The 109,756-nt window shown below is 35.6% G+C and overlaps 4 protein-coding genes across 4 annotated transcripts in view; 2 read left to right on the forward strand and 2 right to left on the reverse strand.

The window, feature by feature from the left end:
* The first annotated feature begins 7,925 nt into the window (after window positions 1-7,925).
* LOC129256112 (G-protein coupled receptor GRL101-like) lies at window positions 7,926-28,101 on the forward strand. The gene is made up of 14 exons (XM_054894396.2): window positions 7,926-8,041; window positions 9,822-10,047; window positions 11,073-11,213; window positions 13,928-14,035; window positions 14,582-14,750; window positions 14,921-14,992; window positions 15,506-15,577; window positions 16,050-16,121; window positions 16,451-16,522; window positions 17,641-17,715; window positions 21,083-21,154; window positions 24,172-24,243; window positions 24,777-24,854; window positions 25,540-28,101. The coding sequence occupies exons 1-14, from the start codon at window positions 7,952-7,954 to the stop codon at window positions 26,648-26,650; spliced, it is 2,430 nt and encodes an 809-aa protein (XP_054750371.2). The 5' UTR covers window positions 7,926-7,951; the 3' UTR covers window positions 26,651-28,101.
* A 4,032-nt stretch (window positions 28,102-32,133) lies between these two features.
* On the forward strand, window positions 32,134-48,346 carry LOC129280446 (uncharacterized). The gene is made up of 13 exons (XM_064111202.1): window positions 32,134-32,374; window positions 33,486-33,706; window positions 36,236-36,325; window positions 36,895-37,068; window positions 37,737-37,879; window positions 38,140-38,316; window positions 39,154-39,363; window positions 41,244-41,380; window positions 42,532-42,636; window positions 46,350-46,503; window positions 46,995-47,147; window positions 47,401-47,548; window positions 48,067-48,346. Exons 1-13 carry the CDS (start codon window positions 32,203-32,205, stop codon window positions 48,247-48,249), a joined length of 2,067 nt encoding a protein of 688 aa, XP_063967272.1. The 5' UTR covers window positions 32,134-32,202; the 3' UTR covers window positions 48,250-48,346.
* A 1,517-nt stretch (window positions 48,347-49,863) lies between these two features.
* On the reverse strand, window positions 49,864-77,819 carry LOC129256130 (kynureninase-like). The gene is made up of 11 exons (XM_064108811.1): window positions 77,715-77,819; window positions 76,159-76,220; window positions 71,119-71,190; window positions 70,237-70,311; window positions 68,944-69,090; window positions 66,498-66,596; window positions 65,771-65,844; window positions 64,631-64,683; window positions 57,058-57,143; window positions 56,388-56,621; window positions 49,864-55,096 (listed from the first exon to the last, which is right to left on the reverse strand). The coding sequence occupies exons 1-11, from the start codon at window positions 77,767-77,769 to the stop codon at window positions 54,950-54,952; spliced, it is 1,104 nt and encodes a 367-aa protein (XP_063964881.1). The 5' UTR covers window positions 77,770-77,819; the 3' UTR covers window positions 49,864-54,949.
* A 31,650-nt stretch (window positions 77,820-109,469) lies between these two features.
* LOC129282538 (kynureninase-like) overlaps window positions 109,470-109,756 on the reverse strand; it is a 1,456-nt gene continuing 1,169 nt past the window's right edge. Inside the window, exon 2 of the mRNA XM_064104922.1 lies at window positions 109,470-109,622. Within this exon, the coding sequence (XP_063960992.1) occupies window positions 109,498-109,622 (125 nt within the window). The 3' untranslated portion in view covers window positions 109,470-109,497. The remainder of the gene's footprint in view (window positions 109,623-109,756) is intronic.

A 109,756-nucleotide genomic window follows, 5' to 3' on the forward strand; every position in this document is an offset into this window, starting at 1 on the left:
ACAACACTATTCTAATAACCGCATTTTAAATGTTTATTTGTCGAAGGGATTGAAAAGGTGTTAAAATCAGGTTTCTATATCGGTCAAAATCTTACGGAAAAGTGTCAAAATCTGGTTTCTAAAAAGGTCAAGATCTTTCTTTCCTCACTAAGTAAAGGTGACTTGATATTATCCCGCTAATAGTGGCTTGGGAAATGAGGTTTTATCAAGTACTCAAATTCCAGTTTGTTTATTGATAAGATAAAAAATTAATAGAAATATTTATTTACAAAATCACTTTTCCCTGTGAAACTGGCAGTTTAGAACGATGGATATCAAACGCAACATTACAGCCGTAGTAATTTCTTATGAGAACAAAAGAAGGCATGATACAATCATATTTTGATCTTGTCAACTGCTCTTCTTCTTCTTCTTTTTCTTTTTCGTCGTGTTTTGGTGGAAGAGGGCGAATCCTGTCATCTCTCCTCCAAGGTCTTTACAAATTGTCTTCTTAAGCTACGTTCAACCTGATATTTAGTTTCCTATCAGTGTATTTTTTTTTCTTTTCAACCATACTTCCGTTTCGTGTATTATTATTATAAAACAGCCGTTTTAACATTTTTGTTTTACCAGGTATTACGGTGGTAGTGGCGTACCGTGGGTCCCGACATGAGGGGGGGGGGGGGGCACCAGCAAAAAAAAATGTGTCACTTAGTGGGCGCACAAAGCGCGCTCAATCGCCAGGTATTCTGACCTACATTTTAAGGACTGTGCTATCGATTTGCCACCCCAATAAAGCGCGACGATAATTTGGACATTTTTTTTTCTGAACCATAGATCAAAGCCACTTTCATCGAATGGAATGGTAAAAGAACGTCATTTTATTTCTATTTACTAGAGTTTAATCCTTCAGGCGATGAAATATTCCATGAATCGTTTCAAGGGCTTTAAAGATGCTGCTATCGTCAAAATTACAAGATCATTTTATGATCGCACGCGACTTTGCAATTAAGTTAAATAGGATTTAATTTAATCCTATTTAAATAAGGATGGACATTGGTAGCGTGTCCATTATTTTTTACATCGATTGTGTACTGTTGAGCAGGAGCAGCGCTACGTGGCTTACAGGGGGGGGGGGCGCCCCTTGCGATTCGTCGAGTAGTGACACAAAAGATAACAGAGTGGAAGAAAAGGGGAAGAGGAAGGAAAAGAAGAAGAGTATCTAAAAAAGATGTGTAGGTCGTGTAACTATATTAAACCCTATAATTCAACTTAGGAAATAAAATGACGTCACCGTTTTAGGTCGCCCCCCGGCCCCCTAAAGATCATACTTGCCTGGTATACTACTATACTCAATCCATCTATGGCAAAAAAATGACCAAAGAGTTCATATTAGTAGCAAGATTTTTAAAAGGAAAGTGCTTTAAGGATGCATGCTTTTAAGTGGCATTAAAATGGATTATGATGACCGTGGAACCAATGACATCCTAATAATCGGTTAACTTGAAAGGTTTAATATCAGATGTTTAATGGCTATTGCTAACACGAGCTTCCATAACGCTGACCCAATCACGTAGGCCTACTCTTAATTGTTACCAATATGTTTCGTACTTTTTTTCCATTCGAAGTGAAATGCTTTTAAATTATTGACGTATTTTACAAGATACATGATATTTTATTTTGTCTTCGCAAACATGATGATTACAAAGAAATTTGTTTTCCACTGGTATAATTAAAGTAAGATAATAGACATGCATAAAAAAAAAAAAAAAAAAAACTCGGGTATCAAGCAGATACAATAAAACATTTACAAAAGTTTGAGTCGTCCAGAATACTATTATAATCATTATCATTTGAATATTACTAATAATAATAATAATTAATAATAATAATGATAATAAATATCATTATAATAACTATTTGACTACTATTATCATGAAACTTTCCCGGATATTAATACATTAGTGTCATCATTACGCTGGAAACAGAAGTTTGATTAGCGTTTAGCTTGTGAATTGAATTTGTGAATAGAGTCGGGTAGAAATGAAGTTCTAAAACTGGAATCACCTATTAATCATTTGTAAATTTTGTGATTTATTTCAATTTGTATAATAAAAACAGAATTATAAAAAATAAAAAATAAAAAAAATAAAAAGTTCTAAAACTGGAAAGGCGGAGTGGAGTGAGACAAAGTCTTATGTCAAAACGATTGAATAAGTAGTGATGATTGAGTGGATGTGAAGCATCTTTCATGATTGAGCTGACTTTTCTTATGATTTGATCGGTACTGTAACAGTGGGATTTGATAGAGGCCAAATCTACCCCTATTATTTTTGCGCTATTTTACGGGGCCTTTCCATTTTCATCTTGTCTTCTTTTGAGAGATTGATAAAGACACATAACACATTGAAAAGAAGGGCCCTTTTAATGACTGAATCATAGAACAGAGTCAATACCGTGTTGTCTACGTGGAAGGATTTTAATTTCTTTTACAATTTCAGTTAATTTTGTCGGACTCGGAGCAAATCGATACTACGATATTACGATACTACGAGATCCCGCATATTATATAGTTTTTTTTAAGGACTCATTAATACGAATTCAACTGCTCTGGCATTGTTTAATAACAATTGGGTCGTATTTCGTCAATTTGATTTTGGCCTTTAATGACACAGAGCAATCCATTGGTAGGCTCATGTTCTACGAGCTGTTCTTCGAGATCACACAGTGAGTTTACTGCAATATAGGCCTGTGTGCAGCTGCGTACCGTGGGTCATAGCATGGGGGGGGGGTAGCAAATATCTGAGTCATTTAGCAGGCACGCTCAATTGCCAGGTATAGGCCTACTGACATGACTGACGATATCACTGATAAAATAACGCGAGCGCGAAGCGCAAACTGAAAATTTTTGATATTCAGACCTAAAAAAAGAGACAAAACAAACACATTTTTGCAATCATGATACATACCTGTATCACAAAACAAACAGTGCGAGCGCTAAGCGAGCTGAAATTTTTGTGTATTTTGACCCCAAACAAGGACATTTATGGACTATTTTAATCTAGGAATTCACGAAGAGCATACATATCTCAACATAGTCATCTAATGCGAGCTCCAAGCTTAGCGCTTGCAGATTCTTTTAGAACAGGCGCTTTGCGCGGTTAAATGACAATATTGCAGTTCTCTTTTGCTTCCCTCACCCTTTCTCTAACCCTGTTTTTCCACCTCGGCTATAGGACTAGTGTTAGGCCTAAGGTTAGGCCGAAGTATATGAAGTTATCTTTTTTTTTCAAATTGATCACGCAATATTTCCGCACTTATGATCGTGCCGGCCCCAGGCGGGTAAAATCTTTATATACATTTCTGCCGTTACCCCCGCTTGTCAGCTCATTACTAAGCAACCATATTATTTTTTTTTGCGGGGGGCAAACAGGTTCCTCAATTAAAAAGAGGAAGGTGTAAAATTCGTGTATTAAATTTAAAAAAAGGACAATATCAGATTCTTTGAGACTTCATGTAATTTCCCTGCACATAAGTCTTCCGTCTTATTTTGCGCCCTCAGTTTGAAATTTTGAATGACACTTCAGTTTCTTTATCATTCAAAATGAAGCGCTTCAGGATGAGTCGAAGAAGTTATACACCATGTTTTTTTTCATACAATTTTAATAAAGCACAGAAGTTTCAATATTTTGCGCTCTATTTTCCTTGTGATGCGGTTCAATAATCTTATAAAATCAATTGAATTAGAGCCGATGAGGTATTAGAGATATCTGCATTTGATGAAACGTCCGCCCTTTGAAATTTCAGTGTTCGATTGCTCTGCGCGGGGAGGAATATCTTCCCCGCGGTATATACCCTTCTTCTCTATTTTGCGAGTTAAAGATATGCACTGTCGCTAAATTGTTTGTAATCAAATCTGATCTTTCCAAGAAAGCATTTTATATAACTTAGAGAATACCCTTTTCCCGGGATCCTTTTCTTAAAAAAAAAATTGATAAAGCACTTCAGGTTCCGCGCTTCGCGCGGGGTAAATGTTATTTTGATTTCCTCCATTTTATCCCTTTTTGTGCGTTCACAATCACTTTTGAAAAAAAGGTTCAAAATCACAATAAATTCAACTGAATTGGAGCTGATATAGGTACTATAGAGACAAGAGAGACGGCTCCCTTTCATTTTAATTCATGAAACGTCGAAAGATTCGCGCTTCGCGCGGGAGGGGAAAACTCCCCTCCATGCACTACCCGCTCTATAACCAATGGTAACGGTTGGCACGCTTCGCGTGCATATACCCCTTCAAAATGAAATCCTGGCTATGCGGTTGTTTTAGAATTTCACCTAAACTCATAAAGTACTTTTTGTAGTTATTGTAATCATGAACATGATATGTATCTCACCAATCAAACATTGCGAGCGCGAAGCGCGAGCTGATTTAAAAAAAAAAATTAGATCTGAAGAGGGGCGTTCTAAGGCTTGTTTGTAGGAATTCATTAAGACTATACGTATTTCACTAACCTAACAATGCGAGCGCGAAGCGCGAGTTGAAAATTGTCGATATTCAGACCAGAAAAAGGGATATGTTCAGGACTGTTTTAGGAATTCACGAAGAGCAGACATATCTCACCAATCCACTAATGCTAACATAAGCACGAATTGGAAAAGTTTTTTCAGACCTTAAAATGGGGCAATCACATTTTACAGTGATGAAAAAGCATATGTTACTACATAAAATAATAAACACTCAAAGAGCAAGGAAATTGAAAGCGGGATGTTTTAGTTCCATTTAATCCCCTTGAATAGGATTATTCATCTCATTATCTCATCTCGAGCACTAGGAGTGACGAACACATAGGCCCTAAGCAAACTATATTTCGTAAAGTTATGAAAATATATATATAATATAATATTATATATATACTATTATATAACATAATATATAGTATGATATACAATAATTTTTTCTTCCTCCACCACGTTTCTCTTTCTTTCGCCCTCTCTTTCTCCTTTTCCCGTTTTTTTTTTGGCCAACCGATGTGGGGGGCACGTGCCCCCGTGCCCCCCCCCGTAGTTACGCCACTGTCTGTGTGTTTTATTGATAGTCTAGATAGACTTTTTATACAAACATATTGTGAGTTTCGGCTGAAAACATCATGTGTATTAGATCTCTATTGGAAAACGAAAAATGTTTCAAAATGTAATGCATATAATATAGGCCTGTATAGAGTATGAGAAGAGTATTATTCTAGTGTTGCATTTTGGGTGAGGATCCGGAAACTTTTTCTTAGTTATGGCCTAGACATGATGCTGTTCACAGTGGCTGTTATATTTTGGCTGCAATGTTAGGCAATCAAACCGATTATAAGTTGTATCAAAATATCGACACCTATAAAAATAATAAAGCGGGTGTTAGGGGAGGGTGTTGATGAGGTTAACATGTTAAATGTATTCCTTTAAGAGTTAGCTAGATCTTTCCTCTGTATTTTAACGGCTAACAACTCTTGCTTACAAGCATTGGTTCAAAACTTGTGGATATCGGTGCCGGTGTGTGTGTTCTTTTTAAGCTAAGTTATAAATAAGCAAATAAAAAATAGCACAAATATTTTATTTCAGGTTATTTCTATCTTCAATTCGCAAATTCATATCAGTTTTATGATCTCATCTTTCACAAATGCGTATTAGCCGTTACTATTATCTGACCTTGCAGCGTATCATAATTTTGAAAAACAGATATATGCTTTATATTTACAAAAACTATCCCAGCAAAAAAGGTGAGCTATTTGACGATGGAGATTTTTCAGAGGTGGCATCCATTTGACCACTTAAATTAAAAAGAAAGATGTAAATTTGAGGGGTATATGCCCAGCCTGATCGCAACTCACTTTTTCTTCCATTTAATTTTTTTTTAATTCTGCTTCCGCCACTGGATCTTTCATTTTGAATTTCTTCCCGAGCTAAATCCAGCTAATGAAAATACGATCCCCCACCATTTTTAATATTTTTCCGTAAAAAGATTTTCCTTTACTTTAGAAAGCATTGTCATTACACACTATTTCCCAAAATGATCAATCAAAGCGCACTCCCATTCCAGTAGCAATTTCCGTTAAAAAAAATCTGAAAGCAATAAAAGAAGAAAAAAAAAGAAAATGGGCATCAAAATTTTATCAGTAGGCACTCTGTTTCCTCTCTCGCATGCTGGTCTAAAGAAATAATCAAATGTCTGTATTCATATCAATTTTGAATGAATAATAATAATGAATCAATAATGAATGAACTACCAACTTTACGATGAATTCTATTAACCCATATTCTTAAGTAATTTTAGAACCCAGTTTGATATACATCTATAATGACAACAGAGAACTTTTTAAAACGACATGAAATCAAAGGCGAATATGAAGAAATATAGGAAAGTAATATCACTTGGTATGGTTTCCCCATTCACAATTCATTTGTTAGCACAGTTGAAAAACTCTGGTCTAAATGAAAGAATTAAACAAATCGATTGCATCGTTGCTGCTAAATGTATGTTGTTGGATTTTTAAGGCAAATTTTTGAAATGTTCATTTGAACCATTTCCTTTTATATATTTTTTTGATACGGCGTGCACTTTACAATTGATTTCATAAGATGCAATGAGCATGGTATATGAAAGGTTTGATTTAAGTGCTTTTGTATAAGTTGAGCAACACACAATAAGAACCGGAAAAGAAAAAAGGAGGAGGCCCTTTATCCCCGTTTTATACTTTTCTTAATTCTTATGATATTTCATGCGAGTCGTTCTAACGTTGGAATATACGTCACAAATACTAACTCTATAATGATATTTCATTCGTGGTATCATTACACGTGCAACTAAAGAATAATCTTTGTATAAAAGCGACTTTCGACCATTACAGCATCTGAATTTATAGGCAACACTCATTATACTCTGACTTGATAATAGTTGTTACAAACTTTTACCTTTATATATTTCAGTAATAAGCGACGGGGAGCAAATGGATATTGATGATGAATGAGATGCTTCTTGTGACAACTATAGTTTGATATTTTAATCATACTTTGGTATTACTTTGAATTCATTGAGCATATATAATTCCTCTAATTCCCCCTAAAACTTCCCTTCTTCCATTTCCGTTGTATCAAGAAAAATCCTCGATCTTACCATGCTTATAGCGTGGTATACCATGCTTATAGAATCTTAAAGCTATTGATTAACCAGTCTCTATAACACCTTTTCGATATTAACCTGTCCGTCTCTCTCTTTCTTGCTCTGTCAATCTATCATGTTTTTTTTTCTCTCTCTCTCACACACACGCACATCCTCACAGGCACGTACTGATAGATGTTATTCCACTGTATAAACGCTGCTTATAATTTTAAGCACGTTGTTTAAGCCCGACGCTCTAACAACTATTGTTTAAACTTTTTAAACAACTGCTTAAACTTTTTAAAAAGTTGTTTGAAAAGTTTAAACAATTACAAAAAAGTTTGAACAACTTGTTGTTAGAGTGACAGGCTTAAAACAATATACAATTTTTTTACTGTGTATGTTTAAAAGCCAACAACACGAGTTGCCTGTTGTTGTTTTAGCTTAGTTACGGTGCGTATTATTTTAGTGAATATTTGCGACAGTTTTATTTCTCAATGTAGCTTGGATTACAGGTGCACGCCTTTTTTCGAAGCCAACCATATTTTCACAATTTCAAGTACATTTTTAACATGTACAAAAAGAAGATTAAAAACTAGAACATGACTAAAAGCCCGACCTACTTTCATTTTGGAGTACTGATTCATAAACACCTCGATCACAATCACACGAAGTCGATACTTTTTTCTTTCTTTTTTATTAATATAAAATCGCGTATATTACATTTCTGTTTCCCTTATTTAGTTTCCAATACTTCTAATAATGTGCATCTCATTCTGTTCTATACTGATATTAGAATTAGGGCTTTGCGACTGCAGTAGTGAGTATATGACGACCATAGTTTCACCCGGCTTTCCCGATCATTATCCCTCTCTAACACACAAGGAATGGACTGTGGATATACCTCAATTTTACAAGGTTTGTTACAGGATAATAAAATATATTTTCTTTCTCTTTCCCCTTATATTCATTTTCATTATCGCTTCATAAATTTAACGAATCTTTACTGCCTGTCATTGTATTTTCCTGTGAATTTGGACGTCAATAATTGATATCCAATTGTCTTTATTCTGGGTGATTTCAAGTTTAGCTAGTGTTGAGCTTATGGTATTCTGTGTTAGGTCGATGTTTACACGAGTATAACGCCAAACATAAAATGAAGATAGCAGTCTGAAAAGCCACTCACTGGGCATTGAGCTGTCAATTTTGTGATCTAGATCATTGTGTAAATTCAGAATAGGTTTTGGCGCTAGGAAACACAATCTAAATTGTGCTTTAAACACCAACACCGGAAATGAACTCACCCACTGTATTGCACTGGAATACATTCTTAGTTTTTACTTGAAACTGATGTTGCTGCTTCAATTACTTTTACTTCTATTATTCTACTACTACTACTACTACTACTACTACTACTACTACTACTACTACTACTACTACTACTACTACTAGTACTACTACTACTACTACCACTACTACTACTACTACTACTACTACTACTACTACTACTGCTACTACTGCTACTACTGCTACTACTACTACTACTACTACTACTACTACTACTACTACTACTACTACTACTGCTACTACTACTGCTACTACTACTACTACTACTACTACTACTACTAGTACTACTACTACTTCTACTAGTACTACTACTACTACTACTACTACTACTACTACCACTACTACTACTACTACTACTATTACTACTACTACTATTACTACTACTACTACTACTACTACTACTACTACTACTACTACTACTACTAGTACTACTACTACTACTACTACTACTAGTAGTAGTAGTAGTAGTGCTACCACCACTACTACTACTACTACTATTATTATACTACTACTGCTACTACTACTATTACTTATACTACTACTACTACTACTACTGCTACCACTACTACTACTACTACTACTACTACTACTACTACTACTACTACTATTACTTATACTACTACTACTACTACTACTACTACTACTACTACTAGTACTACTACTACTACTACTACTAGTACTACTACTACTACTACTACTACTACTACTACTATTACTTATACTACTACTACTATTATTATTACTTATACTACTACTACTACTTCTACTACTACTACTTCTACTACTACTATTACGAATTCTACTACTACTATTACTACTATAGTACTAGTAGTAGTTCTACTACTGTTACTTCTACTACTACTACTACTACTACTACTACTACTATTACTACTACTACTACTACTACTACTACTACTACTACTACTACTACTACTACTATTACTACTACTACTACTACTACTAGTACTTATACTACTACTACTACTACTACTACTACTACTACTACTACTTCTACTACTACTTCTACTACTACTACTACTACTACTACTACTATCATGCCACTCTACTCTTAGTTTTACTTCTATTCCCGCTACTACTAAGTAAAATGTATTTCAGAGATCAAAGTAAGAGTAACATACCCTCTGTGATAGGAGTAAGATTGAAATCGTAAAAATATTAAACTAAATAATTACTGAAAAGGAAGGTGCCATAAACCACAGAATAAAGTAAAGGCACTAATATGTGATAAAGCATCATTAATATATTGTGTTTATAAAATTTCCTTTCTCTTGAAAGGAATATAACCTTATACCCCTTTCACTCCTTTCACGTTTTTATATTTCTGTTTTAGGTCCATATAGTCGTCAATGTTCTCTCTGTTGAACGTGTATGGGACACACTCACATTGAAACATAGCCCACTTGCTCTCCCACATGATGGTATTGAATTTCTATTGGTCAGTGCCAATGTGACGTCATTGATTTTACCTTCTGGATCGGTAGTGATCGAATTCTGTAGCGATGACCGTGTGGAAGATGATGGCTTTGCGTTCGATTTCCGACTTATGCCAATACGCGGTAAGTATAATGCATGAATCATACCAAAAGGAACTACCCGGGGAAGGGGTTCAGGATTGTTTAATGACTACTGTTTAAACGTTTAATTGTCCACCCCAGAAAAACGTTACTTTGAAAAAAAAGAGAAAAATCAAACTAGCATAACACTGAAAAGTTGATCAAAATCGGATGTAAAAAAGGAAAGTTATGACATTTTAAAGTTTAAAGTTTTTATTTTTCACAATACAGTGATATACACAACTCAGTGGCATGCAAATGAGACAGACGATGATGACCATCACTCACTATTTCTTTTGTTTTTTATTGTTTGAGTTATACAATATTTTATTTTTTTCTAAACAAATTTGACAATAAGGACCAACTTTACTGAACCATATAGTATTAAACAATACTAATTCCACATTTTCAGGGAGGAATTAATCGTTGTTTCACTTGACAATGAGGAGAAAATCATAATATTTCATGTTTTATATAATAAAATACAAAATGAAAAGTGAGTGGATGGCGTCATCAGTCTCCTCATTTGCATACAGACCAGTATGTGCATAATAACTGTTTGTGAAATTAGGCGAAACTTTAATTAAAATGTCATAACTTTCTTGTCTTGCATCCGATTTTGATGAAATGTTCAGTGGTATGCCTGTTGGATTTTTCCCTTTTTATTGAAATCAACTTTTTCTCGGCGTGGACTTGGCCTTTAAAATAATGTTAACTACGTCATGGCTCCTGCATTCAGTTATTTCAGTTTACTGAGATATAATATAATTTGAAATAGTTTCATATTCATGTAAGAAGGCATTTATTTTGATAGTCTTTCGATCTAAAATGTTAGGATGATGACTTTTGCATAACGTGTGCAAACATAATGTAAATTTCTTAATTTTCTTTGAAACCTCAATGTCTTGCCCTTTTCAGCAATATATTTGAAGGTGGGATAGTTATGATTTAAACAGAGGTCGATATCACTGCTTAGACGCGTGCTTTTCAAAATTAAATTTGTAATTTTATAAATCATATTTTTGTAGATGGCAATAACATGTCATGTGAAAAGATAGCTGAGGACACGGAATTCGCTTGCTCATCTGGAATGCAATTCGTCGACATCATCGCAAGGTGTGATTGGAAAGTTGACTGTCATGATGTTTCAGACGAAGTCGGCTGTGGGAGTGAGTATAAGTTAATAGAAATGAAGCAAACGTCTGATATATCGATGCAATTTTTCATTTGTTTGTATTTCCTGTTTTCATTATGTATGTCTATCCGCACTTTCACACGAAAAAAAAATCGTAATTTGAAAGATGATTCCAGTGAAAAATAAGATTAATGACGAATATTTAGCACGTGTGAAACCAAACTAGAACATGATTAGAATCACGAACGCTAATCACAGTCACCACAGTCACGATTACAATAGCAATCATCATTACAATGATGATTTAAGATTCACGTGTGAAAAGGCCCTATATCATTCTAAGAAGTCAAAATTCATTTCATCTAGTATAAGTGTATTATGGCGCAGACGTCCAGACGCTTCCTTCCAGTAATATACATACATTTTTAAACTCCAAGGGTAGCAAACAATATCTATTAGAACAATGCTAAAAGTAAGGAAGATTATTGGGGGATGTGAAAATAGTCAGGGGCGGTGTTCGACCCTTTCGAACGTGGGCGGCAAATCCATCGAAAATTTCAAAGTCTGCATGTAATTTTTGTTTTAATGATAAAAAATATATGCTGTCATTGCATCTCGTTCATTATTTAGGAATTCGATTGCATGTTTGTTACATCAGTAATTAATCCGTTTCTATTACAATATCAGATGAAGATATTTATATATTATATAGATGGTGATCATGGTAATTGCGGTGATGGTGCAGATGTATATTTTAATGTAGTTGGTGGTGGTGGTGATGATGATGATGATGATGATGATGATGATGATGATGATGACGATTGTGATGATGATAATGGTAATGGTGGGATAGTGGTGTTTGTGATGGTGTTGGTGGTGGTGATGACGATAGTGGTGATGATGATAATGGTAATGGTGGGATAGTGGTGTCTGTGATGGTGTTGGTGGTGGTGATGACGATGGTGGTGATGATGATAATGGTAATGGTGGGATAGTGGTGTCTGTGATGGTGTTGGTGGTGGTGATGACGATGGTGGTGGGGATGTCGTTGGTGCTGATGGTGGTGATGGTGATAATGATGAATATGATGATCAAGTCACATATATTTTTATTCATTTTACTGGGGTGTATCTGTCGGAAAGAACTATTTACATAGAGACATCATCATCTGACGTCACTATCTAAAATATATAACTCACACCAATATAACTGTATATAAACCCGCTGTCATCTTGATTACAGGTTAATGTCATAATGCCCTAGCCTTATTTGGTCACATGATCTGCGCTTTAATAAGTCAGTGTAATGATGGTACATTATTGTACACTGTTAGGAAATTTCTACTTATAAATTAAAAAATTCCTGCAGCAGAGTCTCGAGAGCACCTGTAATCTTACTGCACTGTGTAATCTTACATGCATTTGTGTGAAATTACAGAAAATTTGTATTCGGTGTATGTAACCTTACAAATTTATTGTAATAAAACTGTTTCACCCTTTTCTAAAATAGACCTGTTCTGTAAAATTGTAGAATATCATTCCTGTTATAACAATTTACAGAATGATTTGGTAATTTCTCAAGTTCTGTAAAATCTGTTTTTATATATATATTTTTTGTCTTCTGTAAAATCTTTTGTTTTTTCTCGCAGTGTAGATAGCTTTCGCTTCTGATAGAGTATAGTGATACGCGCTATACAGTGCGTATCCAAAAAAAAGTTTACACTTTGAAAAAGCCCTTGGAATTAAAAAGATATACAACATGTGGGTAATTTTTCACATATAATCTTGGGTTTGGGTCTCATGTATCCAATGAAAGTAAAAGTTTTGATAGAATGTTACACTTGAGTGAGTACTGTCCATTTTGTAAAGCTCGCAGAAATCTGTTTGCGCAGAAATGCTCGTTTTCACGCCTGTGTCAAGGGGAAAGGGCGTAATCAAACTTACCCTGCGAAACATTTCTCATATATTTCTCTTGCACTTTTAGTCATTTGAAATAAAAACGGATACATTCAAGCATTTTGTAACAATTTTGCCACCCAAATTTCAATTTCAACACTTAATAAGCACAGCCTTTACCCTTTTTGTGCCAGCTGGATCTGATGACATAAATGAATCTGAACAAAAGTTTATATCAGACATCTCCGCATTTTTTCACTAAGTTCTTATCATTTAAAATGGGTTTACATTTCATTTTTCATTTAATACTTGCTTCTCTACACTTTTTCCAAGCTGGAAAATGATTAACAAAATGAAAATAAAGTCTAAGCCATTTCATGTAAATCACAGCTCAATGTAAAGCAAATATCGTCACGATGGCCTCGGTGTGTCGGGGAGTGGGTTGGGGCGCAATGCACTCTTCGAAGTGTTTTGGGCAAGGAAACAAGTTAAAAAAATGTAAAAGATATCTTCAAATCAATTTTACTAGCTAAATTCCACGTGTTCTTCATGATTAAAGTCTACTTTTATTCGCATAACTATTTCAAAGTTCTGTGCAAATAATTTTTCACTAACTTTTCAAAAGTAAGTGGTGCTCACTCAAGCGGAAATATTTTTCGACAGTTATATCGTCATTTGCTTAAATGGATCTGTACCAATATTAAAATGTGGAAAAATCTTCAGGATATTACTAATGTTTAATTTTACAGGATTTTTTTCTAAGTGTAAACTTTTTTTTTGATACGCACTGTATAAGAAAATATTATTATTATCGTATAATATATTGACGTTTTGCTATGACTACTCTATGCAGGTTGTCCATCGAATGTCTACCAGTGTAAAGGGAGTAATATTTGTCTCCTGATGGAGTTCCTGTGTGATGGTTGGTCCGATTGTCCTCTAGGAGAGGATGAACAAAATTGTAAGGAAATATGAGACTTCATTTCTTTTCTTCAGTTCCCAAAAGTGGTGATACCTAATGTCATTAATCAATTTATGTTAAGTTGCGATGTTCCACAGGTTATATGTATAATATCATGCGAAATATACTCCCGACTTGTGTATGGGTGGGTGTGTGTGTGTGTGGGAGAGAGTGTGCGTGTGTGGGTGAGAGAGAGAGTGTGTGTGTGTTTTAAATAGAGAGTTTGTGTGTGAGCGGCGTGCGCACTACAGAGTTTTAGGGAGAGAGAGGAGAGGTGCGCTGTGTGTGAGGGTGTGTCTGTGTGTTATAGAGGGTGGGTGTGTGCGTGTGTGTTTCCGTTGGTCTATCTCTACCTCTCAAATTTTAGGTTAATTTTTTAGGGATAGGTACTTGATTTATATGAGGTTGTGCGTAGGTACATGCGCAGGTGTGTGAGGTGTCGGTAAGCAAATTTGTGTGTGTTAATGTGCGAAAAAATAGTAATTGTAATAGTTGCCAAACATTGCTGTTTGAAAACTAAAATCATTCATATTTTCATGATACGAGGTTCCCTTCAATGTCCCACCGGATACACGTGTGGCCACTTACCATATAATATCAAGTATGAACCAAGACACGACTGTGGGCCATCAGACTGGTTACCTTTCTGGGTTAATGCTTCAAGTGCCTGGAGAACAGACTATGGTAACATCACCGCTAAACTTGCAACTATTCTGTGAGTATTTTGTGGGCTACAATTCTCAACCTGCTCATTTTGACTTTATCCAGCTTGTACATTTCTTTCTTCTCAGTTACTGATTGTTTACTATATATCCACCATCTATGTGAAGATGTAATTGGTTTTAGAAGATAATTGAGTTATTATTTTGTTTGTTTCAATTGTAGCAACCTTCGGGAAATTTATCATAAAACGTTGGAAGTTGGAACATTTGTCGGTCTTCCCAATCTTAGCTTGCTGTAAGTTACCTGTTCTTATCTTAATTTATCACCATACTATATCTTGGCACAGACTCTCAGCAGGCAGCAGTGTATTCTTGAATATTTACAAAACTCAAGGTTTCGTGATTCGGTTTGTCCAACTACGTCCATGTAAGACCCACAGTCTTGTCCCTATGCCAGTTTATTCTAAATTAGAACCAGGAATGGAATTTTATTACAATCACTGCAATAAGTGTAGATAAAATGCCTACATCACATTGCCCTTCGTATCATACATTTCCAATAGAATTATTCAGATTTCGATTCATTAATGATTATTTTTTTTAATTTCAAATGATATTAATTAACGTAAATGTCAATGATGCATCATGATAAACATGCAATCAATTACTAATATCTATGAGTCATAAGTCATAATTATGTAAGAATAAAATGATATTCTGCACAATAATTTAAGCCTGATGGAAGGGAAAATTGAATACATAATAATGTATTTCTTCTATTATCAATTTAATGTTTCATTCCTATCAGTGATATGTCACATTGTGGATTAACACATCTAACCCCTGGAGTTTTCGATGGCTTAGTCAGACTCAAGAAACTGTGAGTGCTTCATCCTCATCCTTCATCACGCACGATTCTGTTTCTAGCTATACACCTTATTGGCGCCTCCTTCCTCTTAATCATACTCATGTGATTAATTTCATTAATTAATTAACAAATCTTACTCCTGTTGCACTCTCTTTTCCTCTCCCCTCCCTCTCCCACCCTCCTCCCCCTGGGAATTATTATCATATTTTTTTTTAAATAAAAAAAAAATCGCTAGAAAAAGATGGTAATATTGTTCCAGGAAAACTTTGACAAGAAAAAAAAGGGCTTATGAAGGTTACTTGGTTTCATTTCTTGGTTTCATAACTTGTATACTTTTTGCATTTTTTTTTATTGAACCGAAATATCACTATATTCTAAATTATGTCAAAGTCATTACATTTGAAATTATGTCCTTTAATTACTCATACGACAAATGTTGGTGATCATAATGTATGAAATTAATTGTTTAGTTCTATCTTTACAGAATCCTGGCGCACAACAAAATAACTTTCCTTGAGGCCTGGACATTTAAAGGTCTTTCTTATTTAAATTATTTGTAAGTACATTTTCCCTTCTCAAACATTTCCAAAAGCAGAAAAATGAAAGAGTCGAAGTTCAAGAGGCATAACCGTATTATGAGTATAGCCATAGTATATAGTATAGTTAAGTGTCAGTATAGTGGCAGTAGTAGCTGTGGTATAGTAAAAACAGTCTTTACTTTCATTATTTTGCCCATATTCGCCTCACGTTTTAAAAATGTACTCGCTCCATTAACATGATTAAGTGTGATTAAGAGTGAATGTACATGAGCTCGTACAGCAATCGTCCTTCTGTCTGTTGAATTAAGTTTCTTATTTCTATTCTAAACTCTTCTTTCGTTCAAAGGTACTTGGAATTAAACGCGATTCATGAATTCAGTGAGGATGGTTTCAAAGGCCTCGCCCGTATAAGATCTATGTAAGTAACGATACCTTAACCTGTTGATTGTAATACTTTAATTTCCAGCGTTTTTTTTTTTTTGCTAGATTTTACTCTGAATTAATTTGTGTTGCATGTAAGTTTGGCAAATCGGCTCTTGGAATACCAATAGATTTATAATTTTGGTGGAATAGACGTATGTCATTCGATTTAGAAATTGTTGAAATCAGTATCCAAAGAAGTCGTTGTCTGTTGTAGTGTATAATCAACTCCCATGCAGCCTTCGGATTTGGAATATGCGTATTAAAACGTATCTATGAGAAAGAATAGATTTACAAGACAATCAATTTTGCGAAAATTACCAAATTTATGAACGACTATCAAGTCCAAGGATTCAAATTGTTATGTTATAGTCTGATATTTGAATTAACATGCAACATTTATAGCCATAGCGATGTCAGATTTCTTTACGCAAAGAGATTGTCATGCAGAGTATACATGGTATATAGCAAAATGAAAACATTATTAACTCGTTCACACATAATGTATTCGAAAATGAAAAATTTGTTTATAAACCCCCGAGACTTTCCCAGCAGCAGTAAATCCATGAAATTTTGACAGAAAGACATTGATTACACTGATAAACAGTTAATTCGGCCGGGAAATGCAATATATCAACTCTCTCTCATTAGATGGTTTACTGACTTTATAGACCTACAAAAAAAGGCTTGGACAAAGATATTTTCATTTGCGACTTTTTAAGGTTGTTCATAAAGTGTGGTATGTTAATTATAGATACTACAAAAACACACAAACATGACCTAATACGCACAGTCACATCCTGACCCTCATACACGCATAATATCTTACACACATATCATAAATATACTAGTATTACTTACCTTTGTATTGCTGTGATTTAATGATGAAGGTTATTATTGATTGCTCGCAATACAAAGAAAAAATTCACTGAGAAAAAAGTATATTCGAGAAAATTGTTTTCCTGATTTAAAAAAAATATATAATTATGATTACGTTTGATTATATATTTGATGGACATAAATTTAGGGATCCATAAAAGGCATCTATCAGAGAGCAAGGCTATTTCAAACTGTCTACAATGAAGTCTAAGAAAAAAACATTCCTTTTTTATGCAGAGACTTGGAAAACAATACAATAACTCATGTCAGGGCTGGTGCCTTCAAAGATGTTGGTCAAACACTCGAACGATTGTAAGTATTCATCGTCATCATCAGCAACTAAATTATCTTCTTATTTCTCAATATATTATAAGTCTTGTTATCAGTGTTATCCTCGTCCTTCCCATGTCATTAGTTTGTTATTTAATTCTTCGTCTTCTTGATCTTCTCTTCTCCTTCATCACCTTCTTTTTCTCCTTTCTTTCCCTCTCTTTTATCATCATCATCATCTTCATCTCCTCCTCCTTCTTCTTTCACTTCTTTACTTTTGTTCTTCTTATTTGTTTTCCAAAGGTATTTTTTTCTTCTTCTCCATATTCATAGTTTTTTCTTCCTTTTATTCCTTTCCTCTTCTTTGTCTTCTTCAAATGTTGTTTAGGTGAATTATTTTTATTTGCCACAAACATTATTCGTTTGTTATTTCAATCATTTCATTTATTTCTTCTCTTACATTCCTTTTACGAGCAGATGGTTCACTTGAACTTGCATCTATCCTAAAACTTCCTATAGCAATGTATAATAAGATGTGTTTTAAGATGAGATTATTTGTAAAAAAATTAAATTGCACTTTTGGACCCATATCACCCACACGGGGTCCGACCACTTGACCGAAGGCCCGCGAGACCGATTTTTTCCCCTTCATCAGGTGCCGAGTGGTTTATATAAGGCGCCTCGTTGCAGCGGCGTATGCCTGTTATCAGAGGGGGCAGAGCCAAATATTTCCCGGTACTCCGTCTAGAATTAGTGACATAGCTAGGATTTCAGTTTAGGGGTGGTAGTGAGCACGGGAAGCGCGCTTCCGGGGGGGGGGGGGTGCAGGGAGTGGGAGTGTCCCCCGCGAGAAGCGTGAAAGCTCCGACGTTCCTGTGAATCGTTCCTTGTCTGCTCCCGCTCATCTTAATACGTCCTCTGCCTGTTTTCGGGGGGGGGGGGGGGGAGGGTAGAGCAAAAATATTTCCCGGTAACTAAGTCCAGAAGGATTTCATTTTAGGGGGCTGTAGTGAGCACGCGAAGTGGCGAAACACCGTGCGCGCGAAAGGCGCTCCCTATAATGAAATTCAAGCAAAGCCACTGATTTTGGACTTAGTTACCGGAAATTTTTTTTGATCGCCCCCCCCCCCTGATAACAGGCAGAGGACGTATTAAGATGAGCGAGAGCAGATAAGGAACAACTCAAAGGAACGTCGGGCCTTCCGCGCTTCTCGCGGGGGGGGGGGGGTACACTCTCCTCCCTGCACCCCCCACCGGAACGCGCTTCCCGTGCTCACTACTGCCCCCTAAACTGAAATCCTAGTTATGCCACTAATTCTAGATGGAATTACTGGGAAATATTTGGCTCTGCCCCCTCCCCCTATGATAAAAGGCACCTGTTACGCCGCTGCAACGAGGCGCCTTAAACCACTCGACCGCGGCACCCGATGATGGAGGGGGAAAATGTCGGTCTCGCGGGCCTTCGGTCTTGCGGGCTGTCACCTATCACACGCCCGGCCTTGGATAAAAGAAAAATTGATGCAATTTACTATCTTTTTGTGATTCTATAGGACATATTTTCCCCATTATCCTCAACTACTTCATAATCCAATTCTATCATAAACCGCATTTTTCCCTATTAACCAGATTTCCGAATCAAATCCATTTGATTAATCGAATTAATTTTATTAATCTGATTATCATGTAGCTATACCATCCTGATAAATCGATTTCACTCTCCTAAGACGTGGTGTATCTTTAAAAGAAAATCACCCCATAGTTTATCCCTTATGTTATTATGACTATGAGTCTACCATACTGAAGAAAGGAGTATCGCGGATCAATAATTGATTAAAGATCTAAAATTTGTTTTGAAATATATATCTTAGATTTCGTATGTGCTGCAAGGACAAATGACAAATCAAAATAACAAAATTTCCCTTCCAAATACGTGCTGAAATAAAAATATTTAATATATATATCATTTAATTCCCTCGTATTTATGTATAAATTTTATGCTACAATTTTTGTCCAAAACTCTACAATACACTCTCATTATACTCGTCAAAGCAATCAACTTCATCTACCCTTTGCTCGATCAACTATATCTTTAAATTCCTTTAAAACTTGTTTTCCTAAGTTATGGAATAACCTCCCCTCTGATATAAAATCCAGTTCAACTCTTTCTAGGTTCAAGAGACTTATTAGAAAATTATTAACCTGTGTTTAAAAAAACCTTCAGTCAATTATTTGTTTTTATCTCATTGAAAGTCCCCCTCCCGGCTGTTGCATCGGTGTACTTAGTGTAATTATCATTATTTATTGTATATTTTCAGTGTACATTTAAACTCGATGGCCCCTTTTTATAAGCTCTGCTTTCTCCGGGGTTACCAAACCATCATTCTATTGTTATATTTGTATGTATTTATTTGATTGTTTGTACCTGATGATGGTTGAATAAATAAATTGAATTGAAATATTTCAATATTCATTATTTTGTTGATCAAAATGTCTCATTTCTTCATTGAGATGTGTACTCGATTTGTCACGCGAGCTTTGAAGTTGTAGGTTGAAGAGTATAATAGGGTGAATCTGACGATTATTTTTCCACCCACCACACCAATATAATTCTTTTTTGGGATGAAATAAATGCCACACGGGATTTACACTAATACAAAAATGTTTAAAATTTCTTTGAACGTTGTCTTTTAAATAAAGTTTTCAATAGAATTGATAAAATTTTGTTTTTAGTTGACAAGCAATATCAGATAGGTCTTTGATCGAAAAAGACGGTATTGTTCACACTATTAAATTTGGAAAGTTAAATTGATTTTTGAAATTGAAATTAAAAATTATTTTATTCAGACAGGTATAAAATTAACATTCTCTGGGGGAAAGATAATAAATAAATAATAATAATAAATGACTATGATGGTGATGAAATATTAAAAAAAAATTATGTATTGAGTAAGAAAATTGAAGTGACTTATTTCATGGTATATTACTTATTCTCCTTGTTTAATGCGACCCTCTCCGCCCCCCCCTCTGTCTTTCGCTCTCTCTCTTTCCTAAACCCCGTCTTTGTTGTTCATGTTGTTGTTGTTGTTCTTCCCCTAAATTTAATTAAGCCATTATTTGGGGGGGGGGGAGGCAAGCACTTAAACTTAATTTATATTTTTTTCACAGCTGTAATCTTGTCGTTTGTTGTTGTTGTTTATTTAGGCTTTAAAGCGCATACCATTCAAATAAGAAGATGTATCCCAATCTCTAATATCTATTTAAGTTTCTCTCCCAGAAATGATTTCTTTACAAATTTCCTCTTCTGCTCCTCTCGTTTATGTATATTGTCTGCTTAACAATCTTATTCTTTTTATGTTTAAATTTGTCTCCATGATTCGTAATCCATGACGTCATCACGGTAACACTAAAGCCTACTGCATGGAAACCTAATGACTTCAGTTAATGCTTCAATGTTTACTGGCTTACGAAACCTACAGAGGATGTAAGTAACATTACAACAAACTTTAAATAATAACAGACATAAAACATAATACATACAAAAACGTAAGATGAATGAAAAAAAAAATAGTTCTTCGGATATTCAAAAATTTCGTCAGATATAATGAGAATTATATACATGTATATAAAATCGTTTCAATTACAAGTTTTAACATGATGATATGTAGTTGAGGGAAATTTATCAGATCATTTGCTATTTTGCGCGAGTATTGTTAAAAAAATTATACTTATAATTATTGCGCGAAATGACTTGATATAAATGTCTTCGAATAAATAGCCTAAAATATTTGTTTACATAGATTACAATGAATAATAATTTCATTCTTTTTTTTTTGTCTCGCATGCATAGCAGAGCGAGACTATAGGCGCCGCTTTTCCGGCGGCGGCGGCGGCGGCGGCGTCAACATCAAATCTTAACCTAAGGTTAAGTTTTTGAAATGACATCATAACTTAGAAAGTATATGGACCTAGTTCATGAAACTTGGACATAAGGTTAATCAAGTATTACTAAACATCCTGCCTGAGTTTCAGGTCACATGACCAAGGTCAAAGGTCATTTAGGGTCAATGAACTTAGACCATGTTGGGAGAATTTTTTTCAAAATCTTAACCGAAGGTTAAGTTTTTGAAATGACATCATAACTTAGAAAGTATATGGACCTAATCGCTAGAGGGTATTCATTTGTCTCGCAATCTACTATGGTCAACAAGGAAATTCGTGATCACTCTCGCAAAAAGTGTTCACTGGCTTTCTAGGAAATTCGTGATCACTCTCGCAAAAAAGTGTTCACTAGCTTACAAGTTCACGAGCTTTCGAGTGCCGCTGCAACTCTTTATCAAGTGACGAAAATTAGGTTGGTTGGTTGGTGTTGGAGTTAAGTTGGCGCTCTTCAATCTGGTAGATTATCTGCGCTAGGTCGTTTCCGAGTTAGTTGCTTAATTCCCGCATCAATGTCCTCGGCGTTAGACTAGTCTGACCTGTCATATAGCGAGGTGCAATATAATTATGATTAGTTACCACCATCATTAATTCAGGATGACTTTATAATCTGCATTTCTTCCCAATAATGTTGCTAGATCTGATATTGGCTTGTTTAATTATGCAAAGAAGCCTAAAATTAAACAAGCCAATATCAGATCTAGCAACATTATTGGGAAGAAATGCAGATTATAAAGTCATCCTGAATTAATGATGGTGGTAACTAATCATAATTATATTGCACCTCGCTACATGACAGGTCAGACTAGTCTAACGCCGAGGACATTGATGCGGGAATTAAGCAACTAACTCGGAAACGACCTGGCGCAGATAAGTATACCAGATTGAAGAGCGCCAACTTAACTCCAACACCAACCAACCAACCTAATTTTCGTCACTTGATAAAGAGTTGCAGCGGCACTCGAAAGCTCGTGAACTTGTAAGCTAGTGAACACTTTTTGCGAGAGTGATCACGAATTTCCTAGAAAGCCAGTGAACACTTTTTGCGAGAGTGATCACGAATTTCCTTGTTGACCATAGTAGATTGCGAGACAAATGAATACCCTCTAGCGATTATTTCAATCCGCAATAATGAACCTATTTAGTATATAGACCTAGTTCATGAAACCTAAGTATGAGCTTAATCAAGTATTAGTGAACATCCTGCTCGAGTTTAGGGTCAATGAACTTTGGTCAAGTTGGGGGTATTTGTTGAATTACTATCATAACTTTGAAAATTTTTGGATCTAGTTCATGAAACTTGGACATAAGTATTAGTGAACATCCTGCTCGAGTTTCAGGTCACATGACCAAGGTCAAAGGTCATTTAGGGTCAATGAACTTTGGCCAAGTTGGGGGTATTTGTTGAATTACCATAATAACTTTGAAAATTTATGGATCTAGTTCATGAAACTTGGACATTAGGTTAATCAAGTACCACTGAATATCCTGTGCGAGTTTCAGGTCACATGACCATGGTCAATGGTCATTTAAGGTCAATAAACTTTGGCCATGTTGGGGGTATTTGTTGAATTACCATCCTAACTATGAAAGTTTATGGATCTAGTTCATAAAACTTGGGATACAAGAGTAATCAAGTATCACTGAACATCCCCTGTGAGTTTCAGGTCACAAAATTAAGGTCAAAGGTCAGTTAAGGTCAATAAACTTAGGCCATGTTGGGGTAATTGTTGAATTGCCATCAAAGTTTATGGATAGAGTGAATGAAATGTGGACATGGGTGTAGTTGACAAGTCTTAAGTCACCGTTCAAATGTCATTTATGGTCAATGAATGTGGTATTATGTCATTATATGAATGGTGTTTTTGTGAATGATTATTTTATAGTAGTTTTCAAAGTTAGTACTGCTGCTATATTAAATCGCGTAATGCAGGCGAGACTGCCAGAGGCGTTCCACTTGTTCTTGATTATAATTTCTAATGTCACTTCATTTAATATATGATTTTTTCCCCACCCCCCTTCTGTCTTCCCCCTCTTTTGTCTTAAGTTATACCCGTGTTTGTTTGGTTTTACATACTTACGTAGTCTCTATGTGATTATTAATTGTGTAAAGTTATGTTTAATATATAAGTATTAATGATCACAGCAAAAATGATTTCTATACTGAATCACAATTGAGGTAGGCATAAAACCTAGAAGGCTCAGTCCTGGTTTTAATCTTGCCCACCTTTTTTTCATTTTTTATGCTGTTTTATTTTTAAATAATTTTCTTTCTTCTCGTGCTCTAGATGTATTTTGATGTTCATGTTCTATATTCATGCTACTGTTATTGTTTTTATATGTAATTTTTAATGTAAATGATTTGGAATTAAAGATTGAAATTGAAATAAAAACCAATTCCTTTCCATCTCTCACCCCTCTCCAGATACAAATATTTCCTCTTTACTGTGTTTTCTCTTTAGAAAAAAAAGAAAGAAAATGTTTCACTCTGAATAATTAAATCGTCAAATTTCATTGTAAGCTTACTCCCTCTCTCATATGGCATTTTATTGTTTTAAACAGAAATTTTAACAACAATCATTTAAGGTACATTGAACCGGGAGCCTTCCACAATCTATCTACTGTGACTGATTTGTGAGTTTTTACCGATTTATTCAGTCTGTGTGATTTATTTGCATTTTTTTTTAACACATGTGATCATCAAGATGTTATTGTTATTAATCTTTGTAAACAACAAACGACGATTCTTGATAAAGGGGGCTAATTTACATAGTTGCATCTAAAAAACTTCTAACAATTTAGTTTTTGAGAGATAACGCAATTACATGCATTTGCTATTAAGTGTATCCTCCATTTCCATAGATATTGATAATGTTTGAAAAAAAAAATGCTCTGAAATTTTGTTTTCTTTACTGATGAACTAATATGTAGATTATATACAAAGTATCTCAATTTATAATTTTCTTTTATGATACACATTGTCATTGTATCTCTTCATATTTTTTCTGGTGGAAATGGAATAAACATGAATCTGAAATGAATTTTAATCGCGGTGGTACTATCCTCAATCACCAGTAACAATAAAGATCACGCGTATACGGTTGGATTGTCCTTCTCTCTAAACGTTTTCTTCTGTTTTTGCCCTTGTTCTTCCTCTATTATTTTAGAGTAATTTCATCGCTAAGTTCGGAACCATACCTTCTTTATCCCGGTATATTTGATGGACTGGATTCCTTGACGGCTTTGTAAGTACCTTTCAAATATATTTTTTATATTCATGATTACATCAGTGGTTGAGTCGAAGCAATATTGTATTGACCAGGGGCCGCGGAAGCGGGGGGGGGGTGCTGGGGGCTTCAGCCCCCACTTTTTTTTCCAAAACCGTGTACAAAAACGTAAAAATTACCATATGATTGTGATTTTTTGCAGGATCAGCCCCCCCCCCATTTTAAAAACCGTTCCGCGGCCCCTGTTGACTTATGCCTGCATGACTGTCCATCTTATTCACATGTATTTAAAGGTGACAATTTTATCAATATAGGGTACATGGAACTTTCATATTCGACACTCTCTCTGAATTCTTCAGGCAAAAAGATGCAGCTGTTAAAAACAAAATACTCGTCGGTTCAGTATAAATGTAGAACAACTTGCTTGTCTAGTGCAGTTGACTCTTGTCACGATTTCACGTGCAGCCTCTAAGAAGTGGTTTCAATATACCAATCATTATCTGATTACTAGTACAATCCGGTTAATGGACTTGAGAATTTAATGGGCATGATGGGCAAAATATACAAACAGAAGCATATTATGCTCAGATTTCCTACACGAAGTCACTGATGAATAAAGAACTGTCAGTTCGATAACTTTTGCTGTTTAATTAAAAAAAGTTTTGAAAGTAATGTATGAATTTTCTTTATCCTTGCTTTATAGATATGTGTATGATCAGCGTTTATGCTGCCTGTTACCGACTAGCGTTGTTTGCGTTGTCCAAAAGCCTGCTCACCCTCTCTTCACCTGCCGTAGAACCTTTCTTCAGAACACAGCCATCAAGGTTTTCATATGGATCCTTGGTTTGAGCGCCCTCTTCGGTAACATCTTTGTCATCACAATGAGAATCAGAAGCCGTTCAGTGACAACGGTTGGTAAGATACAGTCCATGTTCATCACTAACCTAGCTGTGTCTGACTTCTTTATGGGAATCTACATGGTACTCATAGCAGTCATGGATATCTACATTGGGGAATCCTATTTCTGGGAAGGTCGTGCTGATGAATGGCGCACCAGTGTAACTTGCCAGATTGCAGGATTCCTATCTGTCCTTAGCAGCGAAGCATCGGTCTTTCTCCTGACCTTGATAACAGCTGATCGTTTCATTTCCATAGTATTTCCCTTCAGCCACCACCGCCTTAGTACCACATCTGCCCGTGTTGCTCTTATTGTCATCTGGATAGTCGCAATTTCTCTCAGTCTTATCGGTGTCCTGCTGAACAATGTTATACCCGAAGCATATGGTCTCAGTGATGTCTGCGTTGGTCTCCCATTCATCAGGAAATCAACGGACATCTCTACTGTGATTGACCAACGTTCATCTGCCCAGTACAACACTGTGATCTACAATATTGCATCAGGATCCACAGTCTCGACATGGCAGTTCTCAATTTTCCTGTTCCTTGGAGTAAACCTCTTAAGCTTCATCACTATCCTCTTCTCTTATATCATTATTTTCATCAAGATTCGTCTGGATCAGGCCGAAGTCGGTCGCAGGGCAGAAGCTTCTAACGAAATCAAGATGGCCTTTAAGATGTTCTTGATCGTTGGCACCGACTTTTGCTGTTGGATGCCCATTATCATTCTTGGTATCCTCGTCCAGACGGTCGGGGTCGATGTTACACCAGATATCTACGCCTGGTTGGTGGTGTTTGTTTTACCAATCAATTCATCACTCAATCCCTATCTATACACCATAATTCACATGTCATCGAAGAGATCTGCAAATGAGAAGAGCAAGCAGACGGTTATTAGCATGGTTACCCGTGACTAGGATTTAACACAATGGCACTAAGAGGTACAGATAATTAGGAAAGGGCGCCTGTGGTCCATGGAATCCCCCCCCCAAAAAAAACAGAAAGAAAAAGAAAGAATTTTATGAATAAAATTTAAAAACAAGAGAAAATGGAAAGAAAGGAAAGGTAAAAGGGTGAATTTTCTGAATATCATGTCAAAATTTATTACGAAATAAGGCTGGGGGTGGGGGGGGGGGTCAGTATACGCCAATGCTCAGTGAATTCGTTCCGATATAACAAATACTAACTGTGTTGCCTCATTATTATTATCGGTGAATATTCAACGTGTTCTTGTATCTATGGAAAAGGAAAAAAATATTTCATTCTTATTGATAGCTTGATTGATTTTATATCGTATAGATATCCAATTGTATAGACCATATTAGGCTTAAAATGTCGTATATGTCAATATTGTTTATGAAATTTCTTACATTATTTTCTGACTTTTCAGTTCAAGCGTTTTTCTCATGTATCAAAATGAACAGTTAAATAATTCAATATAAAACATAACAAAAAGTTGTTCATGAAATATTGGAGTAAATTGGTTATTAATCTTAGATACATAGACGAAACCGATAGCTTGATTACACATCGTTATATATAAGAATTGTAAGAGCAATTACATTCGTTTATTTAGTTATTTCCTCTTTAAGGATATTCATAGCGTAAAATGATTAAGAATATTCCAGAATGTCTCAGTTAAGCTTGTTAGGCATGCTATTTAATAGGCTGAGTAATCTTTGTTATTTCTGGAATGTAGACAATAAGGCCTGCCTGCAGTGAAAAGAACAATAGGATTAGCTATGTTGTTTGTTGTTAATGTTGTTAATTTCACTGAGGTCATTCAAGAATTTCTAAAATTAGACTGCTCTAGAAATTGGCAGAATGTTCTTTTTGTAGACAATACTAGAAGCTTCCAGAATAGTGAATAATTTGTATATAAGCTGGCAGCTTCTTCAAGGACATCATCATATCAGATCAGAACTCAGAGTTTCACTCCAGACTTTATGTCAGAGCACAGTTTACATGGTTTATTTCGAACTGGAATACAACATTTATCTTCTGTGGAATTATTTGCACGCCATCAATGAACTGTTTGCAGATACTTTGAGAGAGGAATTCTCAGTTCTCATCAAGATCATCAAGCTGTTTTAATGAACGCTTTTCAACCCATGGATTGCTGAAATTGATTGTTAATCATCATCAACATTGTCTTCACAGACATTGCAACTCGTTACAGTGACTTTTGTTATTCATCGTGCTTCAACATCAATTTCATCATCGCCATCATTGTGAACTTTAATTAAAGGAATCTTCGCCAACTGACTTGGATTTTCATTTGGATTTATATCATAACCTTGGATTGCACATCTAACTCTTCAAGATATGTAAGACCATTGTTTATTTTTGTTTTGTTGAATGATCTATTTCCTGTAATAAAAGAAAAGGAAATCAAATTTAAAACTAAATTTTCATTGTTATTTGTTGCAGTATCGTAACAACATAATGTAGAAAACATTAGAAATGACACACTAAAAAAGAAGCAGAGCTTGTAGAAAATTTAGTGCATCTGAGATTCAATACCATTTCTAAGTCATATAGTCAAAATAAGAATTGTATATACTGTATATAAAATTGTTGACCATTATACATTGCCTTGGAGAAAAAAATCAATTTAAAAACAGAGGGCTTTGAAAATAAATAATGTTTTTAAAAAAGACGAGAAAGGAAGCAAGCAAGAAAGTAAAGATTAACAAAAGATGGAATGTATATAATCATATGTGAAGAGAAGGATAGCTCCACGTGTCAAACATTCATTTTTGAAGATTGAATAGCAGTTGTATATTTAAAAAAAGTATTGGATGTACTATTGTAGAATTAATCGTATTAAACGTTTTTTTTTTAAGGGAACGATCCTTGGAATCAATTTAACAGATTGGTGAATTTAATTCCAGTGTGGTAGGTCCATGGTTCCCATAAATACTACTGTTTTTTTAACTTTTGGGGCAAGGGATGTCCGCAAGAGCGTAGAATGAAATTGATCAAATTGCCTAGCGGGATATGAATGTATTTCATGATCTTGTGGAAAAAAAGGCATAGATTTTTGTCAGCGGAAACATGAAAATTCCTAAATGCCAGTTATACAATGCGTATCAAAAAAAGTTTACACTTATTAGAAAAAATCCTGTAAAATTATACATTTGTAATATCCTGAACATATTTTCACATTTTAACATTAGTCCAGGTCCATTTAAGCAAATGACGATTTAACTGTCAAAAAATATTTCCACTTGAGTGAACACCACTTACTTTTGAAAAGTTAGTGAAAAATGATTTGCGCAGAACTTTGAAATAGTTATGCGTATAAAAGTAAACCTTAATCATGAAGAACACGTTGAATTTAGTTAGTAAAATTGATTTGAAGATATCTTTTACCTTTTTTAACTTGTTTCCTTGCCCGAAACACTTTGGTGAGTGCATTGCGCCCCACCCCACTCCCCCACACACCGAGGCCATCGTGACGATATTTTCTTTTGTGAGTTGTGATTTACATGAAATGGCTTAGGCTCGACTTTCATTTTGTTAATCATTGTCAAGCTTGGTAAAAGTGTGGAAAACCAAATATTAATAAAAAATGAAATGTAGACCTACTTTAAATGTTAAAATCTTAGTGAAAAAATGCTGAGATGTCTGATATAAACTTTTGTTCAGATTCAGTTATGTCCTCAGATACAGCTGGCACAAAAAGGGTAAAGGTTGTGCTCACTAAGTGTTAAAATTTCAATATGGGTGGCAAAAAGGTTACAAAATGCTTGAATGTATCCGTTTTATTTCAACTGACCAAAAGTGCAAGGGAAATGTATGGGAAATGTTTCGCAGGGTAAGTTTGATTTCGCCCTTTCCCCTTGACACAGCGTAAAAACGAGCATTTCTGCGCAAACAGATTTCTGCAAGCTTTGCAAAAATGGACAGTGCTCACTCAAGTGTAACATTCTGTCAAAACTTTTACTTTCATTGGATAGATGATACCCAAACCCAAGATTATATGTGAAAAAATTTCCCACATGTTGTATATTTTTTTATTCCCAGGGCTTTTTCAAAGTGTAAACTTTTTTTTGATACGCACTGTAGATATCTTTTATCTTTAATATTTCATTGTAGAAAATAAAGTGTCGGTATGAGAACAAAAATGAACATTATGTATAATATATTATGAGGATTCGTTTTTTGTAAAAGAAGCGTTCTATTCCTTTTTGAGGTCATTATGAAAGTTAAAATCCCTGAAGGTTTTCATAGTCTTATAAACCTTTACCACGGAATACTAGCTAGTGTACATTTTTATTTTTATTTGCCAACCGTTTCAAAAGTGACATGGTTTTTATGACGTACGATATTTTATACATTTATCTAGTTATTGTGACCGGGTGGGTGTTTAATAAAGCTGTTCGTAAGTTAAGAGCGACTTTAAGAACGACTGGTGATCCTTTCTTGTGGTAAATGGTAGATTCATTGGCGATGGTTTAGAGCGTAAAAAGGATCACCAGTCGTGCTTAAAGTCGCTCTTAACTTACGAACAGCTTTATGAAACGGACGCCCGGTCACAATAACCGGATGTTTTGTAAATTAGTGGCTGATTTTGCTGATTATCCGTACTGTACAAATTTCACACATATTGCAATCATTGTTTAAAATTTGTTTCTATTCAACATCAATGGATTATCGCGTCATTCATTTCATATTACTCAAGATTTATCAATTTAATTCATTTTCATTCCCTTATTTTCATTAAATTAAACCATTTAATGTAAAGTAAATTAGGTTTATGGAATGTTCAATATTGTAAATGAATCTGTAAACATGGAATTGAATATAATATTATGATACACTATTTTTCATGAAGTCGGACTCATTCAGTCCTGAAGATTGTCGCAGAACTTAGTGGAGTGTGTGTCACAAAGGTAGGGCCAATCATATATGGTGACAGTAAAAAAAAAACTTTGAATAAACCGTTCTTCTTTAACAAAACAATACCGCGATTACCTTAAATGAAATACATGCATGTATTAATAAATAATTGACGTAACATTTATTCACATTCCCTATCCCTAATATTAGAAGCTATAAAATAAATGAAGAATGTACTCCTTTCAGAAATATGTATCTTTTCGAAAATCGAAAATCAAAAGGATATCTAGAAAAATATCAAAAGGAAAAAAATATATAAATATTTAAGCAAAATAGAAACTATAAACAAAAAGCAAAATGGTTCACTTGGAGGTTAACCCTCATCCCATACACCTAGTAAAAACACGTACACACGTCAACAAATTGTGACGTAAAAAGTTTATTGCAGTACGCAACCTCAAATCTACGCAACACTGTGACGTAACAATTGTAAACTTCGCGCAATGTGCGCACGCACTCTTAAATTAACATAGGCAAACGCTGATTGGTTCAAAGTTCACCTAAGAAACGTTGTTAGGAGATCTAAAACCACCGATGCAGTTTTGATTACAGAAGAAGGAAGAGCCATCTCGAAAACACTGATAGTGAAGATCTTCGGTAAGTATATTTTATTTAATACAACATGTATTTTATTTTCTTGCAAGATTAAGTGTCTTCATTAATTAATACGTCCTGGCCTGGGCCCCGTTTTACAAAGAGTTTATGTTGATTTCGATCAACCGTAACTATGGAAAGCCAGCAACGTCAACATCTAAAATGCATGTTGTTCAAAATATTATCCAACTATGATGTTTATTTATACAGTCACTGTTTTCTTGACAATTCAGATAAGCTTTTTTCATAGGACATTGTGCAAGTTTCACAAAGAAAAAAAAATTACATTGATGGATTTTCTATTATACTTGAGGTTGATCGGATCAATCGTAACTCTTTGTAAGACGAGGCCCAGTCCTGTTTTTTATTATCTTTGAAATCCCAAGTTTAGACCATTGTCAGACACAATTTTGGTCCTGTATGTATGTCCAGTTTGTTCTTTGTTTCTATTTTCACTTTAAGCAAAAACGGCTAAAAATATATTCAACTTTCACATTATAATTTTTAATGGCTTTAAATCAGGGGCGGATCCAGGATTTTCCAAAGGGGGGGGGGGCAAATTGTTTGGAGGAAAAATTTGACAAGCAAAAAAAACGTTCTTTAATTTCAAAAGAGGTGGCACGCTTCTGTTTTCATGGCATTTTTACATTACAAATTTTTAATTTTGTTTCTCAAAGGGGGGGGGGCACGTGCCCCTGTGCCCCCCTGGATCCGCGCCTGCTTTAAATGACCATGATATCAGCCAGTAAACTGCCGCAATTGTTTAAATCCATCTTTAAGGTAGCGATATACCGTTCGGTTTACATCAAATTCAGAATATTCCATAGAATACTTACAACACCCTGTTTTGTCAAACCACGATCTGATTTTCACAGCTATGTGTAGCCGAGTTCATATAAACCAATATTTCGTTTCGTAACTTTAATCAGTAGAAAAAGTATTGGGGTTCATTGTATGAAAATAATTATTTATGCAGATAAGCAAAATGGCTCCTGCGACGGGCACATCTACATCGGGCGCCAATCCCAGTGCAGCCCCAAACCCTGGCGGCTACTCGGTCATGCTGTCAGAGGAAGATTATCATAACACACAAAGCATGGAGATGACAAAATTTGTGAGAGAACATTTCAAGACACCGAAAGGTAGCATTTTAAAATATGAGTGAAAATGTTAAATCTGATGAAAGGAAATAATCACTGTCAGTCTCCCCTCCCTCCCCCCTCTCTCTCTTTCTCTTGATCATTGCTATCATTGTCAGTAATATCATTATTAATATTATTATTACTATTATTATCATTATTATTGTTATTATTGGTAGTATTATTATCATTATAAAACCTTTTCTCCAGATAGTCTTGCCTGAATGGCAAATCGAGACTAATGCCGCTTTTCCAACGGCGGCGTCGTCAACTTTGAAATCATAACCTAAGATTAAGTTTTTGAAATGTCATTACTATGGACCTAGTTCATATTACTGAGCATCCTGTCTGAGTTTCTGGTCACAAGACTAAGGTCAAAGGTCATTTAGGATAATCGAACTTCGATTATGTTGGGGGAGTCAAAATGAAATCTTAACCAATGTTAAGTTTTTAGAAATGTTATAAGTTTGAAAGTATATGGATCTATAATAAACTTGGACGTAATAGTAATCAAGTATCAGTGAACATTCTGCGTGAGTTTCAGGTCACATGACTAAGGTCGAAGGTCATTTAATGTCAATGAACTTTGGCCAAGCTGGGGTTATTTGCTGAATTACCGTCATAACTGAAAGTTTATGGATCTAGTTCATGAAATGTGGACATAAGGGTACAGTATCACTGATCGTTTTGCACAAGTCTTGGTTCTCACGATCAAGGTCGAATGTCATTTAGGTTCAATGAGCTTAGTATTTTATTTTATACAAATGGTATCTTTTGTGAATAACTATTCTATAGATGATGTGGAAGAGGTTCATCGTGGTGAAGGGTTGAGTAGAAGAAATAACCAGTTGTCTCGCGATGTAGCAAACTATTCTATAGTCGTTTTCAAAGTCAGCACTGCTGCTATATTGAATCGCGTAATTGAGGCGAAATACCAAACGCTCCACGTGTAAAATTACTTTTTATTGATATTCTTTTCGTTATCATTAACTTGATATTAATATTATTATCATAATCTTTACCTACCGTCATCATTATTTTCATCATCCAAACTAATATTATCCTCGTTACCGTCATTATTGATTTAGTTGTTGTTATAACCATTCCTATCTAGCACCCCCTTACAAGTTAGAGAAGCTTCTCATCCGTACAAGTCTTACGAGAGTGAACGAAAGAGATCCGATGCTATGGCAGAAGCATTGCAAGAGACGTCAAGATCAGCTGAACAGAGGATTCTTTACTCCAAATCATAAAGCTTACCATTCTATAGGGGACATACAGTTAAACAGTCAAAGACTTATACTTAATTCTATGGCAGACTATCTACCTAAAAAGGTAAATAACATTATTCGATAGAAGTCAATGAAACAAAAAAACTTACGACATAAAAATGTATAGGGAGGTGTTTTATTATAGGGAATGGAATTGCCAATATTCCATCTAACATTGATTTTAAAAATAATTTCCATGCTGAAAATACCATTATAATTTAATAATAAGGAATTTAGTTGAATTTCATTACATCAATCAAAATTCAATGTAATCACGTATCCGCTTGCTCGATTTCATTTCAAACATATCACAGATTGCTCATAAAATAAGCAGATGTTTAGTTTAAAAGTATGCCGTATTAAAATGTCAAAACTGTACTTCGATTGAAAACAATTATGGAAGTCATGGTCTAGTGATTCTGATTCTTGCATTTCAATCAGAGGGTCGTGGGTTCGAATCCTACTTCATGTGTTAATGAGGTAAATGAGTACCCACAAGGATTTATTCCTTGTTGTCCTCTTATAATGTTTTAGTGCCTTACCATAACTATAATGGCGGCTCAGCTATATAGCCGGGGTAATACACAATGACTGCGCTATAAATGGACCTGTTATTAATCTTTAACCTTATCGATTCTCATATTTTTTTACCCCTATTTAAATCACTTTTTTCTAACCCCATCTCTCCTCTCCCGCTTTCTGTCTCTCTCTCTCACTCTCTCTCTCGTGACATGACATTTGCTCCTGCGACAATTACTCCGGGCTTAATTTCGTCTATAAGATGTAGGGTTATGTTAGGGTTGCAATATGGTTTCATGTTAGGTTTGGGGTTCGGCTAAGGGTAGGGTAAAGTCAGCGGCGTAACAGGGGTCGGTGGCCAGGGGGGGCAAGAGCCAAAAATTTCCCGGTCATATCATGGAACAGGCAATGGTGTCATAAGGCAAAAATTTTGAGGGGGCGATATGGCGTATCGGGCAAATATATAATATATATAAGCGAGCGAGCGAAGTGAGCGAGCAAATTTTTTTGACATTTTTATTGCAAAAATCCAATTTTGTGATAGATTTTGACATAATGTGTTAAAAAGATGATATCATATTTCACCCTCCTCTCTTTCCTTTTTTCTCTCTTTTTTTGTACGCCACGGTGAACAGGATTTTTGTTATGATTGTGAGCATCATGGCGAAGCTCTATATGCTTGAGGGGGCCGAGTATGGCGCTTCTGGCAATAAGTAGCTTAATAAAGGTCCCGAGCGAGCGAAGCGAGCGAGATAAAAACAACACATTTTCATGAGAATCTAACATGAAGATAGATTTTAACGTGATATTCAAAAAAATATAATACACTTTCCTTTCTTTCCTCTTTTTTTTTGTTTGGTTGTAGAACTTTTGGGGGCCATGGTCCAACTCATCCATATAACAGTGCTTTATGGGTGGGGTCCAGGGCAGAGCCCCGGAACTTCTTGATATCAAAGCCATTTTAAACCTTACAGATGGCCACTTATTTTAATCAAATTGCGTGTATATTTATATAGATTTAACACAACACATAAATGCAATGCAGTTGTGTATCGTAATCATCCAAATATTGTGAGGGGCACACCATAGCAAATGTGGGAAAATTTGTAAAAAGTCGCCAGCGAGCGAAGCGAGCCAGAAAAAAAATGGCCTGTTAAAATGAAATTCTAATTATGTGATAGATTTTTACATCATTACAGCAAATATCATGTCATATATTTTGGTTCATTCATCTCATTTCGCTGCCTCCTTTATTTTCTTTTATTTCCCCTTGGCTGTGGAACCATCCCCCGGTACGCCAGTGCTTCAACGTAAAGCTTAATGCAGGAAGGGTCCATGTAGGGGCCCGTTATAGAACCCATTAAAGGTTACAGATGAAGAGCCCCCACTGCACGGGGTCTTGATTCTAGGACAGAGCGTTTGGAGATTTAGCAAGTTTATGATAGACTTTCATACAACATTATGCTTTATACCATCCATTTTTCTTCCCGCTCGTTATCTCAATCCTCGGCAGCCCGGTGGTGTACGTTATCTTGTCCCTATTCTTTATTTTCCAATTTAGATTTTGGCTAATTCCATTCTGCCTTTATTTCCCGCTTTTGTTTGCCTTTTTGTCATCTTTAATTTATTTCCCTGTCTTACTAATCATGCTAATGTATTATATCGGGGGGAATTGTTCTTTGTCACTTGTTCTTTTTCCTTCCTTTTCCCGTTATCTTTCCGTTTTCCCTTTTTTTTTCTTAGTTTTCTTTTCCCTTTTCCTTTCCCCTTCCCTTTCCCCTTTCCCCTTTTTTTATTTTCTTCCCTTTCCCTTTCCCTTTCTCCCTTTTTTTTTTTTTATTTTTCCCGTTTTTTTTTATTTTCCCGGTGAGCTCCGCCAGGGGGGGGGGGCAGCTTGCCCCCCCTGCCCCCCCGCCTGTTACGCCACTGGGTAAAGTGTTAACCCCAGGGTTGAAGTTGGTCATTCGATTAGCGTGTAGAATTTAGAGCGGAGCGATTGTCGCCGGAACAAATATCAAGGAACGCACTCTCTGTGAGAATGCCTGTCTATGTCTCTTTCTCCCTTCTCACACAGCTTCCACTACAGTCGTTGACTTCAAGATTTGGTCGTCGAGATCACAAGTTATCACCTACCAAGGCAGAGCAGGTCAAAACACCAGTAAAGGTAATTTTGTTAGTAGTATAGTAGTAGTAGTAGTAGTAGTAGTAGTAGTAGTAGTAGTAGTAGTAGTAGTAGTAGTAGTAGTAGTAAAAGTTGTAGTAGTAGTACTAGTAGTAGTAGGAGTAGTAGTAGTAGTGGTATTATTATTATTATTATTATTATTAGTAGTAGTAGTAGTAGTAGTAGTAGTAAAAGTTGTAGTACTAGTAGTAGTAGGAGGAGTATAGTAGTAGTGGTAGTACGTAGTAGTAGTAGGAGTAGTAGGAGTAGTAGGAGTAGTAGGAGTAGTAGTAGTAGTAGTATAGTAGTAGTAGTAGTAGTAGTAGTAGTAGTAGTAGTAGTAGTAGTAGTAGAAGTAGTAGTAGTAGTAGTAGTAGTAGTAGTAGTAGTAGTAGGAGTAGTAGGAGTAGTAGTAGTAGTAGTAGCAGTAGTAGTAGTAGTAGTAGTATAGTAGAAGTAGTTTTAGTAGTAGCAGTTGTTGTTGATGTAGCTACTACAAACTACTACTGCTACAAGTACATGTAGTAGTAGAATTAGTATTTATTTTTCATCTGATCATCTTTCATGAAAAGGACGTGACGACCAAAGAACGCGTTAAGGAGCTTGATTTAGATGAGAAACTTCGTGAACGAGCTCAGATCACATCAGGGTTTGCTTACATACAACAGAGACTAGAGGAATCAGAGATGCTACTAAAGGCAGAAAGGGGTGGTCAAAGCTATGAAAAATGTGTCAAACAATTAAAGGTATGTGAGGTACACTCATTTTCATACAGGACATAATTATTATAAGGCACACAGAGGAAACTGCGTTTTCAGGTCCCCCCCCCCCCCCCCATAGGAGAAATTAAAATAAATACAGAGATAAATACTCCAACTAAACCCCAGCAACAACAAAAGTTCATAAGTACATATTACATAATTAAAGAAATTCCAAGCTTCATCGACATCATGAAGAGATCTAACAACAATCGATAATCATTTGAAGTTAGCTGGAGGCAGGATATCTTCCCCAGGTCCATGGGCGGAAATCCAAGGTAGGGGGACAAGGGGCTTAAAAATTTGACAAGCAAAAAAAAGGCCATTTAGTCCAAACTACATGAATTATTACGATTGGGAATGACGTATTTTTCTCCATCATAAAACACCAAAAATAGTAGGGGGACATTTGATATTGTCCCCCCTACTATTTTTGGTAGGGGACTCGTCCCCCCCCCCCCCGGGATTTCCGCCCATGCCCAGGTCTACCTAATTATCATTTGATTTCTTTCTATAGAGACGAACTTTAAATGGCAAACTTCTATAGAGGATCTAATTTTTCGATTCAACGTCTTACAATCCACTTCTATTACAATCTCATTGTAATTCATAAAACTGATGAGTGATGAAAATGTTCATCTAATTTAATGAAATAGGAAATGAAGAAGAGACAATGTGAGATGAACAAACAAAAATCACAGTTAACCCTCGTAGCGCCCACCATGGGTACATGGTCACCCCTAGGTAGTCCTTCCGGTTCACCAGGTCCAACACTTGAAGATAGACAAGACACAGAAAGGTGAGTCATTATTAATTCAAATCATGATGTATAGTAGTTTTAGAGTTTTCATTGATAGATAGATTAAATGAATAGACCGAGAGATGAATAGATACATGCGTTGTACGTTTTTGCTTACCAAAATTTATTAATATCATTTCCAAGGAAAAACATCAATCTCAAAAATTGTATTGTAATTCAGCTTTTTTTTTCACCATAAATGAATTATTCGCTTTATAACCTATGAAATTGTGTTATGCACACCTTTCTCTGATTTGCAGACGAGCTTATGAACGAAAGAGGAACCTTTGGCTTGGTAAGGTGCGGAGTATACTCAAAATCATTAACGCTCTTCATAACATCAAGACGAGAGATCTCAAGTCACGTGTTCCATTGTCACATGATCAAGTCAAACACATGTACCGTGATGTCGTGTGGGAGAAGCCTGCAATAATCAGGTAGTTAACAATGGTGGATAAATACAATGTTCAATTTAACAAGTCCATATGCCATAATGATATGAAAGTATATTGCATAAAGTATCCTGAAGATGGATTTAAAAAAGATAATTAGTATATATATATATATGTTTTTTATTTTCAAGGTGAAACCTCACTTATACTTGAATAATGTCCCTTAAGTCTGTTTCCTGTACTTCTTTTATTCCAATTCAGAATTGCTCCCATCAGGTCCACATTGGTTCTGTAAGATAAAACCACAAAGACGCATCAAATTTAGATAGTAGAAATAAAGTATAAGAGCGTTGACAATCAGACAGTTTTATCAGACAGAAGTGGTAAGCGTATATAGGCCCACAGTTATGTTCATGAGCAAAATTAGTTTTTCAATGTTTTGTCTTGCCCTAAGTTTTCAGTAAATTATTATTTTTTCCTCGATCCACTCTGGAAAGTGTCTGTCATCCCTGTACAGCACACGTTTGAAGAAAAATATTTGAAAAGATCAAAGCACTATGACTGTAATAATGGATTAAGCTGAAATTCATATGATATTAAACAATTATATCGCTTCATATACATGCATATAACGCCTACATATTCACTCTAAAAACACTAAAAATGCAATACGGTGGAAAAGCGTCCTAAATGGCCTAGGAATGACAGCATTTTCCATATTAAAAACGTTATAACTCCTCGGCCTTAATAAAGGTCGATTTACTCCTTTCTACTCTTTCATTTTTACAGCGTATATTAACAAACACATGAAGTGCCACTTTCCGTTGAATTGGATGGAATTATGTCATAATATTTCAAATGATTATATTTGCTTTTATTTAGTCAAAGCAAGCCTACACGTCCTGTACAGACAGGAATGGAAGCGACTACCCGAGCTCACTCTTCAGCAGACACTATAAGTTCTGGAGAACAAGCTATGTTGGGTCATTTGAAGAGTTCTAAACCTGTATTACCAGCAGTTAACAAGTCAACACTTAGCATGCAAGGAAAGAGTGATGTTAACCAATCACCGAGCCCCGCCCCATGGAAAAAGTAAGTCAGTTCTTACGGTAGTAAGTAAGTTTGTCAGTTCGCAAGTAAGTCAGTTCGTAATTCAGTTTATAAGTAATAAGTAGGAGGTAAAAAGGTAAGCTAAGTCAGTAAGTATGTATGTAAGTAAATAAGTATGTAAGTTAGTAAGAAAGTAAGTAAGTATAAGAGAGTGAGTTGCTTAAGTGGGTTAATGGGAACTTTTTTTTTTTAATAAAATTTGTTGTTGAATTCAACGGAGTAGGCCTATCAAGCTAGCAGGTGATCAAATCCCTACTTTATATCCGCACTGCTTGACAACGCCCTTATTAGATTTGTGGTTGATGATTCTATTCACAATATGATCATAATTATCCAGAGCTTACATTCAATGCAATTTCTTTGGGAGAAAAACTGATTGAATGAAAATATATATCGCCCCTCCCATGTTCATATTGTTAATTGTATATTGTTTAAAAAATAATGACAGGCTCGCCAGTAGGCAGTTAGGCCAATAAAACTATGGGTTACATTATATGCCGCGGTTTCGCTAGAACATAAACGTATGTAGTTCGATTGATGCAAGATATTTTAAATATCATAGAGATGAATATATACGTTACCCACCCTGAAAGCATTTCTATCAATGTTGCATAATCCTTTTGGTAATATATATAACGTACTTCGAGGGACATTATGTGCTATCAAGCCAATGTACATTCAAATTGTGAACACAGAATTAATTAATAATGTTTGGCCACGATATTATGGTTATATTCAATACAATTTCCAGTTTGTTGGTGAATAAGTGTCGGACCAAAAATAATTACTAACATTAAGCCAAAGTTGGAAAATTTGTTTAATTGTGACAGTTTTTGCCTATAGTCCTATAGTCTCACTCTGCTATGCAGGTGAGACAAAAACTTAACTGTCGGTAAAGCGACGCCTATAGTCTCGCTCTGCTATGCATACGAGACAAAAAATGCCCCCTCTCGAACGTGTTCTGTGCCCCTTTCACCTAAGAAGGACCCGTTTTATGTGTCAGCAAGTACCCACTGCCTACTTGTAAGTGCCCTTTCTCGAATCAGTGCCCCTTTTTACCCAAGAAAAGTGCCCCTCACCATAGGCGGAAATCTGTCCCAAAGGTAGGGAGACCAAGCCCTGGAAAATTGGACAAGCCCCCCCCCAAAAAAAAAAAAATAGTAGGGGGGACACTTGATATTGTGTCCCCCTACTATTTTGGGTAGGGGGACACGTCCCCCTGGGATTCCCGCCCATGCCCCTCACGAACGTGTTCTGTGCCCCTTTCATACTTGAGAAGGACCCGTTATATGCCGTTTGCAAGTGCCCCTTTGCCTTCTTATAGGTGCCCTTTCTCATATTTTCACCCGAGGACCATTTCATGTGTTAACGAGTGCCCGTTTAAAACAATATTCTCATTTTTACTACTTATGAAGGACAAAGCTCGTTATAAGAATCCTACGTGCCTTATTAAAGATTCACGAGTCATGTGAGTGGGGTAGATAAGCATATGCGTATTGTGGGGGTCTTGGGAGGCTCTTGCCCCCTACCCACATTTTTCACGAGCAAGAAAAAAAGGAAAAGGAAAGAGAGAAGGGTGAAATATATTATTTTCTGAATATTAGTTGTCAAAATCTATCACTAAATTGAATTTTCGTCATAAAAATGTCAAGATTTATGCTTGCTTGCTTCGCTCGCAACTTATAGATTGATGTGATATGACATATCTAGCCCCTCAAAATTTTTGGCTCATTACGCCACTGTAGATAAGCCATTTTTTCTTTGTTTTAAGATAGCAGCATATTCAGTAGGTTTTATGTTCTCATTAATTCAGGGTCTAATGTTTGTTTTACTCTTGTATGCAATTTTCTGTTTTTTTTCAGATTTGGTTACCATGGTTTAGCACGTAAAGGGTTTCGTTTAGAACGTGAGAATAGAGTTGATACATGGGAGGATCTTATAACAGCACAACCTCCTAGCTCAGGAAAACGAAATAGCATGCTACCTACACTCTTATCAAGTATGTTTATTACTTTTCCTTGTTTTATGTTTACCTTTCTTCTTGTTCAATACTTTATCTATTCCTTTATTTATTTATTCCTTCATTATTAATCCCTTTTTCATTGATGATCACCTTATTTTAGCTATTTATCTATCATTTGTCTGACCATTGGTCAATAATTCATTCAATTTTTTTCATAATATTCATCTTCAATAAGAACTAAACATTTATCGTAATTTTTCGTCATTCTGTTAAATAACAGCCTTTGACAGCATTATGAAAATTTAAATAACTATTTTGTTCATTGATCTTTAATTGATTACAATCACATCCACCAAAGGCACTTGTTAGGTAAACAAAATGCACTTGTAATCGATAATGAACATCTAACTGAATCAAACGTTTTAATAAGAAAGCAATTATTGGGATATGTCTTGTTTTGTGCTTCATAATATGGATAGGATAAAACATAAAACTTTAATTTTTACTAATCGTTGGACATGACTGCAAATAAAAATCATGACTAGGTTCATTATGTCAACCAACCAAATATTTTTTTTTGGAGAGTGCGGTATAGTTGCCTCCTTCAGAGCTGCCAAGTTATATTTTGCATTTTCAGTATTCTTATCTCCCAAAATCAGTATTTTGACAAAAAAAATCAGTATTTTTACCGTGTGAGATAAATATTTTGTATTTTTCCCCAAAAAGGTGTATTTCATAATAAAATGCTTGGCGCACTCGCCCATCACGGCGCTCAAGCTGCATGCAAGCTAAAATGTGCACTGCTCTTGCAGATGAAAAAACAACAACATTGAAACTTGTGTATATTTCACCCTGGTTTTTACAAAATCATTGAAAAAAAAACAAGTTACCTGAAATTACATTGATCTAATAACCATATTTGTGTACGTTTCATGAAATAGAGACATATAGAGATGATTTTTCTCAATAAATTTCGATTTTGTAAAAAATGAAATAAAAAAAACGTATTTTTTAAAGAAAAAACGTACTTGCAAAAACGTACTAAATACGGAAAAATCGTACTACTTGGCAGCTCTGCTCCTTTCATCCTATATATCCCTTTTTCTACCAGCATCTCATTCCATCCAGTCTATAAGGATGAGTCCATAAAGTTATAATCTGCTTCATCTCTTTTATTTTGTATATAGTGTCTCATCCTGCCAATGCTGTAATGAGATGGCATCAGAATCACATGGATCATAAACAAAAACAACCTTATTGGATGACTGTAGGTGTAGCCAGCGACGAAAAGGGTAAGACCCTGTTTGCATCTTCTCTAAGCCCTGAACTCTTCATGTCATATTGTGTCTCCTTGAAGATTCAAATACTCATAACTGATGAGTAATCTCAGTAGTAAATAACTCAAAAATAAAAGATGCAATTCTTGTACTTATCATCTTCTGAAATGTAAACTATGGCCCGTATTCTGAAGTCAGGTTTAACTTAGACCACGGTCTAACTCTGTACAAAAATTATGGAAAGCCAAAAAATAAAAAATTAAGTTTATATTTCATATTTCTTATGTTTAATATTTTGTTTCCTATTGCTTCCGTAATGAAGAGAATACTTCAGTTATAATTCCCAGACAATTATAAACAATCTGGTTGTCATATGAGTTAATAAATTGAATGTTTTACTGTTAGCAAGGTTTCCACTTTGGCGAGTTGGAGTTGCGATTCATACGCGAGCTGCGCGAGCTCTAACTCGCCTTAGCTCGCACAAGCTCGCGTGAAATTTACATTTTTTCCTGGAATTTGCTTGAGTGACAAACGACTCAACATCGAGTTCACTACGCTCGCTGTACGAGTGAACCGAGCGCGAAACGAGTCAGGCCGAGCTTAGTATGAGTTGCGGTGACCTTTATACGACTTAAAGCGAGCTATGAACGAGTTATAAAGATTTTGTTACGAGTGATAAGAGTTTCATACGACCAAGGGGCGGGATATGCACATTTTTGGCACTCAAAGATGGATGCCGGCGGCGGCGGCCTCAACACCAAATCTTAACCGAAGGTTAAGTTTTTGAAATGGCATCAAAACTTAGAAAGTATATGGACCTAGTTCATGAAACTTGACCATAAGGTTTATCAATCATTACTAAACATCCTTCTCGAGTTTCAGGTCTCAAGACCAAGGTCAGAGGTCATTTATGGTCAATGAACTTAGACCATGTTTAGGGAATCAACATCAAAATCTTAACCTACGGTTAAGTTTTTGAAATGTCATCATAACTTAGAAAATATATGAACCTAGTTCATGAAACGTGGACATAAGGTTAAGTATATAAACATCCTGCTTGAGTCACATGACTAAGGTCAAAGGTCAATTAGGGTCAATGGACTTTGGCCAATTGGGGTATTTGTTAAATTAACATTATAACTTTGAAAATTTTTGAATCTGATTCATGAAACTTGAACATAAGAGTAATCAGGTATCCCTAAACCTCCTGTGCGGATATCAGGTCACATGTCCAAGGTCAAAGGTCAATGAACTTTAGTGATGTTCGGGTGATCTGTTGAATTACCATCATAACTTTGAAAGTTTATAGATCTGATTCATGAATCTTGGATATGAGAGTAATCAAGTATTCCTGAACATCCTGTGCGAGTTTCAGGTCACATGACGAAGGTCAAATGTCATTTAAGGTCAATAAACCTTGGCCATGTTGGGGGTATTTGTTGAATTACCATCATAACTTTGAAAGCTTATGGATATGATTCATCAACTTGGATATTAGAGTAGTCAAGTATCATCGAACATCTCATGCCAGTTTCAGGTCACATGACCAAAGTCAAAGGTCATTTAAGGTTATTGAACTTTGGCCATCTTTTAGATTAATACTATATTGCTGTCATAACTTTCAAAGTTTAGATACAGTTTATAAAATGTGGATATAGGGGTAATCTAGTATCACATGACAAAGGTCAAATGTCATTTATTGTCAATGAACGTAGTATTGTATCATTGTATGAATGGTGTTTTTGTGAATAATTATTTTATAGTAGTTTTCAGAGTCAGCACTGCTTCTATATTGGATAGCGTGATGCAGGTGAGACTGCCAGAGGCGCTCCACTTGGACCTTAATTGTCTAGTTTGATGTCTTGTTATTTTACCTTGGCTCTGCTCGTCATTGACCTCCTCTTCCGTTTCAATTGTCTCTTCCTGCACTTCTTCTACCCTTGTTTGAATGTCATCTTCTTTCGCTGTTTCCCTACCTGAATGGCCACAACTCTTGGATCTTTTGGATCGAGGCATATTTCTCTCCTTATTTGTTGAAAGTTGTAATAATGCAGTGGCAACAGCATTTTTAAAAGTACGTGTACATTGCGTGTGTCAGTTAAAATGTGCTCTCACTTTAAAATAAACTCCCCCCAAAAAGTTTGGAAATCCGATTTTAATCAAAACTCCCTCCTCAGTTTTAGTAAATATCAATTGTTATTAATATCAATGAATAGATCATTTAAGTTTCTTTAAAATGATACCCTACATGATATGATTATGGTTCACATGGAGGTGCAGTGCCTTGAAATGTGGGGCAAGGTCAAAATTCAAAATTTAGTTGCAAAGTGACACAATATTGAAAGTCACTGTTCCTTTTTCCGTGGTGATGAGTGAGTATTTTAAGCGGTTTCTTTTGAGTTTGATCGATAATCCCGCCTCGGTCTTAGTAAATATTAATGTTGAATTAATATCAATGAATAGATCATTTATTTTTCTTTAAAATGATACTTTCCATGATATGATTTTGGCTCACATGGAGGTGCAGTGCCTTGAAATGCGGGGCAAGGTCAAAATTCAAAATTTGCAAAATGACACAATATTGAAAGTCACTGTTCTTTTCTTCCATGATGATGAGTGACTCTCAGCAATTGTTTTCATGCACCTTATCATCAACATTCAAATGGAATCAAACACACCTCTGCACAAGCAAACACACAACAAACGAACGTAAACCACAACAAAACATTATGAAATGAAAAAGCAGGGGTTTGATTTGAATGGATTTTCATCTTTATTGACAGAGACAAAAAAAATCATGTTCTGTATTGACCCTTCATGATTACTTCTGCTCGTTTTGCAGCTTTTTACTTCAGACCTCATCCAACCCTTTTAAATTTTGCTCTTTTTGATGGCATGATCATAACAAGCATGGAATCATTTTAAAGAGAATAAAATGATCTTTTGAAAGATATCAAATATGCATTGTGTAAAATTTGGAGTTGGGAGAAATTAATGGCCAAACTCAGATTTCCAAACTTTTTTGAGGGGTTTATGTGTGGGGAAAATATAGATCACTGGACATTTATCATTCAGCTGGCATGCCTCTGAGCACTTGCAACGCACTCGGAATAAACTCATACGAAACTCGCTGTAACTCGGGGTGCTCGATCTAAAGTCGCGCTAATCTCGCGTGCACCTCCATTTGACTCGTAAAACGATCGCAGTGCTCGTATATCGCTCTTGAAAACTCGGAACGCACTCGCGTATACTCAGATGTGGCGAGTTATTACGAGTTATTGTGAGTTTATCTCGAGCTTCTTACGAGTTATTGCGAGTACTGCGAGTATATAACGAGTTTAGGTGAGTTCAGCACGAGTTACAGCGAGTTAGCAAAATTTTTGAACATGTTCAAAAATGTTGAAACAGCTCACGACTTCAAGGAGAGTTGTCCCGAGCTTGAACGAGCTCCGCCGAGCCATGCCGAGTTGTCGCGAGTTATCCCGAGTTCCATGGTGAGCTTTATGCGAGTTATCGCGAGTGCCTCATTTTGGCAACTCGCTATAACTCGCCATAACTCGCGATGTTAACTCGCCAAAGTGGAAACCTTGCTTTAGGGATTCGTGCCCCAATTGGCTCTCCATACTTAAACCACAACTTTAAACCAGGGATTGAATTAAACCCGACTTCAGAATACGGGCCTATGAGTCCATGTACATTACTTGTTTTCAATTTTATTTGTTTAAAAGTGAAACGGCCCCAGGCTAACACATCTGGTAGTAAACCTAGCGTTGAGGTTGAGCCTGATGCCGAAGCTACGTTAGAAGATATCAGACAGACTTTCTTAAAGACACAGAAGAAACTAGCCAGAGAAGCTCTACAGGATCTTGAACGACTTGATAGGTATATCACCTATTATTATTAGTCATCATTATGGTGCTGTTTGAAAGGAAATCGCAGCTCATCTTCAGAATATATTTGCAACCTCTCCCCTCAATCATACATTAACTACTCCTAATTATTTTCCCCTATATATCCCCGCAGTACGCCATTTTATCTAATTTTATTCAAACCATCCAAATGTAGCTGGTACAAGAAAAATGTTAAAACGGCTGTTCGGCGGCCATAGGGGAAATGAGACTATAGCATTAGCACCATCATTTGTGTAAATTTGACAATCCAAAAAATGGAAATTACTCTGAGAAGGCTGAAGTAAGTTGCAGAATTGAAGAGAGTATTGGGGTTGTTTAGATTCACTCATGGGATACATTCTTTTCTTTATAGGAATATAACACCTTTTCGATCAGCACGCAGGAATGTTGTTTTGTCTGTAAATGCTTTGTTTTCAATTGTTTCTTTCACTTTTTATTTCATTTGACATTTCATCTTACTAGGGACAGACAACGAGTGATAAAACACAAGTTTCAGGTGATAACATTAAGTCCTTTATTTGAGAAGACAGTGTTTTATCTACAATCAGCTAGAGCTCATCAGGCAGGCCCTGTTATGACTATCGATGACAGTGATGAAATCAAACTATCTCCATGGTGAGGACTTATCTTATTCAATCAAACTGCTTTACTATAATATTTTTTCGTAGGTTTTAAAAAAATCATGCCTTTAATTGTGTGTTCATTGTGGCAGCCAAGTTTGAAGAAATAATAGCTGGTAGTTGGCAACATGGGCCCTGATGATGCAGATATAAATGTCAATTTGCTAGTGTTTATCTAATTTATGTGCATCATAAAAAAATTTGTCATTCATTTTACCATGTCCTCCTTTACATTGCTTGGCTAATTTGATTCAGTGTATTTTTATCATCAGGTACATGGATCTTAAAGCAAGTGTTGAAGAGGTATTGGGCAAGCATGACACGGACGTCGTCAATCTTTTCAATAAACTCTCACAATTTTCACTTGAAGATGGAAAATCAATTCCTAATGCAAAGGTTAGATTAAGTTTCTTTATACTTTGTAGGCATTTCTTATAAAAAATTTAAAAAGTTTTTTTGAGGATCATTTAGTTCTTGCATACATCTTTTAGTTATCGGTATCAAGATATATCATAAAAATCATTTCCTAACTGGAATCAACTTGAAGTTCTCTGATTCTTCTGTATTTGATTTCAATGAATGGAGATGCTTTGGTGTCAGCTTTGACTGAAAAATTATTTTTCCTTTTCTTAAAAAAGGTGATTAAACTGTTGAGAAAACCATGCATATCTTCTTTGGCAATTAGGGTTGTTTGTCTTATAAAATGGAAAAATAAATTATATAAAGATTTAAAAATGTAATCATTTGATTTAATTCAAAAATACTATTGTACTTGCTGTTGATACATGTATACTAGTATGCAGAAATGAATAGTACAAGGAAAATTGTACTTTTGTTTCTCTTATGCTTTCAGCATGTAAAAAAAGAGAGAGAGGAAATTATCAGTTGTCTATAATTATAATCTCTGCATACAGGAGAAGCTATGTTTACTAGTGATGTCAATGCCAGCGAGTGATCTCCTAACCATTCCTATGCAGCTCGCAATTGTCTTTGTACTCGAAGAGATCCTGTGGGCTCCTCCACGTGCTCTAGCACAGTGGCTGCATCACAAGAAAGTACCCCTGATCATCGACATCGATCTACAATCAACAACATAGTCGTCCATTGTACACGTTTCAATTAGTCTTCCATTCAGCATTGTCTTTGTTGACAATAGAACATGGTGGAATCAGTGTTTTCAGCATTAAAATAATGCTCCATTAATATAGTCTGCCTGGACTTTATTTTTTTTAAACAAAACTATTAGACAATTGCATTACATTGAAAATTGGATCTTGGATGAAGTATTAGAGAAACTAAGTTTAGAGAAACTATGTTGAGAGAAACATTAAGAAAGTTTAGTCAGCTTCTTAGTAATGTAGTACAAGTTTCTTTGAGATATTATCTAAATCTATTGGAAATGTAAAAACCAGGATATAGTTTCTTGTTGAAATACAAAATCAAGCCTGATTTAGGTAGAGCATCATCGATTCATATGCATATTATGTCAAGAAAAATTAATGCATTAAATTGACAGAAGCTTGGACGTTTTTGCAGTTATTGGAACATTTGAGAATCAAAACTTCAAAAACAGTCAACAGAATTTCATATTGCTACGTGATGAACTTAGGTTATTTTGGGTTATAGAATTGAAACTGAGCATAAGAAGTAAGAATGCACAAAAGAACATCTGCGAAGCGCAACGACAAAAAAGAAGCTAGTCCTTGCCAGCGATGATGATGAGCAAATGTGATATTATGTCTTGATATGACTAATAAATTATTATCAAAGGCACAATTTTGAAGAATAGTTCATTTATGTTACTCTTAAATCTTACTCTGTTGAACTAATAGGATAATGTGATTTTTGTACAAAATAAAAATAATAGGTTATTCTAAAATTCCTTAACCACAAATGATAAGTAAAATAACCCAAAAAATCTATCAATGAATATATTTGTGAGTTATTAATTTGTGAAACACCTATCAGCCCATCAGTAGTAATGTCAATAATAGCTGGATTTAAATAGTGTCTTTTTTAGAAGATGACAGGCATTATTATTACAATTATGAAGGTATAGCTCAAGCTATCAGTTCCCATGCTCAGTGCATTCAAAGAATTAATACTGCTACATGTAGGTACACCACATCATGGATGCTAATCTTGGACATAGAATCATATTTAGGATGGGAACATTTTTCATGAAACCACTGAATTCAACTGAGAATATAGTTGTCTAATTTTCCCATCACTGAATCTTTGTAAAACACCACTCTTGATGGAAAATATGAAACACATTTCATCTGTTTTTCTTGCCTACCAACCAACCAACCAACCCATCCACCCCCACACCCAACCCAACCATAAATAGATGAATAAATAAATAAATTAATTAATCAATCAAAGATCAATAAATCACTCAATCACTAAATAAACAAATAAAAATATCAATCAATCAATTAACAAGATAACTACCAGTCAATTAACTAATTATGATCCCTCGACTACAATTCTAATCAACCAATCAATTATCAAACGGTCCACAGATCTATTTGTAGTAAATCTACTAAAACTAACAATCACTTATCAATAAGTAATTTAATAATTTGTATACCAATTAATCAGTCAATCTGATAAAACAAAGAATATTTCTTACTTACAATAAAATGACTGCCTATAACTATGCTAATAACAAAATGCATCGATCAAACAAACAAGTATCTTCAACAGAGTAATTTTAAGCACAGCAGTTTTATCATTTTATTCATGATTAAAAAATATACACTTTGAACTGTACAATGTAATGTACCCAAATAAAAACTCAATGATTTGGATATAGCAATGATATATAGCAGCAAATGATTGCCTCAAGATTCCTAATATATTTCAATTTGTATACATTCACATATGGTAACACTAAATGTTACATCAAGTCATTTTGTTTGTTTCCATCTTTGTTCACTCAAAACAAATTTTATTATCAGGTAAAAATTCACAATCTATTTTCATTGTTTACAACTTTGTGTGAAAACATAGAACATAAATCTAATATCTACAAAAAGCAAACGTACATGAATAAAGATTTTTTTAAGTATTCAAATACATTCAACATTGACAAAAATAGAATATTCTAAGATCTCCAAAATATTTCAAGAATTCAGCATGGAGTGGTCTATAATTCAAATTTGTGCTAAAATATTGATTTCATCATGGCACGGTACAATCTGTTCTTTCAACATACATGATAAACACAATACTGTTGCATATTACAAAGATGTTTACCAGGACAATATAAAGCACATACATATGAATATCAACACTTTTCTGTGATTTTACTAACCAGTTTAAACATACTTTCTAGTCATATTTTGTTAAATTGCTTTTTCCTCTTCATTATTTGAAGGCATGTCATCAACTATATTGATTAAAAAGTACAAGATCAAAATTTTTATTGTTTAAAGAATAAGATTAAATTTCACGAGAGCCAGTTTGTCCCCTCCTTTGATTTACATCTTTGAGCATTGTTTTCACACTAAAGCAGTCTCTTGAATGGTGCAAGGGGGTAAAAAAACCAACCTAGATGTTGAATGTATGCATTCAATAAACCATGGGTAATGCTGCTACAAACTATGCGCATGATTTTATGGAGTGACCTTAACCCCCTCTTTTTCATAAGATAAGCAGTTTATGAAATGCCTATCTGCGCTACATAAAAATTGTGGACAAAATTTTGTACATTGTAACAGAATGGAATTGATTCTTTAAATCGGTATAAATAAATGCCATGATTTCTTTCAAACATAGTTATGAGCATCAGAAAAACCTTGAACACAATTATCATGTTTTGGAGACAAACCCAGGTTTAGGCCAGTTTGTAAAATTGTTGATGAATTGTGAAAGCCGGATGAGCATTAAATCATGTTCTAACAAAAGGAGAGAGAGAGAGGGAAGCAAGAGCGATAATATTGTACAGCCTCATTATATGAAGGACACAAGTGAATTAGTCAAGAGTTACATTTAGTTGAATAAACTTGAACTTAACTCAAATGACCTATGACTTTACATGTGACCTCCAAAAGCAATGTAACAAATGTTTTGCCAATGATTTCTGAATGTATAATGCTATAAATGTCCTCTAGTACATGTATCTCTATGACCAAGTATGGTTTACAGCAGCATGTGCTGTACTGGCAACCACTATGTATCTAAGAGGGTAAATTGCCAATTCGTCCACTGCCAACTAGTCCACTCACCACATGGTCTACCTTCATTTAGTATAATGCCATTCCGTCCATCAACATTTCATCTTACAACCATATGGTCCAATAATAAATTCATCTAATCACCATTTCGTCTATTACCATTTCGTCTAATAACTAGTTGGTCTAAAACCCATTTTCCTTTCATTCATTTTGCACAATTAACACTTAAGTTTAATTAGACAAAATGGTATATGGACTAAATGGTTATTGGACCTACTGGTTATTAGATGGAATGGCATTAGACTAAATGAGATTAGACCATGTGGTGAGTAAACGAACTGATAATAGACCAAATGGTAGTAGACGAGTTGGCAATTAGATGAATTGGCATTAGATGAATTGGAAATAAACTTCTAAGAGTGTATTGCAGGAAAACTTTAAAGCATGCCCTAAAATGAACCCTTCTAGAGAACCCCCCCCCCCGAAAATTTCACGGTAGGGGGTGCCTCATCTCTTCTATACACAAATAATCATTCTTAAAAATAATTGAAACACCTTTGTAAAACTAAGCTTTTAACTTTAGGCATTCTCAAAACATTAACATTTGAAGTGTTCATTAACACTATAACACTATAAATGGAAACAAAAACAAAAATGAGAAACCAAGATAAATGTGTAACTGAAAAAAAAAGACAAAAAAGTAGCCTGTTTAAAGCACTCATCTTTATGTATCAAAGTAAAGACACAAAACACATACACACACACACACACACAAAACTTGACATTCTCTTAACCAATTTTCCTATACTAATTACAGTTGGTTTACTGAATGAGAATCATGTCAAAATGAATGCCCAAATACATATTTGTCCAATACTTCTTTGGCAAAAGGGCTCCACAGTAGTGGAGATTGGGGTTAGTTGGAACGCGGGGTAAGTTGAAACATTGTCATTTTCTTTAACGCCTTCACATAAATTTATGCAATACTGCCCTCAATTTATTGCCATTATCAACTGTCATCCACCACATGTGCAACAAGCCTGGTGAAGTTAGAAAGGATTCAAAGGAATTTTTGTTTTTTCACCTTCTGAGTAATTTGTTTCTCTTTCAGAAATGTTTTATTATCTCCGAGAAGTTTATAGATCAAGTTGGCCATTTTGGGGGTATAATAGACACTTGTACCAAGCTACAAAATAAGGTTATTAATATGCCATTATGAAGTCCCTTATTTGTGCTGTAAGCTTGTGAATGTCAAATGGGCCTCTGGAGTTAGTTGGAACAAAATTGAAGGGGTTATTTGGAACATGTTCCAACTTACCCCAAACATAATTATGAATAAAAACAATGAATATGAGAAAAAAATGTATACAGTATTTCACACTCTTTTGAACTTGTCCTGTAAGCCAGGCATGTTTTGTTTCTCAGTTAGGTCTGAGTGTGCATTTAAGGCCTATTGTAGGCCCCTAATGCAATATTAACCCTTATCAAACTGGGGGGGGGGGGGTAAATTTGAAGTCTTGCACATCATTTGAGACCAAATTTGCGATGCCCGGGTGCGCAGTTTCGAAATCACGCAACAATTGCATGTCTGACCCAAAATTGCTCAAAAACGTGATCCCATGTACAAGGTCAATGCAAATTGTACATGTATGATTATTTTTATTTTTGTTGGTTCAAATGGATTTATTTTATGCTATTTATGATCGCAAAAGGGTCCCGACAAAGTTCAGTGGAAAAAATATTAAAAAACAAAGGTTCGAAAAAAACTAAGAAATACAAATTTAAAAACAAAAAATACATAAATTATATTTTTTTGCCTTTTTTTTCGTAGATACAGTGTATTTTTTATAAATGTAAAAATTGATAATCTCACCAAAATTAGCATTCTACTAGGTTAATAAATTGAGTTAAAGGCAAAAACATAGACAAAAAAACAAATTTAGGGCAAATTTCATGCTTATTTGCATAATGAATTAATAAAAAATATAAACAATTAATTTTTGTCGTGTAAATTTGATGCAGAAGTACATAAAATTGCTGATACACTTAATTGCAAGTAAGATCAAACGCACACAAATACGCGGAATTCTACTACACAGTCGGCTTGCTTGAGTGGCTGTATAATAGAAAACATAAAGTTTAACAAATCAGAATACACACCTTTAATATTTTGAACTTGAAAAAAATAAACAAGTTGGCTAAAACCATGTAATATTACAGTCTAAGTAGTTTTAGTTTAATTCTTAACTGACCATGCAGTGTTCCAACTTACCCCATACCATGTTCCAACTTACCCCGTATATGGGGTAAGTTGGAACGCTTGCGATGGTCTTGTTCAAGGTTGATTTTTTTCAGTAACCATCACAGAATTAAAAATTTTATGGGGTACATTTGAAGCCCTTAGATATATGCTTTAAGCTGATATATTGATTGTTTCTCAAATAAAATCTATTCGGATTTTACAGCCATTTTTGTGAAAAATGTTCCAACTAACCCCAATCTCCCCTACTCTCGGGCCATATTTCATTAAGCATTTTACCCAAGAGGAGAGGACTTATGTTGATAAGTTTAATGCAACAGGCTACATGATCTTCTTTATCCCATATACAAGATTGTGATCATACAACAATCAGTTAAGAAGATCTAGATTCAACAGAAAGATAGTTATATAACTTTTTTTTAGATATCACATACAGATACAGCAAAATTCCGTTGTAAACAATATCATCAATAGTGCTCTCCATATTCTGTACATAATTATTTCCAAATCCAAGCAATATATAAGCTACTTAGTAAGATTTCGGACAATAGTACATTATGTTGATCATATACATACATGATTCCTGAGAAGTGGTACAAAATTTGAAGAAATTTCATTAATTTGACAAAATATCAACTTCACCTGATAGTCTAATGTTAACTTGAGAGAAAAAAAACTTAATTCATAAAAATTTCAAAGACATATATCACACATGTATATGTTTGACATATTCAACTTCAGATGGCAGTTTTGCTATATAAAATCATGACCATTTTTCATTGACGAGTGGAATGGTGGTTGAATAAAATGTAACTCAAATGTAATATAACATAAGTCAGAACTAAATATCAAACTATATATTTCCAAGACAATTCTCACAACCAAGTCCCTATGCCCAGTCCTAAACAATTTTGACTGATAAGGAGTCCCTTTCATAATAACTGTCCTAACTCTGCCAGTATAGCAGCTACCATGGTAACAAGGCTCAGCAGCCAATCACAATCTAGGTTTCCCATATAACTTACAATAATGGCAAATTTACAATAGTTATAAGTTTTCATGAAACAGGACCAAGATGGATAGTCCTGGAATGTGGCATTTGAACAAACAAAAAAAAAAAAAAAAAGAAGAAGAAAAGAATATGTGCAAGATAGCAAAAAATTGCATACAACCTATAAAAGATAGGAATACTATAATACAGTTTGATTGCATGTTGCTTTTAGATTTGTATGTGTGAGCTAAAGTAATTTTCAACCATTGTGATGGACCACAGCAATATTATTATTAAACAAACAAAAATTCAAAGAAAATATATGGAAAGGATACCTGAAGAATGTTTGAGAAAGAATGGTTTAATCAGTCAAGCTCTGAGTCAAGATCGGGTTGATTCTCTGCAATGTCCATGATTGTTAGGAGAGCATCAATAAACCGCCATACATCCAAGTAGTTACAGTACATAGGAGCTGGAGCAATGCGAATTACATTGGGTTTCCTCTCATCACACTGAAATTGATTATCACAGACAAAAAAAATGTAGGAAAAGAGGTGAAATGCTATTAATGTTTGGTCCCAACCCTGAAAACATGTAGATATTGATGAATATGCTGTTAAAAATAATTATCGCAGTACATTTGTTTGACAAAAATTTAACTACATTTTCTGAAGTACAGTAACAATTTATGAGAATGCCGGGAAAAAATTCGAACTAAAACTATTTGTAAGCAATATTTCATTATTTTTGTCAGCCATGCATTGATTCATGAGATACTTAAAGGTCAAGTCCACCCCAGGAAAATACTGACTTGAATAAATAGAGAAAAATCAAACTAGCATAGTGCTGAAAATTTCATCAAAATCGGATGTAAAATAAGAAAGTCATGACATTTTAAAGTTTAGCTTTTTTTTCACAAAACAGTGATATGCACAACTAGGTGAGTCAGTCGATGATGTCCATCACTCACTATTTCTTTTGTTTTTTATTGTTTGAATTATACAATATTTCATTTTTTATAGATTGGACAATAAGGACCAACTTGACTGAACCATATATATTAAACAATGCTAATTCCACATGTTCAGGGAGGAATTAATCGTTGTATCACTTGACAATGAGGAGAAAATTAGAATATTTCATATTTCATATAATAAAATACAAAATAAATAGTGAGTGGATGATGTCATCAGTCTCCTCATTTGCATATCGACCAGGATGTGCATATAACTGTTTTGTGAAATTAAGCGAAACTTTAAAATATCATAACTTTCTTATTTTACATCCGATTTTGATGAAATTTTCAGTGTTATGCTTGTTGGATGTTTCTCTTTTTATTCAAATCATCTTTTTGTTGGGGTGGACTTGTCCTTTAAGTTCAGGTAATGAGCCCAAAATGACACAAACGGTCTCAAAGAGTTTGGAAATAATGATGATAAAAAGCAATTACTGTATGCAGTAAGACTTTTTCATTACACCCAGAAACTTATGCATGGAACAACATAAGCTGATTTTTCGTCATAGTTTGAATGTAGCAAGCATCTGAAACGCTATCTCCTGTGTGAACCTTCTTCCCAAAGTATTTACCAACATAACAGTGAGTGTTCTTAACCTTTTCTACAACAAGATTTCCTAATAAGGGATACAATCATATGATTTCAATACAGACAATTACAACATTTGGAATTGAAATTTGAGATACACTCAGTGTCTGTGAACAACCACCCGTCGTACGACACCAACCTGAAGATCAATGTGGCAAACCTGTCAAGTTTCCATTCTAAGATGACATGATAGACTTACCACAATACCTCTCTTGCCCATCTCACTATGTATCCTGTTGATTGGTATGGAGAAGTAAAGGGATAGTTGGGCACCTCTTTCCTCTGGATTAGAAGGTGTAAGGATGGTGATAAACTCCTTGTTCTTCCTATGGGGACTGTCCTTACCAAAGTAATGACCTACCAGGTACTCTAAGTAACCTGTTAAGACCACTGACTTGGCTCGCAGCTCTGACATACTGGTCTTACAAAACACCTACAAAATAATTCAGGCATGATATGATAAATACTGACATAAGTTCAATGCAAAGTAAAATTTTGTTTGTAAAAAGATCCTGAGACATTAGGATCAACAACACAATAAAAACAGAAATAAGTTATCATTTACCAGAAACATATCGAGTAGCAAGATATAACAAAACACACAGAGTGCACACTCTTATTAATCTCCAACAGCATATCAAGACAATTAATTAATTTGATTTTCAGTTTACTTCCAAAAGAAAAATAAAGTGACGGGGAGAATATCATGCAAAGAATTCAACAGAACAAGTAATAACATATATTTGATCTGGACATTAAAAACAGAGTTGTACATGAAAATAAAGGCCAAATTTCAAAATACACTTGACATTGTGTATTTATTTCTATATATAGAGATAGGCTGCAATACAGACTTGGCATGAACTTACATCTAGACTTGCTCTCAGGGGACAAGCAGCAAAGATGGATGGGTTACTAAGGCGATATCCTGAGATGCCTGGAGATAGTTCAAGCTCTGCAACATCAAATAAAACAATGTATATCACATGAGGATGAGTAATGAATAGAGATCCATCATTTTAGAAGAAATTGACCCTGATATTCAGTTTTAGTTTTATTTGGCTAGTGGTTGCCCATAATATAGGAAGAGGCTGCAGCTTTTGTCTTTATATTTATGAGTCTGATGCTGTTACACGAAATGTAAACAATTATACATCTGATGAGGAAAACTCTTGACAGTGGCTGCAAAGCAGCCCCTGCATATACACTCCAGTCTTGCTTTAAGTTGCTTTCTTTTGATCCACAAATGTCCAGTGGTACTGAGTAAAGACCTACAGATCAACAAATTATAAAGGAAGAGGAAAAGCAATTTACATGTAGCAAGGCAAAAACAGTAAAAACTGACAGGTGAGCCTATTTTGAAACCACAGCAACAACGACTGGTTCATAGTCTACCGCAAGTAGATGTATTGCTTACAATAAGCGTAACATGAAAGATTCTGCAGCCTCTGCCTGTGGTCGAACACACCAAGTGTGATCTAACAGGGCTTTGGAAGTCAACAAGGCCACGTTACATTGACTATGTTGTAACATGCAGTAAAATGGGAAGCAATTTCTGTCTACACAATCTAAAACTCCCTAATATAACTACATGTACGTGAAAATATAGTTTATCCTTTATCTCTCACTTATGTTTCTCTTGAACATAGAGAGACCTGTTTCTGAATCCCAACACATGAGAACTGCACGATGACCACAAAAGCTCTGTAAAAAATCACAGCCTCTAGCACCATATAACAACCTCTAAGCAAAAACTGTATGATGATTGCTGCATATGTAACCTAGGCCTCACTTCTCAAAAGAAATGGCCGGTAGTAGTAATTTTAAATTATTTAACCATGGTTGCAGCCCCCCCTAAGAAAAAACACCCCCCCAAAAAAAAAAATAATAATGAATAAAAATAAAATCTGCCACTACATATCAGAATTCATAACTGAGCATTTTTCTAATGGAGGAATACATAAAGGTATATTGAGAAGAAAAAAACAATAATATACAAGGCAAATATTAATAGGCGGTAAGTGCTTGTTAAAATGATGCAACATTTATAGCACTTGAAGCAAATGCTGCATATTATTAATAATGTGATGAATTAGAATTTATCATTAGGGATATTACATGAATTAATATTACAGAATAACAATACAAAATCTAGCATCAATCATAAATATACTTAAAAATAAATTAATGCCACCAAACTTAATGTGAAATGATAAAATAACTTGTATTACACATGGGCATTTTCACGGTAACTGGCATTACACGGCACAATGTTTTCACACCTTTCATTGTGTGTATCTCTAAAACAACAAATGATGGGAGTTTGCTTTTGATAGAGTTAATAAAGTGAACCTTGCTGTATAACCTGATACTAAGTTTTCCTATGTAACCACATTTTTTTACGCATCAGCAAGCAAAAATGTGTCGGTAACTGACATTACGCAAAAGGACATGCAATTTCAGGGTGTTCATTAAAATTGAAATATCTCATGTCCCTGAGTAGATAGAGTAATAATTTGAATATGTAAATATACCTCTGTTACTAGTTTAAGATGTGTCAAAATATTAAACAATTCGTTTTTGTTTTTTGGGGGCTTTGATAATTTTTCCACAACCATGCTGGTAACTGACATTACGGTAACTGACATTACACTTAATTTGCCATAGAGATAACACATGGAAGTCAAATGTGTGGAATCATTGCATTGTATCTTCTGTGCAGAGCTTCACATGAAAGTGAGCTTGATGTGGAAGTATACCAGAGTTTCTAGGAACATTTCAATGAAAAAAAAATTTCTTTTTCTTAATTCCTTTCTTTGATTTGAACATTTTTATCATTACTTGTCGGTAACTGACAATACACATTAACATTTACCAGTGCTATATGATTTTCAAAGGCATAATTTTCTTGGTACTTATATGTAAGGCTTTTTAAAATCATAAAAGTTTCATAATACTTCACATTTTTAATTATCAAAAGATAAGCATAGCAGCTACATGTTTTCCTTTATTTTATAATAATTTAATATTGCATTGACTGTACACATGGATTTTTCTGACTATACACCCATAATATATTCATCAGTTTTATATTGACTTTTTAAACCTTTTCCTTCTTCAACCTCCCCCTCCCCTCAAAAAAGGCAAAATGAATAAGGGTCTCCTCCCCTAGGCTACATGTACCCCTCCCCTGAATCTCATGCAGCCATGTAGTTTTATTGATTTCTATTCTGGTCAGTGCAAGCGATGCTTGTTCATATCTGTCGGATTTCAATTCTCTTCATAATTTGTTTAATCATTTTCTTTGCTAATTTCTTTTTTAAGCTGTCCACAAAAAATAAACTCCAGCTTCTAAACTGAAACTGAACTATTTGTAAATTAGAAAAAAAAAAAACAGTTTTAGTAGATCCATGCAACATTGATCAGAACTGTCAAATTTCACTTTTCATCTACACTTGTAAACCAAAAACAAAATTGTATCACACATCCACACTACTAACAGGTATAAAAACCAGGAATTTACTTTTAGCGAGGCAATGCTCAAAAGAATCCTAGAAACTAAAAAAAGGGACCCTGGAAATCCCCTTCATCACAATGTTAAGCTTAAAAAATGTTGCAGATTTAGGCAATAGGTTGGGAAAAGTACCCCCTACCCCCCCCCCCCCCCGATAACCAAACAAAAAATTGTCTGATACAATTAGGTACTTGGTAAGTGCATGTACAAAACAATTTCATAGTAATTTTTTTTTGCCTGATGGGAATGCAACTTCCTTCATAATTTCATATAGTATTCCTTGTGAACTATACCTTTTAAAAGTCAATAGCAAGCTCCTTCTGGTGTGACTTTTAAAGTGAAAGACTTAAATAGCAAGTATACAATATTTCTTCTCCATAAAATTGACCACATATTTGCATTTCAATATTGGTAACCAACGTTTTATCATGGTAACTGACATTACATCTCTGTAACTGACATTACATTTTCCACTTGGTAACTGACATTACATATATTTAATGGTACCCTATGGCTTCATTGTTAATTGGTAATCTTTAATTTTGGTGTAGAAGGGAGGGGTGTTACCTAGAGAGGAAATCTACCAAGTTTCATTTAATATATCCTCTTTTCCAGGAAATTAGAAAAAAAAAGTTCATGTTTTCGGTAACTGACATTACATACCATATCACATACTTCATCAATGTTTTTTTATCAGATGAATGAATTAATGGTGTTCCTTTCTGTGGGATTTTAAACAGTGTTATAATAGCAAGCTAAATCACAGGCGAAAACATCATGATCAAACCTGTTCTTTAAAAATCTGTCAAAACAAAATATGTATCAATATACTATTTTCAACACTAATTTGTATCCATACTTTGGCAGCCATTTTGAAATAAAAAATGGCTGCCAGAGTCAGAAATTTTTTTGTCTCGGAAACTTCAGGTCTTGTTTTATTAAAAAACATAAAGCATTTGACATGAATATCAACTTGATTTTTTTGCCTCTGTGTCCATCTGTGGTGAAAATGCCCACATGATCAATAAAATTAAATGATTAAATTCCTTCTAGGACCACTTTTCTCAGGTGTAAGGTCCCCTAAGTCTGTGCAGGGCCCCTTGTCTGTGCACACACGTATCTGCGCGATTCTAGCAAAAGAAGATACGCAATGACCACAAACTGTACACATGCAATATTTAGAAAGATATTCATTCAAAAATCTGACTCAAAATGGTGGAAAAATAATGAATTTCTGGCATTTAATGTGACAGCCTAAAAATGCAGCCTTTCTCATTAAATTCCCAGAATGTGTACAGTAAATAGGTGCACAGACATAGGGCACCATCTTTTTGTTCAATCTGAAAATGACTGGAGCAGGTTTTTTACAAGAAAATCAAAAATTTCTCTAAAAATTTTATGAGATTTTTGGCACAATTACTCATAAGAATAAAAGGAACATTATCAACAGTTTTTTGTGAAATTAAAAAAGAATATAATGATTAATCTTAAATTAAATTGTTGGGTGCGCAGACATGCCCCCCCCCCTTCATATAATATATGCATGCAACATCTGCTACAATAACATATTACAGCCAATCGAATGAAGCACCAGAGAGCAGCAGATAGCATGCAGTAAAAATGCATAATATGCACTCTAAAAGTGTCAAGTATTTGCCCTACATACAAAGCAAGTGGATAGCAAGTGGATAGAAATATATATACATGTATGCAAGCAAGTGCTGTATGAAGGACTATACATGTATGTAGGTGCACGATACACTGTTGGGATCAGTGTTAAATAATAGGATTTTTAACTAGGCTTAATTCTTAAATGTGCAATGCCAATTGTTCTAAACAAGAAACAATTTTCTGTCATACATTCATAATATTTTCAAGCCATTTCATTAAAAAAAATGCATAGGAAGTAGTAGGTCCATGGTTTAACTTCATGATGTTACAAGCAATGCAGGCATCTTGGGTATTTACAATGTCGTACAAAAGCACACAGAGCAATTTTTTGTACCATGGGTGTGTTGCATTTAATTGTAATGCTTTCTACAACAACAAAGTTTGGTGGGTCAATACTATATTAGTGCAAGTGGCCAAGCTTTTTTTTATATAACTATATTTAAAGTTATATGCTACTGCCATTATAAAGGTAGATAATGTGTGAAACAAGTATTTCCAATGCACATTTTGACTCGACAAACACATGATCCATCACCAAAAATGATCAATAAGTCAACAAACTGACTTCAATTAGTTTCATCCGCACTGAAGTGTAGAGATACATGTAACTTGTCATATCTAGTCCAAGGAGGAAAACGTTTGAAATAAGCTGCAGCAAAAACTCCAGCATGTTAGAAATGTTAAGTCTTTAAAAGGGTGTGAGTGGTCACAAATAAAAAGATCTGAAATAAAAAGAGCTCCCATACTTTTTGTACAGAGGAAAGCAAAAAATAAGCTGAAATTAAGCTGAAAATCAAAACCAAAAGAATCTGAAATCAGCTAAAAATCTGAACTCTCACACCCCTGATGTCTACATGTATGTTTGATGTAAATTTTAAACATCCCATTGTGGCTTACTGAATGTTTTATGGTGAAGGGTCATAGATGTTCAATTCTAAAAGGAATTTTCATATTTACTGGATGGTAGCTGATGAAAATATCCTGGCCCAATCCCTATATAAGGGGGGCATGATGGATTCGCCCCTGGAAATATAGAATTATTTGGTTTAAAAGAGTGAGAATATACAATAAAGGTAATAAAACATAATGAATGAAGTATTAGAATAAAATATCAATAATCACAATGTCTATTCTTAATAAACAATTTTGTTATGTGCAATAACTTAGGTGAGTGGGTTTCCTTATTTGGCCCACCTCATTATTTTTTGCAATGAAAATCATAATAATTCATGCCATTTTTTTTAAAGACTCAGGCAACTTTTCTGTCCGATTTTATAACACCATGGTGCACAATTCAAAAGTCATGCATAGTTTGGCCTACATGTAAGACTATAGAGGGTGTATTATAAATAGGTCTGCTAATGAGTTGTAGCCACCTGTGTCCATGGTGCACAATTCAAAAGTCATGCATAGTTTGACCTGCATGTAAGGCTATAGAGGGTGTATTATAAATAGGTCTGTTAATGAGTTGTAGCCACCTGTGTCCATGGTGCACAATTCAAAAGTCATGCATAGTTTGACCTGCATGTAAGATTATAGAGGGTGTATTATAAATAGGTCTGCTAATGAGTTGTAGCCACCTGTGTCCATGGTGCACAATTCAAAAGTCATGCATAGTTTGGCCTGCATGTAAGACTATAGAGGTTGTATTATAAATAGGTCTGCTAATGAGTTGTAGCCACCTGTGTCCATGGTGCACAATTCAAAAGTCATGCATAGTTTGACCTGCATGTAAGATTATAGAGGGTGTATTATAAATAGGTCTGCTAATGAGTTGTAGCCACCTGTGTCCATGGTGCACAATTCAAAAGTCATGCATAGTTTGGCCTGCATGTAAGACTATAGAGGTTGTATTATAAATAGGTCTGCTAATGAGTTGTAGCCACCTGTGTCCATGGTGCACAATTCAAAAGTCATGCATAGTTTGACCTGCATGTAAGATTATAGAGGGTGTATTATAAATAGGTCTGCTAATGAGTTGTAGCCACCTGTGTCCATGGTGCACAATTCAAAAGTCATGCATAGTTTGACCTGCATGTAAGACTATAGAGGGTGTATTATAAATAGGTCTGCTAATGAGTTGTAGCCACCTGTGTCCATGGTGCACAATTCAAAAGTCATGCATAGTTTGACCTGCATGTAAGGCTATAGAGGGTGTATTATAAATAGGTCTGCTAATGAGTTATAGCCACCTGTGTCCATGGTGCACAATTCAAAAGTCATGCATAGTTTGACCTGCATGTAAGATTATAGAGGGTGTATCATTAAAAGGTCTGTGTCCTGCTGCAAAGCTTTGAATCCCAATCAAAACAAATTATTGCTTGATTCATACATAAAAAACAAAGTTTTGCAGAGAGTTTATCACTATTCTTTTTATCTTAACTTTCTCAAAAAGTTTCCATTAAAATTCAAACCTTATGTTTATTAAGTGTCATTAGCATTATGTATCTATTAATTTTCTTGTTCATTTTCCCATAGTTTCTTAATTTCTGTGAATGATGGTTGCCATAATGTATGCTTTTCTGGTGGTCAATAGCAATGATCTATTGGGTGCTAAATATTGTTAAATTCCAGTGTACCTTCCTTGATTAGCATTACAATATAAGCTATTAACTCTTGAGCTATTAGTACATGTGGTTTATGAAAATCTGTAGTATGGAGTGCCAAATTTGATGATAAGAAATACTAGTAGACATTCTAACAAATTCTGATTTATTTCCACACACTTTAACGTAAATTGGGGTAAAAGAAAAAAAAAGTAATACTGGTAATTATAAAAGCCTGTCTAAAGCTTTGGTAACATTAAATAACGTTATCTGACTATACTCCTGTTTTACAATTACATTTTCTTGCCATAATCAAGCCATTCTAAGTATTACACTTTTTATATAAACAGAAAAGAGAGACAAATAATTTTAGAAAGGCGTCACATAAGGGGGTCAGACATACATGTATTTCATGGAATTCCAAAGAAGTGATCCATATAATCTAGACTGGCAATTAAAAACCCCTACAACCACAGACTTCACATGTTAATATGTGTGTGTATAAATATGTATGCTACAAAAACATAATTCCACACAAAATACATGTAATATAGCATTCCATTCCAATATTTGTTTAAAAAAATAGAATAAAAATTGTCACTACATGTATATGATAATGGTTAAATACATTCATGATGCTCAATCCATTCAAAAGAAATTTTTTGGCTTATCAATACAAAGGCCTATACTTTGAACCTAGTTAAAACTCACCATTATTCATGTCAAATCTGCTCTTAAACTTGTGGCCCCACCATCCAACAAGCCTGATTGAAAACAGACACAAAACACAGTTATTATAATCTCTATTTCATATATTATATAGAAAATATGAGAGGATAAATTCAATACCAATGTATCTTATAAATTCAAATTCAAGGAAATATATTATAAAAATGTGTTTCATCATCCAAACAATTTACAGAGGTAAGCAGAACTGTTCTTAATGATTGAATAATTTTCACCAAATTATGCACAACCTGTACTGTGACAAATGGGTGTCATCCAGCTAAGGATGGCAGATATGAACAAAGTTATCTGTACATAAAGCACTAACTCATCTCTTCTTGAGAGAGAAGTTGTAGGTCAGTGACCAAATGAAGCAATTATATCTGATTGAAACACTTCTTTATAAACATATCAAATATATCCATTAACAAACACTTCTGACAACTACGTTTCTAGGTCTGCTCTGTGCAATATTCCATCGCACAGTTGACCTCAAGTATGCCAGGATTTTATCCAAGCAGCATCGTTCATGAATATTTGTACAGATAACTCATTGACATGGGGTTGACTCAAAGATAAACCCTATTTTATCTTAGGCTAACAAAAAAATTAAAGGCCAAAAGCTAATGAACTCCAGCTTGACCAACCCGGCCTTAACTTTAGTTTAAGCATGCACTTTCTATAGCAGTTAAGCTAGGTATGTACAAAAAGCATTTGCAGCAGAAGTTATGACAGTTTTACCCATCCAGAGTTGCAATAATATTAACAATGAAGATCAATTCTAGTAAAGCAGGTACAAAGTTATCATATGATCTTACTTAGGAATATTTCAGAGGATTGTAGCATCCTCCAGGAGTAGCAAATACAGGCCAACCAGGGGAGCATTTCAAATAGTCATTTCTCAGCAAACTTTAACTGACAACAAAATGAGTACCTAAAATCATACCATCTGATTAGCAGAGAGCAAACTTGGGAATGAAAATCACTATCAAGATTCTTAATGAAATTTTCGCTAAGATAACTCTGGTGATGGACACAGCGGGATATCAACATCCAAATGTTCTCAGATTTCCCACATGTGCCCATTATCACAATTTATGTACCTTATACTATAGGAATACATACTTAGGTTCCATTGTGTCAGCCAGTTTAGAGTGAAGAAAAGCGCCACCCAAACTTCCAGCACCAGAATTCAAATACTGAAACATAGATATTGAAAATATAAATTTATCATGTCATGCACGCTAATGTATTAGAATAATCAGCTCATTTAAAGGTCAAGTCCACCCCAGAAAAATGTTGATTTGATTTTTTATTTTACATCCGATTTTGATGAAATTTTCAGTGTTATGCTTGTTCGATTTTTCTCTATTTATTTAAATTAACTTTTTTGGGGTGGACTTGTCCTTTAATATCTGATATTCATTATTTTGAAACACATATAATTATCAAAATGGTTTTCATATCTTTTTTGTAAGAGCTGTGCTTTTTTCTTCTTCTGGCATTTTGACGATAAATGTAATATGCAAAAACAAAAATCACTATTACTGAAATATAGAGTTAAAAGATAAGCAAACAAAGAGTTTTGAAAGGACAAGCTTTAAAGTTCACAAGTTTAAATGAAACCATACAAGGTTTGAATAGTGACGCATGCCTTGATTTGATCAACTGAATAATTTGCAAATATAACCCACAAACCATATTAATGTGTCATGCATTAGTGATGTGAAAACTTAAAACATATGGTGATAGTATTGTTTCTTTCATTTATAACTACCAATTTGACTCAACAGAATTCCTGTTTATTGCTTTCTCTCAGGAACATTGGTGTAGTAAGTAAAGACTTAGTTACCTTGTATGTACACCAAACTGCAAAGTCCACATCCCAGTCATGTAGATGAAGCTCTACATTACCAACAGCATGTGCAAGATCAAAACCAACATAACAACCCTGTGTGAATGCAGATTAAAAAGAACACACATTAATATAGGCATTTGGAAGGGAGTGTTCATACATGCAGTCTTAAGTGTCTGGACACTGGACAAAATACTTTCATAAAGATAGAGAAAGTGAGAGGTAGAAAGAGAAAGTACCTTTTAGAAACATATTTCAAAGGGGGAAAGTAGTTAGAGAATTTTACTCTTGATGGACAATCACAGGAGAGAATTATATATGCAGGTGAATATTAAAGCAAACATATAATCTAACTGATATTTAACAAGTTCAAAACAATACTTTGTGGCAGGATTAGATTATCATTCAAAGAGGTATCACACTGAGTGGTGAACAAAGCAATAACATTGGGTTTTGGTAGCTTGGTTATAATTAAACAAGTGGAATGCCTCTGGCCGTCTCACCTGCATCACGCGATTCAATATAGCAGCAGTGCTGATTTTGAAAACTACTATAACTCGCACAAGATGTTCAGTGATACTTGGTTACTCTTATTTCCACGTTTTATGAACTAGACCAATACACTTATAGAGATATGATGGCAATTCAACAAATACCCCCAACGTGGCCAAAGTTCTTTGACCTTAACATGACCTTTGACCTTGATCATGTGACCTGAAACTTGCACAGGATGTTCAGTGATACTTGATTACTATTATGTCCAAGTTTTATGAACTAGACCAACACACTTTCAAATTTATGGCTGTAATTCAACAAATACCCCAATTTGGCCAAAGTTCATTGACCCTAAATGACCTTTGACCTTGATCATGTGACCTGAAACTTGCACAGGATGTTCAGTAATACTTGATTACTATTATGTCCAAGTTTCATGAATCAGATCCATAAACTTTCAAAGTTATGATGGTAATTCAACAGATACCCCCAATTCGGCCAAAGTTCATTGACCCTAAATGACCTTTGACCTTGGTCATGTGATGTGAAACTCAAGCAGGATGTTCATTGATACTTGATTAACCTTATGTATAAGTTTCATGAACTAGGTCCATATATTTTCTAAGTTATGATGACATTTCAAAAACTTAACCTTAGGTTAAGATTTTGATGTTGATTCCCCCAACATGGTCTAAGTTCATTGACCCTAAATGACCTTTGACCTTGGTCATGTGACATGAAACTCAGGCAGGATGTTCAGTAATACTTGATTAACCTTATGGCCAAGTTTCATGAACTAGGTCCATATACTTTCTAAGTTATGCTGTCATTTCAAAAACTTAACCTCAGGTTAAGATTTGGTGTTGACGCCGCCGCCGTCGGAAAAGCGGCGCCTATAGTCTCACTCTGCTATGCAGGTGAGACAAAAATAATGGAGAAGAAAAAGAGAATACAAACAGAATAAAGAAGCTTAGAAAAGGATCTAGGATCAACAAAAATACAAAGAATAGACACTGATAAGAAAAAGTAATTACATTTTAAACTTGTTTCTTCTTCTTCGTATCACAGATTTACAAGACAATCTACCAAAATACCATCCATGGCTGAAACTTTGCACATTATTATAAAGCTTTTACATGTATTAGATATTATGATCCCATGGTAACATGTGATAACTACATTATTTTGCATGACAACAAGGCACTCATCTCATCCTAGATAGATCTGTCTCTTGGTATTATTACCTCCAGGCATGTATCATAATTGGGGCACAGTACAGTATTTACAACTGATTATTACATGTATCAAGGAAAGGTAAGTGATAAAATCTCAATCAGTTTGCTAAGCCTGTCTGTGATAAAACTATGATTGAAAATATTCAGATATTAATTTTTTTATGTGAGAACTTACTTATAGCACAAGCAATTAAACCACAAAAGGAAGGTAAAGTTTTCTTGAAACGGTGATGACTCCTCTTTTCCTATCAAGGGACACGTACCCACAAAAGTACTTTGAAACCACTGCACTCTCACACCCAGTCACCCATGAATTTGTCAAAGACTGTTTACAAATTCCAGGCCGAGTATGAGGTTGGATACCTTGAAATATGTTCTGTTCAATAATATGTTATGTTCTATTCATTTTATAGAATACCGAAGCGATGACATCAGTTGCCATGGTGTCATGGCGGCCTGGTTCTAAACAAATGAACCCGCCGAATGAAAGCGTGTTTCTCATAGAAGAAAATGGCTGCTATCAGAATTTGATCGCTTGCAACCTATTTTTTCAGACGGGCCAAAGTCAAACAAATGTGTACAGACAATCGTCAGCTGCGACTCTATTTAGAACCAGCCCGCCATGACCCCACTTCGGTACTCTATTTGTCTTCGAGTTTAATTGTGTCGTTCTTTTGGTAGTCTCTTGTTAGACCATTCGACGGAATACTCACCTTTGCATGTCCAGCTTTTGTGATGACAGGCATGTTAAAAAACTGACCGGTATAATACTGTAAGGCTCCAAGTAAGATGACCGCTATACCATCACCTTCCTTCTCAATCACACTAAGCACATCCTCTGTTCTTATATCATACTCTCCCTAAAATCAAGAATAAATGTCAATGTAAAGTCAGAAATACAAAATATAATGGTAGGTCTTTTTCAGAAGGTTTACTTTTAGACAAGTTCTCATTGGAAAAGGATTGGTTGCACAAAGCTCTGGCCTATAGAATTTCATGAAGAAATTAATCTTTGATTTTTTTTGCCAACTGTTAAAACCTACATGCCCTTCATGCTTGATTCCAATGTATATAAGGTCAATGAAATGTTCATTATTTTGTAGTTTATATAATTTTTATGTTTTATACTCCCTATTTGTGTTTCTGTTATTCTTTCTTTGCGCTATGTATCTGATGAAAAGGCAGTATATAAATGAAGTGTATTATTATTATTAATTCTATTTCAGCATTAGGCAATATAGGCACATGATAATTAGTGATATTACCATTATGCGGGACAATGAAAACAGGATACTGAAAATATTCAGTAAAAAATGATTATTCATTATAACACTACAATGGAATGTAAACAAATCAATAATAAAAGCTTTATAATTCTTTATTTATGCATGTCAGTTTTGGAGAGTGAATCAAACTATTATACAGATATTGCCTATCTAGAGTTTGAATGTAACATTTTGTTTCCTCGACGGAGTTATATTTTCCCCAAGGGATTATATTTTGCCCGAAGTGCGCAGCGCTGAGTGAAAAAATTCTCCCGAGGGAACAATAAAGCTCTGGAGGGGAGTTGAAATGTTATTTATTAAAAAGATAGACAAGGCAATATCTGTTATATTATATAGTCCATGTAGATTCGCTATCAAAGACTGCATTCATCACTCTGACTTTATGATTAACCCTAAATTCTTGCTGCAGCTCTGATCAATCCAAGTCATAAAGATTTTTAAAAAATACATTAAGCGCATTCTATGCAATTGACACGTAAACACTAGCGCGTATATCAAGAAACTACCTAATTACACAGCTTGTAAGCAGCCAGTGATGTCACCTTAGTGAATATAACACCGCACTTTACAATGCAACGCAGTTATATTCACTGAGGTGATGTCACAACCTAGAATATAACAAATGCGATCCTCACAGCTCTGGTCACATGATGGCGCACTGACATATTACTGATTGGAATCTACATAACCTATGTAATATAACGTTTTATTAACACATACTTTTCTTGGTTCCACGAATATAATGCTTCTTGCTGGATCATATCCATTGAGACGTATTTGAGATTCCACTGTATACTGTGTTTAGAAACAGGAAAAAAAGAATTCAAAACAAGTGTCAAATGGAAAATTCACTATCTTTCATCACCTTGAATAAAACCTTTTGAATTAATACCAGCAGCATGTAATACAATATAATTTTAGTGTTTACGATGTATAATGTAAAATTGTCTTTCTTTTACTCAGATATTCATGACTTTCACGGGAGTGGATTATTATTTGCTGACACTAGGTTTCGTGGAAAGCAAAGCAAATACCTATGATAGAGTTCAATCTCCAGTGTACAGAAAATCAACTGACCAATTTCCATGCAGTATTTTCTTATTTACTTGCTTGAATTTATCTCATTCCGATATACCTTGTGGCCGAAAAGCACCCACAAAATTATGGTTGAAGCTTTTTACTTCAGAGAGCACTTACAATCTCTATGCAATAGATTGCATACTTATTTCTTTAGTAGAGTTCGCAAGGCATCCTTGTGGAGACATGCTCACAGCATCCATTTTGGGGGAAAATCTAAAAAATTTACAATCACATGTACCTTACTTAATGTTTTCCAGTTCCCAACATCCATCTGAAATTCAAGGTTTAGATTGGTAAAAAGCTATCCAAATTTCATCCTTACTATTAAGAGTATCATGAGCTACCGAGAATTGATTGATGCCTTAATTGTGATTCTGATCCATAAAATGGCATCGGAATCCATAGACATTCTGACATGACTCTGCCCCAGGTATCACTGTATGATAACTGAATCAACTGAATACAAGTCAGTAATTCAATAACTTTAATTGGTTTTCTTCTTAATAAATATTTCTAACTTACATGATCACTGGGAAAGGCCTTTGATTCAATGAGAATTTTATGTCTCTTTTCTGTAGGACGATAAAAGGACATCTGTAAAAAAGAAAAAGGGAAGAAAAGAATAAAGAAGAAAACAAAGAAAGCACTGATTGAAATGTGAGTGACTGTGATGAAGCATGCATCTCATTAAAAAGGATTCCAAATAAAACAATGATTGAAATGTGACTGTGATGAAGCATGCATCTCATTAAAAAGGATTCCAAATAAAACACTGATTGAAATGTGACTGTGATGAAGCATGCATCTCATTAAAAAGGATTCCAAATTAAATACTGATTGAAATGTGACTGTGATGAAGCATGCATCTCATTAAAAAGGATTCCAAATTAAACACTGATTGAAATGTGACTGTGATGAAGCATGCATCTCATTAAAAAGGATTCCAAATTAAACACTGATTGAAATGTGACTGTGATGAAGCATGCATCTCATTAAAAAGGATTCCAAATAAAACACTGATTGAAATGTGACTGTGATGAAGCATGCATCTCATTAAAAAGGATTCCAAATAAAACAATGATTGAAATGTGACTGTGATGAAGCATGCATCTCATTAAAAAGGATTCCAAATAAAACACTGATTGAAATGTGACTGTGATGAAGCATGCATCTCATTAAAAAGGATTCCAAATAAAACAATGATTGAAATGTGACTGTGATGAAGCATGCATCTCATTAAAAAGGATTCCAAATAAAACACTGATTGAAATGTGACTGTGATGAAGCATGCATCTCAATAAAAAGGATTCCAAATAAAACAATGATTGAAATGTGACTGTGATGAAGCATGCATCTCATTAAAAAGGATTCCAAATAAAACACTGATTGAAATGTGACTGTGATGAAGCATGCATCTCATTAAAAAGGATTCCAAATAAAACACTGATTGAAATGTGACTGTGATGAAGCATGCATCTCATTAAAAAGGATTCCAAATAAAACACTGATTGAAATGTGACTGTGATGAAGCATGCATCTCATTAAAAAGGATTCCAAATAAAACAATGATTGAAATGTGACTGTGATGAAGCATGCATCTCATTAAAAAGGATTCCAAATAAAACAATGATTGAAATGTGACTGTGATGAAGCATGCATCTCATTAAAAAGGATTCCAAATAAAACACTGATTGAAATGTGACTGTGATAAAGCATGCATCTCATTAAAAAGGATTCCAAATAAAACACTGATTGAAATGTGACTGTGATAAAGCATGCATCTCATTAAAAAGGATTCCAAATAAAACACTGATTGAAATGTGACTGTGGTGAAGCATGCATCTCATTAAAAAGGATTCCAAATAAAACACTGATTGAAATGTGACTGTGATGAAGCATGCATCTCATTAAAAAGGATTCCAAATAAAACACTGATTGAAATGTGACTGTGATGAAGCATGCATCTCATTAAAAAGGATTCCAAATAAAACACTGATTGAAATGTGACTGTGATGAAGCATGCATCTCATTAAAAAGGATTCCAAATAAAACACTGATTGAAATGTGACTGTGATGAAGCATGCATCTCATTAAAAAGGATTCCAAATAAAACAATGATTGAAATGTGACTGTGATGAAGCATGCATCTCATTAAAAAGGATTCCAAATAAAACACTGATTGAAATGTGACTGTGATGAAGCATGCATCTCATTAAAAAGGATTCCAAATAAAACACTGATTGAAATGTGACTGTGATGAAGCATGCATCTCATTAAAAAGGATTCCAAATAAAACACTGATTGAAATGTGACTGTGATGAAGCATGCATCTCATTAAAAAGGATTCCAAATAAAACACTGATTGAAATGTGACTGTGATGAAGCATGCATCTCATTAAAAAGGATTCCAAATAAAACACTGATTGAAATGTGACTGTGATGAAGCATGCATCTCATTAAAAAGGATTCCAAATAAAACACTGATTGAAATGTGACTGTGATGAAGCATGCATCTCATTAAAAAGGATTCCAAATAAAACAATGATTGAAATGTGACTGTGATGAAGCATGCATCTCATTAAAAAGGATTCCAAATAAAACACTGATTGAAATGTGACTGTGATGAAGCATGCATCTCATTAAAAAGGATTCCAAATTAAACACTGATTGAAATGTGACTGTGATGAAGCATGCATCTCATTAAAAAGGATTCCAAATAAAACACTGATTGAAATGTGACTGTGATGAAGCATGCATCTCATTAAAAAGGATTCCAAATAAAACACTGATTGAAATGTGACTGTGATAAAGCATGCAACTCATTAAAAAGGATTCCAAATAAAACACTGATTGAAATGTGACTGTGATGAAGCATGCATCTCATTAAAAAGGATTCCAAATAAAACACTGATTGAAATGTGACTGTGATGAAGCATGCATCTCATTAAAAAGGATTCCAAATAAAACAATGATTGAAATGTGACTGTGATGAAGCATGCATCTCATTAAAAAGGATTCCAAATAAAACACTGATTGAAATGTGACTGTGATGAAGCATGCATCTCATTAAAAAGGATTCCAAATAAAACAATGATTGAAATGTGACTGTGGTGAAGCATGCATCTCATTAAAAAGGATTCCAAATAAAACACTGATTGAAATGTGACTGTGATGAAGCATGCAACTCAATAAAAAGGATTCCAAATAAAACACTGATTGAAATGTGACTGTGATGAAGCATGCATCTCATTAAAAAGGATTCCAAATAAAACACTGATTGAAATGTGACTGTGATGAAGCATGCATCTCATTAAAAAGGATTCCAAATAAAACACTGATTGAAATGTGACTGTGATAAAGCATGCAACTCATTAAAAAGGATTCCAAATAAAACACTGATTGAAATGTGACTGTGATGAAGCATGCATCTCATTAAAAAGGATTCCAAATAAAACACTGATTGAAATGTGACTGTGATGAAGCATGCATCTCATTAAAAAGGATTCCAAATAAAACACTGATTGAAATGTGACTGTGATGAAGCATGCAACTCAATAAAAAGGATTCCAAATAAAACACTGATTGAAATGTGACTGTGATGAAGCATGCATCTCATTAAAAAGGATTCCAAATAAAACACTGATTGAAATGTGACTGTGATGAAGCATGCAACTCAATAAAAAGGATTCCAAATAAAACACTGATTGAAATGTGACTGTGATGAAGCATGCATCTCATTAAAAAGGATTCCAAATAAAACAATGATTGAAATGTGACTGTGGTGAAGCATGCATCTCATTAAAAAGGATTCCAAATAAAACACTGATTGAAATGTGACTGTGATGAAGCATGCAACTCAATAAAAAGGATTCCAAATAAAACAATGATTGAAATGTGACTGTGATGAAGCATGCATCTCATTAAAAAGGATTCCAAATAAAACAATGATTGAAATGTGACTGTGGTGAAGCATGCATCTCATTAAAAAGGATTCCAAATAAAACACTGATTGAAATGTGACTGTGATGAAGCATGCATCTCAATAAAAAGGATTCCAAATAAAACACTGATTGAAATGTGACTGTGATGAAGCATGCATCTCATTAAAAAGGATTCCAAATAAAACAATGATTGAAATGTGACTGTGATGAAGCATGCATCTCATTAAAAAGGATTCCAAATAAAACACTGATTGAAATGTGACTGTGATGAAGCATGCAACTCAATAAAAAGGATTCCAAATAAAACACTGATTGAAATGTGACTGTGATGAAGCATGCATCTCATTAAAAAGGATTCCAAATAAAACACTGATTGAAATGTGACTGTGATGAAGCATGCATCTCATTAAAAAGGATTCCAAATAAAACAATGATTGAAATGTGACTGTGGTGAAGCATGCATCTCATTAAAAAGGATTCCAAATAAAACACTGATTGAAATGTGACTGTGATGAAGCATGCATCTCATTAAAAAGGATTCCAAATAAAACAATGATTGAAATGTGACTGTGATGAAGCATGCATCTCATTAAAAAGGATTCCAAATAAAACACTGATTGAAATGTGACTGTGATGAAGCATGCATCTCATTAAAAAGGATTCCAAATAAAACAATGATTGAAATGTGACTGTGGTGAAGCATGCATCTCATTAAAAAGGATTCCAAATAAAACACTGATTGAAATGTGACTGTGATGAAGCATGCAACTCAATAAAAAGGATTCCAAATAAAACACTGATTGAAATGTGACTGTGATGAAGCATGCATCTCATTAAAAAGGATTCCAAATAAAACAATGATTGAAATGTGACTGTGGTGAAGCATGCATCTCATTAAAAAGGATTCCAAATAAAACACTGATTGAAATGTGACTGTGATGAAGCATGCAACTCAATAAAAAGGATTCCAAATAAAACAATGATTGAAATGTGACTGTGATGAAGCATGCATCTCATTAAAAAGGATTCCAAATAAAACAATGATTGAAATGTGACTGTGGTGAAGCATGCATCTCATTAAAAAGGATTCCAAATAAAACACTGATTGAAATGTGACTGTGATGAAGCATGCATCTCAATAAAAAGGATTCCAAATAAAACACTGATTGAAATGTGACTGTGATGAAGCATGCATCTCATTAAAAAGGATTCCAAATAAAACAATGATTGAAATGTGACTGTGATGAAGCATGCATCTCATTAAAAAGGATTCCAAATAAAACACTGATTGAAATGTGACTGTGATGAAGCATGCAACTCAATAAAAAGGATTCCAAATAAAACACTGATTGAAATGTGACTGTGATGAAGCATGCATCTCATTAAAAAGGATTCCAAATAAAACACTGATTGAAATGTGTCTGTGATGAAGCATGCATCTCAATAAAAAGGATTCCAAATAAAACACTGATTGAAATGTGACTGTGATAAAGCATGCAACTCATTAAAAAGGATTCCAAATAAAACACTGATTGAAATGTGACTGTGATGAAGCATGCATCTCAAAAAAGGAAATAGAACAATTTATCAAAGTGAATGTTAACAATGTTGTTTTACTCACCAGTAATAGATGTAAATTGACAGTGAGACCATTCATGATTGCCAATTCCTCTTCTTTACAACCTACAAATATGAGAGAAATAGAAATGAAACAGAGAAAAAGTCCATGATATTATTGCAAGAACGAGTAACAAAATGTTGCTGTCACTCCCCATGTTAAAAAAAATGGTAAGGGGGATGGGAGGATGACTAAGAAGAGAGGATAAGAAAGAAAAGGAGGGGAGAAAGAGGATGAAGAGGGGAAGGAGGAGGAAGAAAAGGAGGGTGAGAAGCACTACAAAGAAGTAAAAGGGGGGTAGAGAAAGAGGATGAAGAAGGGAAGGAGGAAGAGGAGGAGGGTGGGAAGGAGGACTAAGAAGAGGGAACGAGAAAGAGGTGGAGGGGAGAAAGAAGGTGAAGGGAAGGGGAGGAAAAGGGTGGGAAGGAGGACTAAGAAGAGGGGACAAGAAAAAGGTGGGGGAGAGAAAGAGGATGAAGAGGGGAAGGGGGAGGAAGAAGAGAAGGGTGGGAAGGAGGACTAAGAACAGGGGACAAGAAAAAGGGTGGGGGAGAGAAAGAGGATGAAGAGGGGAAGGGGAGGAAGAAGAGGGTGGGAAGGAGGACTAAGAAGAGGGGACAAGAAAAAGGTGGGGTAGAGAAAGAGGATGAAGAGGGGAAGGGGAGGAAGAAGAGGGTGGGAAGGAGGACTAAGAAGAGGGGACAAGAAAAAGGTGGGGTAGAGAAAGAGGATGAAGAGGGGAAGGGGGAGGAAGAAGAGGGTGGGAAGGAGGACTAAGAAGTGGGGACAAGAAAAAGGTGGGGTAGAGAAAGAGGATGAAGAGGGGAAGGGGAGGAAGAAGAGGGGAAGGGGAGGAAGAAGAGGGTGGGAAGGAGGACTAAGTAGAGGGGACAAGAAAAAGGATGAAGAGGGGAAGGGGGAGGAAGAAGAGAAGGGTGGGAAGGAGGACTAAGAAGATGGGACAAGGAAAGGGTGGGGGAGAGAGAGCGAATGAAGAGGGGAAGGGGAGGAAGAAGAGGGTGGGAAGGAGGACTAAGAAGAGGGGACAAGAAAAAGGTGGGGTAGAGAAAGAGGATGAAGAGGGGAAGGGGGAAGAAGAAGAGGGTGGGAAGGAGGACTAAGAAGAGGGGACAAGAAAAAGGTGGGGGAGAGAAAGAGGATGAAGAGGGGAAGGGGAGGAAGAAGAGGGTGGGAAGGAGGACTAAGAAGTGGGGACAAGGAAAGGGTGGAAGGGGAGAAAGAGTGTTTTGATGTGAAGGAGGAGGAAGGAGGGTGAGAAAGAGAAATAAGAGGGGAGAGACAAAAAAGGAGGGGAGAAGGGGAGAAAGAGGATGAAGAGGGATGGAGGAGTAAGAAGAGGAATGTGAGAAGGAGGACTAAGGAGAGAGAAGGAGGAATAGGATGGGAGAATGAGGAGAAATAACATAATTATGATCATTTAAAATGCAGCTGGTATTAATAAAATTATTATTTCCTGTGAGGAATGTCTAAATGAAATATCCTAATATCATCCATATATGTACACGCCCACATGTACCTATTAAAGTGACTGATCTTACCAACAATGTTGGACATGTCAGTAGCAAGTACTTCATCACAGAAAGCCCAAGGCATCTGACCGCAAAGATGTCCGTGTACTCCCCTGAAAAAAAAAATTAAGCATCATATCAGTAACTCCTGGAGGATACACTTTTTATATATTCATCCTGAATATTAACAAACATGTATGATCAGAAAAGGAAATTTGACCAATAAACAAATCATGTATCTGGGGTGGTATTCTGAGATCCATTTGATCTACAATAAAGATTTAATTTAATTCAACAAAGGAATGAAGATAAACTGTATGTCCGGATCTTTTAAGATGGTTGCTTAGCAACAATCTGAGACTCAAAATTGTATTTAATGCATGCTCCTATAATCAATGGATGGACTTTGATGGATAACAACAAGTTTGAAAACGCAGTATCTAGGTCGCTCTATAATTCAAGTGAAATCTAATATCCAAGCCATGTGAATGGAGTCAAAGCCCAAGGCATTCTGAAAATTATGCAATTTTATTTTAGCAATACAATTACCTCAAGAGTTACAGATATATCTAAAACACATTTTGGAAACAGCAGTATTGAAGAAAAGGTATAGGCCTTTACAGTATAAATCATCTTTATTTGATAATCAAATATAAAAGGTACAATTTACAAAATTAAGCATCACATCAGTAACTCCTGGAGGATACACTTTTTATTTTTTCATCCTGAATGTTAACAAACATTTATGTACATGCATACATGTATGATCAGAAAAGGAAATTTGACCAATAAATATAACATATTGAGTAGCTGTTGTAAAGCTCTAGCTGCCACATGTATGCACACAGCCGAGGAAGAAACTGCAGGGAAAATAAAGTGATCTGAGATCCATTTTATCTCCTTTATTGTCATTTTATCTGCATACCTGGCAGGTGTTTCATAAAGCTGTTCGTAAGTTAAGAGCGACTGGTGATCCTTTCTTTAATATGGTAAATGATATTCACCATTAATGTTCATTGGTGATTATTTAGCGCGTAAGAAAGGTTCACCAGTCGTTCTTAAAGTCGCTCTTAACTTACGAACAGCATTATGAAACGGCCCCCTGTTCGTGAAGCACTTTCCAGTAAGAAAGGCTGTGTAATAGCACTCTGTTATTCAACCAATGAAAATCCTTTCTGCCAGGTGTGGCAAAGTAGTAAGAGTGTGTCAATTTCATAACATACCAATGTGCTTGCACTATACATTGTATATACACATGAATTTCTTTTTAAAAAATGAACAATACTCATCTTTGATGAGATGTCAATAACACAATATAAACAGAATATAAGTCAAAAAGAGTCTTTGGACAAATTTCATTAATCTACAAGAATAATGTTTTGAGTATTACTGTCAATGATAATTTTTGTGGGGGAATCATAGTGGTTATGACTCTCGGCTTTCTATCTGAGCGATGTGGGTGCGATTCCCAGCCATTGCGTTTTTTCCTTCAGCAAGACATTTACCAACATTATATGTGCTACACTCAACCCAGGTGACTGTAGTCTGTAGGAAGGAATTCCTTGAAAGCCAGAGCGCCTGTAGGCATCATGGCTATAGCCGGGGTAATAAAAGGCAGTTGAGTATATCCATTTACATAGAATTTGCACATTTATAAATGTGCAATCATTATTATCATTATTAGTTTCTCTTTATTTCACAGTCAGACTAATAGTCCCCACACTATTTTAAGTTTATATTACTATTATTACCTAGGCTTCAAAGTAACAAGGGCACAATCACACCATTTGCGTAGCAATGGTTAAATATGTAAGCGATGGATGTCCCAGACGCTGTAATACGCAGACCTTCCTCTGTTGCATATCATAGATTACCGAAATGTGACATCGTCAATATTCCCTTTTTGCATTTCAGCATTATTGATACCATATTTTGGTTGAGCATGATAAAATACCTCCACAACCCAAATTCTGTAGGAATCAGTCCATGGTGCCACAAGATATGAATACATAATCACCCCATTGAAATCAATGTATTATTTGCCTGGTTCCTAAAGTTTAGAACCAGGTCAATAAACCATTGAACTTGAACAATGGGTCATTAGGTTATATCCAACGCCCCCATGGACCAATTCCCATCAAACTTGGGTTGTAGAGGTATTTCATCATGCTCTACCAAAATATGGTATCAATAATGCTGAAATGCAAAAATGTGTTTGTGACGTTATCACATCAGTACTCTATTATATTTATATTCACAAGACAAAAATGTACCTGAGATCTTATTTCACATTTTACCTGTGAGATATGAGTGATCTTCATTTTCTTGATATTATCTTTAAAATGAATACCGGTATCATTTTAGAGATAATATTAGAAAAGTAAAGATAAAGTTGATTGTAGAATACCGCCCATGAAACCAACGTTCTCGCCAGGTTCAGTTTCACGGTTGTCGGAGCGAAGCTCCGACGTGCCGCGCAGCGGCCTCGATGCGTGCGAAGCACGCATAGGGGGGTGGGTGCGAGAGGGGGGATGTGCCCCCCTCCCGCGCGAAGCGCGGTTAGCTTTTGACATTATCCGTATCGAAGAGCTTATATTGCAGCTAAATGCATCACATTAACCACTTTGCTGCGGCGGATAAATGATTTTTTTCGGCGGCTTCGGCATTGAATTCTATCAGCTAATTACACACAGGTCACAGCGCAATGTTGAACTGACAAACGAGCCGAGATTCTCGGCGAGTGGCGAGAGTTCGTGCCCCAACGTCTACCGAGCCTTGCCGTGGAATCCTGACCATGTGGCCGTCTATTCGATTGCGTTGGTGGAATATTTGTCAATTATTAAAATTGTAGGCTTATTACTGTTCCATGTCTCGTAATCTGCATCAATGAAGAATTAAAAAGTTATTCCTTGTTTGTAACCTTGTCCGTATTAGATGTAGATTTATCTCTCTAGTACTAAGTTAGTAGTAGCCCCTTTCCTTGCAAACCGCACAAGAACCCTGCCGTTATCGTCAAAGACTTAGTGATAATCCTTCGATCGATCAAAAGGCGCAGCTAGCGCACAGGCGAAGGCTTCAAGATCTTTTTCATTAGCTATTATTTTGCGTCTTTCGATTCAACTTTACAGTTGGATTGGACGCAGTTAATTTATAACAAATGGAATAATTATATGTATTACGAAATCGCATTTTAATGATATCACTCGTTATTAAAAGAAAATGGGAAATTCAAGAATCTACACCTTTGGTTTTCATGTTAAAACTGAGGAAGAAAGACTGAAAGAGAGTGAGAGCAAGAGAGACACTGAAAGGTCCGAACTTGATTAAAATGAGATCAACTTGATACTCACTCTGTCATGGGTCTTTCATAATCACAAAACACGATGCATACTCATTTATTTTATGGGAAAGACTTACTGAATCGTATTTTTTGTCAAACATCTAGGTCTAACTTTTAACAAGAATACAAATCACAATTTGAGAAAAAGTAACGACTAAATATGACCATAAATAGGTCTATGATATGACATAATCATGATCGAATACACCTCTCTTTTCCAAGTACCGCTGTTCATACTGTGTGTCCTAAAAAGGCACTGACTGACAATAAATCCCTTATTCCCAAGGGCCTCATGAGCTTGACCACAGCCAAGGATTTTCACTGCGTAATCATGATTCGGATCATTCAATTAAGTAGGGCACGCGCCTTTGTTTACAAAACATGCCAAACATGATGCTTGTCTGCAAGTCTGCATATTCAGACTCTATTTTGCTTTGAATTTTCTCTAAATCCGCGATTACAAGTTTTCTCAGGTTCTCATCTTTGAATCGAATCATTAGCGATATGTTGATTTAGATATACAAGTAAATTCAATATACAGTTACAGGTTATTGGTTAACAGTACAGTGCAGCCGAATTGAAGATTAAAATTAAAGCAATTGCAAGTGTGCGTTATAGAGAAAGACTAATCACCAATTGAACGTGGTTACCAACCAAGGAAAGAAGAAGTGGTCCGATTTCTCCCCACGTGGACATCGTGGCAAATCCACATTCATGGCGAGTCTGCCCTTAGTTACGATGCCGGTGGCGCATGGATGGTCAGTACCTATTCATACTTATTATCATCAACGGACCCATTTATCCCTATTTATTGACATGTTCATGATGTGATTCTATTTTGTATTTCTATTTTGTGGTAGTGCGGTATTTCTCATCGAAATCATCTTCAGGATTATATTACCGACCAAGGCAATGTATTTCATCGAACGAGCGAATTTCGAGAAATTGCATTCTAACAACATTCCCTATTATGCGCGGGAATATGTCCTTAGAGAAGGGTAGGGGTTGCCTTCTGATTTTCCGAGTGAAAATTGGGAAGGAGGGAGAAAGAGAAAGAATTGTAAGAAAAGTAGGAAAAACAGGAGAGGTTCGGGCGGGTCGTATTATTCTGATATCTCTATAATTCACAAAATACATTACAGAAAATCACATTGTCTTACGGCTATTGCCCCCTCCGCATTTCAAGTCAAATATCCTGGCACTCAATGCTCCTGCCCTGCCCCATTGAATTTCAATCAGAATATGGCAAAAACGGGAATTTATCTTTTTTTTCTCAGAGTGATAAAACGGCTTATTATTGATTTTGTATTTGTTGTTTTTTTAACTGCAACTTTTGAGGATTTAATATTAACCAAGAACGACTGGTTTAATAATAGTGTCCATCTGAAAACTAGATAAAGACTCAAGCATTGTTTTTGGTAAGAGAAAAATACAACCGCGTGTGGCGCCAGAAAATGTGAAAAGTTTGAATATAAATTTTTAATTTGAAAAACTACTAGAATTTGTACCAAGCTTCTGCCCATCTCTGGTACCTTAAACACTACCGTCAGAGAGTGTTTCGTGAATAGCAACGTAGGCGCCTAATTTTCATTATAACTACAAGTATAATTTATTGTCAACGAGTAAGAACAAGTTCTTATAGCTCCTTGGTTCTAGACATGTCTTTATGCATATTCATTGGGTTGGCAGATGATGACATATCCCCACTTGTTCTTATGTATTTTATTAAGGCGGCAATTGCCCTCACGAATACAATTTTTGAGCGAAGAGGAGAGAGGCCACTGCCGCCAAACACGAAGTCTCGTTAGAAAAAAAAGAAAAGCGGGAGAGACGGAGAGATATCCGCTCTGGGCGATATGCATGCAGCGCATGCTGCACAGTCATATGACAGTGGGCCTTTCGAGCGAGTTGCACGCACGCTAAATAGTAAGGGCACTGATCGAGCGAAAAGCCAGTGAATGGAGAGAAGACGGAATTTAGGAGGGTTCTCTGCTCGAAACCGAAGCAGACTCAGTGGCGAGGCTCAAATTTCTGACAAGTATGTCTTAAAAACAAAACTTTCATGATGAATCTCGTTCATTTCAAAACTTAGTAATGACAATATCTAGCGTGTTTCACGGTTGTCGGTCAGGGTTGTCGGGGACATTCACGGTTGTCGGCCAAGGCTCACAAAACTTTCACGGTTGTCGGCGGCCGACAAAGGTGACGCGTGTTGGCGAGAACGTTGCATGAAACTAGCTACATGAAGCAATACAGCTTCGGTCTTTTCTAAATTGCATCATGTACACACTGGCAGTCCAGACCTGCCAACCTCTGGGAATGAAAAATTGTATTCTGTGATAAAACAAACTGTATTCCCCCCCCCCAAAGTGTATTTTATAATAAAATGCATGGCGCACTTGCTCATCGCGGCGCTCAAGCTACATGCAAGCTAAAATGCGCACTGCTCTTGCAGATGAAAAAAAAAACATTGAAACATGTGTATATCTTACCCTGGTTTTAACAAAATGATTGAAAAAAAAACCAAGTTACCTGAAATTACATTGATCCAATAACCATATTTGTGTAAGTTTTATGAAATAGAGACATATAGAGATGATTTTTCTCAATAAATTACGATTCAGTAAAAAAAAACAACATATTTTTAAAAGAGACAAGTGGAACGCCTCTGGCAGTCTCGCCTGCATTACGCGATTTAATATAGCAGCAGTGCTAACTTTGAAAACTACTATAAAATAATCATTCACAAAAACACCATTCATATAATGACATAATACCACGTTCATTGACCATAGATGACATTTGAACGGTGACTTAAGACTTGTCAACTACACCCATGCCACATTTCATTCACTCTATCCATAAACTTTCAAAGTTATGATGGCAATTCAACAATTACCCCAACATGGCCTATGTTTATTGACCTTAACTGACCTTTGACCTTGGTTTTGTGACCTGAAACTCACAGGGGATGTTCAGTGATACTTGATTACTCTTATATCCCAAGTTTTATGAAATAGATCCATAAACTTCAGAGTTAGGATGGTAATTTAACAAAGACCCCCAACACGGCCAAAGTTCATTGACCTTAAATGACCATTGACCATGGTCATGTGACCTGAAACTCGCACAGAATATTCAGTGGTACTTGATTAATCTAATGTCCAAGTTTCATGAACTAGATCCATAAATTTTCTAAGTTATGAAGGCAATTCAACACATACCCCCAACTTGGCCAAAGTTCATTGACCCTAAATGACCTTTGACCTCGGTCATGTGACCTGAAACTCAGGAAGGATGTTCACTAATACTTGATTAACCTTATGTCCAGGTTTCATGAACTAGATCCTTACATTTTCAAAGTTATGATAGTAATTCAACAAATACCCCCAACTTGACCAAAGTTCATTGACCCTAAATGACCTTTGACCTTGGTCATGTGACCTGAAACTAGTGCAGGATGTTCACTAATACTTGATTAACCTTATGCTCAAGTTTCATGAACTAGGTCCATATACTTTTTAAGTTATGATGTCATTTAAAAAACTTAACCTTCGGTTAAGATTTTGAAAATAATTCTCCCAACATGGTCTAAGTTCATTGACCCTAAATGACCTTTGACCTTAGTCATGTGACCTGAAACTCAGGCAGGATGTTCAGTAATACTTGATTAACCTTATGTCCAAGTTTCATGAACTAGGTCCATATACTTTCTAAGTTATGATGTCATTTCAAAAACTTAACCTTAGGTTAAGATTTGATGTTGACGCCGCCGTCGGAAAAGCGGCGCCTATAGTCTCGCTCTGCTATGCAGGCGAGACAAAAACGTACTGCCGTATTTTGGTTGCAAAGCGTACTAAATACGCCCAAAACGTACTGGTTGGCAGGTCTGTGGCACGTGGCATACCTCTATCTTCTCTTTAAGTGATTACAACTTTTGCCAATTCATAACTTTCTTAAAGGAGAATGAAACCCTTGAAACCAGCTGAATCCATATCAAAGAGAAAAATCAAAGAAACATATTGTTGAAAGTTTGAGGAAGATTGAATGAATAATAAGAAAGTTATGAGCATTTGAATATTGAGATCACTAATGCCTTGTAGATCCTCCCATTGGCAATGCGACCAAGATCTGTGATGTCACACACGTACAACTCCCTCATTACTTTAGTACTTATTTCACTTATATTCTCACTTTTATAGAGTCTATCCCAAGGTGAGGTGTTCTCTTTATGAGAGGACAAGTACAGAGGTTTCACAACATTATATCATTGATGAATCGTTTGTCATATGATTAGAATGAGCAAAAAGAGATGTTTTGGGGTATATTTTCAGTGTCCAAAAGGGGAGAGTTGTTCATCTGTGACATAATAGACCTTGGTCGCATTGCCAATGGGATGATCTCCATAGCATTAGTGATCTCGACATTCAAATGCTGATAACTCTTCTATTGCTAGTTCTATTTTACTCAAACTTTTGTTGATCTTATTCTTTGATTTTTCTGCTTTCACAAAAGCTTACTTGCTCCAAGAGTTTCATTCTCCTTTAACCCTTTAGCACCTGAACCGCCCGAGACCGCCCTTCCTATTTCACACTGAACCGCCTTTAACCGCCCGTACGTTTTCTTTGCGCTATAGTATCTCTTGTCTATGATTTACCGTGGTAATATTGCGTGTGCATACCGCATAGGTTGGCTGCTACATAGATCTGCATAGAAAAGTGTATGCTCCTATTGAGTATAATAGAGAAAAACCGATTGACATGCATCGGTGTGTAGCAAGTTCCAGACTGTTGCGCAGTCGATCTCAGCAAAGATGGCTGCGTCCATGTATCGGAAAACCACTTACTTCGCCGAAGAAGCTCGGGCGTTGCTATATGTTCATCAAAACGTTGGATATCACACAGAGTGACATCTAGATGTGAGTTGGAATTAATTTTTGACATATTTGATCCAAGATTTGGTGAAAACTTTAGTATTCTGTCAGTGATACTTTACATTTTTTTGAAGGCGTGGGACTGGGGCGGCTGAAACCCGAACTTTTGTTTTTTTTCTTCTCGCTCTGCAAACAATTGTCAAAGGTCAATATTCGTACATCTGATTGAACTTTGCCATGTACCATTCTATTCAACAGGTCCTATGCTACAAAATAAATATAACTTGTAATGAACAAAAGTAAATTTATAAAAAACTATTTCAATTTGTTTGGAACAATGCCTACTTATTACCAGTTTTATTGTTTCCTCCAGTGAGTAATTGCCATTATGCATAGGAATCTGTAGGTGCTATAGGGTTAAGGACTAGAGTGTGATACAATTTGTTCCAACTTGAATAACGATTTTTATTTCTTTTTCATATCTTTACCCACATTTTGCTGCACTCAACCCAGGTGAGGTGAATGGGTACCAGGCAGGATTACTTCCTTCAATGCACTAAGCCATTTAGCAGCTGCAGCTAAATCCGGGGTAATAAATAGGTCACCATTGAATTGCCAACTTCATGAAGATAATCAATGCCTTTATGCTTGATATCAGACCTTAAAATGACCTGTGTTACCTGTTAGACACCGTTCTCGCTACTTCCTAAAAGAAAGGTTGAAGCGATCTTCCAAACCAGTTCATAAAACCACCTCACGATCTCGTTTTCAAGATTGCTTTGCCTCGTTAAACTGGTTTTAGTGTGAGGACACAACCGTTCTTTGGAAAGTGATCTTCGCACATTTTGAGCGCTATTCCACACACTGTGTGTAGAATGCCTACGCTGCGGTATCGAATTTCGCGCAAAACATGTCACCCACTGAGAGCGTTCCCATAGCAACAAAATTGCTTTACATGAAGTGATTTTGAAAACAACTTTCGTGTGATCAAGTGGGAACGCTATCAAAGCAATCTTCCAAACTGGTTTTCAGTAAACTAGTTTTAAAAAGCGTAATGAGAACGGTGTCTTAGACCCCTGTTACATCTGAGAGATTCCCTACCTCGGGCCGGCCCGGGGCCTACCTAGGGTCGGAAAGAAATCAGATGTAAACATCCCAAACCTACCTCGGGCCACCTTTTAGCGAACCTACCTGAGACAACATCCAGAGGTAGTCTCGGGTAGGTATCGGGCCGGCCCCGGTCCACCGATTTGTAGATGTAAACGCACACAAGCTTTCGAACCTATCTCGGTCCGTTCGCCAGCTGTCAAATTACGTCATAGCGCGCGCTATCCCCTCCCCAGCCCCGTCGTTCTTCTAATGTTTTGCGGCATGCGAGATGTGAATTGTGATTGATAAAGTCTTTGATTTGAGTGGAAAGAAGCATGGACCTATTACGAATGGACATTCAACAAGAGCATTTTATGACCACCACCTGTTTCCAGCTGTCAAAATCGCTGTCTAACCCTTAACTTTCTCTTTACGCGGTTTTTACGACGACCGCCCAGGGCAATTGTTTACACAAGCTCCTTTCGGTCATTGATCGTCACCGATCGATCACTGGCCCTCTTTCGACCAAAGTCGGTCATGTTTTAGCCCCGATTACCAATAGGGAAAGTCTCTACATTACCTAGAATGCAATGCGCAATTCATATCCGGTTTTTCAGTACATTATTTTAGGCTGTCTATAATGTGCGATTGTCGTCTGACCATAAAAAAAATTCCGTTAAATTTCATCAATCCTGTGGAATTTTGTGCCCAAATGAAAATCAACTTCTGACCGAAGGTAAGCGCTACTATCAACATCAATACTGTCCGAAAAAGATTCATTTTGAACGTTTTCCCGCACATTTCTCCGTCGAATTTCAACTGCTTTTTTGCCTTAGATATACGGATCTGCAAGGTGATGAAAATGCATTTCATGTGCGGTTGTTTGCGATGTACGTAAAAAATATGTTTATGCACGCCTGTTTTCTTGTTTCTGCTATCTTTTTCATAGCGCTAACGTTCGCTGCAGAGCGCTAACGTTCGCTGCTGTGCGTTACTTTTGATAAAGTGAACGAACAACATCGCAATGGGTAGGAGCAGCATACAATTGATTTCCGCTGTCCATCAGTGAGAGCGTGTTTTACGACCGGCTTGATGGGCGTCAGCTGACAGCGCTCTGTTTATAAAAGGATTAGCGGTGACAGTCTTCGGCCCAAAGGAGGGGATTCGTCCATGAAAGAAGGAAGCATTTTAAACTTATCCTTTTCAAGTCGATCATATCTTCAACGACTGCTGGGATCATCAGCATTCTTCCAGAATCTCGGGTAAAGGTAAAGGTAAAGAGTCGTTTCGACTCTCTCTGGAAATGATCGGCACATGTCCCACCCTGTCATTTCTGTGTAGCAGCCGACGAGTGTAACGATATGTAAACAACTTCAATTAGCGCGCGCAAATTATTCAGAGCCTAGATCGAGAGCGCCCTTTGGTGTCAGCAATCGGATACCACTCGAAACCGTACCGATAGGGGAGGGAACGAACACTGTGATGTAAACAGACCACATTTCGGACTCGGTCCGTTCGCGAAGCTAATCCACCAATAATCCAGTCAAGGTTGCAAGTGGACTCGGTCGGGTCACGGGTAGGAAACTTTCAGATGTAAAAGGGGTCTTATTCTCACCTTTCCCTTTACCTATCCTACATACATGTAGTAAGGTCACTAATCTAGGTCACCTCAGACTCAAAACAATTTCCATAGTCAGTCCAGGTCCTAACCATAAGCAATATACATTGTAGATCAAGGCCATGTTTGCTTACAAAGAGAACGTTCTCATCATACTTTCTAAAACTTGTTTACTAGAAACCAGTTCAGGAAACCAGTTTGGAAGATAAACACACCATGATATTATCAAGTTAGCGGAGGGGTCGAGGTGCAGGTTGCAAAAGCATGGTCTAAGAATATGTTGGAGAGTAAGAAATTAGAATATACATGACCAAAATAATAATATAAAACTGAAATGCAAATCAGCACTGGGAACAATGGAAAAGACGATTTGGAATGATCACAAGCGAGGAAAGAAGCCCTGGGTGGTTACTTCCATTGATGAGCAGATACCATGCATTATTAATGCTTGATATTAGACCTTAAAACGACCTGTGTACCTATTATTTTCACCTTGCCCTAAGTTACTTATCCTACATGTAGTAAGGTCACTAATCTAGGTCACCTCAGACTCAATCAATTTTCCATGGTCCATAGTCCGTAACCATAAGCAATATACATGTAGATCAAGGCTATGTTTGCTTACATTGAGATAAACCAGTTGAGGTCTATTAGCTTATAACAATATGGTACTATATACTCATATCACACTCTGGCGCTGAATTGTTGAGATACCGAAGATGAAAATCAACACTGGGAACTATGGAAAAGACAATTTGGAATGATCACAAGCGAGGAAAGAAGCCCTGGGGGCCACTTCCATTGAGGAGAGGATACCATGCATTATTAATGCTTGATATCAGACCTTAGAACGACCTGTGTACCTATTATTTTCACCTTGCCCTGAGTTACTTATCCTACATACATGTAGTAAGGTCACTAATCTACATGTAGGTCGCCTCAGACTTGAAACAATTTTCCATGGTCCATGATCCCTGACCATATTAAAAGCAATATAGATCAAGGCTATGTTTCCCTACATTGAGAAAAAAACCAGTTGACGTCACTTAGCCTACAACAATATGGGCCTACTTCAGTCAATCATGAGATGTGCACACTGTGCAATCTCGATGAAACTTCAAGCAGTCCATTAAAAAAAAATGTCAAAAATCTTATACAAATTATCTTTTATTCAACTTTACAACTTCAAATGTTTACATCATCAAGAAGAATTATTCTCTCAAATAAGCTAATTTTAAAATTTCTGCTTTCGAAGACCAATTACTATTTTGGCTACAGTATATACAGAGAACCTTCCCTGGTGACTTATGGTTGGTTTGGAGGTGGCTGGTCACATATTAAATTATTCTAAACAAGTAAAAAAAATTTACCTTGTGTTTTTTTATGCTCTGAATTTCTTTAGCATTCAAATTCAATCAAGTACTTCCATGGGTTATTCATCAATTTCGCCAAGTTTAATATCATTTTAAAGCTTTTTTTTCATATACAGATGAAGATATAAATACAGTGAGGAGAAAGAATAGATTGCATCATAAATGTTTAGCCCCAATTTCCATATCAGATGTCTTGCCATTTTGTCCATTCCCATTTACATGTAAATGGTTTCATATTTTCAACAAATGGAAGCAGATTAGGGCTCCATAACACAAAGGTTTGCAATCAATCGCTAAAAGCCAAAGACTGATCAAGATCATCGTTGCATGCGCACTCTGTTTGAAATACTGACCTAGAACCAATCAGTGGGGTTCTTTTGCAAACCTTTGTGTTACGGAGCCCAGGTGAGTCATTATACATGTCAATGATCCGGGGGGGGGGGGGGGGGGGGGGCCACTTCCATTGACAAGTGGATACCATGCGCAACCATGGGGTCTCGAAAAGCACCCTAAACATGTATTTTCCATTTTCTGAAAATGCACCCCTTAACAAGTATTGGCGTGTGAAACTCTACCCTTAACAAGTATTGGAAACAAAACGATACTCTTGGCAAGTTCCCTGAATTGCATGACGAAAACATCCCATTAGAAACAGCACACCAGATTTTCACACTGTTACTGAAGATTTAATCCTGTAATCCTAAGACGCTTGTCCTTAATACAATTACTACTAATACACCTCTTCTATTGTGTTTCTGGTAATACTATAATCCCCTCCAAGTATTGTACTAAGCCGGACAGTTATATGCAAATTAACTTGTGATGTGGGGAGGGGGGGCTGTGCATACAATCATTCCCTGTATGTTATCAATAAGTTTTCCTAATTGGTGAAATAAAATGAACTACATAATTTGTGGGGAGGATGTAATAGATTTGTATTCCTTCTATTTATCATCATTATCAACCAATGGAGCTATTTACACGATTTACCCCTGATAGTTTACCTCTCCTCCCTCTTCTATATTTAGTTCATACATTTTATATTTTAAATGCATTCTGCATTTTATATCTTCAAGAAGAATATATTTTCCTTAAATACTTTATAAAGTGAATATGAAGATAACAAACATCTGAATATAAGCAAACTTCTTTTAGTTTCATATTTAACAGTAAACATGCACTATGTATATTCATCAGGGGCCGCGGAAGTGGGGGGACTATAGTGGGACTATAGCCCCCCCCCCCCAAAAAAAAAAAAAAAAAAAAAACGTAAAAAAATGATCATAGGATTGTGGATTTTTTTTGCATGGTCCCCCCACTTTGAAACCGTTCCGCACCCCCTGTTCATAATAATAAGTTATAGCATTTATGAGGCCCGGTATGAGGCACAAATTAACTTTGCCTATTCAATGGTGCAATAATTATATATGCAAGTATAGTTATAATTCACGTATATTATTCATACATGTAGTTATAATAAGCTGTGGTCCTATACTAAAATAAATGTAAACAAAACTAACTGAAATGGCATTTAGCACCCCCTCACCCTTCCAGTTCAGAAGTGAAGGTCATAAAATTAAATTATTCACCAGAGATGTGTATAATACTTTGATCAACAAATGTGTATCCACACAAGGACGAGCAGATACAAAGCTTGCCGTTTCGAGAGGGCCTTTATAGAGTACAAGGAATCATAGCTGCAAATTCAGACTTTTTAACTTGGAAGGGTTTCCACAGCAGACTACACTTAGACCACTATTATCATCTACCATCTTAAAGGACAAGTCTAATACAACAAAATAGTTTATATGAATAAAACGAGAAAAATTCAACTTGCATTGAAAATCGCATTGAAATCAGATGTAAAATAAGAAAGTTATAACATAACAAAACACTTGGGCCTATGTGCACATCCTGCATAGTCGATAGGCAAATTAGAGGACTGATGACATTATCCAGTCACTATTTCTTTGTATTTCGTTGTATTAAATACAAAATATTCGAAATATTCTCCCAATTGTTATGTTAACCAAAATTTCATATTCTTCTTACTTAACATCCAATTTTATTGAAATTTTCATGGTTACATTTGTATTTATGATTTATTAAAATCATCATTTTTTCTGGGGTGGTCATGACCTTTAAGTCAGTTGAATAGAAACCGGTTTTAAAGTTAAAGGACAAGTTCATCTCAATAAAAAGTTGATTTGAATAAAAACAGAAAAATCTAACAAGCACAATACTGAAAATATCATCAAAATCGGATGTGAAAATAGGAAAGTTATGACATTTTAAAGTTTCGCTTCGATTTTACAAAATAGTTATATGAACATCCCGGTCATTATGCAAATGAGGGAACTGATGACATCACTCACTCACTATTTCTTTTGTATTTTGCTATATGAAATGTGAATTTTCTTCTCATTGTCCTGTGAAACAAAGTGTTTTTTGCCTTGAACATGTGGAATTACCATTGTTTAACAGTTATGATTCAGTAAAGTTGGTCCTTATTGTCAAATCTGTTAAAATCTAAATATTGTATAATTCATACAATAAAAATACAAAAGAAAGAGTGAGTGAGGGACATCATCGATTCTCTCATTTGCTTGTGACTAAATTGTGCATATAACTGTTTTGTAAAAAATAAGCGAAACTTTAAAATGTCATAACTTTCTTACTTTTCATCCGATTTGGATGAAATTTTCAGCATTATGCTTCTCTGATTTTTCTCTATTGAATAAAATCCGGGGGGGGGGGGGGGGGGCGGCACTCAGTATATAATGCATAGTGGGTATGTGCCGCGAAGGGGACCCCAATTTTTACACTAAAATTTCCGTTCCAAGGCAAAGCATTTTCGTCTTCTTGAGAAAAAAAAGAAATCCGATCCAAAGCATATCATTTTGTTCTTATCGTGAAAAAAGAAAGAAATCCGCTCCAAAGCTTCGCAAATTTTCCGTTACGCCGTTCCGGTCGCATTGATCTGCTACAATGAGCCGCGATTTTGGTGAAAAGCGGCCGCGGAGCGCTGCCCGACTATCGCCGCTTCGCTAGCGCACCCGGCGCCTGTGCCGCCGGGCAAGCTGCATGCACGTATGCCCGTTCCATAGGGATGCATAAACATTTGTAGTTCCGAAACCTGTTCCGAGGAAACCTCCTTTTACAATTTGCCCGCTCCAAAGCCCCCGTTTTTTGTCTCGCCAGCGGCACATCCCTACTACTTTTTTGGTCGAGTGCCCCCCCCCCCGGATTAATAAACATGTTTCTGAGGTGGACTTGACCTTTAATGGGAATGCTCGAAACATGCAGTCTTGGAATTGATCATTTAAAGAGTAGAACAGGCTGAATATATGATTTTGACTGAAGAATAATCAGATAAACATCACAAAACATTGAAAATTCAATCATGCTACATGTACATCTAGTTGTTAAAATGCTAGGCCCAACAGTAAGAAATTAAAGTTAGGCCTTGTAAATGTATTATTTTCCAAACTCGGGCGGGAGTCGATCGAGTCTTGCGCAATAATCGCGATCGCGAGCATTCGTGCTCCATCGCATCTAGGGGTGTGTATTTGAGTTTTGTCAGACGTGTATCAATCAGGTATGCTTATTTACGTCTGGGACCGACCTTTATTAACGTCACTATCCGAAAGACATCATCAGGGCTCGAACCTCGAACCTCTGCATCAATTTGTAACTTCCCCACAGCTTGGATTACAGGCGCACGCCACAACGCCCAGTTGCATATTAGTATTGGATTCAGACCCTACATTCCATTTTTTTAAGATAGCTAAACCCAATTAGCCGATCCATAAATAGATGTACAATATTTATATATCGATATATATATTTATAATTAATTTGAGGATAAAATATATTTAAAGTTAATATAAGAAGAAAATCTTTACAAAATTTTGAATAAGTTTGTTATAGAGGCTACAGATTCGACGAGAGGGATTTCCCTGAGAGCAGTATTGAGGTAAAGGAAGTGTGCTAATTGGATAACAAAAAGCTAGGAATTCCATGAAAAGAGTCTTTACAAAGACCGTCTTTTCATGTCGCCGATTTGCTATGATGTGTTGAACGGTTGCGGGTGGTACGTGTGGGTGCGGGGTGCTCTGGACGGGGTTCTCGGAGGAAAAAAGGCAATACAGAATAAAGGTATATATATATATATATATATATATATGAATATCAAGGGGAAAAAACACCAAGGAGATTCTCCGCGTTGAATTTGAAAGCAAATACAACAAGAAATATTTTTACAACATGCTTAAGTTTTTAAGAATCGAGTAGGGCCCGCTCTTCCAACAATCTAATCTTGCTATATTAGCTAAAAAGATAAACTTTTTACTTTGCTTTATTTTCAACAAACACAGATGAACTTTCATGATCGCAAATTGTAATTGGCTGTCGAACCTCTTTTATCTGGTGTTGACTATAATGACCGAACTTCCCGGGAAAATGTTGATGTATGAATAAACACTAGCATTGTATTTGTATTTCAATGTTCTCTCTAAGCACCGTTTGAGCATTTATATTGGAATGGGTACATAGTATATCAAAGATCAAACATATCCCGAAAATTCAGCACTTTCCATGCCCCATGTTTCCATGTTTCAAATCTGAAAGATTTGTTAAAGCTTCTTAAAATGATCCCTGCGTGTTGGCATGAAAAATTATATTTTCAGCCCCTTATGCCTAAGGGTTTGTTACAAATCAATTTTACAGAGACATAGGTCTAAAATTCTAAAATGTAAATGGGCGAAGCCAAAATGAAGAAAACAATAAAACATTATCAAATCAACGTACAAGAAACCCACACAAACACGAAACAAAAAAGTGTGCATGCCATAGGGTAAAACAAAAAGGAAAGCATAAACAAAAAGAAAGTGTGCAGAAAAAAAAGAATAGTGAAAACTTAGATTTTATAGCACGTACTTGGCGACATAAACGGAATACTGCATTGACAAATACTTTATATACGTATATAGGGCCTACATATATTTATTTTTACTACGTGGTAGATTTTTTTTTTGGGGGGTGGGCCTTAAAACTCCCCAGAGCCGACCCCCCCCCCCCCCCCCCCCCGAAACAACGCCTGCATGTTGGCATGCAATGCTTGGAAGCATATTCATTTTTTTTATTGTGAGTTTGCTTTTTGTCATTATTATTTTTTTTTTTTGGGGGGGGGTGGAATATCCCATCATATCATCCAAGTTTAAAAGTTCACATCATTTACCGGATAGCAAACATGTTCTCGTAATTGCTGTTTTTATTTATCATATTCATTTATTCGGTTTAAAACAAATAATCGTTTCTGCTAGTGGAGTGTAAAAAAATAAAATGTGGAATCTCCGTTGATTAATTCACTTTCAAATACCACAGATTCAGTTCATTTTTTCCAAATTATTTTTCTTAAAACCTCCATGAGAACCGAATCTATCAACTTGCGGGTCTGCGTAGAATAGACTACAACTCGGGTTTCACTCACCAAATTCAGCCTCTCGCCTGCTAACCGACTCTAGCAACTTGCGGGTATGCGTAGAATTGACTACAACTCGGGTCTAACCCACCAAATTCAGCCTCTCGTCTGCTGGGCTTATATGGGCTAGCGCTTGTATGTCAGCGTTTTAAAAACATGACAGGTTTTGGTCCGAAAAACCTTTCCTTTTATCCAAGGATGACAAATTCCTATCGCAATTTTCCCCCGAATTTTCCCCATGCAAGAGAAACTATGATTACCCTTGTTTTAAATTGAAATACATTGCCGACAAGCATTCATATTCAATTCTTTTTTATTGTGAGTTTGCTTTTTTTTGGGGGGGAGGGTATCCTATATCCGACGACTATTTACTTCAAAGTATTTTGATTGACATTTTCCTGTTCAGTTTCATGCTAATTGTATATAATAGTTACTTTTGTTCACATGATTTTCCAGAATATTTCCTCGGAAATGTTGCTGTTTTTATTTATTTCATTCATTTATTTGGTTTAAAATAAATCATTGTTTAAATTGATTCTTCCGCTAGTGGAGTGCAAAAAAAAATCTGGAACCTCCGTTGATTAGTTCACTTGAAAATACCCAAGATTCAGTTCATTGTTTTCAAGTTATTTTTCTTAAAACCTCCATGAGAACCGACTCTAGCAACTCGCGAGTCTGCGTAGAATAGACTACAACTCGGGTCTAACTCACCAAATTCAGCCTCTCGTCTGCTGAGCTTATCATGATAGGTGACTGTGTGGGATAGCGCTTGTATGTCAGCGTTTTAAAAACACATGATAGGTTATGGTCCTAAAACCTTTCTTTTATCCAAAGATGTTAAATTCAGCTATCACAATTCTTCCCATGCAAGTGAAACTTTGATTAACCTTGTTTTAAATTGATATAAATTGCCGACAAGCATTCATATTCATTTTTTTATTGTGAGTATGCTTCTTTTTTTTTTTGGGGGGGGGGGGTATAAGAATATCCTATATCCGACATGTTCAAGACTATACGTGCTTTTTACTGTAAAATAATTTGATTGACATTCTCCTGTTCAGTTTCTTGCTAATTGTAATTGTTACTTTTGTTCACATGATTTACCAGAATACTTTCCTCGGAAATGTTGCTGTTTTTATCCATGCATTTATTTGGTTTGAAATAAATCCTTGTTTAAATTGTTTCCTCCGCTAGTGGAGTGTAAAAAATAAACTCTGGAATCTCAGGTGATTATAGTTCATTTTAAAAATACCCAAAGATTCAGTTCATTGATTTCAAGTTATTTTTCTTAAAACCTCCATGAGAACCGACTCTAGCAACTTGCGGGTCTGCATAGAATAGACTAAAACTCGGGTTTAACACACCAAATTCAGCCTCTCGTCTGCTAGGCTTATCATGATAGGTGACTGTGTTGGCTACTCGGGTTTAACACACCAAATTCAGCCTCTCGTCTGCTAGGCTCATATAGCGCTTGTATACTATGTCAGCGTTTTAAAAACACATGACAGGTTTTGGTCCTAAAACCTGTCCTTTTATCCAAAGATGTTAATTCAGCTATCGCAATTTTTCCCATGGAAGTGAAACTATGATTACCCTTGTTTCAAATTGAAATACATTGCCGACAAGCATTCATATTCATTTCTTTTTTATTGTGAGTTTGCTTTTTTTATTGGGGGGGGGGGTAAGAATATCCTATATTCGACATGTCCAAGACTACGTACTATTTACTTTAAAGTATTTTGATTGACATTTTCCTATTCGGTTTCTTGCTAATTGTAATTGTTACTTTTGTTCACATGATTTACCAGAAAATTTCCTCGGAAATGTTGCTGTTTTTATTTATTTATTTCATTTATTTGGTTTGAAATAAATCCTTGTTTAAATTGTTTCTTCCGCTAGAAAAGTGTAAAAAATAAAATCTGGAATCTCCGGTGATAAGTTCATTTTGAAATACCCAAAGATTCAGTTCATTGTTTTCAAGTTATTTTTCTTAAAACCTCCATGAGAACCGACTCTAGCAACTTGCGGGTCTGCATAGAATAGACTAAAACTCGGGTTTAACACACCAAATTCAGCCTCTCGTCTGCTAGGCTTATCATGATAGGTGACTGTGTTGGCTACTCGGGTTTAACACACCAAATTCAGCCTCTCGTCTGCTAGGCTCATATAGCGCTTGTACTATGTCAGCGTTTTAAAAACACATGACAGGTTTTGGTCCTAAAACCTGTCCTTTTATCCAAAGATGTTAATTCAGCTATCGCAATTTTTCCCATGGAAGTGAAACTATGATTACCCTTGTTTCAAATTGAAATACATTGCCGACAAGCATTCATATTCATTTCTTTTTTATTGTGAGTTTGCTTTTTTTATTGGGGGGGGGGGGTAAGAATATCCTATATTCGACATGTCCAAGACTACGTTCTATTACTTTAAAGTAATTTGATTGAAATTTTCCTGTTCAGTTTCATGCTAATTGTATTTGTTACTTTTGTTCACATGATTTACCAGAATATTTCCTCGGAAATGTTGCTGTTTTGATCCATGCATTTATTTGGTTTGAAATAAATCCTTGTTTAAATTGTTTCTTCCGCTAGAAAAGTGTTAAAAATAAAACTGGAATCTCCGGTGATAAGTTCACTTTGAAATACCCAAAGATTCAGTTCATTGTTTTCAAGTTATTCTTCTTAAAACCTCCATGAGAACCGACTCTAGCAACTTGCGGGTCTGCGTAGAATAGACTAAAACTCGGGTCTTACTCACCAAATTCAGCCTCTCATCTGCTAGGCTTATCATGATAGGTGACTGTGTAGGCTACTCGGGTTTAACACACCAAATTCATCCTCTCGTCTGCTAGGCTTATCATGATAGGCGACTGCGTGGACTAGCGACAGGTTTTGGTCCAAAAACCTTTCCTTTTATCCAAAGATGTTAAATTCATATCGCAATGTTTCCCATGCAAGTGAAACTATATTAACCTTGTTTTAAATTGAAATACATTGCCGACAAGCATCCATATTCAATTATTTTTTTGTTAATTGCTTTTTTTTTTTGGGGGGGGGTAAGGATATCCTATATCCGACATGTTCAAGACTACGTTCTATTACTTTAAAGTAATTTGATTGAAATTTTCCTGTTCAGTTTCATGCTAATTGTATTTGTTACTTTTGTTCACATGATTTACCAGAATATTTCCTCGGAAATGTTGCTGTTTTTATCCATGCATTTATTTGGTTTTAAATAAATCCTTGTTTAAATTGTTTCGTCCGCTAGAAAAGTGTTAAAAATAAAACTGGAATCTCCGGTGATAAGTTTACTTTGAAATACCCAAAGATTCAGTTCATTGTTTTCAAGTTATTCTTCTTAAAACCTCCATGAGAACCGACTCTAGCAACTTGCGGGTCTGCGTAGAATAGACTAAAACTCGGGTCTAACTCACGAAATTCAGCCTCTCATCTGCTAGGCTTATCATGATAGGTGACTGTGTAGGCTACTCGGGTTTAACACACCAAATTCAGCCTCTCGTCTGCTAGGCTTATCATGATAGGCGACTGCGTGGACTAGCGACAGGTTTTGGTCCAAAAACCTTTCCTTTTATCCAAAGATGTTAAATTCATATCGCAATGTTTCCCATGCAAGTGAAACTATATTAACCTTGTTTTAAATTGAAATACATTGCCGACAAGCATCCATATTCAATTATTTTTTTATTAATTGCTTCTTTTTTTTTTGGGGGGGGGGGGGGTAAGGATATCCTATATCCGACATGTTCAAGACTACGTTCTATTACTTAAAAGTAATTTGATTGAAATTTTCTTGTTCAGATTCATGCTAATTGTATTTGTTACTTTTGTTCACATGATTTACCAGAATATTTCCTCGGAAATGTTGCTGTTTTTATTCATGCATTTATTTGGTTTGAAATAAATCCTTGTTTAAATTGTTTCTTCCGCTAGAAAAGTGTAAAAAATAAAATCTGGAATCTCCGGTGATGAGTTCATTTTGAAATACCCAAAGATTCAGTTCATTGTTTTCAAGTTATTTTTCTTAAAACCTCCATGAGAACCGACTCTAGCAACTTGCGGGTCTGCATAGAATAGACTAAAACTCGGGTTTAACACACCAAATTCAGCCTCTCGTCTGCTAGGCTTATCATGATAGGTGACTGTGTTGGCTACTCGGGTTTAACACACCAAATTCAGCCTCTCGTCTGCTAGGCTCATATAGCGCTTGTACTATGTCAGCGTTTTAAAAACACATGACAGGTTTTGGTCCTAAAACCTGTCCTTTTATCCAAAGATGTTAATTCAGCTATCGCAATTTTTCCCATGGAAGTGAAACTATGATTACCCTTGTTTCAAATTGAAATACATTGCCGACAAGCATTCATATTCATTTCTTTTTTATTGTGAGTTTGCTTTTTTTATTGGGGGGGGGGGGGGTAAGAATATCCTATATTCGACATGTCCAAGACTATACGTTCTATTACTTTAAAGTAATTTGATTGAAATTTTCCTGTTCAGTTTCATGCTAATTGTATTTGTTACTTTTGTTCACATGATTTACCAGAATATTTCCTCGGAAATGTTGCTGTTTTTATCCATGCATTTATTTGGTTTGAAATAAATCCTTGTTTAAATTGTTTCTTCCGCTAGAAAAGTGTTAAAAATAAAACTGGAATCTCCGGTGATAAGTTCACTTTGAAATACCCAAAGATTCAGTTCATTGTTTTCAAGTTATTCTTCTTAAAACCTCCATGAGAACCGACTCTAGCAACTTGCGGGTCTGCGTAGAATAGACTAAAACTCGGGTCTAACTCACCAAATTCAACCTCTCGTCTGCTAGGCTTATCATGATAGGTGACGGTGTTGGCTACTCGGGTTTAACACACCAAATTCAGCCTCTCGTCTGCTAGGCTTATCATGATAGGTGACTGTGTTGGCTACTCGGGTTTAACCATGGACCTATTTCGTAATAGGTAATAGCTCCATGGTTTAACACACCAAATTCAGCCTCTCATCTGCTGGGCTTATTATGATAGGTGACTGTGTGGTCTACTCGGGTAGTAACAAACCAAATTCAAGTTCTTGTCACATACATCTTAGATAAATGAACAAATTAACTATCAAGAACGTTTTAAGATTGTTTCGACGGAACTGTCAGGCACGTTTAAAAAAAATTGAAGTGCCTACAAATATGAAAGTACATTTGATGTACCTTTCTCTATGAACTCCCGTTCACCAAAAAAATATATAAAACAGGCATTGCTCTGATAACGACAAAGAAAAATAAAACAGATAGAAGTCACAAACATCTTAGATAAATGAACAAACTATCAGGAACTTTTTAAAGTTGTTTCGAGTTGCTCACAATTAAAAATATATTATATATATATATATATATACCCTTCGTTACCACGGTCATGAACGCCGTTGTCCTAAAAGAATAGTAAATTACGCAAGAGAAATAAAACAAAATGGAAGTCACAAACATCTTCGATTATCGACAAACTTTCATGAACGTTTAAAAAATTGAAGTGCTTACAAATATAAAAGTAAATTTTATGTACCTTTCTTTATGAACTCCCATCCTCCAAAAGGAAATATAATAGATGCAAGGAAAATGAAATAAAATAAAAGTCGCAAACATCTCAGATTCATGAACGAACTATCAGGAACGTTTTGAAATTATTTTTAGCTGCTCATAAGTAAAAATATATTTTATATACATTTTGTTAAAGAAACTCCCGTTCTCCAAAAAGAAATATAAAAGACAGGGATGGAAAATAAAACAGAATAGAATTCACAAACATCTTAGATTAATGTACGACCTTATAACGTTTTAAAATTATTTTGAGGTGCTCACAAGTAAAAATGCATTTTATACTCTCGTTATGAATTCCCGTTCTCCAAGATGAAATAATTATAAAAGACGTATATTATTCGGATAACGGCTGAAATAAAACAGGAAAGAAGTGAAGAACATCTTAAATAAATGAACAAACTATCAGGAACGTTTCAAAATTATTTCGAGTTGCTCACATTTTAAATATACCTTTCGTTTTGAACGCCGTTCTCCTAAACGAATAGTAAATTACGCAAGAGAAATAAAACAAAATAGAAGTCACAAACACCCGGCATAAACATCTTCGATTAATGAACAAACTTTCAGGAACGTTTTAAAAAAAGAATTGAAGTGCTTATAAATACAAAAGTAAATTTTATGTACCTTTCTTTATGAACTTCCGTTCTCCGAAAGGAAATATAAAAGACGCAATTAAAATAAAACAGAATAAAAGTCGCAAACATCTCAGATTCATCAACGAACTATCAGGAACGTTTTAAAACTGTTTTGAGCTGCTTACAAGTAAAAATATAATTTATGTTATTTACATTTCGTTAAAAAAACTCCCGTTCTCCTAAAACAAAGATAAGGGACGGAAGGAAAATAAACAGAATAGAAGTCACAAACATCTTAGATAAATGAACAAACTATTAAGAACGTTTTAAATTTATTTTGAGGTGCTAACAAGTAAAAATGCATTTTATATATCTCTCGTTATGAACTCCCGTTCTCCAAAATGAAATATAAAAGACGTATATTATTCGGATAACGGCTGAAATAAAACAGGAAAGAAGTCACAAACATCTTAAATAAATGAACAAACTATCAGGAACGTTTCAAAATTATTTCGAGTTGCTCACATTTTAAATATACCTTTCGTTTTGAACGCCGTTCTCCTAAACGAATAGTAAATTACGCAAGAGAAATAAAACAAAATAGAAGTCACAAACACCCGGCATAAACATCTTCGATTAATGAACAAACTTTCAGGAACGTTTTAAAAAAAGAATTGAAGTGCTTATAAATACACAAGTAAATTTTATGTACCTTTCTTTATGAACTTCCGTTCTCCGAAAGGAAATATAAAAGACGCAATTAAAATAAAACAGAATAAAAGTCGCAAACATCTCAGATTCATCAACGAACTATCAGGAACGTTTTAAAACTGTTTTGAGCTGCTTACAAGTAAAAATATAATTTATGTTATTTACATTTCGTTAAAAAAAATCCCATTCTCCTAAAACAAAGATAAGGGACGGAAGGAAAATAAACAGAATAGAAGTCACAAACATCTTAGATAAATGAACAAACTATTAAGAACGTTTTAAATTTATTTTGAGGTGCTAACAAGTAAAAATGCATTTTATATATCTCTCGTTATGAACTCCCGTTCTCCAAAATGAAATATAAAAGACGTATATTATTCGGATAACGGCTGAAATAAAACAGGAAAGAAGTGAAGAACATCTTAAATAAATGAACAAACTATCAGGAACGTTTCAAAATTATTTCGAGTTGCTCACATTTTAAATATACCTTTCGTTTTGAACGCCGTTCTCCTAAACGAATAGTAAATTACGCAAGAGAAATAAAACAAAATAGAAGTCACAAACACCCGGCATAAACATCTTCGATTAATGAACAAACTTTCAGGAACGTTTTAAAAAAAGAATTGAAGTGCTTATAAATACAAAAGTAAATTTTATGTACCTTTCTTTATGAACTTCCGTTCTCCGAAAGGAAATATAAAAGACGCAATTAAAATAAAACAGAATAAAAGTCGCAAACATCTCAGATTCATCAACGAACTATCAGGAACGTTTTAAAACTGTTTTGAGCTGCTTACAAGTAAAAATATAATTTATGTTATTTACATTTCGTTAAAAAAACTCCCGTTCTCCTAAAACAAAGATAAGGGACGGAAGGAAAATAAACAGAATAGAAGTCACAAACATCTTAGATAAATGAACAAACTATTAAGAACGTTTTAAATTTATTTTGAGGTGCTAACAAGTAAAAATGCATTTTATATATCTCTCGTTATGAACTCCCGTTCTCCAAAATGAAATATAAAAGACGTATATTATTCGGATAACGGCTGAAATAAAACAGGAAAGAAGTCACAAACATCTTAAATAAATGAACAAACTATCAGGAACGTTTCAAAATTATTTCGAGTTGCTCACATTTTAAATATACCTTTCGTTTTGAACGCCGTTCTCCTAAACGAATAGTAAATTACGCAAGAGAAATAAAACAAAATAGAAGTCACAAACACCCGGCATAAACATCTTCGATTAATAAACAAACTTTCAGGAACGTTTTAAAAAAAAGAAGTGAAGTGCTTATAAATACAAAAGAAAATGTTATGTACATTTCTTTACGAACTTCCGTTCTCCAAAGGAAATATAAAAGACGCAATGAAAATCAAAAAGGATAAAAGTCGCAAACATCTCAGATTCATCAACTAAGTATCAGGAACGTTTTAAAACTGTTTTGAGCTGCTTACAAGTAAAAATATGAATTATGTTATTTTACATTTCGTTAAAAAAAACTCCCGTTCTTCAAAAACAAAGTAAGAGACGGAAGGAAAATAAACAGAATAGAAGTCACAAACATCTTAGATATATGAACAAACTATAAGAAACGTTTTAAAATTGTTTTGAGTTGTTCACAATTTAAAATATATTTTATGTACCTTCCGTTATGAACGCCGTTCTCCTATAAAAGAATAATTAATTACGCAAGAAAATAAAACAAAATAGAAGTCACAAACATCTTAGAACTATCAGGACGTCTTAAGTGCTTACAAGAATAAAAGTAAATTCTATTTACCTTTCGTTATGAACTCCCGTTCTAAAAAATACGTGTAAAAGATGCATTATTCACAAACATCTAAGATTAATGATCGAGCTATCAGGAACGTTTTAAGATTGTTTTGTGTTGGCTAACCGGTAAGATATATATATATTATATATATATATATATATACATGAGTTGGCTAACATGTAAAATATACTCATACAACTCTTGTCCCCTCCTCCCCCCCCCAAAAAAAAAAATATATATATATATCAATGAATCGTTAATACTCTGACAGCAGTGGAAATGAATAAAACAGAAGAAAAGTCACAAACATGCATCTTAGATTAATAATCGAACTATCAGGAGCGTCTTAAACCTGTTTTGAGGTGCTAAGCTATTAAAGTAAATATAAATGTAATATACTTTTCATTTTGAAATCCCGTTCTCCAAAAATAAATATAAAATACGCATTATTCTGACGACAGAAGAATAAAAAACAGAATCATAAGTCATTGGGTCCGATCAAGACCAAACATACTTTGACTTCTTTATTGAAAAGGGGCCCCAGCGGAGTACGGACCGATACCACCATGACCACCGCTGGTCATGGATACCACACACAAAACATGAAGCTATTAACAGAGTTTCATGCACAAAATGTTCGTACGCACTGCACACACAATCTTCTAATGGGCTGGTACTAGGTGAGAGCTAACTGTCTTTTGCTACTTAAAGAGGATTATCCCTAATAGGATTACCGAGGAAAGACATAGGACTGGAAACTTAATCCTCAGAAAGACCCTGTGGAATGTGGTGTCTTGAACCCGAGTTAGCAAGTTATATTAGGGCAAAGGCCTAACAGGCCGTTTTCGTCATGTGACCCCCTAAACAATTACAGCGATATTTATATTGTTATGTCACGGACGTCGGTTTTACCTTCACCTACATCATTGGGTTTAGTACAGCCCCACCTCTCACATCTCACGCAAATCGTACTCTAAACACGTAGTGTTGACTCTTGGGGCAGAAGTACATCCTTCATAAAACATTTTAGTCTTAATTTTTTACATCCACGCAAATTTGACCCTAAATACATAGCTATCATACAAAAAATAGATACCCTTTTTTCATTATTTAAGTGTTTTTGACACCCTTATCACGTTACGTACATATTATGGCCTATCTTGAAAAAGACATCCTTTTTACATGTTTTTTTAGTCGCGCATGGTATCCACTCCTCAATGTAAGTGCCCCCCCCCCCGGGTCAATGATTTACATCCTTACATCCCATTCTGTGACTGATTTACTTTCAGTCTGTTTTCTGCCCTTTAATATTTTCATTTTGTTTCTAACACATAGGTAAAAATTTTACAAGCTTGGGTGAATGTTTTAAAAAGGAACAATATGTTGTCAGTCCCACCTCATCCCTTCATTTCCCAAATATTTCATCTTGTGAATGCAAACACCTTGATATATGTTTTTTTAGTGAAACATATAAACAATATTATAATATAACAGAAAATGAAAGTATATAGGTATCAAAATTATAGATGTTCATGCAAAATCATGCATGTCATTGTCAGCTAAATGTACACAGCCAAAATATACTACACAATCAAATTAACAAAGGAATGAAGATGCACTGACAGCACTGTAAGTCCAAATCTTTTAAGAGGATGGTTGCTTAGCAACAATAGCTTCCTATATATATCGATGGATGGACTTAAGATGGCTGGCTAACAAGTTTGATAGAATGACACGCAGTATCTAGGTCGCTCTATAATTGAAGTGGAATCTAATATCCAAGCCATGCAAATGGAGACAAAGCCTAAAGGCATTCTGAAAATTATGCAATTTTCTTTTAGCAATGCAATTACCCCAAGACCAGAGTTACAGATATATCAAAAAAACATTTTGGAAACAGTATTGAGGTAAAAGTACATGTATTGGCCTACTTTATATGTTTGTTTTCACATAATGTAAAGACAAGCAATAGCAACCAAAAATATTTCAATACTAAAGTCAATATTCAATGTTTAACAAACTGCACACAGAGAATCAAACACATAACTAATTTGAAATGAATCCTAGTTAAAGTGAACATGTTTCATAATGTTAAGGCCTGGTCACACCGCCCGAGCGTTGTTGGAGCGGTAGGGAGAGAGGGTCGAATTTCGACAACGCTCGTCACCGCTCACAAAATTTAGGAAAAAATCGAAAACATGGGCGTTGCCTTAGCGGTGCACCGCTGAAGCCAGCGTAGCTTTAGCGTTGGTTTAACGGTGGCGAGCGGTCGCGAGCGTTGGTTTAGCGGTGACTCGAGCGTTGATAGAGCGGAGTTCTGCGCATGCGGGCGTCGCACAGTGGGCCAGAATGAGTTGAAAGTGCGCCAAAATTATTTTCCGTGTTATATTTTTACTTTAACATGTAGATTAAGGGTAATTTTGGGCGTAGAATCGACTAAACATAATTTAAAGCCCATATGACGTCACTTTGATACCAAATTTTGATTGGCTGCTTAAAACCTATCTGTGAAAAGAAAAAATTCCCCAAACAATGTGAAGTATATAAACTTTGTGTTATGTGTTACTTTAAGATTGATCAGAGTGAATGTTGGTTTATGCTTCTCACATGCCTAAAAAGTGTGTATGAGATCCTGAAAATAATTTTATGGCATCAAAATGATCATTAGATTAAAAAAATACTTTAAAATCTGAAAAATATTAACCGTGCTTTATTAAGCTGTGTAGACTTGGTTAAAACGCGGAGTATATAACACAACAAATATTTTACTATGATGAGGGTTTTTGGCTGAAATTATTCTACAAGTAACTTTTATCTCTGGAAGAGGGCTGGGTAGCCCTTATATGCGTTATCAACCTTCATTTTGTTTACATTATGCCCAGAATTTCATGGAATGGAAGGGGAATTGTCCCCGCCGTGCAAAATTGCAAAAATGAACAGCAATGTACACCCCACACGGTGCGCTGCGATGACTGCACGGAATAAAAAAGACCGTTTTTGAACAGGTTTTTGGGGTGATGTCTCAAGTAAAATCGGCTCTAACATAAAAACGGGCAGCTAAATTTGGTATTGACTTAAAGCTTAGACACCGGGCGAAATGATGATAGAATTTAAACGGAAATCCACGGAAATCAAAACGTTTCTCATGTAAATGCAAAAAACATGATTATCAGCCCATTTTGATTCCAAATGAGCTCCTTACTCATTTCTCCCCGTAGTTATAGCCAAATTCTGGTTCCGCTCCGACACCTCCATACCAACGCTAAACCAAGGTTCATCACCGCAATGGATCGCTACTTTAACGCCCACCACCTTTCCAGCAATCCCGTGTCCGCTCGGAAAACGCTTACAACCGCTCCACCAAAGTTTGTGAACCGTTTAATCACCGGCCGGGCAACACTGGTGAAGCAGCGGTTGTCCAGCGTTCAAGATTTCTGCGTTGGCCTAGCGGACCCAAGCGTTCACGAACTTTCATCTAGCGGTGCCAAACTTTGACTGGGCGTTGTTAGAGCGGTAATCAACTTTGCTGGAGCGGAAAATTGCCCGCTCCTCACCGCTCGCAATATTTTGAGCAGCTCAAAACTTTCGGAGCGGTAGGAGGGACCATCAGCGGTGGCCGAGCGTATTCGGCGTTGCCTTAACGAAGGCCAACTTTGGTTAAACGGTGGTGAACGGTAGCGAGCGGTGATGATTTTTTCTCTCCGCTCCAACAACGCTCGGGCGGTGTGACCAGGCCTTTAATCTTTTATAGGGTGGAGGTGCTGCAGCTCAGTGGATGGTTACACTTCGTAATTCCAAAGGTTCTTTATTCCGAAGGTTCGTAATTCCGAAACACGTAAATTGCCTATACCTCGATGTTCGTTAATCCGAAAACGTAATAGGGTTCGTTAATCCGAACATTTGTGGCGTTATTCCGAAGGTTCGTTATTCCGAAGGTCCGATAATCCGAAAACGAAATAAGGTTTGATGTTCCGAAGGTTCGTTAATCCGAAAACGAAATAAGGTTCGTTGTTCCGAAGGTTCGTTAGTCCGAAAACGAAATAAGGTTCGTTAATTATTTAGTTTTCGGACCAACGAACCTTCGGAATTACGAACCTCATTTCGTTTTCGGATTAACGAACCTTCGGAATTACGAACCTCACTTCGTTTTCGGACTAACGAACCTTCGGAATTACGAACCTTCGGAAATACGAACCTTCGGAATAACGAACCTTCGGAATATCCGAACCTTCGGAATAACGAAGCTTCGGAATTATAAATGTATGCGCAGTGGATATACGTCTCTGCATCTGTTGCTTTGAATCACAAGGTCTATGGGTTGGAATCCCACTGCAGCACTCACATCCTTTGGAATTTACAGTGTACCTAAATTTGCTACTCTCCACCCAGGTGTAGTAAATGGGTAACTGGTAGGAAGAAATTCCTTGAATGCTTGAGCACCTGGTAAGAGTAGCTGTGTTTAAAGCCAGGTTTTATGTTTCATCTGCATAGCAGAGCGAGACTATATGCGTACATGTAGCTTTTCCGATGGCAATGGCGTCATCGTCCACATCAAATCTTAACTGAAGGTTAAGTTTTTGAAATGTCATCATAACTAAGAAAGTATATCGGCCTAGTTCATGAAAGATGGGCATAGTGGTTATCAAGTAATACTGAACATCTTGCCAGAGTTTGATGTCACATGACCAAGGTCAAAGGTCATTTAGGGTCAATAGACCATGTTGGGGGAACAACATCAAAGTCTTAAACGAAGGTTAAGTTTTTTAAATGTCATCATAACTGTATAAGGGTAATCAAGTACCGATATTACTGAACACCCTGCCTGAGTTTCAGGTCACATAACCCAGGTCAAAGGGCATTTAGGGTCAATGAACTTTGGTCATATTAGGGGTATTTGTTGATTCCCATCATAACTTTTAAAACTTAGGGATCTGGTTCATGAAACTTGGACATAAGAGTAATCAAGTAGCACTGAACATCCTTTGTGAGTTTCAGGTCACATGACCAAGGTCAAAGGTTATTTGACCAAGGTTGACCAAGGTTTATTTTTTTAAATATCATAACTCTGAAAGTATAAGGATCTAGTTCATGAAACTTGGACATAAGAGTAATCAGGCATCAGTGAATATCCTGCGTGAGTTTCAGGTCACATGACCATGGTCAATGAACTTTGGCTGTGTTGGGGGTATTTGTTGAATTGCCATCATAACTGAAAAGTTATGGATCTAGTTCATGAAATATGGACATAAATTTAAGGGTAATCAAGTATCCCTGATAATCTTGCACAAGTCTTTGGTCAAACAAAGGTAAAATGTCATTTAGGGTCATTTTATTCAACACAGTCAAATATGATATCAGATTATTTTACTCACATTTTGGCCCATTTTTCCAGTTCAGCATCAAAATAGAATTTGAGTCCTTTGGGCTGAAGACCAAGTGAATTACCACAGAAGTAGATACATTCATCTTCTTTATTAACCAGAGATAGATCAACTACAACAAGAAACAATCAATGTTTAATAGTGTGTTAGGATTCACATTCAAATATGTATTCACTTCCAACTGAAAAAAAAACCATAATATTAAATCATCACAATTGAAAAAATTATTTAAAAAACAATAAACAA

This window comes from Lytechinus pictus, chromosome 1, assembly GCF_037042905.1.
Source record: "Lytechinus pictus isolate F3 Inbred chromosome 1, Lp3.0, whole genome shotgun sequence".
NCBI classification, from domain to species: Eukaryota; Metazoa; Echinodermata; class Echinoidea; order Temnopleuroida; family Toxopneustidae; genus Lytechinus; species Lytechinus pictus.

Coding starts and splice junctions, on each gene's coding strand:
- LOC129256112 (XM_054894396.2), top strand. CDS start 7,952: ATGACGACCATAGTTTCACCCGGCTTTCCCGATCATTATCCCTCTCTA. Junction 10,048..11,072: donor CCGACTTATGCCAATACGCG/GTAAGTATAATG, acceptor ATATTTTTGTAG/ATGGCAATAACATGTCATGT. Junction 16,122..16,450: donor CTTTCTTATTTAAATTATTT/GTAAGTACATTT, acceptor TTTCGTTCAAAG/GTACTTGGAATTAAACGCGA.
- LOC129256130 (XM_064108811.1), bottom strand. CDS start 77,769: ATGCCTTGGGCTTTCTGTGATGAAGTACTTGCTACTGACATGTCCAAC. Junction 71,191..76,158: donor TCAATTTACATCTATTACTG/GTGAGTAAAACA, acceptor TCTTTTTTACAG/ATGTCCTTTTATCGTCCTAC. Junction 66,597..68,943: donor CAAAAGCTGGACATGCAAAG/GTGAGTATTCCG, acceptor GCATTCACACAG/GGTTGTTATGTTGGTTTTGA.
- LOC129280446 (XM_064111202.1), top strand. CDS start 32,203: ATGCAGATAAGCAAAATGGCTCCTGCGACGGGCACATCTACATCGGGC. Junction 32,375..33,485: donor ACATTTCAAGACACCGAAAG/GTAGCATTTTAA, acceptor ATTCCTATCTAG/CACCCCCTTACAAGTTAGAG. Junction 39,364..41,243: donor AGCCCCGCCCCATGGAAAAA/GTAAGTCAGTTC, acceptor GTTTTTTTTCAG/ATTTGGTTACCATGGTTTAG.